General features: G+C 38.5%; 1 protein-coding gene across 1 annotated transcript; it reads left to right on the top strand.

Annotated features, from left to right (window-relative positions):
* Positions 1–38,163: 38,163 nt before the first annotated feature.
* On the top strand, positions 38,164–123,419 carry HIVEP2 (HIVEP zinc finger 2). The gene is made up of 9 exons (XM_030809768.1): positions 38,164–38,276; positions 91,745–91,839; positions 99,477–99,521; positions 100,557–106,130; positions 107,146–107,300; positions 110,701–110,876; positions 114,122–114,223; positions 115,012–115,907; positions 120,957–123,419. The coding sequence occupies exons 4-9, from the start codon at positions 100,944–100,946 to the stop codon at positions 121,779–121,781; spliced, it is 7,341 nt and encodes a 2,446-aa protein (XP_030665628.1). The 5' UTR covers positions 38,164–38,276; positions 91,745–91,839; positions 99,477–99,521; positions 100,557–100,943; the 3' UTR covers positions 121,782–123,419.
* Positions 123,420–144,179: the final 20,760 nt, after the last annotated feature.

Genomic DNA, 144,179 nt, shown 5'->3' with positions numbered 1-144,179 from the left:
TCCTTAAACTTGCTGATCTTGTTTTTGTCCCTGTCTTTGCACTTACTGTTTTTCCTGCTTGCAGTGCTTTTTACCTGCATATCCCCTGCATGGCTCCTTGTCATTGTTCATGTCTCAACTCAAATGTCCCTTCTTTGGACAGGCCACCTGTGACCTAAGTTTGAGCAGTTTCCTTCATCCATCCCTAGTTCAGTTTTTATTACATTTTTTACTTCATAGAAATGATCAGAATTTGAAATGATCAACTTAATAGTTGATGTATTTTCCGTCTGTCTGTCCCCAGTGTGGACTCCCTGAGGTCACTGACATTTTATTATTCACCTCTGCATCTCAGTGCCTAGTAGAGAAGATGGTGTATAGGAAGCACTTAAAGAATTTGTTGACTCATTTACCACTTTCAGCCTAGCTTCCTTATCTGTAAACCAAAGGTGTCAGGACAGAGGACCTCTGACCCTGCCCTACCGCCAGTTTTAATTCTTATCGTGTCTCTAAGCCCTCTGATCCAGTCCAGTTGACCTCCTTAAGGTCCTATAAATGGACCATGTTTATTCAGATCTTCAGGCCTTTGCTCATTCTCTTCCCTCCTGAGTGTCCTTCTTTTTGGTCCTTGCTGGCTGCATTTGTCAATAGTTTTCCTTCTTCTCTTTTGACTCTACCCCTCATAGAAGAGTGTAATTGTTTTATATATACGTCTTTCCTGTCCTAGTTGTTAGTCCTTAGGCATAGGGCTATGGTTTATAGTTATAACTCTTTTGAACCTCTGTAGTGATAGCATATAGGATATACTCAGTACATGCCTTATAATTCAATAAGGGCGTGCTGTCTTCCGAAAATACTGATTTCAAAACAATAATCATGCTTGGTCTGCTTACTAATTTATATGGGATAAAAATAGATTTTTTAAAAAAGCAACTAAACAGGTATATTTTGTTAAGCCTGAGCTGGAGAAAAAAAAATCTAAAAATGGGAATTTAAACTTATGGTATCATGGTGTTTTGAAAACATTTGTAAGCAACCTTACCAAAAGTTTTGTTATAGATTTTTATTTCATTTAAGTTTTTATAAATTCATGAGTCATTGAAAAAGGAAGTGAACATTGTTTTTTATTAACTAAGGTTAAAAACTTGAGTTTTTAATTTGATTCAGTTTGTTCAGGTATTTGGAATTCAGAGAAGCTCTGTGAAAATATCCCACCTACACGTTTTGAATATCCTCTTCCTGCTTATCTTCAGAACAGCTTGGTTCTTTTAATAGCAAATGGCTGAGTGGAGGGGAACCATTTGTAGTGGGTCAATTTAAGTACGGTGTGTCCTCCCATTTCAGACTGAAGTCATGCTAACTGCTCAGGGATTGGTGCAACTGTGTGTTTCTTTTGATGTTGGTCAGATGCCAGAAAACTCAGTATTTTAGAAGGATGTTGCTCATTCCTTAGATAATTTGAAGAATTATTGGTCAACTTAAAAAAATTCAGGATCTAGGGAACACCCCATCTATTCTTTTTATGAATATGTTAATTTATTATTCTGTTGGAGGCTGTTCTTAAAATTCCCATGGGCCAGGATAGGAAGAGGTAATCGGGAGAAGGCTTGTTTTTTCATGTAATATATGAACCTAGTGCTATATGATCATGCCAAATTCAGTATACGCAAATGGCGTATTTCTCTCAATCCAGAGTGGCTGGAAAATATGTGCTCAAAATTGAGAATAATCATGTATTCTATTCATGGATTAATTGTTTTCAAATAATTTAGTCAATTATACTTATAATGATTTTTTAAGTTTTAATAACATAAAAGACACTTAGTATATATAGCCTATGGTAAATCGTGGTGTACTAGTCAATAGCATTGGTGTTCAAAATAATGTTGGTGATTGGATTAATTCTCAGTCCATCCCGGAATTTGCTGTTTTGAATAAACAGCTTGTTTTTAAGGTATCCACTTCTTTTGGGAAAGTAGAGATAAGAAAAAAAGTCTGCTTCTTTAAATACCTTGTTTGGATTGGGGGCACACAGCCATTTGTTTTCTAGTGAATAGATATTAAGGATTTCCCAAAAGGTGGCTGTGGCTTTGCACAGGATTGCTGGAGAGCTCTTGGTACATATACTGCTGAGTGTTGAAGGCAGGTGAATCTGTTCTGTGTTTCTGTGTAGCAGGCTCTTGCTGGGGTCAAAGCTGTGTGGTGTCTGTAAAAAAGGGTTGCTGTGTAATGCTTTAGAATTGGAATTGCAGATTCTTCTTGTGAGGAAAATATTGCTGTTATGGGTAAAAGTTGTGTCCTATGGTTGCCCTTGTGACCTTGTTAGATCCCTTGGATAATTAATGCTTCTAGAAGTTGGGATTGTAGATGCTGGGGATATAGAAAAACAATAGTCAAATCAGTCAAAAAGGTGCTAACCATTGGGATAATACATTGAAAAGCATCCAGTGGGAAATTTATGAACTGTAAGAAACCCAATACTGCATGAAATCATAACTTCCTTTTATGACCCTCAATCGTGGCCATTAAAAGGCTAACTTCTGTTGCAGAAAAGAGGTAGCTAGTTAGTTCAGATCTCTGGGTTTAGGTAAATCACAGTATCTCTTAGTTTTGGTTTGGCAGGATGTCTTTGACCTTTTCCTTTGGTTGTTAGATAAAGACATGTGAGGATGGACTCTGTGACACGCATGGTTTTCTTCTGGGTGAGCTCACTGGCTTGCCACTTCCCAGATTTATCAGCAGCTGGAGTTTCACCTAATAATACTGTGGTTTGCTCCAACCATTTGCTGGAGCAGAAAAAGATGGCATCAACTTATATTTTAAAATAAACTGACTTTGAAAGGTTTTATGAAATCACGGTCCATTTTGATTAGTTTTTGCCAGCAGCTGCCTGCATTTAGGCTTTGTTCTTTGTTGGACATAACTGTTTAGGAAAGATTGCTACTTTATGGAAACGATTCCAAAGATTCATTGTTCCAGACATCGGACATCCTTATGTTGTTCAGGTCTGATGATATTTGATCTAACACAGATTAATTACTAAGCTCTCAGTGAATAATTAACCATTTGACCTGTTCCCAAGTTATATACTCACTGAGTTAGAAATGATTTCCCCAACTACTAAAGATAAGGAAGGTTATTCCTGGTTTCACAATGTCCCCATTGTTACTACTTGTATGTGTGAGAGACATCAGCTGATACCTACGCACTGGTCCAGCTACTCAGTCAAACCACTTCCTGGGGTTTTCTCGGGTAATGGCAGTGATTCAGAAGACACCACAGGACTTTCTGAGGACTGTTCCCTGTGTGTTACTCTGGGCTGAATGACTGGGAACTGTCAAGTTCAAAAGGAGCATTTTTTGTTGTAGTGCTATTAAATTTGTGGTTTGCTTTTGCTCAAAGTTACATTTCAGCTGAATTTTGGGTTGCTTGTCTGTGTGCCATTTATTTTATAGTACCTAATTTCCGTCAATTAACCATTTCATGCCTTAGTTGAGTCCCTTATAAAGTCCTGTATTAAGCCTGGGGGGAATAGGAAAACTAAGTCATTATAACTGCCTGCAATGGCTAGTAGTAATTGGGGAGAGGAGAGGTAAAAATGGATGGGGGCCAAATAGGGTATTAATGCAAACATATGCCATTGTACTTTTCTACTTATGTATTTTTGTGATTTTTTTTTTTTACTTCTGATCTATTCACACAGTGTGCTCCGTAAGGTAAATTTTGTATTTCTAGGATTATATTTATAATATAAAAATGCAGATAGAATTATTTTAATAAAGTTTTTGTTTTGTTTTGTTTTATGGTCTTCCTTAAAAGGAAAATATTTCAAAATTATTTTGGAATCACAAGACATGTGTTCTTTTCCAGTCCTTCAGAAGTTCCAAAATTGCAGTTTTGGTTGCAGAATGAATAAGCAAGAACCCTCGGCACTAGTTCTCTCTTTGGTTACTCTGACACTTGGCTTACCTTTTTCCTTCCAATATTTCCACATCTTTTCTTCCTCTCATGGCTGGATGATCCAGTCTAGTGAGATAATGTATAATGGAAGCATTCTGTAACCTGGAAGTGTTATGAATAAGCATGCATTATTATCACCATTATTTTCACGTATTCATTGATTGCCTCATCTCACCAAACATACCAATAATTCACTTCTGCAATGTCAGAGATGATTGTAAATATCTCAATGGAGAAGCGACTTTCTTCTTGAACTTAAGAAAATCACTGGTAGAACCATGTTTTAGGCAAAATGTTGGTTTCACTGGTCCCGCTATCAGTGTCCTGACCAAGAGAAAGTCAGGAAGAATAGGTGTACAAAGCGAAAAGATTCAGTATATCTACATGGTATGGTAATTGTACATTGCTTTGCTCTCAGCACACTGTGAGGCTCACTTTACAAAAATTGGTATTTGGTTTTAGAAACAACTCTATTTTTAAAATGGGAGGTTGTTGGTGGTAGGGGTTAAGAATGGGGGCTCTGGAATTAAATGGTCTTGCCTCCTGTTCTGGTTCCCTCAATTCTAGCTTTGTGAAAATCAGATGAGTTTTAACTCTTTTTGTGCTTCACTTTTCTGCTGGTGGAACAGGGATGATTATTATATGGTAGGGTTGTTGTGAAGCCTAAGTGAAGTAATGCACCCATAGCACTTGCCACTCAATACAGATTACAGGAAGAAATAGAGTTCCATGTTAAAGTGATGGAATGTATCATTCACATCTCTCAGACTGCTGTGGATTCTATCTGACGGGATTTGATTGAGTTTGATGACTTGTCTCTTGAGAGTAAATAAAAGGGGGCAGGTGGATTCTCATGGGACATCAGAGAAAGAAGAAGGAGAAGCCCTTTTGTACGTTCTGCAAAAAACAAATTCATGCGCTTTATGGGGCCTGGCAGTTTACAAAGTTCTTTCATGTACATTGATTTCATTTAATCCTCCCAACAACACCTGTTTTACAGATATGTATACTGAGCCTCAGAGACACTCAAGGACTGGCTCACAGGCATGTGGTCAGTGAGTGTACGGTGAGGAAGCAGACCTCCTGGATTCTGGACATATTTCTTCATTCCAACCCACGGGTCCTTCTCTGCTATATAAAAATGTTCAAGTCAATAATAACCTTTGGTGCTGAACCCCAACGGAGTGGCAGGGTGTGGGCTGCTGCAGACCCAGGTGGGTCTTGGTGGGGATCCAGGGACCTTCTGTCTGTGATATGTAGAACATGAATGCGCAGCCCTTCAGTGGTCACTGCTGCCAGATGGTTTTAAGAGTCCCCTGTCTCTTTGTGGCCTCTGAGTGAGGCTTGCATTTCAGTCTCTGTGAAGGATCACTTTGGATCAGTGTTCTGTGGGAGAAATTAAGGGTCAGTCTTCTCTTTTTGCTAAGACGGAAGGTAATGAGCATCTATCTAATGATTGAACGTGTGTGTGTTTTACAAGATTAATAGTATTAATACCCTTTCAACCCAGGCCTTTTTGGGTCACTGTGTCAATAAAATGAAGTTGGAGAGTAGAGCAAAATAATTAGTGTATATATAATGTAACTCTTAGTTTGATTTAACTGGTTAATCTATGATTCAGTATACATTTTTAATACATTTTAAATTTTAAAAGCGGTGATACACTTTTACATTTATTTCTTTGGGTTCTGAGATTATGAATAGCTTTAAAAGTTGGAGTGCCCTATTTGTCATGTTAAAAGTCAAGTGAGTTAAGATGTGGGAAAGTGATCAGAGAAAATTCAGTATAGTACTTCAGAATTTTTAAAATACTGAAAACAAATTTTAAAATTAGATAATTATTTCATACATGTTAATGTGTAAAGATTGAATTGATTTGGGTATTACATTCGAATGCATTATTTTTATGAAATTTTTTTTACTCTGAGTCAGAAATTTGTACATAGTTGATACTATATATATTTATCAAACAAATTTGTTTTTATGGAGTAAAATTTTGATTAGCTGTAATATACTTTTTTTTCGCTACATGCACTTCATTTTTCAGGGAAGAGGTAGGTAGCTAGAAGAAAGCATGCCATACTGTCAGTAATTTATTTTTTAAAGCAACATCTAGGCCAGGATTTCTCAACCTTGACATTGTTGACATTTGGTTCCAGATAATTCTTTGTTGTGGAGGGGCTGTCATGTGCAATGTAGAATGTTTAGCAGCATTCCTGGCCAGCTACCCAACAGATACCAGTAGTTTTCCCTCTCCCCAGTTGTGACAATCAAAAATGTCTCCAGACATTGCCAAATATCCCCTAGGGGGCAAAATCACCCTTGGCCGAGAACCACTGATCTAGGATTTTCAACATTATATTTAAATCTTCTACCTAACCTAAAGCTACATTATTCTACAAATTTGAATCGATGTTCAGACTTACACTAAAAAGGAGAAAATGCTATACTTATAGAGGCAATACTTATCATTTATGAAAAATAAGATTTTTCAACAATATGGGTTAGGATAAGTGTTTCCTGATTAACCCTCATTTACCATAATATAATCCAATTAACCAGAATTTCACACATTTGGAATAATGTTTTATCTCCATATTTTCTTTCAAAATAGATATATCCCCCAATTCTGAATTAATTTATGATAATGATCTGGATAGGGCTTTTTAAAAACTTTCAAAGATGGAAATAGTATTGTAGTTTGCCCTATATTGAATTAGATCATTCTGGATATTCCTCATGCACATACTGAAAAGTTTAATTGCCTTTGTGGGTGGGTGTGTGTCTTGATGAATAAGGATTTGTGCAACATGAGCTGAAGAGTTAGATTTCAGAAGTCCACTTATGAACTTTTTCATGGACATTTTGGCATAAGGAGACAAATAGACACACTTGGTTATTAATTATTATAGGGATATAGGCATTTCACTTGGCCTGAGATTTAAGTGATTGCTCTTTAAAATGTGTTTTGCTCATGATAGAATGTATTTTTGTTCTTGTGAACCATGCACTGAAGCTTTAGCCAATCAGAGGAAGGAATTTACTGTACGGTAAAAGGAAGTATTTGTTCCGTTATTGTAGTATGTGGCCTCTTGCCATTTTTGATAAAGGATTGAAGTGTTGTGCACCCAAAGTCTGCTACCCTCTTGACCCTTCATCAATCATCAGCTGGACTGTGAGGTTAAGTGAACTGTAGCCCGGTAGGATAACTATTGTTTAAGCATTGTGTAACTCTTGAAAACGGAAATTACTGACACAGCAGTCTTGCAATGTGATCTTTCTAGTTTTAAGATTATATGCATATTTTTCCTTTCTGTTGCTAATCTATGCCAGATTAGAGGTATAAAATGACAGTATATAGGACTTGAAGTCATGTTATTCAATGGGTGACTGTGAGACTGTTGGAAATTTATTTTTATTTGCAAGAATAGGAACCTATGCAAAAATAAATGACCTATTCTAGCACAACGTTTCAAGAAATTCATATGGGATCCTATTGGAATTTTTATTGCCTTAAAACTGCTAGGATAACAACCAAGTCTTGCATGCGAATCCACCTTTATTAATGCGTTAGTTACTGAAAGCATATATTTGTCCACATGTTTTCTAAGTAACTGGCAGCATACACAAATTCTTTTAGCACATATCCTGTTTTTTTGATTGGCTCAGGAAAACTTTATAAGAGCCATGTCCAACATTCACAGCTTTATGTCATCTCGTCTCTGTATTTATGCCACTTTCTTAAACAAGTAGAGTAATATATCAGCTGCAGCTGTTGCTGACCAAAGCTGTCACTGAAGTGGGTGGAGGAAGAGTCAGAGATAATGTGTTCAGATTCTGTGTACCAAAAGCATATCTGTTGCAATCAATCTGTAACGATAACAACTGGCTTGTAGAAGGCACTTCAAGCCAGATACTTTTTTATCTTTGACCAAATGTATAGTAGATTAGAGGCCATGGTGATAAATACCACTGATAGTTAATACAATCTGGTTGAGTATCTATATGATTGCCTGGCTTGTATAATAAGAAAGATCACTGATGTGTAGTCTTTACCAGGTTTGGCCACAGCCTTCCTGTACAGTTATTAACACAAAACTTGATACTTAATCGCATGCAAAGAAAAAAAAGACAATGAAAGTACCTAATAGCAGAAGAGTAAAATCCTTGTTTTCTGATATAGACAGACAGTGATGCTTTCTAAATAAGTGTATTTGGATTAAAAGAAATATTCACACTAACACACACATCCAATTCTTTATTACAAGAATTCTACCACCACACTTGCCCAGAGCAGGTTAGAAATACTGGAGTCAGTACCTCCCTACCTAAGATTTCTTATAACCCTCTGGATCCTTACCCTTTGTCAGCTTCTCCTGTTCACCAGTTTACCACAGGGAGGATTAAAAATCCCCACTGGAAGATTATAGCTTAATTTTTATTTTCTTTTTCACTTTTTATAAAGATAGTTCATGGCAAAGGGAAATTGTATTTTAGCAGTTAGAAAGGGGTAAGTAGCCACATTGGCCTGAGGCTCATTGTACTTTCACTCCATTAGGGTAAAATGAAATCCTGATGTGGTCAGATCAACTAAGGGAGAGACCAACCTCAAAGATAAAGAGAAAGCCCTTTCCACAGCTTTATATATTTATCCTTTTCCCAGTAATTCTCCTCATTGTCCTTAGCATCAAAGTACCTATTTCTTTTGGAATTACTATTCTGTCTTATAAAGAGAATCTCCCAGACTAAATGCTCATGGTGTAGAAACTTAAAATTAAAGGTAGGCACTTTGACATGGGTCTGCATACATGGGAGAAAGAGATAATAAGGGAGTTAGGAGTTAGCACTGACCTAACTCTACAAGAAAATTTCACAGCAGAGATGGAATTTCAGGAACTGTCTACTAATGGGAAATAAGGGTTGTAGAAAAGGAAGAAAAATTAAGTATGGCCAAGTATTATTGTGCATCAATGATTATGCTCAGTGATTTATTAGTAGCTAACATCTGTTGAGCTCTTACTGTGTGCCAGGTAGGAGTGCTTTCTGTTTATTAACTTATTTAGGTTCTCAACAAGTTTTCAAGGCTGTTGCTGATATTATCCTCATTTTACAGGTGAGGGAAATGAGGCGGGAAACTAAATAACTTGCCCAAGGTTCTAGAGAGCATTAGAGGCAGAGCCAGGATTAGAATTCAGAAAGTCTGATTTAGAGCATGCCTCTTCACCAGTGCAGCATACTGCTTACCTAATTTAATTTCCACCACAGCCCTCTAAAACAGGTATTTTCTTCCATTTACAAAATTTACAAATGAGGAACTCAAAGCCTAGAGAGGTTAATTTTGTCAAGGTCATCCAGCTGGCTAGTGGTAAAGAAAGGATTCAAACCAAGGTCCGATCCTCAAAAGTCTGTGCTTTTTCATTGTAAGAAAAGGCTGTCTTGGGATGGCCTAGAAGTGTAACTGACAGAGGGATCCAGCTCCTTCCTTGTAAGTTAAGATTATTAAAAAGGCTGTATAGGTTGTTCATAACTCGTCCCAAGGCAGTAGAGCTGATGTTTACTGAAGCATGCGAAACCCTTTCTGGTTCACCTCTATCTTCTAGAAATTGTCTGCCTGTCATCATCCTAGGTCGTGTGCTTCATTTCATTTGGTGTGCCTCTTTTCAATGTACTGGGCTGTTCTATTCCTGTTTATAAATCTTTTAAGTGTGCACATTAAAAAAGTAATTAAAATGTCATTATAATTTATAGTATGCCTGAAGTCAATCACCTAATTAAACTGCAAGAGAGAAGAGGTGGTACGTTCATAGGCATTTAGTAAGTATTACTGTATTAATTATGCAGGGATTTTGAGCTAAGTAAAAGAAAAAAGTACTGGTAACATCATTCCTTAAAGTGTTTCCTTTTTTGTTCTTCTCCGTTTCAGACCTTTACTAGTTGGTAGCATAAACCTAATGTCTCTTTTGGCTAATTTTTAATGAAATTAGGATTTTTATGTCTTTCACTCAGCATTTTCTTAAAATGCTCCTGACAGCATTAATGTGCATCATCCCACATCCTAACTGAATAAGCAATTAGAAGCACAATACAAAACAAAATTTGAATTCATGGGTTATACATAGCCATCCAAATTCTCTTTTGGAGTATAAAAATGGCAGCATATTGGATATCTGGAATCATTCAGAAGAGATTTGGTTTTCCTAGAGCAATAGTAGCTGTCAAGAGACTTATTTTCTTATTAAAGCATAAAAAAGCAACCACAACAAAAACAAAAACAAAATTCACATGGCCAAGTAAAATAGGCTGTAATAAATCTCTTGCTGGAGGAAACTTTTTGAAAAATCTGTTTTTGAATTCTAAGTGCTAGCACATATAGGTAAATAGACATAGATATAGTTAACTTTTGTTATGTGAGAATTGATGACTTGGATAGATGTTTCAGTCCCTTGGGGGGTCTTTGCAGTTTGTAATGGAATTGGTTGGCTATATGAATTCTTACAGGGTTAGGACCTTCAAGGAAAGGAGAATTCTGAGGGATATGATATAGTGTCATCCATGTGAGTGAAAGATTTGTGCAGTGAATTTTCCCTACCCTGTGTTGATTATTTTGGAGGATGACTAGAATGAAAGGCTCTAATTCTCAGAAGCAATCCTTAAAAAAAGAAAGGCAATAAAGGCATTTAACTGAGTTATGTAATAGCAAATGTATATAGCTCGAAGTCATTAGGTGCTCAAAAAATTATTGGGTGAACAAGTGTCTTGTGTAGACTCCAGTTTTCTTTGCTCCTCTATGTGCATATACAATATCCTCAACGTATAAACAGTTTTCTTATTAATATTTATTATTTTTTGCTAAGTCACAAAAGCTGAAATGACCTGTAGTGTACTTGAAATATTAGTAATAGTTAAGAAGTTAAAATGTGGTTGTCAGTTTCTTTGGAAAACTTCATTCTGAGTGATAAGCTGTGATGTTGAGGAACACAGCTCTTTCTGCTATTGTGAGAGCAGCACTTTACCCTCCGTTTCTAGGCTGTTCCTAGAATTCTTGGTTAAAGGGACCTCCAGGCTCCAGCTGACACTCCTGTAGGCTGCTGGTGATGGGACTGGGAGTTGAGCAGGAGGTGAAATACAGAGTGAGCCCAGGCAGATTTTAGTTCAAGGCTGCTGGGCTGAGGGGGAGAGACAGACAAAAGAGTAAAATACTCAACAAGGGTAGCAGAGAGGAAAGAAAGGACACCCCCTACAGCCCTTTTGCTGGCTTGACTGCTTACTGGGTGGTCTTTCCAATGGTAGGGGCAAAGGTAAATCATGCACATTTAATTTGAAAATTGCTAACACACACATATCCTCTTAATACGATCTTTGTTTACAGCAGTATAAACATTTCTCCACATGGAACAAAAGCTACATAAAATAATAAGCATGAGATTTAAATAAAAATTTTGCTCATAAGTGTGTTTTTTGGACCTGTGGACTACAAATATTCCTTGAATCAGTGCTCACTGGAATGTGAGCCTCCCACAGAAAGAAGTGTGTCTTACTCCTTGGGGGATCCTAGTCTCTGTTCAAGAGATTCATACGGAGCAGGGACCTCAAAATGTGCAATATGCAAAAGCGTAGTTAGATGAATGTAGATGTGAGGTATTGTGAAGACTTTGGTATTTTTCATTTACTTTAAACCTGGCATGACATTTACTATTGATTTTGACCTCTTCTCTAAACTTATTTTATTTCCTCTTTCTGAGAACTTAATTAAATCTCTTAAAAAATTCATAACTTGATATTTGCATGTCCTGTCTTTAGAAATATTTTGTAATATTTTATCAGACATGCCTTGATTCTTCAGAAAGCAATATCTTAGAAAAGCTATTTTTTGTATAGTAATTGTTAATAGTCATTAGTAATTTAAAGAAGTTAATTTGTAATTTCCAAAAGGATCTGAGATTTTGAAATAAAAACAGTCTTAATGTGTTAATGTCAGGAACATTGGACAAGGCAGATACAAAAGATTTGGTTTGTATCTAGGATTTACATTAAAGTAACACAAACTACTACAATTGGTAGTTTATTTTAGCATATAGTTTTGTTATAAGAGGTTTTATATTAAATTTTGTAGTGTATTCTGGAGCTGTGAACAGAGAATTTATTAAAAAATGCAACAGAACCTGTTCTTGCCTTTTTTATATATTGTATTGCTACATTAGCTAATCTATTATATATTATGTAATAGATCTATTATATGTAATTATATATTACATATAATTGCATAAATATTACATATAATAGATCTATTACATAATATATAATGTTATATTTACATAACATTATATATTATGAGTACATAATATATTATGAGTACATAATATATTATGAGTACATAATATACATAATATATTACATAATATATAATGTTATATTATGTAATATATTACATATAATTGTATGTAATATATAATATTATATGTAGCATATAATTTTATTATATATAAATTATATTATATAAATTATATATAATATAAATTATATATAATATATAATTACATATAATAGATATAGTACAAAATACATAATATTATATGTAAAGTATAATATATTACATTTTATATAATATAATACATATAATCTATTATATGCAATATATATTACATATATATTTATATATTATATATAATATATTAATTTATATATTATATATAATATATATAATTTATATATTATATATAAATATATATAATTTATATATTATATATAAATATATATCATATCTAAATATATTATATTACATGTAATATAATTACATATAATGTATATTATAGATAATATTATGTATATGTATTATATTACATATAATAATATGTATACATAATATTATCTGTAATATATAATGTATAATTACACATATAATTACATCTAATAGATATACTACACAATATATATTATCTGCAATATATAATATATTACATTTCATAAAATATATAATACATATTAATCGATTATACGTATTATATATTTTATAATATTTTATAATACATATAATCATTAATATGTATTATATATTACATATACACAATAGATATATTACATAATATATAATAGATTTGCTAATGTAGCAAATGCAATGTGAAACTGTCAAATTAGGAGAAATTGGGAGAAATTGTTTGAAGGAGTGACACTTATCTTTCACATCTGGAATCTAGTACAATACGTTGCTTTATTCTTGTAAATATGTTAGTCAAACACACGTTTTGGGTATTAGTGTTTATTCTCTACAGTGTTAAAAGAGAATGCAGGGCTGCTAACAGATTCCAGTATAAAAGATTGATAATAGAGTCTTAAAAAACTGCTGGGCTGATGTGCCACTCGAACTTTATAAACCTAAATTTCCCTGAAAAAAAATTTTAAGTAACGCTACAAAACTTCAAGTGCCACTTTGTCATTGTTGTTGGTTTTAATTATTACAGCAATCAGTAGCTCTCAAGCTATGTCCCCCATCTTCCTGCAGCTGTCCAGAATAGCCATCTGTTCTTGCAGGTGGACCAAATTCTAATCTCTAGTAAGGCTTCCACCCGGTCTGGTGTGCTTACCTACCATTTCTTTCTTAGGAGCCTGCTTTGAAATGGAATCCTTTTCTAAACAGAAGTTCCATACACTGAGTTTTATCTATTTATAATTTGAAAGTGTGGGACTGACAACTTTGAACTTAGGTGACATTAAATTGTTTGGAGGGAGAAGGCAAATTTTAAGGGCATTTACTTGATGATTTGGAAAGAAAGCCCAAACAGATTCTTTTGGAGTGTTAAATTTGGGATATTACCGTTTCATACTCATTACCTTTTACCAACAGTCTGATGGGAAAAATGTGTATGTGGGTTTAAAATAAATTCTGTTAGTATATGGTGCTATTCTACTTTATCCAAGGATACCCTCAAGTAACAGAATTACTTCTTTGCTCTGGCATTTTGCTTATAGTTCCTCCAATGTTATTGCCTCACAGCTCTGGTTTCCATGGGAGGAGACAATATGTTTTTCATATATAAAATCTGGTTTATTCATCTCAAGCCATTAGTACCTATGTCAAAACTTCTCATTATTAGTAAATTTCATTTTATATATGAATCATACGGGGGAAGCCTTTTCCAATTGATTTGTCAATGAATGGGAAAAGACTTTGCTACTTGGTAATAATATATAAGACAATGATTATGTTATTTACAAACATACAGAACCAAAGAGGTCTATTATTCTAGCCTGCATTTTCCTTTGTGAATGAGCCTCAGCATTTGAATATGCTGACAGCATTGTCTTCGGTGTTACTTGCTGGCATGTCGTTCTGTTGTGATGTTTCTGCTACCTGATGTATGCATGTTCATATACTGTCTGAGTAGATTTTAACTTCCTTGAAAATAGATCTGTGTCTTCTGTGAAATGATAGTTGTCTTAGCTTCTTTCTCTTTTAGTTTTTCCAACATTAAATAAGGCACATGGGAATTAAAGAAGCTTTCTCTCATTTTAAAAAGTCTATTGCTTAGACGAGTTGCAGAATTTTTGCGGAATAAAGCTACTACAAAATTTGTGCAGCAATGGATAGCCTGTAAAGCAGGGGTCCCAGCACCCAGGCTACGGATCACTAGTGGTCTGTTGCCTGTTAGGAACTGGGCTGCACAGCAGGAGGTAAGCGGAGGTGAGGGAGCATTACCACTTGAGCTCCGCCTCCTGTCATATCAGCAGTGGCATGAGATTCTCACAGGAGCATGAACCCTATTGTGAACTGCACACGCCAGGGATCTAGGTCTCTTGCCCAAAGAGAATGTAATGCATGATGATCTGTCACTGTCTCCCATCACCCCCAGATGGGACCATTTAGTTTTCCTGCAGGAAAACAAGCTCAGGGCTCCCATGGATTCTATATTATGGTGAGTTGTATAATTATTTCATTATTACAGTGTACTAATAATAGAAATAAAGTGTACAATACATGCAGTGCACTTCAGTCGTTCCAACCCCCTGCCTGCCGCCGGTCCGTGGAAAAATTGTCTTCCACGAAACCAGTCCCTGGTGCCCAAAAGGTTGGGGACCACTGTCGTAGAGCTTTATAGTATGAATGTACATATTAATAATGTTTTTAAATTCTTGAAACAAATGATAAAATATACATATATTTTCCTCTCATCAGGAGTTCATTTAAGTTTTTATCACCTGGGTTCTTCTTAACATGAGTGGGAGCGATATGAAGTCAATACATGTACATAACATACAAGGGTGATTGTGGCTGGGTTTTTTTCTTATCTTTTTTTACAGTTCAGAAAAATGTTGGAGGTCTGAGGGGATAGAGATCTTTGCTGAATTTCTGCCTTTCCTTTAAAAGGAGAACTTACAGGAGAAAAAAAGATTTAACACTTTCCCTACTGTGAACTTTAACAAAAATGAAGGTTTTGATTTTGCTTAGAATTCTTTCTTTTCAGGAACTTTCAAAGGATATTACCTCAACTTCTTGCATAGCAGTACAGCGATAAACACTTCATTTATCATTTTCTTTTCTTTTCTTTCTTTTTCTTTTTTTTTTTGAGATGGAGTTTCACTCTTATTGCTCAGACTGGAGTGCAATGGTGTGATCTTGGCTCACTGCAACATCTGCCTCCCAGGTTCAAATGATTCTCTTGCCTCAGCCAAGTAGCTAGGATTACAGGTGTGCACCACCATGCCTGGCTAATTTATTTATTTTTAGTAGAGACAGTGTTTCGCCATGTTGGCCAGACTGGTCTCGAACTCCTGACCTCAGGTGATCCGCCCGCCTTGGCCTCCCAAAGTGCTGGGATTACTGACATGAGCCACCGCGTCCTGCCTCATTTATCATTTTCTTTTAAGTTTTTATTTCTCTAGTCTTTGTTTTGACAAGCTTACATGGATTCTTTTCTTTCTTTTTTTTTCTTTTTTTTTTCTGAGACTGGGTCTTGCTCTGTTGCCCAGGCTGGAGTGCAGTGGCAGGATCATAGCTCACCACAGCCCCGGCCTCCTGGGCTGAAGTGATCCTCCCATCTCAGCCTCCCGAATAGACTAGGCATGTGCCGTCACACATTTTTAAATTTTTTGTAGAGACAGAGTCTCCCTTTGTTGCCCAGGCTGGTCTTGAACTCCTGGGCTCAAGTGATCCTCCCAGATTAAGTCTTATTGCTTTGCCTTTAAGCATATACTGTTGGCTGAGGAAATGCCTCAGACTTTTCTTGTAGGGATCAAAAGTTATAGTATTGGTTAAAAAAATTAGAGACAGAATGTGTTTCTACAGTATCTACATAGTTCTTGGCTTCAAAGTGGCTAATCTCAAATGATTCATTTAATAACACCCAGCAAATGTTTATTGAGCACTTGTTATGTGCCAGGTGTGCTGAGCCCAGTCCTCAAGCTGCATGAGTTTATGGTTTATAAAAAAGGCATATGTAAACAAACTGCAGTACAGTAAATGAGGGTTTCCAGAGAGGTGGGCCCAAGAGAGCAGGTGAGAGGGCTGGGCAGGGTGGCTCACGCCTGTAATCCCAGCACTTTGGGAGGCCAAAGTGGGTGGATCACTGGAGGTCAGGAGTTTGAGACCAGCCTGGCCAACATGGTGAAACCCCTTCTCTACTAAAAGTACAAAAAAATCAGCCGGGCGTAGTGGTGGGCACCTGTAATCCCAGCTACTTGGGAGGCTGAGGCAGGAGAATCGCTTGAACCTGGGAGGCAGAGGTTGCAGTGAGCCGAGATCGTGTCATTGCACTCCAGCCTGGAAAACGAGAGTGAAACTCCATCTCAAAAAAAAAAATTAACTAATTAAAAAATAAAAAAATAAGAGGGCTGGTGAGAGCAGGTGTGATAAAAGATGAAGCAGATAAGGGAGGGGGGCATTTATTCTCAAGAAATATTAATCAAACACTTGTTATTTTCCAGGCACTATTTAGGGTACTGGGGCTATAGGAGTGAACAGAGCAGTGCTGCCTCCTTTGAGAGCTTCTATTCAGTGTGGGAGACAGATATTTATCATCCTGCCCAGCACTCATGCCTGTGTGTTAATTAGGTAGGGGAGAGGGGGGATCTGCAAGGAGGTGACATTTGCAGAGGGACCAGAGTGAAGTGCGGGGGTCAGGCACCAGGAGCAGCCCTGCTACAGTGTGCACTGCCTTCATATACTTCAAACTCCACTTGAAAGAAAGGAAATAACATGTCAAAGTGAGGAAGAGAAATGGCATAGTATAAACAGAAATAAGATGATATGCCTGGGATCTTGATGCTTTATGTCACTGTTAGTCCCCCAGCCTTCATCAGTAAGGGCTGTTTCCCAAGCCTGGGCTGAGATACTCTTTTAGGGGGAACAGCCTCTCTTCCCCCAACCACCTGTCGCCCTAGGTCAGCTGCAGCATCCCTGCCGGGGACCATGCATAGCTGGGCCACAGGAAGCCAATGGTGGCGGACAGCTGCCTGGGGCAACCCTGGGCCATAGATAAGTTCCCAGACCCAAGACCCTACCCCAGCCCCTCCTAGACAGCAGCCCACAGCCCCATGGCTTCCCCCCTCCCGCGAGAGAAGCTACACAAGTCTTAACAAAGGGGAGTCCCCGTGTGGAAAGAACAAATCCAACCTAAAATTAAACCTGGAGTTTTAATATAAAAAAATGCTCATGATTAGGTGTTTACAGCACCTAATCTTCAACAATTAAAAAGAAAAATGTGTGGGTGGGGTAAAAAATAGCAATACCCACACTCTGAAGTTTTTGAGAAAAACAGGAAACTAGTCTTTTTTAACCAGTGATGCCCAGAACTGGTTATTGCAAAGAGGGTTGTTTTTCTAATGCAGTGTGGTCAGCGCAGCTGCACCCGAAGTAGAATTCTGCTCATGATGCAGCCGTCTGTGGATTTCTTTAGCTGACAAACCTATAGACAGGCAGGCATAATTATCGTTCTAACCTGGTCATTATGGCCGGATGGTGCTTGGAAAACAATTTGCACAAGTCCTGAAACCCCGTGAGAACATACAAAATAAGAGCATTTGGCGAATATGCAGTTATTTCCGGGAGTTGTGAATGACTTAGATCTAGGGGCTATACAATAGCTTATTGTAGAAGAACTGTTTGAATTCTCTTTTTATTTGGATTTTTTTTTAAGTTGACAGACAACATCTGATGGCAAATGACATTTTTTTTTCTAATTTGCTCATGAACTCAAGCTTCACTTTCTAACAGTGTTTTAGATGTTTTTACCTTTTTATTTTTGGCATTTGCTGGTTGGTGACAGTGAAGTCATGATTTTAAAATTGGGGTTACAGAGATGTTGTTTCCTGGCCACAGAGTCTCACAAATGCACTATCACCACTACATTTCTAAACAACATGAGAAAAATGATCACAGAGGAGACCATTTGGGCAACACCTGACTAGTTTTTTGTCCTTTTGAGTAATGTAGAATGCTTCAGAACTCACTTGAAGTACAGTAATCCCCTTTATCTGCATTGTACCTTACACGGAAGACCAGGTTGGTCTCAGACCAGTCACTGAGGTTTCCCCTCCACTTCCTGCTGTGGTCTCAGTGTCTTTGGGGAGCCCCTGCTAACCAGAAGTCTCCCTCACAGGTCATTTCTTTGTGTCATCTTTCTAAGGATAAAAAGGGGCATTAGACTTTTGAAAGTTGAATAATATAACCTAGATTTCATTGCTGATTGCATTTTATGGTCTCCAAGCCAAGCATTTGGTTTGTGCATTGAAGGCTTTACGCTTGTCTGTTTGTATCAGACTTTACAGTTATCTCTTTAATAAGTAAATTACTCACGCTTCTCTTTTGTGAAGCTTGTTTTCAGTGCTTGATCCAGGCAGTGTGCCTGGGCTTAGCAAGGCCCCCCCTCCAGCTGACTGCTGAGGCAGTTCCAAAAAAGGTAGTCATTAACTGCTATTGATTTCTGTAGCACATCGGTCATGTTAGAATTATTTGCAGTGAGAGGGGAGTCAACTCCTTGCATATGCCTTTTAGTTTCACCACCAATGTACTGTACATTGAAGTCTTCAGTATCTTTGAGTCTTCAGTATCTTGGGGGCAGTGACCCAAGCAAGTCAAAGGAGATTCTTTTCACTTTTTTCTCTGGGAATGGCTTGGGGAGAATCCTGGATATTAAAGTGGTGCAGTAGGTGGAACTGGGAGACATAAATTCTCCTTTTTTTTTTAACCCCTTGCTGTCTGTTTTTTAGTGAAAAGCAATGCAGTTACTTGCCATTTCCCCCTTACCAGGATGTGGTAAAAAGTAATGAGATAATGGTTGTCAAGTGTTGTCAAATAACTGAAGACAGATATTTTATAAAGTGCCAGCTTTTACTAAAAACAAACCAAAAAACAACAAAAGCAGCAAACAAGCATAATTTATCAGAAGGTCTCAGATTTCAGACACATTAACATCCTGGTGTTTCGGTTGGGAAAACATAGCCCTGTGAGGTTGTGATAATGTTGAAATGGCAGTAATAAGAAATGGATTTATTACTTTCACTTCTTATATATGCCTCCACCATAGTGTATTTTTAATAAGTTTGCATACTGAGATTTTGGAAATCTGTGGATACAAATATAATTTTACACTTTCATACCGGTAAAGCCTGAGTCTAACTTTGACACTCTTCCTTTTAAATGGCTCACTTAAGCATATGAACAGAAGCACAGCATAAAAAACTCAGTGGGGAGACTCAGGAAAACAGATTCCTTTCTTATTGTAGATCCATGAACAAAACCTATCTCAGTAGATAATTCAGTTTAGTTGAGAGGTTCCCCCCAGGACTAATCTAGGTTTCTACTACGTGGTTATAAATACATTAAGTATTTGCCCATTAAAATTAAAGGCTCCTGAAATTCATACTGTTTGTGCCCATTTTGTTTTTGTTTGTGATTTTTATTATAACACAAAGACAGTTTAAAACACACTGTACTCTTCTTTTTCTGTCCTTCCTAATGAGAAGATGGTGCTCTGGGGATGATGATTATTTGTACAGAAGGTTGTGGCAGAAGAGGCCAGTGTGGAATGATTAGTCCTTTCCCTGCTGTGCATACACAGAGATTGGTCCTTCATCCTTACAGTCAGCATTTCTCATGTGGCCTGGAGCTCAATGGAGACTTCGCCTATCAAGCTTGGGGCCAGCTTTCGCCTGTGTTCAAAAAAGTTGCTCTTGTGGGTGAACTTACCACGTGGGTGGTTCATCCGTTGTAGCCCACAGACACTCCATGTGCTTGGGACCCTTAATGAAGTGGGTTTCATAAGCTCCCTCTTACCTACTTTCTTTGGAGCCGATTCCCTTCTCTTTACCTTTTGGGAAGAAAACCAGCATGGCGGTGAAAACTGAAAGTAAAGTTAGAGATGACTAAGCCAAACTTTTTCTGCTTTTAGTTGAGGAAAAAAAGGACCAGAAAGAAGTTACTTAACGTTCTTTGCCCGGGTCATGGAGTCATTTGTGGTGGAGTGGACCTGAAAGCTGTGCCTGCTTTCATTCTTTTTCCTACATCCGGCCCAGTAGGACTTTTCCCTGGGGGAGATTATTGCTTTAATACTGGGTGGCTGTGAGCATTTCAGGAACGTGTGCATGTCCTGGGTTGTCATTTGATGCTTGGGGAAGAATACAGCTGCTGTTTATGGAAAAGCTTAAGAAGCAGGATGTGGCATTGGTGGCAGGGTTCACATTCACAGAGGAGTTTGTGCAGTCCCTTCCCTGGAAAACTTCAGTTACATTCAGATGATACCAAGTTCATCCCGTGCCCTTTCTGCCAGCCTCCTAAAGTTCGGCTGTCTTGATTGGACATCTTCAATTAAAAGAGAAATGTCACACTTGGTAATTCTGAAGAATACTGTGGGTTTTTTTGTAGAATTTCTCTTAGTTGAGCATGATCTTCACGATGAAGTTTGAGTAATACAGTCAGTCTAAAGGATTTTTGTTATAATCACTTGCTTAAACATCAAGAGCACAGTAACATGTACCAAAAAGTTATTGCAGCAGAGTTACAATGTTACTAGTTTTCTTAACTCCAGCATGGTTAGGCATTTGGGGCCAGATAAGTCTTTGTTGTGGGCAACTATCCTGTGCATTGTAGAATACTTACCAGCATCCCTGGCCTCTACCCACCAGGGTACAATAGCATACCCCTTCCCACTCCCAGTCTTGGCAACCAGAAAGAACTCCCAGACATTGCCTAGTGTCTCTTAAGGGGGCAGAATCACCCTAATTGAGAACCACCACAGGCTAACAATAAATCTGAGGGGGATTGCACAGCCACCAGCCTGAACCGGGTTTTTATGAACAACACGGAGCTTGAATTTAAGAAACCAGAGTAAGAAACAAAGACTGAGAACATTATGTGACTAAACAGTGAATATTCCCAGTCAGTGACAGAGTGAATGGCAACCCCAACCAGGGAATTCCCCGGTTGCCTTGTGGTAGGAATTCCCTTCTCTTTCTCAATTCTCTTGCCCTCAATTCTAGGACACTCCCTTTTCAAAGGCTGCTCTAGCTTCTGATTCACTTATTTTCCCTGCCCTCTTTTCTTTTCCATTCTTCTGCCATCTCTGTTGCTACCAATGCCTGGACCACCACTGCTGCCTTGACAAAAGACAAGAGCCACTGAGATTCTTCCTACTGATGCCCCTGGCCCATCTGTGTCTTGCTATTCTTACTTTGTTATTTACCTCTCAGAGGTTCACCTAGACTATGAAAAGGCAGTTTCATATCCTATTGGCTCAGTTTCTCAGTGTGACTATTTGACAAGAAGCTATGTCATCTAAGGCGGGTAAGTTCTATGTTGCTCTTATTACATTGCCTTAGGCAAATTCTAAATCAAGTTATACAGGCTTTTGAAGGGTGGCCTTGCATGCCAACCAGTATTTATGACACTGGTTCTAGAGGGAAACACATTCCAAATTTCAAATAGTAAGCTTAAAAGTGAACTGTTAGAATATGATTCATTTTAAGTAGGAACTATTCTGGGAGCCGGAAGAACAGGTGCTAGCACCTGTTACAAGTGAGTTCTTATCGAAACCACAGGGAGACCCTCTGGGTAGCCAGCTTAGAGTCCCCCCTCTACTGGGAGTGTAACTGCTCACACTAAGCCCCAGGCTCGGAGGGCAGACAAGCTGGATTAGCTAGGGTTTGCTTCTCTGATGTGGAAAAAAAAATAGATATCTGGTAATTTCCTTGGATTCCTTTTGGACATGATCTTGTGTACAAATCTGTGCCAAATGAACTTAGTCTGCCAAGAGAGGAAAAGAAAAATACTGTAATCTATGGATCTAGCTACCAATTGAAGGAAGTCAATAAGAAAATAACTGGAATCTTAGCAGGTTCTAGAAAAAGTAAGAAAAGAGGTATATGTTGTACAAGTATGCAATTAAACTAAGAGGAGTTTAGAGTAATTAAAAGATAAGCACAAAAATACTTCACTTTCTGCATCAAATGACAAATATTTATATCAAATTTTTCAAAGATAGGAATGTTTATCATTTCAGACTAGGAAAGATACAACACAGACTTAGAGGGTTTTCCAGTTCTGAGTATCTTATGTATTTTTCCCCTGTTACTCTAAATTTGTCAAACTGCACAAATTGATTCATTAGATTGAGTGTTAAGTCTACCTAAGCTAGAATGTGATAGTGGTGGGCCAGTGACTTCTTTGGAGAAGTCTCTAAAACAATCATGCTGATGAGTTTTGAAACTGGGTTCAGGGTGTCCTGAGACATCTGGGGGTTGTTGAAATAAAGTATATCTGTGGTGGATTTAAGAATTACTCTATATTTCAGATCATGATAGGTGGGATACTTAGCTCCCAAGTTTTAAAGAATTTAGAATAGTGCTGCCTTTCTCAAATATTGTTATATAATTGATTATACAGCATACCTTTTGTTATGGGGTCTACACAGTAACAATCTATTTTCAATGTCTGACCTTCACTAGCCCCTGAGCTCCATGAAGACAAGAATAATGGCTTATGGGAATGCACAATTGTTTGTTGAATAAATAATTGAATAAATGAGAGAAAAAAGAGTTTATTGTGAGCATTTTATTAAAAAAAGAAAAATGCTACTTCTTGATAGAAAGATTAAATAAAGTCATTTCCCAATAATAAAGTTAAAACAAAATTTGAAATAATATAATGTACTGAAGTTTTAAGTTCGGTGGGAAATCTGTGGCTTTAAGAAGGAAGAAATAGACTATACTTTTTAAAGATAGAAAGCACGGCATGCCCTCCAAAATTAACCTAGTGGAACATGGTATGTAAAGTCTCCCAAACCCATCAATTTTAGCCTTACTTTATAGTAATATACACTTTTTATTGCCAAAGTAAATTAGGACAACGATCTGGGTAAAATAATACTCTTGAGCTGGATAAGAAAGACTTTGATTTTGTTGCCAAATTTAAAGCAATGACCTTCGTTCTAAGTGTGAAAGCAGCGTATCATTGTTGTATAAAGACATGAGTGAACCCCACTGAAACTTCCACCGTGAGGTTCTGTCATACCAGCTCAAATAGTGAGTAATCAGGAATGGTTCAACACATTGAACATTCTTTTGGCATGGTGATCCTTTTGTCAGATCAGAATCATTATGACTAGAACTGAAAATTGAGTGCCAGTCATGGCAGGATATTTAGATTTCTTCAACCCATGAATCTTTTTACATTGCCACTGTGTCTATTTTCAAGAGGGATGGTTCAGACTCAGGCTTAAAGGATTAAAAAACTCTCTCCAGCACTTACAGTGAGTCTGTAGACAAGTTCCTGAGCCTTTCAGGGCCTCAAGTCCTCTGTAAGCTAGGGTAATAATTGTACCTGCCTCATAAAAGATTAAATGGGAAAATACTCAGTAAATGTTGCTTATTTTTATTTTTCTCTGTGATGATTGTTTCAAACTCCATTACCATTTCTAGATCTTTCATTTCCTTAAGGTTTTCAGTAGTCAGCCCAAACTTTTAACATTCCTCGTTGTGGATCACAGTAGCCTAAAGAGTCTAGTTTGCCAAAACTATTTGCTACATCTTATAGATAAATTAAATCATGCTTGGGGTGTATGTGTGTGTCTATATATAAAAGAGCCTCAACCCTGAGTCTTACCACAGTGAAAGCAGGTGGACCCCACTCTTGGCTACAAGCCAAATCCTATTACTAGGCCTTATTGATTCCATGCTGGCTACAGTTGCTTCCTCTTGTTGTTGCTTTTCCTTCTCACCTCTTAAGGGAGTTGGAAAACTCTAAATTCAACTTATGAAAGAATATGAAAGTGCTTCTATTATTTGTATATTTCCCAGAAACTAACCTTATAGAAGTCATTTCCTAAGTTATAAAGAAATACTTTTTTTTTCCTGAATTTTTCATCACATGAATAAAACTGGGTTTTCCATTATGATCATACAACACAAACCACCAGACTGTAAAACTAACATTTTTCAGTTGGGTTTCTTGCTTACTATTTTCAAAGTGACTGTTTTCTTGTCCTGCGACAGTGTTCAGGGTGAGAACCACGGTGAGGTATGACCCCAGATGGAGCAGGATGAATTAGTCATTATGTGCTAGGAGCACGAGCAGTCAGTGAATTCTTTCAGGGTGCTTCTTCAGAAATTGTCTCGGTGGACTTACTGGTAACTTGTAATTGTCAAGCTTAGGAATTCCCTCCCATCTAGATGTCTGAATAAAATGTTTAGAAGTTTCTCAAACAAGAGTAGTTTGGGCAGCCTCTTTGTCATAATCATTTTCTTTCTTGCACAATTTAAACTTAGTTTTGATATTTTTCAGCGGAAGTTGTTATTATTGCGTTGATTTTAAATCTGTTTCACAATAAGGGATTTAAGTGGATGATCCCTAAAGCTTTGTTCAGCTTGAAAATTATATGGTCAAAGTTTACCTTTTAGTAGTTTCATTTTCAAGATTTCCCCACAGTGTTATGCGATTCCTTATTGATTTATTCGACAGAAGAACAGCATATTCCTTCAATTAAAGACTCCCCAAATAATTATATCATCATGAGTAGTCAATTGCTAAGAATTTGAACTTTTATATGAACACAATCAAGTCATAATTATCTCTCCACTGTGGCCAAAATTAATCCAGTAAAATATTGTTAGGACATTGTATTTTTTTTCAGGGCCATAGCTGTTAAAGGTCTCTCAACTAGAAAAATTTAAATATGCTCCAGTCCCTTCCATCTTGAAAACAAGCAAACAATAAAACCAATAATCCTGATGGCTTTTCTAGCTACTACTTTACCTGTCTCGACTGCTTCACAGTTTCGACCACCTGCTTTCACAAGGAACATTTATAACCTCTTAATTTTGAAATTCAGTAACATCTTTTGGGTCTTTGACTTATTTGACCTGATTTGTGTCTGACTCTGTTTATCATTTAATTTTTTCACCACTTGGTTCTGTGATACTATGGCCTAGTAGGCCTGTTTCTGTTCTCAGCCCCTTCGCACACTTCCTAGTCTTTGAGGCTTTTCCCAAGGTTCAACCCTTAAGCCACTCTCTGTAGCTTTTCAGACTGTTTTACAGAAGCCCTGGCCCACTCTAGGCCAGGTGCGGTGGCTCATACCTGTAATCCCAGCATTTTGGGAGGCCAAGGCAAGCAGATGACTTGAGCCCAGGAGTTTGAGACCAGCCTGGGCAACATAGTGAAACCCTATCTCTACAAAAAAATACAAAAACATTAGCCAGGTGTGGCAGCACACACCTGTGGTCCCAGCTGCTCAGGAGGCTGAGGTGGGAGGATGGCTTAAGTCTGGGAGGTCAAGGCTGCAATGAGCCTTGATCGTGCCACGGCACTGCAGCCTGGGTGATAGAGCAAGACCCTGTCTCAAAAAAATAAATGAATAAATAAAGAGTCACTCTAGCTGCTAATGATGCTAATAGTCTTCCATACTAGTTTTTCAGTTCACATATTCCCATGGATTCTACATCTATGTATGCAAATGTCTACTTGGACATTTCTATCCAGTTGTTTCTAAGGCACTTCAAACTTAGTTCGCTCTAAAACCGAATATATTTCCTCTCAACTTGGTTTTCCTCTTTTCCACCTCACAAATGTGTACTGATTACTGAAGATCCACTGCAAGTGTCTCCACTGTCAGAGCTTCCTTAATAACTACTCTTCTCTTTCCTGTGGACTCTATGGTAATTTGTACTACAGCACTTTTCATACTTCCTCCAAGCCCAGTATTCTTTAAGATCATAAAACACATTTGTGTACCTTTGCATACAGCCCAGTGCCTGGTGTGTGATAGGTGCATGGTAAATGATTGTTGAATAGGTTAACAGATGACATAAATAGCAAATTATAGATATTGAAATAGGAAAAAATATATTTCACCAGGTAGAAAAGTGTATAAGTGGTTAGATATTAAAAAGATACTTTTTAGAGTGTTATAGAAAATAAAATGATCAGTCTTAGTGATTAGATGTAGCCTCTGGGACCTCAGAAGTGAAGAGAAGCCTCTAGTTCCTTTCATAGACTTGGGGTTGAACTGGTGCTTTCACTTGATTTAAATAAAGATCAGTTCATGGAATGGCAGCAGCAGTTATTTGGGTGACTTTTCTAGCTATTTCAAAAGCATCAGAATGGACAGAGCAGAGCCCAACTATTTGTTTCAGATTTTTTTTTTTTTTTGAGACAGCATCTGGATCTGTTGCCCAGGCTGGAGTGCAGTGGCACAATCACAGCTCACTGCAATCTTAACTTCCCAGATGCAAGCAATCCTCCCACCTCAGCCACCTGAGTAGCTAGGACTGCAGGTGCACCATGCCCCAGTTGAATTTTTTTTAATTTTTATTTTTTAGAGACAGAGTCTCACTATGTTGCTCAGGCTGGTCTTGAACTCCTGGGCTCAGACAATCTTCCCACCTTGGCTTCCCAAAGTGCTGAGATTACAGATGTGAGCTGCCATGCCCAGCCTTTAGGAAAATATTCAGGTGCAATTCTTTCCTAAACATACTTCCTCCCTATTTCTTCTACACTTCCAAATACAGCTATGTGTGTCAGGAAAAGAGGATATGAATGCTTTCGTTTACTTAAGCAGTAAAAAATAATGATTTCATTTGCAGAAGTGATACCTTCCCCCACCCCACATCCATAGATAAGACTGTATTTGTGTGCTAATCATACCCACTTAAAGTTATCTCTAAATCCACTAATATTAAGTTCATTCTTGGTGCAGTAGCTTCATCACAGTTCATTGACGTTAACATTAGAAAAAGTTTGTTATTGGAATCCTTATGTTGTTAGGATTAGCCTCTAACTAAATGGAACAGGTATCTGGTTACCATGGGATAATCCTTTGTTAATATTAAATATAAGAAGTCTTAGCAGTGAAGACTGATTTGTGACAGTCCTGTATTTAGGATTAAGTTCTCTGCACTGTGATGCTGAACCATTGCAGAATTATGTTATATAACTGTGTTTCCTTTTGGCTTTCATAAAAATAAGAAACATGTTTCCTGAGGTCATCTTACATTGAGCAAAAATGTTAAATACATGAATAAAAATTCCACTAAGCTTTTTTTTAATATTAGTAGACTTCACATAGATTTGTAGTCTTGATATATTTTGGAGTCTTATACTGGTTCGGTAGTCTTTTATGAAGAACAACAAACAAAACATCCTGTTTTTATAATGTTCAGCACAAATCCCAGTGGAATTATTACAGAAATAGCTGAAGTTCTTCCTATATCAGTTAGCAGTTGTTTAATTTTCATTATTTATTGTTACTCTTCAAAGTCATTTTTGGAAGTGTGACTGTAACAAAATTGATTTTGTCATCAGGCACCGAAGTCCTGCTAAGTGTTAATTGCCCAGGGTTTTTATAAGGAGTTTGGAGATAACTCAAGGCCCACTACCATAGCAGCAGTGACCATTTTAAATCGCAAATATGTGTGAAACTCTTAAACTCTTTTTCGTCTTTTTTTTTTCTAGCATTTCATGGCTTCATATTTCGGAGACTTAGTGGGATTACTTTAAGTGTTTGCTTATGTTAAAATAAGGGAAAACCGAATAGAAAAGATGTTTTTAAAGGGTTGTAATATGGCTTTAGGACTGGTGAAGGAGCCAGAAAGATGATTTGGAAGCTGAAAATAGCTCTATGTTTTATGCAATCAAGTAAAACTCTGTACCTTGGCATTCCCCGCACCAGATTAGCGAGGAGTTGGAAGTGATTCCACCCCCAACATGCCGTTATGGATGACACGCTGGGCTATGACAAACTGCTGGCTTAATGGAGCATGTGCTGCTGGGAGAATAACCCTGAGGTACCGGGTGGATTAGAGTTGAGTGACCTCAACTCATATTCATTTCCTCTGAAAGGAAAACTGACCAGTCCTCTCTGTTTTAATGAGCATGTTTGCAGCATGGCTTCTCAAAGCAGGGCCAGTCGCTTCAGGGGCAGAAGTGCACCATATTTCTGTTTGGTGCCAGCTTTACCTGCATAGCCTTCACAGCACCTTATCCTGGTCCTTAAGAATTGCAGATTAAGACCACAGAACAGAGGGAGATGGATATTTCTTTTACACTCTTACAGGTTTTTTTTTTTTTCCTTAGTTTGTTTTTGGTGTGTTGTTTTGCAAAACGCTGTGAAATAAGTGAGGACATAAGATGATTCCTGAACTATTTCTGTTGAGCAAGTGGGTAAACCTTTCGTGGTAGAAGAACCAGAACCTCATCAGTCCAAGAGGCTGAGTCATCTTTGTAACTGAGAGGTTCATGCTTCACCTTAAGTCCTTGGTACCTAAAATGAGACTGTATGATGTGCCCTGTGAAATCAATGAAACTGTCAGGTTATAATTAACGTGTGGTGCTACTCTAATTAAACAGAATTGATGGGAAATATCTGGGAGGATAGTAGCAATGGAACAATGATGTTTGCATTTAAATGATCTTAATTACTCCTTAGACTTAATGCCCTATTAAGGGGACCGGGAGAATGTCACATCGCACTTAGCTGTATTGTGTTAGACAGTGGCCGCTGGCCGGGAAGGACCAGAGTGCATTAAGCTTGCATTGTGGTGTCTGCCTTTGCAGACAGAAGGTTTGAGAATGTATATTCTGTTCTTTTTTCTTTTTTTTTCTTCAAAGGAAATTAAATCACAGCCCTGACAGGAGAGGGTAAAATCTCTGAGAAGACCTCCCCAGTGCCTGGAATTTACAGACTCTACCACGTCCCAGTTTGCTATTGTCCTAAGGCAACACACTCCCCTGCCGCTCTCAGGCGTCTTTGGCGGCTGGCCAGCCTCCCAGGGCCTCTGGCTTTGATGTGTGGTGCAGGCTGTCCTCAGGCCAGGCTGTTGTTGCCGTGGCCTGGACTTCGCTCACGCTGGATGCCAGGAGGGATGTCCTGTCTGCAATATACATTTCGACAGCCTGACAGTCCTAGTGATCGTACTGCGGCAGGGGGAGCCTGCCTTTGTCTCAGCCACAAGTGGCTGTCCCCAGCCGCTTAGCTTTGCTGTGCTCTCTTTTGGTGTCTGCGGAAGACGAGTTTGCACCCAGCTTGTTGTCTGGGGGAGGGCCTCTCTGCCTGGGGAAGACAGCAGCTCTGCCAGGATGCTGTCAATCTGAAAAGCCTCCTTGGCAGGGCTCTGGGGAACCAACCCGGCGAGTTGAACAGCTTCCTCTGGGGACATTGCATCGACCTTCATTTGATCTAAGCCTGGCAGCCTGGTTAGTGAGGACATCAATTCTGGCTCGGGAAATCTTCCTTAACTGAACCTTTGTTTCCACCGTGGTCCCAGGCTTGTAGTTAGAAGTCTGTGCTGTTGCAAATTTAACACTGTAACTTCTGGTAATATCTATGTGTAATTCTAAAAGCAGGTGACACATAAACACAGATGATTATAGTGATAGGTACCAAGGAGGAAAAAATGGGACTACACCTAATAATTAGTCAAAAGACATACATATATATACACACACACACTTTGAAGAGAGAAAGAGAGAGAGGGAGGGAGAGAGAACTTATTGTTGATTAATTGTTTTCAGAAGAGCCACTTCAATTCCAATAAGAATCACCTCAGAGAACTGAAAGCAAACCATATCTGCTTCTAGTGTCTATGACACACCTTGCACTGTGCCTTAATAGGATTACTAATATTTACCACAGAGGAGGAAGTCTTGCTTCTTTTCTTGCAAAACCCCTCCCCCAAATCTGTCTCTTCACCAACAGTTATTTGTTTGTATTAAGTTTCATGATGTCCCAAGATTTTTGTTTGTTTTTGTTGTTTTCTTAATGTAAATTTTTTCATAATGAGAACACGTTACATTTTTGACAAACCAGCATGAAAAATCTTATCAGCTCTTTTCTGCAGTAGATGCAGCATGCAGCCTGCAAAGACCCCATGTCCAGGTTAGGCCAGGACACCTGAACAGGACCAGGCTAGAAAGGGGAAGAGATTTGTAGAAGACACACTTCATGGTCTCACTAGGGTGTGCCTGTTTGCATTTTGTTTATTGTTTTTTTTGCAACCATTCATATCTGTTTATTGTTTTTGCAACCATTCATAGGTAGCAGTAATTTAGCATGCTCATATTAATATTTTTTTTCTTGTCACTAGTGAGTGTTTGCATGTGTGTGTGCATTGGATTGACGGGAGGGAAGGTAACTCTGTTGGTACATCCTGAATACTAGGATCTTGTTCAGCCCAATCGCAGTGATACAGGTATCTTGTAACATTCAAGCCTTGATGCTTTGAAATAGCAGTTTTGCCATAATTCATTGCCTAAATTCTGACTTCCTTACTAAGAACAGGAAGCATAGTGAAGTTTGGTAAGACAGAAACATAGCTCGGACAGTAACTGTGGCTAAACCATAGTCATGGCATTTAACATTAATATGAAACATAAGATTTGTAAGTCTTCCAAATACCATTTCTTAACGCTTACAATAAGATGACGAATTTCATAGTTCCCAAGACGAAAAGATGGGAAGAGAACTTAGTGAGATTGCTGATCTGACTTAGGAGAGCTAAAATATTAGGTTTCTCTTTCAAATACTTCCCTCTTGCAGCTTGCAAGTATGCTCATCCCTCTGCAATTATCGTCATTAAAAAAAAAAAAAAGTTTAGAGATTGAATGTTTATGTTTGTATTGACCTGTGGAATCCTCGGTTGCTTTTCTGCTGAATCCATTGTGCAGTACCCAACATATTGTGGGTTGGTAGGAAAAACTCTTTAAGATTAAAAAAAACACGTAAGGTACAATTCATTAATAATTTCATTCTTTTTCTGGATATGTTTTCTTCCCATTGTCAGCCAGTGTGGGAGAAAAGAGAAGAATGGAAGAATATTGCTGGAGTTGAGGGTGTTGTGTGGGTATGTGCCATCCGAAAGTATGTTACAGGAGAAAACAATTATTTTTATAATAAAAGTAAAATTCAAGTACTCGAAGTAACAGATTATTAAATCCATTGTAGTGAAAAGTTATGGTTCTAATGCTCTAAAAGTCTTAATCATTAAAGACATATGTTAACCAAAGGCATACATATGCATAAATATATGTACAAAAATGGTAATTTTGTGCTCCCATGCTCAAACCTAAAATGTCATTCATAACACTATTGCTGCTGCCAATGGAGAAAATTTGCATAAGACTAAGGCAAAACTACCCATTCTTTCCTGTCCTGGAATAGAATTATAATTTCCAAACCGACAAATTTTAAACAAGGCCAGAGTTTCCTTTCACCTGGTTCAAAGTGAATTCTGATTAAAAGCTTCCAATGATAATATCTATAACCACAAAGCAGGCTCACCATAGCTTTCTCTTGTGGGAACTCTAGGCTCTCCCTTCTAGAATTGCCCTTAGTGGTGGCCTGCTCTTTCTTTCTCCACATCCACCCCTTACCTCAACTTGGGGCTGCACACGTCCAGCTTGCTCTATGACTCCGTTTGCGACCACTCTAGTCCCTACAGAACTCTTCCTGTTCTCAACTCCTATTATCCTTAGAGTCTTTTTCACACATTTAGCTTTTATTATTTTAAAACATACTTTTTTCTGTATTGGCTCAGGTCACATGTAATGTACTTTATTATAACAACTGGCACAGGTACCTAGCAAGTGTTCTTAATTGGTTGATTGTGATTTCTGGTGTCTGGCTATTAGGAAACTATTGTTACAGACTACAGTCTTGCTTCTCAAAGTGTAGACCAGCGAACTTATCACCTGGGAACTTTTGGGGTTCCACGTAGACTTTCGGAATCAGAACCCATATTTTTAACAAGCTCCCTGGTGACTCATCTACATGTGAAAATATTATAAAGCACTGCTGAGGAAGGTCCCTCTCTTGGGAAAGGGTAGAGCCCCTATAGACATTCAGCTTTCCCTTCGTGCAAGTGTTTTCCTGTTGTGATTTAGGTATCTGGTCGTAGCAGACAACAGCTCGCTCTTACTGTAGCTACGATGTTGTCAGTTTCATCTTTACACAGAATGAATCATGTTTAAATATGGCCAGGGGGCTCTGTCTGAGGTCACCAGGAATGTATTTGTATTCTGATTCAAGACAACCACCAGATCCTAATCACTAATATCTCTTTAAATGGCCTTTAAAAAAAAATCTTATACTAAGAAGCAGAAAGTACGATTTCCTTTTCCTTAGTTACTTTTTTTTTTTCACTTAAAGTGCTTACACCCACTCAGCTTGCTATTTTGAACTCTGGGAAAGAAAATTTGTGGGCATCTTGCAGTCTTTCAGGAAACAAGGCTTAAATTAAATATTTGCCACATTTTCTACGTGGTTCTTCAGGAAAGTGGAGAAGCACATCACTCCTTCTTTCACTCAACTTGACAAACTTGACACATAGTGTGACTTTCAAAGTGTGGATGGCAAACAGTTTCAGTTCTTATTTGCCTATCTGCACACAGACGTTCAGGTCTTTTTTTTTCCTTCCCATTTTTTCTTTTTGTCCTTCTCTTCCCTTTCAGTACAGTGTCTAGAATTCTTCATGTGCCATATCGGTTATGTAAACCATAAGATTCCTTGAGAGTACCTGGCTTTGTGAAATCAAGGAAGATAGCACGTGGATTTAGTTAACATGCACAACAAAATTTAGACTGTTTTCAGTCAATCTTAGGTTTAACATATTTTATTTATAATTTTAAGTGATTTATATTTCTGCACTTTTTCTCTATCTTTGAACTCAAAACTGTTTCACAGATAGCAGAAATAAGAGACAATGGTGGGCGGAAGGGAAGGAGGAGGGCTCTAGCTAACCGAAGCCATTCAGCTGTGTTTTAAAGGAACTCGGGGCTTTGTCGTGTAAATCTTCTAAGGAATAGAATGGTTACATGGGATATTATTTTGTGGTGGTGATATTGTTTACATGCAGTTTTAATTTCATTTTGATCAAGGAAATGAAGATATTTTATTTAAGATAGGATTTTAAGTACTTATCTTCTATTTAATCAGCATTTTCCGGCACGTAAAGGAAGTGATTTAGGGAACCTTGTGAGGAATTAACACAATTTAATTGCTGGACATGAAGAATGAAGTATTTCCAAGCAAGTGAAATGGAAATGAGGAAAGACAGAGAATCAGGAGACTTGCAGAATATAAATGTCTATTGAATATAAACGTTAAAATGTCGTTTATGTAGAGATTCATAATAATATGCTATTTTTTTAAACATGGGACAACAAAATGTTGAAAAGATGCATATATATATAATTCAACTCAATTTTAATCAGACTGCTCATGGGAATATTCTGAGTACGACTGAATATGGAGGTCAAACAGTACACTTAATTAAATAATATGATCTGGAAAAATGGGTGAAAATTTCCCACATATACTCATGCAGAAAAGAAAATATCGATGAACATTTGAAAAAAGAAAATGAAGAGTAGAATCTAGCTCTACCATGGATTTGAACATACTATGAAACAACAGTAATTAAAACTAACACACACACACTAAGTTCATGTGATTATGCACATGAAAATGACCTAACACAATGACAGTCACATCATACTGGCAGTCTGAACAAAAGTTCCATTTTAAATATGTAGATTGATGTAACTAAATGGTGAGCCCAGAAATAGACATATTATAATACAACATAGTAAAGCAAGCTTATAGAAAGATGTGTGAGGAAGGAAAACTTAGTAAATAGTATTATGGATAATTTGGAATTGGTCAGAACTATTTGAATACATACCTTATGCTATGGATCTAAATATATGCCAGATATATTAAGTGGTTAAAACAAATTTACAGAAAAAAGTATAAAAAATTAATATGTATTACATAAAACATCATTTAAGTTCATAAGAAGAACTATGACCTAAAGGTAGTCAAATTATATGAGTAGATACATTTTTATATTAGAGGTGAAAGACAATAAAATAATTTTTAAATAAGAGAATAATTATGGTCACCATTAAAATAAAAATGACACCCTTAAATATCATATTACATTAAATAAGCCTCTGAAAAGAAATTTTGATTACATGCAATGGTGAGGAAGTTTGGTGAAAGTAGAATGCACATCTACTGCTGGTGGCTTTGTAGATAATTTCAATCTCTTGAAATCAATATGGCCATAAATATGAAGTCCATTATAAACATATTTTTGCCTTTCAATTTGATAATCCTATTTTTGATAATATTCTAAGAAAAAACAGTATTGGTGGTACTGAAAATGAGTGAGAACATTTGAAATGTTGCCACATATAAGAATTATGAAGGAAATAACTTTATGTTAGCTTTAAGGAATATCATATGGCTAGTAAAAATGAAAACTGAATTTCATGGAAGTAATATACTTATGAAATGTTAAATTAAAAAATCAGAATACACAATTATGTGTGCATTATGAGGACATCTCTGTGAAAATATGCTTACATGGGGACAAATAATAGATTAAAATTTTTAAAAATGAAAAGAATTGTGTTTGGGTGATGGGATAAATGGTGTTTTTCTGGTTAAAAATGTCTTCAATGTTGTTAAGTGTTTACAAGGAAAAATAATATTAATATAAATAAATAAGGATAGCTATACTAATTAGCCACAAGGGGAGGGCTTTTCAAGTGTCACTTTGAAACCCTGCAAAATAGTTAAGATGTCTTGGGCGTATAACTGTGTCAAGGTATTCTTGATTTCCCTATTTTAATTGGCCACTTCTCCACTGGGTTTGTGAAGAGACAAGTTGATTGTAACCATGATGAAGGGGGTACTCTGGAGCCCGTGGTATTTGAGGTCTGTTCTCTCTCACTCTGAACTCATTACTCTCCCCTTTTCCTTCCCATCCTAAGCTGATAAGCAAGTTTAACGTAGTTGATGTTCAGTAAACTCCTGCTAGCCATGATTGAATTTTTGCCTATGAGAGGCACAGTGGCTCTACGATTTAAAGGGGAAAACGTAGAATAGTAGTCAGGAAAACTGCTTCTAGCTGCATGACCTTGTGCAAGTGACCTTCTGGGCTTCAGTTTCATTGTCAATCACCAAGGAGAGTGTTTGATAACTATTAAGAGTTGTTTAGGTCTATAGAGACATTATGATTCACAGGCTTACTCCAGAGTGTGGTCGCTACTCTAGAGGGCTCCTCAAAAAGCTCATTTACTGTGATCAGTATTGCAACAGTATGGTCAATTCAACTGCTCCCAGGGAGTGTCCTGGTGAACTCAGGGAGCATAGTTCCTGTGTACTACTCCCAGTAGACCACTCAGCTAGAGAAAGTCACTCAAGCCCAGCATTGTGTGTACATCTGATTTATTACATGCAAATAACTGAAACAAACCAATTGGTGACAAGCATGATCAAATATTAGCTAATGATAAATTGCTCCATTGTTTAGACCGTGTAACATATAACTGAAATACAAAGGTCAGATGTACTTAGATTTTCTGATAGAGCCAAAAAACACTAGAGTCCCTCCCCCAACCCCCAACTCCTGCCCAGGTTGGTAAGGCAGGCAATAAAAACAAATTAAAAGTAAGGAAGTTTAGATTCAATGACTTTCATCAGGTTATAAAATTATTTGAGGTGTTGAACTGCTGTGTGGTGTAGCGATTGTAGGCCATTTACCATCGTGTGTTTATTTTCCTTTCATTATATGTGGTTATTTTTAAGGAAGTGAACATTTCTAAATAAATGTTATATTGTGGTTTGTACGCGAGGCTTACCTGTTGTACAGGCAACAGATCTGCTTCTTCTGGGCTAATCAGTAGCAGTCATTTAGCTGAATCATCCATACGGGTGACTAATATATTTTGTACTTAGTGCTTTTGAACGTTGATATGAGGTGCCCATTACTACCACTTTTAGGTACTCTATGGGAACACTGAAAAATTCCTAAGTAGTTTGAAGTCACTGACCACTTAGACAACCAGTTAGAAACGAGGGCATAGTTGCTGCCATACAGGTGAAAAACCATTTAACGTATTGCTTAATAACTGGTTATCTTTAGGAAATGTAAGACCTCTTATGAGGCAAGAATTACATAATTTTAGAAAACAATACCCTACCTAAAAATGAAGAGGGGCTGAAAAAGACTTTTGTGTAAGTCAGTTTTACATTGTACACCGAGAAATCAATGAGAAAGGATTTTTAAGAATCTTGAAGTTTGTCCTGCATCTTGAAGGGAGTGCCCTACCTCTTTCTTGGAAAGTGACTAACAGAAAGAAAAGTTATGCTGGCTTCTGCACGAAACCATCCTGGGAAGTATTGAGAAGTGATATTATGAAGCTAGCTACCAAATATTATTTGAGAGAGGCTTTGTAACTTTTGCATAAAATGTTAGGAAAAGTACAGAAATATTTTCGCCGCTCTAGATATTCAAATGCGAAAAATGTGTGTGTTGAGTCATTTTGCAGTTGTTTAGGTGATTGTGTTTGTTGATTCAGTATAATTTTAAATAACCAAACCATTTGACATTTGTCTCGTCACGTTTATGGCAAGAACCCTGGAATAAAGATTATTTATCTCTGTTAATGAAGAAGTCTTTTGAGACCATGTCCAAATGAGTTTCCTAAATAATTGTTTCTTGAATAGCAGTAAGACTAGAATCTAGACACAGGTTTTCTTGAAAGTGAAAACATATTTCCCATGACTACGTGGATTTCTAGTTAGTATGTATAGTTACTGCTATTTGTCTTCTGTATTGTTAGCAGCATCTTTTGTTTTGTTCTTTTCTGGAGCAACTACCTTCTAATACTAGTGGATAACATCTGTTTCAACCTTTATTTTTTAATACTGAGATTATCAATTAATGTTGTTAATGTGGTTAGTGGGTTTGGGGGAGTGGCAGTGCATGGCTAATTCCAAATTGCACAATAAAAAAATCTCGTGCTTATGGCTTCGGAATAAGTTTTTGAACTTTCACTTGAATATGATTGTGTTTGATGTTCAGAGACTTTTTGAAATATTAGTATGTTTGAACATACTAAGTCTAACCTGGGAAGATCTAATTTGGGAATAGCTAGAAACTGTCCAATTTTCTATTTCACTCTTCTGCTCAGCCCTCTAGCATTCATTTTAGGCTCTCTCTAGTTGAGTTAATGCTTGCTTTCTCTCAAACTTTTTCTTAGAGGTGAGATAGTAATTTAATGTTTGAATTTCAGGAAAAGTGCTTCTACTGGCAAAGTGAATGGAATAAACTAATATTGTTTATAAATAATAATTAAGCTATTTGTGAGTCCTTAGGAGAGTAAACACTTTCTGTGGAGACAAGGTGTAACATTCTCGGAATGATTTGGAAATCCATGCTAGCGAATTATCTCCAAGACTTCTTGGCCATTTTTATGTTTAAATGATCTGTCTAGATATTAGTTTCTATTTCTCAACAGAGATTGCATGTAGCTAGGGCTTAATGGCTTTCAGGAACTGTCACCTACAAATTTTCATTGCATCAGTAAATTAGAAGAATCAATGAGTGTAACTCCAAAGCAATAAATTGCATTTTCCCCCATCTCTAATTTTAATGTCTTAACTGACATTATATAACTATTATTTCCACCTGCCAATAACAAACTCTTCTGTTCTCACACTTTGTTGTATTCTTTTATTGTTTTCTCTATGCTTGAACATTCATTTTACCCCAAACTAGAAAATTTAACTTAATTCCTAGACGCTTTTGTTGTTTTATAGCTTTAAGTAGCACAGTAACTTAGGAAAAGATAGTATAATATCATAATAGTCTGGATTTGATTTTTGCGTTATTAATGTATAGATCATATAATCATGCTCTGGTTTAAATGTAATTCTTTGTTTTTTTTCTCATTAGGTGGAGCCTTTGAATTTTTTAAAAGACCATAGTAATCAGATCTACTTGAAAAATTAAGTGAATTGATTTGGTTGGGATGCTCTTTTACCGATTCTTTAACATACAGCCACTAGGTAAGTCAAGCCAAGTGCTTTCTATATGGTTTGATTTCAAAGTTATTGGAGAGATTCCTCAAGCACAATATTAAATGAGCTTTATGTGAAATTTTGACAGTAATTATTTGAGGCTCTTGAAACCTGTGATAGATGTTTTGTATGTTATCTAAATGAAAATATTCATACTTTATTGCATTTTTGGAAATATCTGATTTTAGCTGAAGATTAGAAAATGTTGTCATTTATAGTTTGAAACCAAATTCTTTTATTTGATGTATTAATGATGATTTGCTTGTTATAATCTTGAAGTAATGTAAAAATATCAGATTTTACTTTGAATAAGGTTTTTATATGTAGTTTTATTGCATTTTGTCAGATTCACATCTAAGATGTAATGAACATTTGAAATAAATTAGCATCTTTCTGTATTTTAAACCATTCTCATTTTATAGAAATCATGGTTTCTGTAATAAGAATAGAAATCTTAAGGAAGGATTGATGGATTCAGCTTCCTTGTTGCACTGTGCTGCTGTGGAAAGCTCCTGAGGTTGAGAACACATTAGTTACCAGGAGGAGTTTAGGCTTTTAGCAAATTATTGGTGCTGCCAAGACAGAATTTAGTGGGAACAGGACTTTGGCTACTGTTAAAATGTCAGTATAGTAAAGCCTGCTCTGTCAAACAGATTTTTGGCATCAGAAATTTAAATGATACTGATTTTAGGGCTTGGTAATTTTTTTAAAAAATCCAAGCAAACTCATGCTTTAATTAACCCTTTACACAGTAAAGAAAAATTGGAAAAAAAAATTGTATTCCTAATTTAGGTCACAAGATTTGAATTTCTGAAATTTTAAATGTTATTCATGATTCTAAAATTGTACAGCTTGTTACTTAATTTTCCTCCAAATAAACTGGAGCTATTTTAAAACCTGATGAATGATAACGAACAAGAGAGGAAAGTGTCTAATCATCTGGGAAGACAGCTTCTAAACTAAACCCACTAATAGTGTCTGCTTTACCTGTGAACATCTTAAGACAAGATGATGTCAGGTGGTTTTTTAGTGATAGTGTTGTAGTTTATGCAGTGCCAACAACTGCCCTAAGCTTTGTCTAAAATAATCTCCACTGCCTAAGAACTTGATTTGCTAGTGTAGCTTTTGAGCATCCAGTGTGTGTAGAAATATAAAGTGTGGACATTCCAGAGACCCCTTTTCATTTGGCCCATAAGGTTCACGATTCAGTGTTCATTTGCCACCAATAATTTTCATTGTTATGGACACATGGTGCCATTTGGAAAAAGTTTTGGATAATTAAAGGGATATGAGGCAGTTAGACGAAAAACCCATTAGGAAGACAGATATTTAAAAGTGTGAAAAGCAAGGCCTTAATTTTTTCAATAGCTACAATAAATGTTAGAAGATTAAAATTAATAATCTGAACCACTAACTTAAATGTCTTTGTTTGCCACATTTAATTTTCCATCTACTCCCAAATTTGGCTTTTACAGTTATTTCCAAAGTCTCCTAAGTGTTAAGTGACATTTAAATTGGTGGTACCTAATTTAAACTATGTTCAAGCGACTGTTTTATCAGTGCCTCTTGAGAATGGACATGGCCTGGACATTGAGTGCAGATGGCCTTCTTGCTTATTGCACTGTGAGTTCTGGACTCCTCTGGTTGAGTCAGCTCATTGGGGTCACTGTGCTTTGAAACAATTGTTTTGCGTTAAATAAGGATGCTGCTTAGTTCCTAAGGCTCTATGAGGATTAAATACCTGGCAGGTACTAGGAGTTCATGGTAGTGGTTATGATGATGGTGATTAATAGGGGTAATAGTCATTGCAGTCACTGGTTAAATGTAACCAGGATTAGATTTCATTTATCACGTGACTGATTCTTTAGCCTGTCAACATGGTCTTCACTCAAAGAGCTAGGTATATTTTCTCAATTAAATCAAATACTTCTTTTGGTAAGGAAGGACTTCATATGGAATCGGTAAGCATTTTCATGATGCATATGGAATACATACTCAGCAACCTCTTGGTGACTTTATCAATGAACCTGGCCCTGTGCATTAGCCCAAATGAGGATTTTTTTCAATATAACTTTTTTTACAAATAATAAATTTTAAAAATGTGCTCAACTCCTCCCACCACAAATAGGTAGTAAATAGAAAACAGTTTGCAAAGTAAGAAAGGAACATTCTCATCCATAGACTATTCTTCCTTTTATGGTACTTTTTGAAAAGTTAGTAAATACGAATTATTATTTTTTATAATAATGTTGCTTTGCATGTCCTGGCATTTTCCTTCAAGCAGTGAATGCTTTTGACTGGTCTTGACATTATTCATTTTAAAGTGATATTAGCTGGAGTCTGGACTTTTAAACACATGGGTGATCAGATTTATATGCTGTCACTACATTGGATATATTTATTTAGGAATTATGTAAGTGATATTCCTTCCTAAAAAAAGAAGGTGAAAATTATTAAGACTCTCATAAACTTGAAAATATTGGGTTAAAGAGCAGTAATTAATTTGCTGATAGTTATGCAATTATTACTGTTAGTAATTTTTGGAATCAGACATCACTGAAGTCTTACTTTAAATTAGGAAGTCCAAAATACATAATTCTATGTTCTGTGGAAATTGCTATATTTTTTGATTTCCCCAAACCTTTTCTTCATCTGTTTATCTCTCCTTTCTCTTTGATATGCCTTTATATGTTTTTTCTTATTATTACTTATACCAATTAGGAAAATGAAAAGGAAGAAAACCGTTTTAGTTCATTCTATTTGGATACATTTTAGCTGGTCTTATAACAATTTGATAAGGGTGCAAATTAGATTTGCTATCTTTTATCTCTGGGTGTACTATAACTTCTGCTATCACAGATCATTCAGAGTAGACCTTATAAGTTTCAGTATATTGTGGCCTTCAAAATGTATCCTATTGTACAGGACTTCCTTTTATATTTTTATAGCTCTTCAGATGCACAGAAGTCTTCTGTTTGGTTCCTTGTATTTTAAGATAACAGAAGAGTCTATCAGTATTTATGTTTGAGTATTAATATTTACAAACTGATGTGAAAATGTGGACTCTTATGTGTGCTCTAGATTTCTTCTGGCCTCCTTACAGACTGCCCTTTGTTTTGCTATTCTAGCTTAGGTGAGTGGAGCCCATTACTGTTAGCTTGTTTGAGCTACATGGCTTCATTTTTCCAAAATTATTTTCTTATTTTTTCTTATTCACAATTTGACTCTTCCTGCTTTGTTTTTCAAGTATTTTACCTGGTTATACCTTCATTCATTCATGCACTCAATAACTTTTCATTCACATATTCATCATTCCATCAGTAAGTATTAACTAAACCAGTAGTATGAGCAAATCTCATTTTGTTCCACAAGCATGCTGTGGCCATCTGAAACCCTGACTGAAGGCTTCTTTCCTATCATTTCATAGTATTTCCTTCTGTCTATCCTTCCTGTCTCCTTCAGTTTGCAGTATAGGGTGGCTGTGTGAAGGAGCCTCTCATTTTTCACTCTCCATGCAAAACCTACACAGTGGATCTTAGCGACTGATCATATGCCTTGTTTCTATGATGTCATGAATTAATATTTGTGTAATGACTTACACTCTGTCTACAAATGGCTTCCATGTGCATTATCTCATTTGAAGCAATAACTATTATGTAGTTATTGCTCACACTTTATTTTGTGTATAAGGGACGGGAGGCTTCGTGGTGGGGGGGTTGGTTTTAGTTGAGTAATTTGCTTAAAGTCACAGCACTAGTGAGTCATAGAACCAGAATCCAACTCTGGTTCTCCCATTTTTGGCTAACATGTCAGTCACTGCCAAGTCACCAGTCTAGTTAACTGGCAGTGTTCAAATGTTGGAGCGTTGTGGATGTGGTCACTATGTTCTGTTTATTATGACTGAAATAAAGAAATAGAAGCCAGCCGTATCAAAATTTGGCGGCAGAGTCAAATCTTATAATTTTAGGGAATCTTGAGGTAGTCCAAGGAATAAAATGCTGTAGAAAGATGTGGATTGTAAATTTTCCAGCCCTCTGTCAGTTATCACCTTCTGGAAACTGAAACCTGGTGATACCAACTGTTAAATTTACCCAATCACTTCCCTGATCTGAGAATCTCATGATTTCTAAGCAATATCCCTTATGGATCAAGAATGGCCTCTGGAGTTCCGGTTCCCTTGGCAGTTACAGTTTTCACTATGAATCCTTTAATTGGATATTGGACAAAATCCCCCACATAGAGATCTTTATTTTATGTTTGAATCTGATATCACATTGACGTCTCACCCATGAATTGCCAAAAGAAAAATTCGCTTTCTTAATCGCATTTTCTACCTCATCTATTATTTGCATTTTGGGTTAATGCACTTTATTGACGTCAGTCTGGTTAATAATTTTATTGTAATATTACTTCTCTTCATGTTTGAGCTCTTTTGCCCGCATCACCCCTTAACAATTTATACTTCTCTCATGCCACTTTTTGTATGCATTTTTGTACTTGCACTTTATAATAAAGTAATTTAGGTGAAGCTTTCCTGTCATATGCCTGCACTGTAAATTGCTTGTTTGTGTCTTCTTTATTCTTAAAAATGGTGATTGAAAAAATAGTAGACATTTAATAAATATTTGTGGGGTTTAATAAAAATAATTGCTTGTGAGGTTTTTTTTTTGTTTGTTTTTGTTTTTTGTTTTTTGTTTTGAGACAGAGTTTCACTCTTGTTGCCCAGGATGGAGTGCAGTGGCACAATTTCGGCTCACTTCAGCCTGTGCCTCTTGGGTTCAAGCGATTCTCCTGCCTCAGCCTCCTAGTAGCTGGTATACAGGCACCCGCCACCATGCCCAGCTAATTTTTTGTATTTTTAGTAGAGATGGAGTTTCACCATGTTGGCCAGTCTGGTCTTGAACTCCTGACCTCAGGTGATCCGCCCACCTTGGCCTCCCAAAATGCTGTGATTATAGGTGTGAGCCACTTCACCTGGCCAAGTTTCTGTTTTAAAATTCACTCTGGGGACTGAAAATCGACACCTGGACACAGGTTTCATTTTAATTACATTTGTGAGATGAATCTGCAAGTCTGATACTTATTAAATATCCAGAGCCAGGTCATGAATACAATTTATGAATTTTTTAGTGCAAAAATTGCTCTTAAAGTAAAATAGTAACAAACCCCTTCCCCACACAGCAGAACAAACCTAAAAACCCCTACAGTCCCTGACCAGGAGGTCTCATTCTCCTTGTTTTGACTATGGCAGTAAAAATAATTGACCTCTGAAAAAATTTAATGAGATAAATTACATGTGGCCTCTGACTCTGAGGGATTCCTGTGTAGTGTGAAGGCAAAGCACAGCTGACATTGACTGCAGGACAAAGGGGCGTGGGAAGCCCCTGAAAACCTTTGAGCAGGAGAGCACTGCACTCAGAGCTACGCTTCAGGGAGAGCACTGCACTCAGAGCTACGCTTCAGGGAGATGGGTCGGGCTGGGCCCTGTTGGATGGCGGCTGAGGTGGGGTGGGGGGCAGCAGTCACTGCAAGCACAGAAGCCACTTAGGAGGCACTTCCATGAATTCAAACAAGAGCTGTCATCTCATGTTGTGCCCTGTATGTCCTCCCACACTTACATCACAGATGAAGTCACTGCATCGCAGACCTCAGTGGAGACTCGAATCCCAGGTTGAGGAAATTCTTTCTGATTTCCTCCCATATCCCCCTCAGTTCCTTACTTCTCAGGTTTTGCATCATGGTGCCCTTGTGGCTGCGTTCCACTCAAATTGTTTTTCTTAGGACCCTCCACACTTCCACAGTTCACCGCCTCTGAGAATTGTTCCTGGATCCCAGGCATGCAAGGGCACCAGGCCTGGATCTGGCCTTTGGCACTTTGCCATTTGTACCCAGAGTACTTGCTGGTCTCTTGCTTTGTGTGGTGGGAGATCAGACTGGTGTGAGGGTCTGGCAGGAGGGTAGTGATAAGGATTGACAGACACAGGCTGTATGAAGGAAAGTGTGCAGGACACCAGCGTAGGGGCTGTCTGATTGGGTCTAGGGTGAGCTTGTGTGGATGTGCGTGCATTCTGGGGGTGGGGAGCAGGAGGAAGCTGTCAGTGATGACCCCAGGCCTTGAGCTTTGGAGTTTGAATATCACTTTTAATAGAAAACATGAGGTAAAGAGAGAAGCTGGTTTGTCTAGTAGTGTGATGAATTTGATTGTGTACCAGTTGAGTCTGAGATAAATATAGATAAAAAGCATGTATTTTATACTACTTTACTTTTCGTTTTTCATGAGGGTTTATAGTTGGAAACAGGAATTCACTGGAAGACTTCATCATCTTCCTCTTTTTGCTGTTTTTTTTCAGCTCCTTAAATATTTCCCAAGAGCTCAGGATGGTTTTAGGTTTTCTTAACCTTCACCCTGCCAAAATCCCCCCACAAATTCACCTCCTCAGGAACATGTGTACGTGTCAGAGTACTCTCAGCAGCCAGAAGTGTGCCTTCCAGCCTCTTAAAATAAAAACATACAGGAAAAATAGCTACCTTTTTCTTTTGAGGAGGATGATCATTGCCATCTCACGACTTGCTGAAATAGCACAGCAAAGAAACATTTTTTGGCAGGCTGGAACATCTAGGGAATGCGCAAACACATGCACTTCTCTTTTTCTCTGATATGTTTCATTGATTGAGGCAGTCTAGTTCGGGGAGGCAGGGGGATTTTTAATTGAGCTTTAAAAAAAAGTACTAGGCATTTGTATCTAAAGTTACTCTTTCAATTGGGGGTATTTCTAACCACAGAAAACCTTAGTTTCTTAAATTTGATGGTAGCAGTGAGTTGATTGGTTCCAGTGTAATCTTTCCCATCCCCATCCACTGAGGAGTTTTTGAATTTCAGAAGAGATACTCTTGATTAAATCAGTTTAAGAGTATATAATGATCCTGTAATTATCATTTGTCATTACCTTGTGTACCTAATGATTAAAGCAAACATTTAATAACTATAGGGCAGTAAATATATTTTAGATCTTGAGCCATAAAAAGATTTCCATTAACAGAATGTTTTGTGCACAAATAAATTATTCATTGGCTGTAGCAGAGCTTGATTCTGTCATCATCCTTAAGTGGAAATTTTGAGGACACCAATCATCACAGATGCCAACACTCAGTTGGCTTGAGCCCCATTCTTCTTACATGGAACCTGAGCTTTTTTGGCTATTTTTAAAAGCTTCAGTTCATTTAAACTCAATGAATATTTATGGCATTTCTGCCATATGCAATGTAGTGTTTTGGTGCTGTGGAGGAATACAATGATGAGTAAGTCTGCATTTCAGCCTTCAAGTTGCTTATAAACCCTACCTAAAATAGAGATCAGACTAGTACATACCTGACTTGGATATAAGAAAAGTTGTAGTAGGGCCCTCAGAGATGTATAAATAAAATGTTTTGTGAAGAGAAAGAAATCATATCCATTTTCCTATGGGTTTGCTTGGGTAGAGGGCTTGGGGAGCAGGAAGTATTTCCTGAGGACAGCTTTAAGGATGGGCAAGATTTTGATAGGTGGTGAGAATGATATTCACCTACGTAAAGTGTTGGGATGGATAAAGTCGTGGTGATTATGGAAGGAAAAGTCACATGGTATGTTTGGAACATAACATTGGTAAGTGAAGAGGAGACATGAAAGAAGAGGAAGGGAGGAGCCGAGAAACCTAGAGAGTATAGAACGTCTGGAATGTAATTAGCACATCAGTTTGGTAGGCATTAGAAAAGCTTTAGCCACTTTTGAGCTAAGGAATCACCTGATTGGGTTATAGTTTGAAAGATTAATCTGCTCACCACAGATGGTATCACCAAGAAGATTTGGAAAACCTGGAGGGAGACAAATTAGGAAGCTATTGGGATAGTCTCCATGAGAAGTAGTAAAGTTCTGAACTAGGATGACCATAATAGGAATATAAAGTGGGTTTGGGAGAGACACTGTAGATGAATATTCTATAGGCTTTGGCTTGGGATTGGCTATGAAAGGTGGGAAACAGGAAGCAGTTAAAGATTCAATTTAATATCTGTTGTCAACTTTTAAATCAACCAACATTTATGGAAAGCCAGCCATGTGCAAGACATTGTGCTCAGTATTGAGAGAAATAAGAATGGTCCTGTTCTCAAGTAGCTGAAAATTTAGTTGAGGATATAAAATAAGTTCTCAGGCCAGGTGCAGTGGCTCATGCCTGTCATCCCAGCACTTTGGGAGGCCAAGGCGGGTGGATCACGAGGTCAGGAGTTCGAGACCAGCCTGACCAACGTGGTGAAACCCCATCTCTACAATAAATACAAAAATTAGCCAAGCATGGTGGCATATGCCTGTAATCCCAGCTACTGGGGAGGCTGAGGCAGGAGAATTGCTTGAACCCAGAAGGTGGAGGTTGTAGTGAGCCGAGATCGCTCCACTGCACTCCAGCCTAAGCGAGAGCAAGACTCTGTCTTGAAAAAAAAAAGTTAGCTCAACTAAAATCCAAAGCAGGCCATGATTAGTGAGATAATGGGAGTTGAGCAAAGGTTATGAGAACACAAGAGAGTGACATTAATTCTGACACTGCAAAAGTGGGGAAGTTTATTGGGGGAAAACACTTTGTCTGGGCTTTGAAGATCAGATAAAAGATTCCAAAGTACTTTAGCTGTCAGAAATGTAGCTGGAAAACTAACAGAGGCAATTCTCAAGGAAGCTAAGGGAGGAGGAGCTTGCTAACAAGAGTAGCTCTTACTTATTGAGTGCTTAGATAGTATGTCAGATCTTGAGCTTAGAGCCTTATATTTAAGGGAGTGTTCAGCGTATCATGCCGCAAAGTCATCACCAATGTTGTGATCTAAGAAAGGACCAATGGATTTGGCAATTTAAGAATTATGTGTGAATTTGAAGAGGTTTCAGTATAGAAATATAGCTGAAAACACAGGCAAACACAGGGTGAAAACATTCTAAAGGTTATCACTTATCTTGAGTACATAATTAAGTACACCGTGAGGAAAAGGCTGAGCTGTTTCTGTGACTTCTCCTTAATGGGCAAAGTTTATATAAGCCTCAGAAGATCTTTATGCTTGGGTTGGTCTTAGAGGTGTCATTTGAGAATGTGCTAGTCCTGTGAAGTCTTTGCACACTTTAAAATACTGCAAAAATGTTAGACTCCCAGATTATTTTCTTGCAATTAAAAGATCTCCACACTTACTACCAGCTTTCCTCCTCCTCCCTGCTACCTCCTTCCTCCTTCCCACTTTGGGCACCAGCTGATAATGGTGAGCACACTTGCCACACCCTTGGCTTAGGGTCAGGGAAGTCCTCGGGCTCTCCTTGGCTCTTTTCCCATCTGGAGGGAGATTTCCATGGAGAACAATCCAGGGAAGTGCGTGCACGTGCATGCGCGCACACAGACACATACACCAGTTCTTTTCCTGTCCTCAAGGATATTTATGTGCCAATACATAGACAAAACACACAGTCATATGCAGGCATACTTTGTCACACCCAGCCTGAGGAAACACAGGGCAGGGGTGCAATATGCTAGCAGGAGGTGATAGGGATACTATTAATAATTGAACCTTTAGGAATAATAATAGAGCTTGTTAAAGAAAAATTCAGAAATTGCTTTGTTAAGATGAACAGCCTATTATTATAAAATGTAAAGGGGTGAAATTTATATCATGGTTATGTTTAGTTGGTTTTTGTTTTTTCAAGCAATTATATAGCCAACCGGGCTTGATAAAAGAACTTTCACAGAGGTACCCATATTGTTACAAAGGGGTATTTTAAATTATATCAAACCATCCTATAATTTAACAGGAATAACAAGTGAGAAATTAACAGGAGTAGTAGAATGGAAGAAGAAGCAATTGCTCCTAAACCCCACAAAGGCACAAAAGTACATGAGTATGGAGAGTGAGCATGTTTACAATCATTCACTCACTCATTCATCCATTCACTTGATCGCTCAATCCACAAACGTTTGCTGAATTCCTGTTTTAGCCCAGGCTGGCAGCTGAGAGATATAGCTGAGCAGAGAAAACAGGCAAAATTTTAGATAAAATACATCCTTCTTATAGGAAACTAGCCAATATAAGTCAGCTTTCCTGTTTTATGGGTAGACAGCTTGTCTGAAATTACATTTATGAGGTGAGTATTATATACTAATGTTTCTACCTCACAAAGCTATTCCCTGCCATTTAGAACCCTAAAATGTGCTCAGCCTGCTAGAGTACAACAATCTAGCTGTCAGGTTCATGGTAGTAGAAATTCTCAGAGCTTCTGAAAAAATTGCCATGCATTCTTATCAGGCTTTACCTATTACAACACTGGGATTCCTTTTCCTTGAGAATTGAAGTCGTAAGATGTTTTTTTAGGCTGATTTTCTCCTTTTCTACGGGAAAACCTGGGAAAGATAGGGATAGTATGTTTGTTCATCTGTACGTGTAAATATCCTCAGGGAATTCCCCAAAATATGGGGACATCTTCCACCTTTGGAAGCACTAGCAAGATATTTCAACCAGGGATCATGGTCGGAGTTGTGAGGGACCGTTGAGACTGGGGAGACCTAAGCCAATCTCTCAGGTCACAGTAAATCTGAGTGTAGTGATATGTCCCTTCCCAGGTAATAATTTATCCTTTATTAAAGGACAAGCTTGGTTTAAGTGTCTTGATATAAGTTTTTATTCTTAAGCTATTTAAACATACACATAATGGAAATTTCTCCTAAACCAAGAATTATATAATAAGATATATTTTATTTTAAGGAGCTTAGATGCTTTTCAGATATTGAAAATAAATTTCTAAATCAGATATATGATATTTGTGTTTTTTGAAGAAGCATGATTGGTCTGTTTAGCGTGGACGATCTGTTCACTTAGGATTTTACTTAGAATATAGAAGCAAACTAGTGGATGAAGATAATTAATTCATTTATTCGAAGATATTTATTGCTTTATTTTAAATTTATTAAATTGTAATCATTTATTATTTTTATTTTACATATGCCCTTTTTATATGCATATGTTTGAAGCATTTTGGAAGTCTGCTGAAAAAATTAAAACAATTTTATTTTAAGGTTGGCACCTTAAATTAATTAATTAAATTCATTATTGGCACTTTAATTATTCTTTAGAACAGATGCAATTAGTTAACATTTTCTGGAGAACACATTTTTAAATCTTTTTAACTCAGGATAACATTTTTAGTCACACTCTCTTAGATGCCTTAGAGAACTAAGTTTGGAAATGTTCTGTACAGTTTCTGTAATGTCTGTTAAAATTAGATGTGTTTGACCTTACACATTTTATAATAATGTATAAAATATAAGAATGATACTTGATAACTTAATGATTTCTAAGTTTTATTTTCTAATATTATCAAAACCTTAGTAAGAGATTTCTAAATTGAATAATGTCAATATCATGGCAACAATGTGAGTAGTTAGCTGTGGTGGGAGGGCTCAGTGATTAACTGGAAAGGTCATTGGTTGAAACATCAGGAAACTGAGGTTCTTGCTCTGAATTTCATAGAATAGCTTGCAGAGCTTGGGCAAACAACTCAGCCCTTCACTGTTTCACCACTCAGCCTCGTGCTTTTGGGGGTATGTGATGTGCGTGTGTGTGTGTGTGTGTGTGTGTGTGTGTAATTGGACTTTAGTATGTATCTGCAAAACCTCTAAAATTATTTCTCTATTTAAAACATGAAAATCAAGACCCCATAGAGATCTTTAAACAAATACTGATATGGATTACTGTGGGAGTGAGTCCCTTAATCCAGATGTCTAGGAAATATCCTTCCTCTAAGCTTCTAAGTGTGAAGGGCCGGCTCCATGGAAAATGTTCATTGTGCTCATGTAAATTGTTAGGAAAAAAAAAACTTGCTACAAGATTTATCCTCTAAGTTTAAGAAATGGATCATGAGCAAAAATGTGAAAAGGCACTTTCTGAATCTTCCTTCATTCGCTCTGGCCTCTGTGGCCATTCTTCCTCCTACGTGACCTGAATTTTAATGTCGGGTAGGGAAATGCCTTCTACCAGCTCCAGAGGTGTGAACTATAAATGTATGGACTTTATTGCTTTCAAATTGCAGAACCACCCCTCCCTCGCCCCTACTATGTGTTGTCACTCACTGGTATTCAGCTATGGTTTTGTAGCTGGCCGAGATGGGGCAGAAGATTTCCAAGTTGGTCAATTAAAGGTGTAACTGTTGCCTCCCTAGCCTCTGGGATTGGATCTGAGCCATTGTGTTACACGGCTACAAGGTATTAGGCATAAACTTTGTGAGATTCTGAAGAAGAGTGGAAGCAAAAAACCTGATGGAACTGCTTTGGTGACAGTCTTGAAGGAGAATTGGTTATAAGCCAACCTTGATTTGGACCTTAAGAACACACAGCTAGGGAGGGTCATTGCTGCCAGTATTTATGGGGCCGCTGAGGCAAGAGTTCAAATGGAGGCCCACAAAGATTCTTAATTTGATCAGTGATAAAATCTTTATTTGCACAGAACATGAAGTTGCAGGGATTTCGTTTGACCTGTTCGCGTTGTGGATTTGACGAGAATAATTTTCTGGCTAATTTTTATTGTTTTGAACAGTAATTAAATCTTTATTAAATAAATAATTTCTAATGTCCTGTTAGTGAGTTTTATATGGGTCATGCTTGACAAGTCTGCTTACTTTCATTATTTGCAGCTTTAAAATTTAAACAGACTGACTGTTTTCAGATTTTCTACTGCTTCTTAAAAATCTCTGCTTTTTAAGTTTTCGAACTCCAAAAAAGCAACTAGATAGTCTAAGGTGACCACATGTACTCAGTCTCGTGACCTAAAGGATTTAAGCATGTAATGTAATTGTATTCAACATATACAAAATATTAGTATATTTTCATCATATATGTAAATTAGAATAAGTATAAAAATGTTTTAAGCTATTTTTAAAAAAGGATTTTTCCTACAAAATATCCAAAATCACATGTTAAAATCGAGAGGTAAATAAATCTATATTAAAAGGAATGAATAAAACATTTAAAATTCAAAATTATTTAATGCTGCTGAGGCTTTTTAATATTTTTTTGAAATTGAATTAAATCCTCAGCTGTTTTTACAGAAGCAAAACTATTCACAAGTTTGTTTTTAGTGTCCATTTTAGCTGCTAATGTAAAGAATTGGCATCATGCTTCATGCAGGTTACATCTTTACAAATTTAAGAGTAAGAATTGTTTGATTGTGAAACACTCTTCAAGTGCCATGCGCGATTGTTCCAAATGCTGCTCTAATTATTAACGATTCTAGAACCACTGATCAGAGCTCGAAGAGAAACCAGGAAAGGGATGCTTGGCATGGCTACACTTGTTATGCAAGAATCTGTTGCGTCCACACCATCTGAGAGAAATGACTCTTAAGTCTTTTCTTTTACCTAAGCGTTAATGCTGCTTGAATCTTCTCTGCTTTGGAAATGATGTCTAACTCCACACCGCAATGTCACAATCCACGAACCTTCAGGGCATTCCAACTGAGTTACTCTTTGACTGGTGCAAAGAGATTGGGCAAGAGAAGCATTTCCCTGGGGGCTTAAACCGTTGTCGCAGGGTTTAGGGTTACGGGACATCTGGATGCCTATGATAAAGGTGCTGTGGATTTTTCAGTGAATTTATTTGTGCTTGTTTGTGATATGCAGGCTTTCTAAAGTGTGGGACCCATGGCAAGAACCCCTCTTTCCTGGAAGTATGGACTCTGCTGTCTGTGGGGGCAACTGGGTATTAGCATTCTTACTGAGGGCACCATCTGCAGAGGCGGCAGAGGGGATCCTTCCTGAGGACGCTAGGGGGAGCTGGTGCAGGAAGGAAGCCATGGCAGATGGTGTTGTGACTGGCTGTCAGACTGCCTGTGGGCTCTTGTAAGTCTCCCTTGCTGGAATCCTAGATATACTTAGTTGGGACTTTTTAAGGGGACTGGAGGTCCTGTGTGAGCAGGTGGGGCTGGAACAGGAGCTGTGGTTAATTGGTGTTAATGCCACTTCTTATGTATTTGCCTGTAGGCTGGTAGGGCTTGATAGTGTTTGGGTAACTCATTTCCAAGTCAATAAGTGTTCCTTCCTTCACTTGGAGAGGGATGAGGAAAGGCACTTCTATCCTGTAAGTCTGTTTTTCTCCACACAGTTGGGAAGAATAGGAATTGCTTTATTTCTCTTTGTGAATCTTCTCTGTGGAGGGAGCCAGGGACACAGTGCAATCATTGATCTGAGATAATGGAATTATAAAGGGATTTATTATTTACCTAGGCTGGGGCTCTTAACCACAAATGGACAGAATTCAGAAAATTTGGTTGAGAAAAAAACTGTGTTTCATTAATCTCTAACTGAAGTTTAGCACTCCCTTCATTATTCATGTAAGCAACAAATGACAGTAGTTTCAGCAGTGTCAGTGAAGTTGTCACCATTAGAAATCACAGACAGTTTCATATCATATTACCGTTGTGATTCATATCTCAAAAGTATCTTTATGATTATGACTACTCTGATTTATGGTGAATATTAGACCTGCACTATGTCTTGTTTGTAATTATTAATAAAGAATCATGCATATTACTGTCAACAAGTTTGCTTCGAAAGTTATTATGAGATACCTATATTCATGGTAATTGGTTTCCTTTGTAATCCAGTGTAGTTTAAAACATTCCACTAAGAATGAGCCCACAGGCTTCATCAGACTGCCAAGGAGGTCATGGCAGCCAAAAGACTCAAAAGGTCTGATGTAGAAGAAATCGTGTGTTTTACTACAGATTAAGGCTTTAGAGTGTGAGAGTTACTTAAGGTCATATGGTGGAGCAGGAATTAAAAGTAGTGTCTTTCCTGCACTGTGTGGCCTCCTGGCACCTCAACCCTGGTCTTAGTGCCAAGGGAATGAGTGCCTTTGGCTTCTTCAATGAGTACTTTGATTATGACAAAGTCCAAGCCAGCTTCTGTCTTTGTTTGCACTTTGCTGGTCTGTGGTGGCTTTCTCCCCACCCCTGCTTTCCAGGCCTGGAGGTGGTGGTGAGGTGTGGTAATCTCCAGCCATGCCTGCCTCTACGTCCCATGGCATCACAAGGCCTGCTGTCCTGTGACAGCTAGGGGATGGATAGTCAACAGAAACAATAGAATATTTAGCCTTGATTGCTTGACCCAGTTTTGGTGGTGGTGTTTCAAGCAATATGAGTATTATCAGGGGAAATCCTTCAGCCAACCCAGTGGGCTTTCTTAAATTAATTTAGGAACTCATGTCACATTATTTCCTCCTCACTATTAGGCTAATAGATGCCTGAAATATCAACAGAAAAATATAGAGTTAATAGCTAGCATTTAGAGTTCGCTTCCTAGTGCCATTTTTAAATGCTGTATAATTCTGAATTCTGTTAACAATATTATTTGTATCCCCATTTTATGGATGAAAAGACTGAGGCACGGAGAGGTTAGGTAACTTGCCTGAATATTTGTATGTCTGGCAAGTGGCAGAGATGGGATTGAAAGCAAGTATTCTGGCTCTGTGGTCCATGATCTGGGCCACTATGCTACATGTCCAGTTATTACTTTAATGCCTTAAGCCATAGTTGTCCAATCTGCCTTTCTTTGGTTCGGGGTTAGACCACGAATGAGTGTATCTGGGATGAAGAGTCTTTGGATTTTTTTTTTTTTTTAATGTAGTCCTAGGAGGAACTCTTCCCAGTCTGCTGGAGCTGTCTCTGAAAGGTACTATGTCATTTGGTTCAAAGTCTGTTCGGCTTTAATCCCTTGCTTGTATATATTCAGGCAATATGGGGAAGGAAAAATATGTTCATACCCAAAAAGTTTGGTAATGCTGCAAAATGCTAGATTTGGATTGACTCTGGCTGCATTTCAAGGACATGACAGTGCCTTGATCTTTGCTTTTGAAGCCTTCTTGTCAGCAACATTGGCAAATACACCTTTGAAAATTTATATCTGAATTCTTGTGTTTTGAAAAAAAAAAATGTTTGTTAGTGTTTCTCTTCTTGAACACTAGTTGATGCTTTGCCAACTAGTTAAAAGTCTGCAAATCTGAGTGCTGGCTGAGAAGCTAAGCTTGCTATAACCAGTTATCCCCAGATGGCCAGATTCTGTTATGTACCACTTTTATAGATGCTCAGTGGTTGCGTACATGGGGTTATGAGGTGTACTGTTCCACTTGTTTTTGCCAGGCATGCACAGTACATTATTTGATAGGCTGGGACAGATGGTATAGCTCAAATGAAAATGATGAGGGAGAAAAGAATGTGAAAAAAAAATAGAAAAAGGGCATTTGATTTTCTAATTCACATTTCGGAAGTGAATTTTAGTGTCTGTGATTGACTAATAAATGCAGTGTTGCTGTAAGACTTGAATTCATGAACGTCTGTTTAAACAGCTATAACTGAGTAATCAGCAGGAAGCAACCTTTTCCTTCGTGGATGCTGTCCCAAACTTCATGGGGTCTCCTCCAGATCTGAAAATGTTTGGGCCACTGAAAGACATCAAAAATAGATCTGGATTTTTCAGAGTATGATATACCACCATCAATACCAACCAAAACAGAAAAATCCCAATTATATTTTTAAACTGAAAGAGAGGGAGGAGAGGTGGTGAGGCTACAGAGAGAGAGAGAGAGAGCGAGCCTGGTAAAGTAGTGGTGATAAGGACAATTAATCAGTCTTCGTACAGCTGCTTCCTGACATTTCTGCAAATTGTTGTGGAAAAATTAATGAAGGTTAGATCAGTAATGGTTTCAAGCTTGGCCAGTGGAAAGTATGACAATGTTTCCATCAGCAATTAAATCGGGCTGCTTTCTTTTTTCTATAGGGGAAGTGGTATGATGTATGTTCTCCACAGGAAATGGAAAACGGCAGCTGAACTGTGTGTGAGCCCAGGTATGGAGGAGCACTTGGGAGTGCTCCAGCCGCCTCTCCTTGATTAGCACTACAGATTTGCATTTTTCTGCTGAAAAGATTTTGCTATACAACACGCGGAAATCCTTCCTTTAATAGAGAGTGAGAATCTTGGGATTTTATTGCACGGACATAGATGTACTGTGGATCTAAGCTTTGGGAGCCAGAAAGTGGAACTTATGACAAACAGAAAGTGAAACTCACCTAACTAATTTTATTTTTCAAGCTGAAGGTAGTTCAGTACAGGCCCTGTTCACATCCTGTGTAACCCTATGGGATTTTCCCCAGTATTAGTTAAAAATTTTCCCATAGGGTCACACAGGATGTGAATTAAAGTAAACACTTAACAAGCATGATGAAAAGGAAATTAGTTTTCTAAATGGTCCTTTCACTGTTAACATCCTGAGTAGTTATTAGAAACATGGGAAAGGGTCACTTCAGTGTCTCCTTATCAAGTTGTTACCTTATGGTAGAGTATATGAATCTTCTTCCCTGTTATATATGAAATGTATTTCCTTGTATGTGAAACTTAAATTTACAAAAGTATTTTTCCTTTTGGAAAACATTAAAAAGCTTAGCAAAAGTTTGTAGATTAGTGCTTCATAGCCTTTTCTGGGGTAGAGGTTTATAAACCCCTTTAAGATTCATAAAAGCTCCTGACTCTTTTCCCCAGGAAAATGCATATAGACACAACATTTTGCAACATTTTTGAAGTTTTGCATATCTCTTACATAGACCTTGAACCCCAAGCATTTTCCTTTTTTTTCCCTTTTTTTTTTTTTTTTTTAATTTGAGACAGGGTCTCACTCTGTTGCCCAGCCTGAAGAGCAGTGGAGTGATCATAGCTCATTGCACCCTGGGCTCAAGCAATCCTCCTGCCTCAGCCTCCCAAGTGGCTGGGACTACAGGTGCACACCACCACACGCAGCTAATTTTTTCCTTCCTTCCTTCCCTCCCTCCTTCCCTCCCTCCCTCCCTCCCTTCCTTCCCTCCGTGCCTCCCTTTCTTTCTTCTGTCCTTCCTTCCTGACAGTTTCTTGCTGTATTTCCCTGGCTGATCTTGAACTCCTGGCTTTAAGCAATCCTCCTGTCTCGGCTGCCCAAAGTGTTGAGATTACAGGCTTGACCCGCCTTGCCTGGTTCCCGGGCATTTTTCAATGGACTGGGTTTTAAAAGCTTTTTTTCTTTTCTTTTTTCTTTTTCTTTTCTTTCTTTCTTTTTTTTTTTTGACAGAGTTTCACTCTGTCCTCCAGGCTGGAATGCAGTGGTGCAATCTTGGCTCACTGCATCCTCCACCTCCTGGGTTCAAGAGATTCCCGGGCCTCACACACCCGAGTAGCTGGGATTACAGGCATGTGCCACCACGCCTGGCTAATTTTTTGTGGAGACGAAGCTTCACAATGTTGCCCAGGCTGGTCTTGAATCCCTGGCCTCAAGTGATCCACCCGCTTTGGCCTCCCAAAGTGCTGGGATTACAGGCGTGAGCCACCTCGCCCAGCTTTAAAAGCGTTTTATGGGCAGATAGAAACTTACAGCTACAACCATAAACTGTTAATCATTATAAGTAAATATTTCGTAAGAGGTAATTTTTAGGAAACTTTAAGTGCAATAAAGATTATTTCACTTTTCCACCTAAAGAAGGCTTCCTTGCCTTTAGAAGGGAGCTTGTACATTGGACAGAACATACAAAGCTGTGTTTGAAGCTGGCTGTGTGACATTCTAGCAGGTGACTTTAGTTGGCTTGCCTCAGATTCACCATGTCTAAAATGGTGGCAACAATGAGGTAATTTGTCACCTGTGTCTGGCAAATAATACATGCTCCATATATATCCCTTCCCTCCTCCTTTGAGATTTAGTTTATTTTTATTTTACTTATTTATTTTTTTTTGAGACAGAGTCTCACTCTGTTGACCAGGATGGAGTGCAGCGGCGTGATCTCGGCTCACTGCAACCTCCACCTCCCAGGTTCAAGTGATTCTCCTGCCTCAGCCTCCCGGGTAGCTGGGATTACAGGCGTGTGCCACCAGGCCCAGCTAATTTTTGTATTTTTAGTAGAGATGTTGGCCAGGCTGGTCTTGAACTCCTGACCTCAGGCTATCCCCCTGCCTCAGCCTCCCAAATTGTTGGGAATTACAGGTGTGAGCCATCCTACCCAGCCAAGATCTACTTTAAGTGTTACTTTCTTGCACATCGTTTTACAATTCTTCAAGGCAGATTCTTATCTTCACTTCCTACTTGGTGTTCTTCCATTGCCTTGTCAATTTCTTTACTCTTAAAAATTGTGCTATCATTCATTATTTACATCACAGAGTGTGAACTTTGGGGATCTCGTACTTATTAGTAATGTTTTATTTGTCTCCATGCAAGTTGTGTCGAGCATAGTACATAAGACACATGGGCATTTCCTGCTTATTAAATTAGTAATAATAGTCCAATGCTTATTTGAAATGAAATAACTTAGATTTGGCATTGTGATTGTCACTTGATGGTGTATATGTGACTGCTAGTCGTCTCCAAATGAGATCAAATGATCAGCATACAGCCAAAGTGAAATTTAGTGAGAGAACAGAGCCTAGAACAGAAAGGGTGTTTTTTCTAGCATTGGCTACAACTATAGAGTATTCTAAGCCGGAGCCACAGTATTTTAGCCAGAGCTTTCAGTCAGGTTAATTACCAAGTAATTTTTTTAAGAAGGTACTATTACATTTCTAAAATATATAGACCTAATCTCTGAGACTCAGAGAATAAAATTTGGGCCCTCTAACCTTAGTTTATATTTTAGTCTTTAGCATCCGGGATCGAAGGATAGCTTGAAGAATCTGCCTTATTTTGTATTGTTTCTTAAGTCCTCTCATGCTCTTGCTAATACAGTTCAACTTGAGTTGAACAAAAGTGTGTCCTGTCCTCAAGGAGCTGTCATTGTTCAACACCCACTCCTCCCCACTTTGAGAGAGAGAGATAGCATGTTTGTGTGTATATGTATATGTACACGTACACACATACACACACACACACCCTCTGGTGCTATTACAAACATTTTTATAGGGAACTTAAATAAAAATTAATATAGAACCAGAATCTACCTTAGTATTTGAACAACTCATTGGCAGTAAACTCAGTTCCTTCTGTACAGGATTAATGGTTTCCAAGCTGTAAATTATGATTTAGAGCCTTGTGCATTAAGACTGACTTTGAACCGGGGAGGCTTGGAAGAGGACAATGTATAGTTTGCTTTAGGAGGTCTTGGAGCACATTTGTGTGGGGAAAACAGCAGTGAGTTAGAGTGAAGAACGAGAAATGCCAGAGGCAGGGGATGGTATCTGGTGGTCTATGTGTCCTATTGTGCAGAGTGCTAAGAAATCCAAAGGGACCTCAGAAGTAGAACTGCGGATTCTTAGCAGTGCTAATAGTGTGAGTTGAGTGATGAGGAGATGGTCGTAGTTGAAATAGGATAGGATAACAGAGGCTTGTGACCATGAGAAGTAGATAAAGAGATGAATTAAGGAAATATAAGGAAGAAAAAAATATATTCTGGAAATGGGCTGAACTGGGGGCAAACAACAGTAGGGTTGAAGACTTTGCTAAATAAATCATTGGCTGTGAACTCTTGGCTCTCGTGAGATGCACGAGCATTCCCTTGCTCAGGCATTTCCACCTCCTGGAAAGCCTTGTCTCTGCCTGTCAGAATATTCAAGCCCTTATTTAACTTCTACCAGCTGCATAAATATTTGTTTCATGACATTAGCTTATAGCAATCTCTTTTTTACTGCACTCATATACTACTATTATAAATGTAGTAGCACTTAATTGATGTTTAGAGCTATAATTTAAACTTTCACCTGCATGCCTTGTGTCTCCAATAAGCTTCCAAATTTGTATAGAATTGGGTAGTGTAAAAAAAATCCTCTCTATTGTCCAATACAAAGTTATGTGTATAGCAAGAATGTGGTATGTTATCAAGAGTTTTAAAGGATATTGAGTTTCTATTATGTCCCCAAAACTTTACCAGATGGCACAAAAGAAAGGAATTATAAGACACAGTTCTTATTCTTAAAGTACAGATAATCAAGTTGGATATTTTGTGCAGAAGACTAGCAATTTGTGATTCAAGAAAGACTCTTGTGGAGTCATCTAAATTATCTAGAATTAAACAAGACCATGCATGTGAAACGCCTACCACAATGCCTGACAGATAATGAGTACTCCATAATCACTTATGAGGATCACAATTATCATTATTAATATTAATGTAATATGTTGACTAGGCTTCCTGAGCCACCATGCCCAGCTTGAAATTCATAAAGATTAATCTATGTTAGAAATGTCAAGTTCTTTACCTTTTGTTTTAATGGAATCTGGTTTTAATATCTCAGTCTCCCTGGAATTATTCACGTAAAAGGCCTCAATGATCTATCAATTGGCAATTTCAGTAGACATTTAAAAATTTCTCCTTTAATGTGACTTTTCTATTGTGTTTGAACTTTCTCCTCCTTGAAATATTCTACTCCCTTGGATTTCTTCTTCTTTTTTTTTTTATTTTTGAGGCGGAGTCTCTCTCTTTCACCCAGGCTGGAGTGCAGTGGCGCGATCTCGGCTCACTGCAGGCTCCGCCCCCCGGGGTTCCTGCCATTCTCCTGCCTCAGCCTCCCGCGTAGCTGGGACTACAGGCGCCCGCCACCTCACCCGGTTAATTTTTTGTATTTTTTAGTAGAGACGGGGTTTCACCGTGTTAGCCAGGATGGTCTCGATCTCCTGACCTCGTGATCCGCCCACCTCAGCCTCCCAAAGTGCTGGGATTACAGGTGTGAGCCACCGCACCCGGCCTCCCTTGGATTTCTTGACTCCAGTTGCCCCTGGTTTCTCTGCTACTTGCCTGATTACTCCTCCTCAGTCTCCATCATTGCTTCTGTCCCCCAATCAGCCCATTAAATGTTGCAGTGCAGAGTTCTGTCAGAGGGCTTTGCTGTGGTTTGAATGTGTCCCCCCAAAGAGCATGTATTGGAAACTTAATCCCCAGTGCAACAGTGTTGAGACCTAAGGAGAAATGATTAGGCCACGCCTTTCATGAATGGATTAATGCTGTTATTGAGAAAGTGGGTTTCTTATCTTGGGAGTGAGCTCCTTATAAAAAGATTAATTAGCCTCCTTTGTCCCTCTCTTGTGCGCTTTCTTGCCCTGTCTTTGCCCTTCCACCATGGGCTGTTGCAGCAAGAAGGTCATGGCTTGATCTTAGACTTCCTAGTTTCCAGAACCATGAGCAGAAAATTTCTGCTTGTTATAAATTACCCAGTCTGTGGTATTCTGTTATAATAGAACAAAATGAACTAAGCAAGCCTTTCTCATTTCCCTTGTTACTCCATATACTTTGCAAAGACTGAGTGTTTTTACCTACTTTGATTTCTTTGACTACTATTCTGTAGTAGAAGCTCTAGTTTCCTACTTCTATACACTATATACTAGATATCTCTGCATAAATAGCCCAAAGAAACTTCAAATTAGACATGTTTACAATCATACTTTTCCCTCAAGACTTGTTTGTCCTACCTTCTTCCCATGCAAAGCCCCACTATCCCTATAGACATCCAAGCTAGAACCTTGGACTCACCCTTCACTCTTTTCTCACCTTCTCGTCACACTGACACATATAACTGATTCCCAAATTCTGTCAATTCTTCTTCTTAAATATCTCTGTAATCAGCCTCCTCCAACCCACCACCTCTGACCAATTCAGTTCTTCATCGTATCTCCCTGAACTATTGCAGTCAACTCTTGACTGGTGTCCTTGCCCGAAGTCTCCACTCAACTCTCTACTGTTCTCCACACTGGTTCCAAAGTTGTTTCTCTAAAAGACAAATCTAGTCATGTCATTCCCAAACTTAGAAATTTTTTATGGCTTCCTAGTGCTTTAGGGTATACATTAGTAATACCAACATTTATTTATTCCCAGAATATACCTGGTTTCTTTATGCTTTTGTGCATTTACAGTTGCTATTTCCTCTGCCTCTGATGTCACATTTCAATTTCTCTATTAGATGAACTTCTGCACATACTTCAAGACATAAAGATCATCTCCAGTATGAAGTTTTTCTTACTGTGTTCCCGTATCCCTCTCACCAGCACACTTAGTCATCTCCTTGCTTCTGCTTGCTAGTGCTTTGTCCATATTTGACCATAGATCTGGTGTAAAATTATTTTCCGCCTGTCTAGCTCTAGACCATAGACTCTGAGGGTTATGTCTTATTCATCATTATATTTGCAGTGACCAGCATGGATCTGCTAGAAATTCAATAAAATGATAGAGGAAAGATTATAAAGAGAAGCCAAATATATTAAAAAACATCTGAGGCCAGGCATGGTGGCTCATGCCTGTAATCCCAGCACTTTGGGAGGCCGAGGCAGGAGGATCCTTTGAGTCCAGAAGTCAAGACCAGTCTGTAGAGACCTTGTCTCTACAAAAAAATAAAAAATTTTGGGGCATGTGCCTATAGTCCCAGCTACTCAGGAGGCTGAGATGGGAAGATTGCTTGAGTCCTTGAAGGTTGAGGCTGCAATGAGCCATAATTGTGCCACTGTACTCTAGCCTGGGTGACAGAGCAAGATCATGTCTCAAAAAAAAAAAACAAAAACAAAAACCCCTGAACTGATGATGGAGCATCCAGACATAATGTCTTATGGTTTACACATGATTGAATTTAAATGATTTAATAATATACTATGTCTTACTACAATGAAGGGGAAAATTTTAGGAAAATCAATTAAATATGTATGTCATCCATGTATATATGTTAATAAAATCTTAAGTGTGAATAATTTTCCAGAATCCAGAAGATTCAACCACAGATAACAGAGAGACATAGGTGAAACAAAAGACAGTCAGAAACTAGATCAGAAAAACAAAGAATATAACCCTTTAAGTGAAATTAGCCCTCATAACAATTTTGATTGCATTAATATAATTCTGACTATAGTAACTGAAAAATAATAACCTGCCCATGGGTTTTCATTATTGATGTATATTTGGCTGTATACATAGCAGTGGCAGATCTTATAAACAGTGTATATATCCATCAATAGAAAGATTATAAAGTGAAATAACTTAATTGTATTAAATATTATAAAGTCATAATTTTATTAACAGAAAAATAAGCACTTTTTTACAGTGTTCAATTGATCTTGAATGATGTAATGAATTTTGTCTGAGCCTCAGAATAAGTGGTAGCATTTAACTTTCAGACACACTTTTGGAATTGTGGACTTCAAGTAAGGCCAGTATTTTGTCTGTTTCACTTTGAATCATTTTTATTGCTATGTCTTCAAGTTCACTAATGTTTTCTTCAATAATGTATTATCTGCCTTTAATGTCTAATCTGCCATCCAGTGTATTATATATATCAAATTTTGAACTTTTCCTCTCTAGGGGTTTAATTTTGGTCTTTTAAATCTTTTCCATATTGTTTCTACTTAACACAGCCATTCTTTAGTTTCTGGAACGTATGGAATGCAGTTTTTAAAAAACTGTGTTATTGTCATTTTCTACTAATTCTATCATCTGGGTCGGTTCTGATCAGTTAATTTTTCTCCTCTTTATAGGTCACACTTTTCCACTTTCTACTTCATAATTTCAGATTAGACGCCAGAATTTTACCTTGTTGGCTACTAGAAACTTCTGAATTCCTAAAAATTTTATGGAGGTTTGTTATGGGGCATGGCATAAGATACTTGGAAACAGTATGATCTTTTTACATCTTGCTTTTTAAAAAGCTTTGTTAGGTAGGACCAGGGCAGCATTTAGTCTAGAGTGGATTTTTCTCCGCTATCAAGGCAAGACCTTTCTTAGTACTCTAACCAATGCCTCATAAATTATGGGATTTTCTCCTCTGGCTGTTGGGAACAGAGCTGGTGGCCCTTTGTGAATACTAGGCACTGTTCCCTCTGATACTTTCAGGTTATTTTTCCCTGGCTGCGGGTAGTTTCCTCACGTGCTGATCTGTCAGTACTCAACTGAATATTCACAGGTCTTTGGATTTCGCTCGGTGTAGTGCTGTCCTCCCTGGTATTTCACCCTGTGACCTTTAACCGTCTTCGGCTCCTGGGACTTCCGTCTCCAAGTCCTACACTCGGACTTGGAGTGTAGGGACTGCTGATCTCTGCCTAGGTCACCCTTTCCTAGGCCATGGCCTGAACACTCTTTCCAGGCCAGCTGCTGGGGCAATTGTAGAGTTCACCTCATTTGCTTCCCTTCCTGCCAGGTGGCCCCCAGCATCTTGAGAGCTATTGTTTCATGCATGTTGTCTACTTCTATCGCTGTTTTCAGGCAGGAGGGTAAATCTGGCTTCAGCTACTCCATGTTGATCTGAGGTTGAATCAGAATGTCTTTTGGATTTCTTTACTCATTGATATGATATCCGTTAGTCTGAAGAATTAAAGGCGCTCTTAGGATAATTGCTACATAAAGGATTTAACTTAGTGTACAGACCTAACATGGGGGGTGAGGGCTGTGAAATCCGTGTGGAGAGAATGTGTTAGAAAGTATTCTCATACCATGATGTAAGGACTGTTGGCTCTGCCTTTCTTACTTCAACTGAAAGTTGTGTGATTTAAATTTAGTTGTGAATTTTTGAGACTTTAAAAGAATGGCTCTTTTTTCTCCTTGTTTCTAATCTGACATTCTTCAAAGAAGCTACATTGTGTGTAGGGGGAGGGGAAACACTCGTGACATGCATGAAATTTTAGCCATTGCACAATATCATAGGGTTTAGAAGATGTAAATAGGGTGGTTTGGAAAAATCCACCTACTTACTCCCATTTGTAAGCGGCCAGGTTTCTTAAACTGATCTTAAGTGACCACTGTGCTTTCACTAATCCCTCTGCATCTGCAGTGGAAGAGTTTGCATGTGTTGCATTTTTAATGATTTGCCTTACAGTGCTCTGAGGTCATTCCATGGTGGAATGCCATCAGCTTGTTTGCGCTTTGTCTCTCTCTCTCTCTCTCTCTCTCTCTCTCTCACACACACACACACACACACATGCACGCGCCTCATGAAAACAGACATTTTCTAGGGAATTTCCTGATGTACTGTTCTTTGAATGTAATGACATTGGTTTACACAGGAAGCTAGACACTCATTTTTGTTCTTTGGAGACTCTGTCCAAAACACATTTTCCGCATTGGTTTTTCTCAATATGGTATACACATGTACTGCTTACATAGTTAATGTTTGGGAGGCACAGAGACCGATGAAGAATTCCTGATGTGTAGTGCTCTTACCGACCTGCTTTGAATATTTAATGTTGAGGAAACATCCTCTTTCCTATCCACTGATTATTCTTTTCAATTCTCCTTGGAAAACCATGAAGCAGAAATCAGTTTGAAGACAGATCCTATAGCCTTACCTCCTGTGCCATATATTGCATTTTCTTTTCCTTCCTTCCTTCCTTCCTTCCTTCCTTCCTTCCTTCCTTCTTTCCTTCCTTTCCTTCCTTCCTTCCTTCTTTCTTTTTTTTTTTGAGACAGAGTCTTATTCTGTTGCCCAGGCTGTAGTGCAGTGGCACGATCTTGGCTCACTGCAACCTCCACCTTCCGGATTCAAGCAATTCTCCTGCCTCAGTCTCCTAAGTAGCTGGGATTACAAGTATGCACCATCATGCCCGGCTAATTTTTGTAGTTTTAATAGAAACGGGGTTTCACCATCTCGGCCACGCTGACCACAAACTCCTGTCCTCAAGTGATTTGGCCCCCTGGCCTCCCAAAGTGCTGGGATTACAGGCGTGAGCCACTGAACCTAGCCTAATATTTTGCACGTTTTTCTATAAACTCAAGACAGCTGTGTATTCATTATGTTTCCTTTGCCTGTTGGATTGAGTTTCTTACTGAAAGCATGACAATTTATAGCCCCAAAGATGTGGACTATGTATGGGGTTACTGAATTAAATTCTTAAGGTTGATTTTGTAAAAATACACTATAATTAAAAACAATATATATGTATAGTCATTGAAAAAAATATATCAACATTTACTTTTACCTATCCTCTTAGTCTAGTCATTATAATTGCTATCATTATTGAGCAATAACCAATGGCTGGGAGCTCTGTTAGGTGCTTATTTACATAACCTGTGGCCCTGACTACATTCTGCAGGGTAGGTGTTGTTATCCCCATGGACGATGTGATTTGAGGAAATCAGCCTAGAGAGGGTAAGTGACTTATTTAAGAGAACAACCCTAGTAAGAAGCAGAGCTGTGTTGCATGTGTTGCATTTTTAATGATTTGCCTTACAATGCTCTGAGGTCATTCCATGGTGGAATTGCCATCAGCTTGTTTGCGCTTTGTCTCTCTCTCTCTCTCACACACACACACGCACACACACACACACACGCGCGCCTCATGAAAACAGACATTTTCTAGGGAATTTCCTGATGTACTGTTCTTTGGATATTCCCAGCTGGGGCTGCCTGACTTAAAGCCTAGCCTATGTCCTATGACCCTGAGAGATTTAGCAACATATCCTGGGTTTGTTAACAATGATGATTGTACCTGGTAGATGTTTAAAAATTAGAGCTGGGCCGGGCACAGTGGCTCATGCCCGTAATCTCAGCACTTTGGGAGGCTGTGGCGGGTGGATCGCTTGAGGTCAGGAGTTCAAGACCAGCCTGGCCAACATGGTGAAACCCCGTCTCTACTAAAAATACAAAAAATTAGCAGGACATGGTGGTGGGCACCTGTAATCCCAGCTACTTGGGAGGCTGAGACAGGAGAATCACTTGAACTAGGGAGGCAGAGGTTACAGTGAGCTGAGATCGAGCTACTGCACTCCAGCCTGGCTGACAGAGCGAGACCCCATCTCAAAACAAACAAACAGAAAACCCAGAATATTAGCTAAGTACTTCTAAAATGAAGTACTTACAAAGAAGTCTTTATTAAGAGCCAAGTGTGTGCCAAATACTGTTCTGGGAATGATGGGTCACAGAGATAAGCAAAGCCGACTCTTCTGCTCTGAAGAGAGACACAGGGGGCGGTAGTTACATAGGAGCACACTCAGCCTGTATCTTAAAGGGGTGTGTGCCCAGTGCCAAGAGAGCGAGGAGAGGGAGGGCTTAGAATCTCAGGATGGGTGAGGCAGGGCGAGTGTTCTCAGGCTTCAGGGAAGAGATGGTGCCAGAATTGAGGCCTGAAGGAGGAGTAAGAGGTGATGACCTTGACTGTCTCTGCCTAAAGGTAACTTCAGACGAGAGACCTGACTTTTGTCTGGAATAGTTAAAGCTGACATAGGTCCATTTACAGCCATTCATATCTAGTATTCATCCCTTACATGGATTATGCTTTCCATTATGCACGTTTTCTGCCTGCTGCTGGGTATACCATACTGCTGATACTGTGATATCTTAAGCATGTATTCTGTGAAAGACCTTGTACTCGGATTTGTGTGGGATACAAAGATGAATATAATTCAGCCTTCAGGAGCCTTCCATTTAATAAGGCAGAGAAGAACTGTATTCAAATGTTAATGGAAGAAGGGAGCATGCAACTTTTTAAAATAGGAACAAATGTGTACTATGGCATACTGACAGGAGAACGATTATGACCAGCTGAGAGATTCATTATGAGGTCCTCCACCATCCATCCATTTATCCCTTCCTCCAGCATTCCCTTCCTCCCTCCATCCATTCATCCTTCTATCCTTTCCTCCCTCCCTGCCTCTATCCCTCATCCATTCATCCCTCCCCCATCCTTTCCTCCATCCCTCCATCCCTCCATCCATCTTTCTACTCATCCATCCTTCTATCCATCTAGCCCTCCTTTCTTCTCTCCATCCCTCTATCCCTCCCTCCCTCCTTCCCTCTATCTATCCATCCCTCCATCTATCCATCTGTCCATCCCACCCCCATCTCTCTCTTCCATCCATCCCTTTCTTCATCCCTCCCTCCCTCCTTCCCTCTGTCTATTCATCCCTCCATCTATCCATCCATCCATCCCTCCCGCATCTCTCTCTTCCCTCCATCCCTTTCTTCATCCCTCCCTCCCTCCTTCCCTCTGTCCACCCATCTATCCCTCCATCTCTCCTTCCATCCATCCCTGCCTCTACCTCTTCCATCCATCCCTTCCTTCATCCCTCCCTCCCTCCTTCCTTCCATCCATTCACCCACAGACATATTTACAGAGCATTTCTTATGTATCAAGTTTCATGAAACAGCTGGCATATGAGTTGGGTCTTATGTCTAGGTAAGTTTTAATAGATCATGACAGAGATCATAAGGGAAGTCTGCCAAGACAAGCTCATGGCCTGAGCAAAGGCATATAGATGCCTCTTATGCTTGAGAATAATGACTAAGCCATCTTTCTATAGCCTAGCTTATTGGAGTAGATGCAGTGGAAGATTAGGCTGGATGGACAGTAAACCAGATTCTGGAGGGCCCTAAGTGATAGACATGGAGTTTGGAACTGGGTAGGAAATGGGAAGTCACTGAAAGGCTTTGAGCAGGAGAACACTAAGACTAGAAATATCGCTTTAGGAGACTTTATGTGGATGAGGAAGAGCCTGGAGGTAGGGATGTGCTCTATAGCTGGCCTTGGTCTTCTAATCCTTTTGCCTACGACTTGACCACACAGGTTTTGGGCCACTGGCCAGTCCTTCTGTTCTTTACGGCAGCTTCCTCCCAGCTGGTGGCTTCCTGGCCTTGTGCATAGCCTCCCTCTTTGGAGTCACTTTGACCTGTCCTAGAGTCCCTCCCAATATTGCAAAGGTTTTTGCTCCTGGGATAGCTTCGACTTATTAAAATTATGACTATGACACCAGCCTATTTAATTTACATGTACACACTGAAGGTATTATTCTTCAGCAGATACAAGTTATGGGACTACTGTTTAAGGTGTTTGGGGTGCTTTTTATGAGAACGTGGGAATCCAGCCATTTATATGAAATGTCACACTCATTATAACATTATTTCTATGGAAAAAAATTAGATTGATTTACATCATTTCAACTTTGCCAGAACTGCATCCAGCCATGAGCTGGCACCGTCCTGCCTTTGGATGATAGAATGCCCCCTTCAGGCCAGCTGTATGAAGCCCTCTACCTCCCAGACATCTTGACCTGGATGAACTGGTTGGTGTCAATGCAAATTCACTATGGAGTGTACTCAGGGCATGCAAACTGAGTTTCCTATTTGCTTAAATTAAACACAAAGGGAAAGGTGACCTCAGCTTACCTGTCTTCCAGTCTTACAGTTCCTAGGTCCTCTTCTCAGAACTATGAAGTACTGGCCAAGTTGGCTCCTCCTTGCTCAATGTTTAGTCTTTCCAGCTCCAGGCTATTGGTCCATTGTTCCACCTCCCTGGGTTGCCATCCCCTCTACTCTTTGCCTTTTAAAATCCTTCTAATTCAGTCCTTCAAGGTCTATATCTAACATCACTTATCCCCTGTTGAGTCATCCTTGATTACTCTAACAAGAAATACATGTTTTCCTCCTCAGAATAATCCATGCAGTACCTGTCACAGAGTAAGAGCTGGGTATTGCAATGAGCTGTACCTAGTTCCAATGTCAGCTCCTTACAGCCAGAGGGACCGTGGATCCTGGACAGTTACTTAACCACTAGAAACCTCATCTATAAAATAGTAGTAATACTGTTTATCTCCTAGGGTTGTTTTGATGATTAAATGAGATAATGTATATGCAAAAAGCTGAGCATAACAACATCACATGGTATGCATTTATGGTATTTTAATATCTTAGATAGATAAATAAGAATAAATAGATAAATAAGAATTATGTCTTATTTATCTCTGTGAGCTCCTGCTCAAAGCCTACCTCTAGAAAAGCCTGCCATTATATCTTGAATGTGGTAAATTTTCCATAAATATTTCTTTGATGAGGAACTGAATATGGTTCTTGAATTAGAGAATTCACCTCCCAGAAAAAGGGATTTGTGAAAATAGTGATCTTAGGTTTTGAATTGCCAGAGACATTCCCAATATTAAGTATTAATAGTTCTCCCCTTTGCTCTGAGAAGTGTTATGATTTGGATAACACATGGTTTTTTAGAGTAAAGTGAAAGCAAGTTTATTAAGAAAGTAAAGGAATAAAGAATGGCTACTCCATAGGCAGAGCAGCCTGGATACCACATTTTATGCAGCCTATTTATTGAATATTTGCATGAATTTTCCATAGTATCTTTTCCACTCTATCATTTACAGTTTCATGTAAATATTTTGTTTCTCAAAGGAGATTGTAAGCTACTTGAGAACATAAGCCATTTTGTATCCTATTTCTCCAAAATGTGAGTATATTGGCAGTACTGACAGTGAATAAGATTAAGGCAGATCTACAGGGCAGTAACCCAGTAGGTACAGTAATACCCAGTATAGGTATTGGTATTGATGATGAAATTTTTTAAAATACTGCTTTTTAGATGAAGATGTTAGTTAATGTGTGGATGTATTGAGATCTATCCAGGTTGAGAACAGTAGTTCTAACCTGTGTTGAGAGGGCTGTCCTCTAGGCACAATTTCTCTAGGGCAGACAGAGATGATGTCTGATTCCCCATTGTAGACCTGGCACCCCAGGCAAAACATCTGACACTTGGTATATGCTCATTAAATATTTGTTAAATGAATGAAAGGTAAGGCTCTTAGCACCCTATATATTGGTGTTTCGTAAGCCTCTACCAGAGCCCTCCAAATTAGGCCCTTTGGAGGTGGCATTATAAAATCTATGTGCAGTCTGAAGAGCTCTTGTATGCTTAAATATGAGCTCAACAAGTTGATGAGATGGTAGAGCTAGGTCAGGAGACACACAGTCTTCTCAGACCTTCCCTGAAACTGTTCCCATATACTATTTTCTGTATAAGGTCCTCCCCTTGAAGAAAAGTAGATTTTTTTTTTTCTGTAAAACTCTGCCCTACTTGGAAAGCCCTGCAGATGAGCAAATGAAGGCAGGATTCCTTTGTCTCTCTGTGTCCTCTTCCACCCACAGAAAGAGTAAGCTCTATGTAAAAGGTTCCCAAGTTGAGATAGGGGGCAGTTGTTGGGGGGCAGTGTTGGGATCTGGCTCATCACCATGATACTCTCTGAGGCTCGCTAGGATTTCAGGGGGAAGGGAGGAGCTGGGGGGTTCCTTGAGAAGGGAATGTTGGAGTTAATTGCTTCCCTGTCCCTCCATGGGGAGCACAAGCTGTTCCCTCTTGCGCACAGGCTGGCTGGTACAAGTGGCCAGGGTCACATACCAGGCCCTCCTGGCTCCTTTGGCTCTCTACTTCCCTAAAGACATCTGCTAGCCTTGCCAGCCCATGTAATTACTCCCCTTTTTACAGCCCATCTTCTCCTTCTTTTATTATACCTGGTGTATGTTTTGCATCTAGTTCATCTTGAAGGGTATATACCTCACAATCTAGCATTACATAGGGTGGCACTCAGCGCACTGTTAAGGGAATTTGTTGATTGTGTGTTTTTTGTTGTTTATTTATTTTGGGGAGCAAAGGCTAAAACTTGTGGCCATGCCCTGTGGAATCCAATTGAAAGGATGACTATTCTCCATTCATCTTTAAAAAGTCTATTCACAATAATTATCTAGCACTTTTCCTGTGGGATTTTTTTTTAAGCCTTTCTCCAAGGTGAGGTGGAATGGCCTTATAATCTCAAGCACATTATTAGGCTGCCTTATGTTGTTAAAAGGATGTCAGCTTTGCCCTTCTCCCATTGACCATCTATTATGACTATAGAGTCCTTATTTCGCTAATAAGCTAGAGTATCTACACCCCAACATGTGTCAGAGAACAATTTTTAACTTTTTACTGTTGCTTAATACCTTATGCAAAGGTTAGTTAGGTTAGTTGACAGAAGTATGCTGGCATTTGTTTTTCCAAGCAGGGATCATAACTCAGGACCTCCAAATGTGTATTTTATTTTTTTCAATTTGATTCACATAAAGGCAGGCCATTCAGTCTTCAGTTGGCTTTTGGACACTAATAATTCTCTTTCTTGTCTTCAGCAAGCCACTTTACACATCTTCATTACCTGCCTTCCTCTGAAAGGACTAGAGTTATGAATCCTGATGTTCTAAAAATTATCATGGTATCAAGCCAGATCAGGAGAGTGTGACCCTATTATTGTAACTGCCTTCCAAAACACCTCTTACCTGCTATCTTTGTGGGACACTCAATCAATCTACTTTAGTACTGGTGTAACATTTTCTGAAATTGAGTGGAGTTGTCCAGGCCACAACTACGTATAGTATTCATTTATAATTATTCACAAGTCCTTCGAGCTTTTCATCACTAAGGTGTGATTGTCTAAGCTGTGAGAAAATTTTTCCAATTAAAATTTATACATGTTGGATAAAATACACTGGCATTGTGCTTCCATATGCAATTAAAGTTTGAACTGGTGTTTGATGCACTGTGTCATTGGAGACTTGCTTGGAAACTTCTTAGAATTAGGAGATTGTAAAAACAAGTGATATACAGCTTTTGATATTCATGCTTAAGAGCTCTTTCAGCTTAGAAGTTGAAATGCTTAGGAGTTCAACAGGTTCATATGAAAATGAGATGATTTGGTTCCTTTCCTGGTACTTTCAGCCTCCCACTCCACAGGAGTCAGGGGTGTGCGAAGGAGTGATGTTCCCATACACTGGGTGCCAAAGAAGAGAAGTCATCTCTCTGTGTCTCAGGGAGTGAATTGTGGCCCTTGATTATAGGAAAGGAGGAATCATTCTTCATTGTTCTCTCTCCGAGTCCTTGCTCTGTCCTGATTTTTGCTGCATGCCCATGCAGTGAAGGCAACTACTGACTTTATTTTCAGTGTAAGCATCTGTGCGGTTTTGAGTTTAGGAAGGATGTCTTCTCTTTGTGTCCTGAGTTGTGTGTGTGTGTGTATACACTATATATATATGTATATATATATATATATATATACATATATATATATATAGTTTGGGTATTTTTTGCCTCAATGTTGGTTATAGCTATGAAAGATACAGACAGCAGTTGCTTCACAGTTAACCCTAAGTCTTTGTACCCACATAGTGTAGGTGAAATCTTTTTTTAACCCTGTTCTTCAACTAATTATATGCCTTGCCTATGCAACTGTAATTATTTCACCAGCATCTGTGAAACCTATGTCATTTCTCTTTTAAAATATAGTCAGAAAAAATAGCAGAAATAAATCTATTTTGAAAGCTTGTGTGGTGAAGCAAATTCCACTAAAGTAAAGAGATCCTCCTGGTTGGAGCATTCACTGTAGCATTTCATTACCTGAAACTTCTAGGTTATGATGAAATACTGGCATATGCACATAGTTACCAATTGGAGTTTAAACTTATACTTCATAGATTTCTTTTAGTAACAATTAAATACACTAGCAATCTTGACCTGGTCAAATGCAGACATTTAAAAGTACATACTACAGAGTTTTATATGATGCCTTTAAAAGACCCCACATTCATTCTTGCTGTACTTAGTGACTTTACTTAAAAATGCCAAAGATCTTTTTTTTAATTCGTACATTTGGTCAGTCTTTAAACTCAATTGATTTTAAACAACTTAGATATTAAACCATGAAAATCAGAATTTTATGTTGTAAAATCTAGCTTAGCTACAGAAACATGGCAGGACTTTACCTCTTAGTATAAAAATGTAAAATTCCAAAGTAAATTGCACAGCAAGTAGAAGCTATCACATTCTTTCTATCTTTTCTTTGTGTATTGCTGGAAAATTCTGTCTCTGTTCATGATTCTCTTCTCTCCATGATATTCCTTATTAGGGAGTGATTCTTTTTTAGAAACTTTAAGCTTTGTTTATGATGCTTTTCTTTTTTCTTTTGGTAATGTCATTTTTCATCCTTAAAATTGGGTTTGCATATATTAGGAAAAGAAGGGCAAACAGTGATTTGTGAAATTCAGTGAATTAGAGCTGTGAACATGATTTACGTATAGTAGTTTTCTTTTTTTTTTTCCTTTATTACTTCATGGCCAAGACTCAGATGTACTAGTCAGTTCATTCATACATTAGAAAGGATCTTTTAAATTTCGAGTATGAGGGTGGCAGAGACTGGCTGGCTGTTTACCAAACCTGTATCCTGTTCTTCCTGGACTCACAGTTAGACTGCATTTCCCAGGCCTTGCTACAGAGAGATGAGCCATGTGGCTGAGTTCTAGTGAATGGAATGTGGGGGGAAGTCCCTGTGTGCAACTTCATCACCTGACTCATCAAACCCTCCCCTAGTTTACCCTCTATGCTTCTGTGCTTTTGTCATAATCATGGCAGAAGATTGAATCCTTGTTGCAGATGGTGAAGCCATAAGTTTGAAGGAGTTTGGGCTTTTTAATTCCTCCCAGTGTGGAGCCACCCATCTATCAGAACACACATTTTAGATTGCTATGGAGAATGAGCCCTTATGCATTTTGGATTTTGTTTGTTACAACAGCTGGTAGTATATTAACAAATACAGACAGAATTCCAACCTCCTGGGGCCTCATACTCTAGCCTAGAGATTAATATGGCACAGTGAGATGGAACAATTAGTAGATGTCTATCTTGTGGTTTCACAGAAAAGGACTTGTGGAGAGCTTTAGGGAGAAGGATATACTTACATTTAAAGATGAATACAAATGAACTATGTTAGAACTTAAGTCATGACACAGAAGGCCTGTGATGGGGACATCTATAAAACTGTGAATGAGAAGGGCCATGGATTTAAAATTCATATCTTACAATGATCTAGTGATTTTCATTTTCATATTGTTTTCACATATGGAGATTCATTTAGTTCTTACAGTAACCCAGGAAGATAGCAGGGCAGGAATTATTGTGTCCATTTTATAGACGGGAAAACCAAGTCCCACTAAGTGGAAGTGACTTATACATAATCAGGAGAGCTGAATTGGTCTGCTAACTGAGAGGTGCTGTGGAAATATTAGATCTGGAGTAAAACATAATTCGCTTAGATTCTTGTAATTACTGGCAATCACTATCTCAGTGATTGTTGGCCTTATTTAGCTTTCGCAAGTGAGAATGTTATCTAACTTTCTCAAGTGAGAATTTTTTTTTTTTTTTTGAGACAGAGTCTCACTCCGTCACCCAGGCTGGACTGCAGTGGCACAATCTCAGCTCACTGCAACCTCCGCCTCCTGGGTTCAAGCAATTCTCCTGGTGAGAATGTATTTTATGGTGTGCTGACATTTGCCTTAATCTAGTGTTCTTTTCATGCTATCATAGTACCTCTTACCTGCAGGTATTGTGTGTATTCCCTTGTTCCTTTTTTTTTTTTTGACACTGGCCACTGCTTAACCTCATACCTGGTGAGTCCCTGGGAAAGGTCCTCTCTTCCGACCTGCAGAGAGCATCAGAACTGAATGGATAGGGCAAGCCGAGCCATCACATGGGCTACCCTGGCCTCTTTTCCTTGTGCAGGCTCAGTCCATTATGTTCCCCACACTATATAGTGAGGTGACTCCTACAGTATTCACTCTGGTCAAAATGTAGAGGTTTCTGCCAGTTATCACTATGTAACTAGTGTTTGTCAAGAAATGCCATTATTTACTCATTAACATCAAAAAGCAACAAAAGATAAAATTATGATCTTCTAAAGCTATTGTCTGGTATAGCACACGACCTTTCTGAGCCGTTTGGATTAGCCTAGGGAGAGACACTCCACGTCAGAACAGTTTTATATAATAGAGCCAGTTCTTTGAATTATCTTCATAGATCTAAATATCTTCTATGCATTTTGAGGGATTCCTCCTCCTAAGCCTCTCAAATTCTCCCTTTTTAATTTTCTCTTTATCATCCCTGAGAATATTAAAGGGAAGCCATTTCTAAGATTTTAGCTTCTGGTTTTAAATTTTAATCTGTCTCAACAAAATTAAATCATTCTCATCAAAAAGATACTTATCACTCTAAGCAGAAAATGTATTCTTTTATAAATTTACTTATGATTAGTCATGCATTTCTTGTTTCTGAGCATATTAGGCATATATAAAAATGAAGGTCAAATACTTAGAAACTTAGGATGATTAGCTTGGAAAGGAACCCACTGTTTCATAGAGAAGCATAAATCAAATGAAGATGCCATCTGACAGTTAGAGTCCCACCATATTAAACTAGAATTCTGCACTTTGCATACTAGAGGCAGAGGTGCTTAGTAAGTGTTAATAATGACTAATATGATATCATGGTTGTTAATTGAATATTGTCATCTAAAAATTGAAGTAATAGACACGCACTTCAGCAGCTCAATGTGGTGATGCTGTCTTCCTAGGTTTAATTCTTCAGATATTTGTGAGCTATTAAGACCATTTATTCCACACCAGCCAAATGCAGACATTTTCAGTGCTTTTTGCTGCCACCAGGGTGTGCGTTAGCCCAGACAGTAAGTCTGAAGTAAAGGGAAAATATTTGCTGCTTAGTCTAATTTCTGGGAAAGTTCTTGGGAAAAAATAAGGTTTTTCAATATGCTAGGAAAAAAGTAGCCTTTAGCAATTTGACCCTGGTTTGAGAAGACTCTTAGTCATTGGCATTAAGTGATATATGGCTTTTCATGCACAAATGAGCAAGGAAAATTTCAAACTAATTAGCGATGCTGGGTTCCTGTCATGGGCCTCGTGCTGATGTATCATTCCCTGCTAGACTGCAAAGGGACTATGTTTGTGGACTAGCTGCATCTTAGCCCAGAGGCTCCCCTGCTGTTTGATGTCACTAGTTTGCTATTCGACCACCTTGAACTTTAATTGCAGTTTCAGATTGCATTATAGAAGTTAGTTGACAACTCTGATGTTTGGGACTTCAATAAGGTTTTGGGGAAAACATGCTTTCAGCAGGTGTTGATTTTTCAAATAATTTGTTGATGTTGCAGCTGTCCACTGATGACCAGAAATTTACTAATTTTTAGTCACTTCAATAGTGACTAGTGACAATGAATAGTAATATGAATATTCATTTCTTCCAAGAAGAGATAATGCCTGATGTTCTGTCTCCTCTTTTCTTAGTGGTTTAGCCCCTCAGCAAGAAATGGCTGTCCCTGAAATAGACAAGATTCGCATTCCTATCTGTCTTTTAAGGATACTTAGGTGTTACCATAGATAGCGCTGTCTCCTCCCGGGCTGCTCTTAGGACGAGAATGATGTTTCCCACTGACAAGCCAAAAAAATGAGTTACATTTAATGGCTAGTCATTATGACATAATACAAAAACAAACTCCAAAGCAGGAATTTTGGCATTTATATTCTATGTAGTAATTTTTTGTTTATGAAATACATGAAGAACAGCTTGCCTTTTCAGCATTTCATGCTTTAAGTAATATTTCATGTTTTCAGTGTTTCACCTGTGCTAAAACAAAATCTACAGATATAAACACATATTTCACATGTGCTTGCATGCATGCAAAATCAAATAACCATTTTCAACTTATGGCCACTTGTTACCCCTATAGCTCAAATAATAAAAGTCAAGTACCTACTTTTGTAAATGCAGTTTGCCTGTATTTATAGCTTCTGGAAACTTAACTCTGCTAATATATAAATAAGAATGCCAATATTTTATGACATTTTACAAGTGCTAGATATTGTCCTGAATGATTTGCATGTGCTATCTCATTTAATACTCACAACCTGCTGGCATAATAACTATCAGTATCCCGTTTCATAATAAAGAAACATGTTAGGAGAATTAGTTATATAACCAAGATCTCATAGCTAGCGAATTGTGCATTAGAATTGGGACTCAGTTCTGTCTTCACTCGAAAGACTATGTACTTCCTCAATCAACCCCATCTGCATGAGGTCACCCTTGTCCCTAAGCAGTTAGGAGCATAATCTCTTCTCATTTTGAGAGGGCAGGTTAGGCAGAAAACTGCAACCCAGGCGAAACACCGTACAGCCTTGCTATTTCTTGGTTTCATGCCATCTTCATGGGCATGCAGGTGGATCTAGAAAGGGGGAAGCACCAGCCAACCAAACCTGTTTCAACCAAGGTGTTTTAATTATAGTATTTGTATGACACTATTGACAGCAAGGAACAGGGAACTTGACCGGAACTATCTAAAGCAAAAATGGAAACATTATTGATTCATGAATTAGAACAATACAGGGGTGGTGTGCTTTCAGCCAAAGCTTGCTCCAGAGATCTGTGAAGACTTGAGGAGCCAGTTTCTTTTTTCTTTTTTTTTTTGAGACGGAGTCTCGCTCTGTTGCCCAGGCTGGAGTGCAGTGGCGCGATCTCGGCTCACTGCAAGAGGAGCTAGTTTCTTTTGTTGGGGTGTCTGACTGTCTCCTCTGTGTATCAGATGTGCCATCAGTCTGTCTCCACTCACGGTAGTAGCAATGACCAAAGAAATCCCTGACTTTCTCTCCTCACCACCATAAGAGAGAATTCCTTATGGCTTCTCAGGATGAAAATCCTTTTTAATGTTTGACAGGCACCAGCTACTGTTACCTAGGAGCCCAAGTCAGAATTATTTATAATATTCCTCCTTGACATAAAATCACTATGTTTATGGCAAAAAAGAGGATTTTTTCCAGACCTGTGTGTACAGTAGTCTCCCTTATCCAAGGGGGATATATTCCAAGACCCCCAATTGAATGCCTGAAACCATAGAGGGTACTGAATCCTATGTATACTATGATTTCTTCTATGCATACGTACCTATGATAAAGTTTAATTTATAACTTAGACACAGTAAGAGATCAACAACAATAATAATTAAAAAGAACAATTATAACAATATATTGTAATAAAAGGTGTGTGTGTGTGGTCTCTCTCTCACTCTCAAAATATGTTATTGTACTGTTCTCACCTAATTTCCAACCATGGTTGACTGAGGGTAACTGAAACTGCGGAAAGCAAAACTGGGAATAAGGGGGTATTTTGTCCACACTATCTGGGCACCCCAAGCACATGTGTATGCAATGGAAAACTGCTGTTCAAGAAGAATAGCACTTTGTTTACAGTTTTGGGTGATATTGTCTCTATTCTCTATCTAAAATATTTATGCCCTTATTAGCTTAAAATCCTAATTACTGTCTGCCTGACTAAAGTATTTCAGACTTGTTACTTTTGATGAGTTACAACTATTTGTTCCATGTAGGAAAGTATTGTGAAATAATTTAGAACTAAATATTTCACATCAATTTGGAGTCACTTGGATAGATGAAGTTTAATGCATTCTAAAACATTTTTTTTTAATTTTTCATCCAGAACTTGTAAGTGTTGGGTTGATGTTAAGGTGGTTTCTATTTAATGAATAAGATATCAGAAATATCAAAAAATCTGGAAACATCTAAAAAAGAAAGTTAGATGTGTTATGAGTGTATAAAGTATATGTAGATACTAGTCTATTTTGTCATTTAGTACCATGATATATACATACATCTATTATAAAAAGTTAAAATTTGCCAAAACTGATGCACACACATAGACCATACGTGGCACCATTCACGGTGAGAGACATGTAAACACAGGTAAAGATGTGGTATTAAATCTGCATAAAATTAACTGTTGTACCTGCTGTACTACCGTAATAATTCTGTAGTTCCCTCCTGTTGCTACTGCAGTGAGCTCAAGTGTTGCAAGCATCCACTTAAAACGCCATGTGACGCCAATCATCTCCGTGTGAGTCGTTTGTCACCCAGTAAAGTGCAGACGCAATAAAAAGTGATCTCTCATGGTTCTTGCACATTGTTCATCATGTTTAATGCAATAGTTTAAACCTTGAATAACACCATGGGACCCATAGGAAGTGCCATTACTAATGCTAGAAGTGCTCCCCAGAAGCAAAGGAAAGTCATGACATTAGAAAGAAAAAGCTGGATTGCTTAATGTGTACTGTAGTTTGAGGTCTACAGCTGCAGTTGCCACCATTTCAGACAGATAATTCATCCTGTAAACAGATGATGAAAACTTATGGGATCAATAAATACAGTAAGTACAGTAAATTTATTTTCACTTCCTTATGATTTTCTTAATAACATTTTTTCTAGCGTATTATTGTAGGAATACAGTATATAATACAGACAACATACAAAATATGTGTTCATCCACTGCTTAGGTTATCGGTAAGGCTTCTGTTTCACAGTAGTCTATTAGTAGTTACGTTTTGGGGGAGTCAAAAATTATATGCAGATTTTCAACTGCTCGGTCCAGGATAGGGGTGAGATCAACATCCTAACCCCTGCGGCATTCAAGAGTCAACTTCAGTCACTGTATAAAAGCTTTCTGACTGTTTACTATGCTGATAGGACTTACTCAGAGCCCTCAGTGAAGCAGGAAGTTTTAGTTAGGACCTAGACCTTAACATTCCTTCAGCTTGGGTTTCCTTAGTCAGCAATAAAACTGCTTTGTTCATTAGTATCAATGACAGCAACAATCATATCTACTACTTGGCAATTTAAAATTGACAGGTCACTTTCATGTGTCCTCTCCATGTGGGCTCGCCCATATAGTGGTGGAGAAATGGGCCAGCACCTTTATTATCCCCATCTTACGTGTGAGGAAACGCAAGCTCCAAAAGGGATTCAGCCACGTTTAGTCCATGGCAGGTGGGATCTTAAACGTATGTCCATGTGCCGCCAATGGAAATAGCCTTGCACTGAGAAGCAGGAGGCCAAGGAGTGACCCGCTGCTGTGTGATCTTTGAGAAATTTCTTTGACAATTGCTTAACCTTTCTGAGCATCCGTTTTCTCAAGCTCTTCTTCCATTACACGGCTATTGTGAGACTGAAATAAGTTTTAAAAATAATATACATAGACAAGACATTACTAAAACATTTTCTTCTCTATATTGTATTGCTAGTCACCTGTTGAAAGACTCACTATAATCTATAAATATTTATTCAAATAATTTACATCCATGTTAAAATCAGAGAGCAGAAGCTGCAATAAAATTAGTTCTAGCACCTTATCTAAGGCGCTCAGTGAAACCAGAGCAAGTCAGATAGAAATTGGACAAAATGATTAAAATAATTTATGTTGCAATTTTCTTTGTTTTTATTTGATTATTTGTTTTTGCTTATTTTTCTCTACTTTTGTTTGTTTTGATGAAAATCTGCGCTAATGAAGAATTCTTGATTAGGTGGGTTGGTTTTTTCTTAAACAAATTTTTTCCCTTCAGTGATATGTGAGAAAGAATGAAAGTGAGATTCCAAATAACATCAATAAATGAGAAGTCACTGAATATTGTATGAATTCAGACGATTCACAGGCCTGCAGATTTTGGCAAACTGCTTTCAAAACTAAAAACCATTTTTTAATTTATTATAATTTTTCAGGGCAAATAACTTCTGGTTGCATTATTTAAATTGCATTCTTCAAATTATTTATATGAGTGTGAAGAATATAGAAATTAAGCCAATATGCTTATATTAGATATGGCTCAATGCTGACTGAAACCCAAATTAAGAGTTCCAAACACACACTCTTTAGTGTTTACATTTATTTGAGGAGAAAGATCAAATTAGATCACATATAATTGGTTAATCAAAATGACACTGAAAATGATTTTCAGGCTCTTTAATTCATTGTTTAAAATTGGAGTAACACTTAGGATAGTTGAAGCTTTACCTTAAAAGTAGAGGTCAATTTGAGACTTGTAATGCTTTCTGATCAAATGGCTTCAAAACTTATTAAAGTACATGTTTCTAAATCTGATTTTATAACCCCATGGGTGTTCCACAGAGACAAAACCTTCATCCACCCGCTTCAGTACACTGCACAGGATTTGTGTGTAGGATCTGCCAGTGTAAGTTATCCATGTCCAAGAATATGTCAGATGCATTTGCCTTGTCTGCTGCTGAGCTTTGACAGTAGCTGGAAATTTGACCATGGCTCAAAGATAATATAATTTGACCATATTTTTCCATATTATTCTTAAGCAGTTCCTTAGAGAAGCAAAAATAATTAGTGTTCCTATCCAGTTAGGTTATATGTACCTTTTCTGTTGTATTTATGAAAGCTCTTCTTCTCTTGGAATCAATACAGTTGAAGGCTAAGGAAAAGGCACATATTCAGAGAGCTTCTGTCATTTTTCACAGAGTTGGAACTAATTAGTCTTCACAGTTGTGTTGCTCCAACTATTGAAATATACAAATAGATTCAACTTTGGAAACAGTTCCTAGCTACATTTATTGCCTTTTTTAATAGTCCCTATTATTGAGATCTGTGTGTTTGTTTGTGTACATATTGTTAATTATCAGTATGAGACAATGGGAAAGAAAAGTAGAAATAGTACTTGAAGCTAGAAATGATGTTAGTGACCAAAACACATGCCTAGAAGGTCTAGATCCTTCCTATAGGATGGCCACAGATTTAGATCTTAGCTTTCTATCAGTCAGCCCAAAGAGGGAATAGAATAGGCTTAAAATGTAGTGTCTATAAAGCTAATTTTAAATAAAAATAAAATTCTTCCTGATTTTGAGTCCAGTTAAATTTCTCCCATATCACTTCATTTTAAGTAGACAATTAGAAATTATAAACCATGAGGGCTAGTCACAGTGGCTCACTCCTGTAATCCCAACAATTTGGGAGACCAAGGCAGGCAGATCACTTAAGCCCAGGAGTTTGAGACCAGCCTGGGCAACATGGCAAAACTCTGTCGCTACAAAAAATACAAAAATTTGGCCTGGGCGTGACAGAGCTAGACCCTGTCTGAAAGAAAGAAGGAAAGAAAGACAGAGAGAGAGACAGAGAGAGAGAGAGAGGAGAGAGAGAAAGAGAAAGAAAGAAAGAAAGAAAGAAAGAAAGAAAGAAAGAAAGAAAGAAAGAAAGAAAGAAAGAAAGAAAGAAGGACAGGAGGCGGGAGGCGGGAGGTAGAAAGAAATTAAGAAATTATAAAACATGGAGTTCCTTTTTAATCGCTAAATATACTAGAATTGACACCTTATTCTGCCCATAATATCAAGCAATACATATTTTGGTAATCATGGTATCAGAAAAGAAATGTGGCATAGAATCGTCATCAATTTCCTTTGTTAAATTATTGATTAATTCGCTGAAAAGAATCACCTCAGTCACTAATGACGCTAAAAAGTAAATATTCAAGTCATCAGCAAATAGTCCCTAAATGCCTATATAATGAAGCACAGCATGAGTATCACAATTTTCTACCCTAGGTAGTTATATAGAATTACGAGAGATATATAGAGTTTAAAAAAAATATAACAGTTTTAAATCTACTGTTCATACATAATAGCTTATAGTTAATCATCTTAAGAGTTTTATTTTAGAATAAAAGATAAACTTTTGGATATATTATTAAATTATTTAGATATGGTCATTGACTCAGAAAAAAGTTTGGAAAATACTCTTTTTAAATGGCCTAATAAGAAGTAGTGTTTTTCCTAAGACTGCTACAAGTACTAATACTCAAGGCAAATTGACTGTTCCCCACTCATCAAGCCCCTCTAGCAGAGCTAGTTCCCTGCTCCCATCAGCAGACCTCGCATTCTACTTTTCTGAGATATTAAGAAGGGACTCCTCAGTTTCTTTTCTATCTGAAAAGTTATCTTCCTTCATTATATCTTCTTTCCCTCCATTCTAAAACAGAAAAATTTCATGCTTTCTTCTGACACAGATTCCTTATTTATGCTTTTGAGTTCCTTTTTGGTTCTCACTTTCTTTTATTCATTCTTTAATGAAATATTTATTTATTTATTTGCTTGTTTTATTTTACTTTACTTTAAATTCTGGGATTCATGTGCAGAACGTTCAGGTTTGTTACATAGGTATGCATGTGCCATGTTTCTTTGCTGCACCTATCAACCTGCCATCTAGGTTTTAAGCCCCACATGCATTAGATATTTGTCCTAATGCTCTCCCTCCCCTTGTCCTCCACCTCCCGACAGGCCCTGGTGTGTGATGTTCCCCTCCCTGTGTCCATGTGTTCTTATTGTTCAGCTCCCACTTATGAGTGAGAACATGCCGTGTTTTTCTGTTCCCCTGTTAGTTTGCTGAGAATGATGGCTTCCAGCTTCATCCATGTTCCTGCAACGGACATGAACTCATTCTTTTTTATGGCTGCATAGTATCCCACTTTTTAAAGAGTTTATTCCATTATCTTATTACTTGTATCTTTTCCTCCTTTGCTCCAAGTCTCCTTGCCTTAAAACATACTTCTTCTTAATCTTGATTCTTTTTCAGGCTATACATTTGCAGAGTTTGCCCGAAAGGGATGGAAAGAGATGGGATATAATAGCTTTCTAAAGTGTCTGTGTGACTGTGGCAGTTGTCTTCTCAGAACCACTGATGTCTCTCTGTGTCTGCCAACTAAAGTTCTTTACCTTCTGCCACCACCATCACCTCAGTCTGCCTAATGTTCTAGGCAGACAGACTGTTTCTCCAACACCCCTTCTCTTGTCTGTGTCACAATAATAACCTCACATTAAATGCATCTCTGCCTGCAAATCTGAGCCTTCTTTCAAAATCTAAGATAGTGTTCCTTAAATGCAGCATTTCTAAGCAATCTCTTGTCTTCGTATACTCACAACACCATTTCATGCCTCTATTGCTTTTATGGCTTATTGTTCATGTTTTCCTTACTCATTAGACAGTAAGCTCTTTGAAAGCAGAATGTTGTCTCATTTATCTTGATCCTACACATGCACACTATTTTTAATTCTTACTTGGTGTCATTGAAATTTATTTAAATTTATACGTATTTGAGGATTTTTGGTAAATGAGGCAGTAATATCTGGATTCAAACTCAAAGAAATACGAAGTTTGCATTTTAGTAATGTTTTATTTCATCACATTAGTATATATGAGCTTTGGAAAAAATGTAATTTGACTGAGTGAATGAGCCTGCAGATGGAATTCTGGAATTGCCTGGCAGAATTTGCCCAATAGGATCTTATAAATGCCTGCTTGAAACTTGAATTTTTCTAGCCTTAAACTTTGTAGGCAATGATATATTCTGAGATGAGACCAAAAATATGAATGTCATTCACAGTTTGTCAAAATGTCAAGGAGGTACCTGAAAAACCATGTAGCACAGGTTAATAATAATGCTTTATCTAGTTAATTCATTTGTGCAAATCATGGCTTCCACTTGAGCCCCTTCCCTCTGTCTAGTCTTTCCTGGTTGTTCAAGCCATTTTTGATCGTATGGTTCCTAATCTCTGACAACAACTGATGTTCAGCTTATTTGCTGTGTGCTAACCTCATGTCAATTTCTGAAGTCTTGAGAGATAGTATCCACTTACCCTATGTACCTTATAGAACCTGGGACAGTGTGAGTCCAGATTTGTTCTCTGGTTTCCTGAGGTTGTATATCTCTACACAGGCACACAGACCAATTTCCCCACTCTCTAGGAAAATTGTCAAGAGAGGAAATAGAATTGATTCTTTCAGCAGCTCAGTTATTAGAAGTAGATAGGGTCTGTCTATTAGGTTATATGATATGTCATAGGCTTTGCCTTGATTTCTTTTTGAGAGATTTTTACTGTGTGTAGACCTACTATAGAGAGACTGAAGACAATTTTCTTTTTCATCACATCTGAGAATCATTTGTAGCATGAAATGTGGGATGCAATTCATATTTTCAGCTGTGCTTTCATTGCTTTGGGTATTATTTCCACTGATGCAGGGGGATCTTCCCTCAAAGATGGATTTTCTTCAGGCAAGGTCAGCCTGTTATATGAATACTTATGAATATAATGCATATTTTATGATTTGATTTCTCAGTTCTCTTTGTTTACATAATCCAAAGTTAACGGTGGCCTTTCCTTATGCTAGTCTTGGCATACCCAGGAGTAAAAAGAAAATTGGAGAATCATGACCTTATTTATGTATATCTGCAGCAACCAAATAGTAAACATAAGCATTGTAAAAGATAAAACTTGAGAAAACAATACATTGGAGTTACGACTTTGTTGTGTCATACAGACTTCTCACTGTATGGTAGTCAAATACACCTTATTTGCTTTTATCTCTGTCTCTCCAAATATTTAGTTAAAGAGTAAATGTTTAAGATGGCTTGGCTAGAAGTAGTTATTTACCTACCATATTAAGGGATAAGATAGAGGAAATGGAAGGGAAAGAAAAAAATAAAAATGGGAAAGTGTATCACAAAAGAGAAAACAAAAAAAGATTTTTAATTATACAAAACTTTTACTTGGCTCTGCCCTTTTGCAAAATCAATGCAGCAGAAGAAGTAGTGCCTATGGAGTTGGTGTTACCATGTCTACACAGGTCTCCTAGGTGAAATTTTGGTATTGTGAACAAGGGGCTTACCTCCATTGACTTTCAATGAAAGAGCTGTCTTTACTTTTAGGAAGATGTTCTCATAACTCTACTTAAAATGTTTACTTAAAAATTTTTGTTAAAAGAGCATAAAAATCTTAGAAAATAGCTTATACCGAAAATCGGTTGTAAATTAAGTAATTATTTTTGCTTTGGATACTAAATAATGCACTGCTTGTAGAAATTGATTATCTTCTAATTTTTCTATCATTTACTCATTTTAGAAAAATTAAAATTTTTGTTAAATTTATTTTTATTTACTATAAAAATTGATAAACATTTCAGTGGAGAGTTGGTCCTTAACTACTCTTATTTTCTGTTTCTTTGATTATGGATTATAAATATCTTTGCTCATTTGAATTTCAAAATTATTAATTCTTCATTTTTTGCTTCTTTACTCATTCAATCAATTTCTGCAATAGGGTTTGATAAATAAACTTTGAATAAGAGGAAGTAGTGTGGATAAAGGAAAAAAATTGACTTGACAGTTTAAAGACCTAAGCTGTAGACTAGAACTATCATAATGAGCTGTGGGTCCCTAAGCAAGTCTTTTGACTTCTCTGGTTCTCACCTCTTTCATTTGTTAGTTGCCTGATAGATTAAATTCAATGGTTTCTAAATTATTCCACAGCCCTAAACACTGCCTATATGATTTAGAATAAGCTAAACATTTAAATAGCAATAGAAGTTTGTAGTTATATATTTGCTCCTAAAATCAAGTTAGTCAGATATATGACTTACGTGATGTCAAATTGGGTCAAGGAAACAAACCTAGGTTATAGCTCTCATCTTAGAAAACATGACATGTGTTTTAAGGACACATGTTGGGAGAAGTTTGCATGACCAATACCAGATGAGCACAGCCAAGATGTAGAATGAGTAGAGAACGCTATATGATCCCGAATCATCAAAGGAAGATTAAATTATGGTTAGTAGACTGTAATTAACTCAAGGCAAAAGCTAGTGTACTTTTGAAAATAAATTACTACCAGATGTTTAACAAAAAATGGTTTTCTCTGTGGTCTTTACCTAACCATAAGGTTGTAGTAACTAGAACACCTTATTCCCCAAGCATCCTCATGAACCAACATTCCACCACACTAAAATAAAGTATATATTACCATAGAGAAACCGGAATGGTAGTCTTGTATTTTTATTTCATCTGACAAATGTATTTGTCTCTAAATCTAACATTGATAACTGTGCATTTCTGTGTATTAGCATATATAGTTTTCTTTAAATTTTAAGTTCAGTGTCCTTACATCTAGAAAGCCCTTTCTACCTTTCCAGAAAGGAGTGACCATTCCCTCTTGCAATCTCCCTTGTAATCTGTTTATATTTATGTCATTTGTTGAACTAATTCACAAATATCTCCCTCCTGAAGCTCTGAGTTCTTCGTTTGTTTGTTTGGTTTGTTTGTTTGTTGTTGTTGTTGTTGTTTTTGAGATGGAGTCTTGCTCTGTTGCCCAGGCTGGAGTGCAGTGGTATGATCTCGGCTCACTGCAACCTCTGCTTCCCGGGTTCAAGTGATTCTCCTGCCTCAGCCTCCCGAGTAGTTGGGATTACAGGTTCCAGCCACCACACCTGGCTAATTTTTGCATTTTTAGTAGAAACGGGGTTTCATCATGTTGGCCAGGCTGGTCTTGAAGTCCTGACCTCAAGTGATCTGCCCGCCTGGGCTTCCCAAAGTGCTGGGATTACAGGTGTGAGCCACCATACCCAGCCAGCTCTGAGCTCATAAATGCAGTGCTTGTCTTTTCTTTTTCCGTATTGTGTAAATATAGCCCATTTCTGGCACATCATAGGCATTCAGTAAATGTCTTAAAATATCATAGAATAATCAGAAATCCTATTTAAAGAGGCTTAAGTTACAATCTCTAATGCACATGTACCTGCTTTTTTTGTTGGTTTTTACTAGTTTTAATTTACACAATGCTTTGTTTCCTATGTTTTCTGTGCTCCTGCACTACCTGCTGAGAATCAGCAATAGACCATATGTAGCTTTGGTATCATTTTTATGGGCAGTTTCTGGCTCATTTGGACTCAGTTTGCCCCAGCCTCCTTTTATGAAAACTCTGCGGGAATCCTTTCCATGCACCTTCTTGACTTTTCAAAACCTTCTACATTGTTGTCCCAGTAATGAATTGCCCCAGGTTCCAAAACTACCATGTTTCTCTTTTCCTAAGTCATGTCCCTTTAATATGTTTTCTTTTTTACATTTCAACCCCAACCTCATCCATTACCTTTATATCAAAAATATTTCTAAAGATCTAAGCTTATAGTCATCATCCTGTCAATGTGTGTGTGTGTATGCGTGTGTGTATGTGTATGTGTGTTGTCTATCCTGTACCTGCCTTCTCTAGTCCTTCCCAGTCTCTTCTTTCTTTGCCACTCTAGGCACTCCAAAGTAGAACAATGGGCCCATTTAGAGTTTTTTTTTTTTTTTTTGTAGAGAGGAAAAGATGCCTCTACAAAATCTTGTGGAATTGATGGAGTATATCTTGAACATTGATATCTCTTTCAGTGCTCTTCTCCCATCTTTAGTCACTACTTTTGAATCTTTTCTATTCCCTACTATAAGAGTAAAGTATCTCTTTAGTGAAGAGTAGTGTTCATTCTTTTAAGCACGTAATACTTAAACACTCCTTTTTACTGAGAAATAAAGCTATCATATCTTGTTTCCAGTTCCTATTTGCCATTTTTCCATTGAGTTTATAAGAATTGTTTTCATTGTTGTTGTTGTTATTTTTTTTTTGAGACAGAATCTCACTGTATCCCCCAGACTGGTGCAATTATAGCTCACTGCAGCCCCAAACTCCTGGGTTCAAATGATCTGCTCACCTCAGCCTACCAAGTAGCTGGGACTACAGATGTGCACCACCACACCTGCCTAAATTTTTTTGTAGAGATAGGGTCTTGCTATGTTGCCCAGGCTGGTCTCAACCTCCTGGTCTTAAGCAATCCTCCCAAAGAGCTGGGATTACAGGTGTGAGCCACTACACCCAGCCAATAATTACTGTTTTTAATTATGACAATGCTCATCTAAAGTGTAACTGGTTTACCTTATCAGCTCTTCTCCTAAAATTGTGATATAGTGTGTATTTATTTAACCTCAGAAACAACAAGGGTGATGGGAGGTACTTGAGAGTTCTGCCAATGAAACCTTCATGTAAGAGTCATATTAAGCATTAACTATAACTTCTTTTGAAACAATTTGGAAAAGTAGAGAATGGAAAAAGACAACCCCACTAACAATGGATGTTTTTAAAATGTCTATCTATCTATCATCTATCAATCAGTAGCTTGACTCTTGCTTAGCTTAATAGTAATAACCTATAAGCATCCAAGAACAAGTAACTAATGCCAAGAATTTTTTTTTCTTCTAAGAATGGGAAGGCTGAGAAACCACTGGGATAGAAACAGTAATGCTCAAATCTTCCAAGTGTTTATTACAAATAGGAGATGGAGGATTGGAAAATATTTTTAAGGGTCTCTTCCATTAACCTGCAGGTCGACAGAAAAACCATCCTGTATGTGGTAAAGTGAAATATAATTTTTACTTCATATTTAGGAAGGAATTTTAAATGATCTTGGGATATTTATCAAGATTCATTAGCACTATTTCTGAAAACTTGTTTTATTAAATATTAAGGTTTCATTGCCTGGTAAGTTCTTATGAAGCTAATACCTAAAAGCAAAGTTAAAGAAATAATCATCTTCCCTCCTTTAGTCCATTTCTTTAATAGCATACTATGTAAACTGTTGATTTCTTGAGAATAGGAGCATGAGTTGTCATAATACATTCTGAAGAGCTGTTTGATGAAAGGGTTTTCTTTTATTTTGATGGAGAAATAAAGACACAAAAACTCACTTAAAATTAATGCAAAAAATAAATTTCTGAGATGGCATCTCCATATCTCCATTTCAATAATAACAATAACCAAGTCCCATGTAGAGGCCATTGCTGATTTCAATTTATAACAAAATGATTTGTGCAAAAACGCTGAAATTGATATCATGTCTTTCATGGCAATATCATTTGCATCTTTGCTTTAAAATCACACTAATCTGGAACTTTCTGCAAAGTAAAGATAAGTATAACATGATTACCATTGCTTTTCTCTTCTTCAAGAGAAACCCAAACATTTAAAAGGTCATGAGTGATGCAACAGAACCAATTATCGAATCCTCTTACCGGGTAAAAAGGGGGCTCTTCTGTAATCTACAATTTCAAATACATGTGCATGTCATGAAAGGAGTGTTTACCATTTTCAGTAGCCATCATCATAGAAAGTAAGACTGGAAAAGCAGAGTCAGAACTGGGAATGCTGTCCCATCAGAGCTTGTTGTGGGGCACTCACGTGCTCTGTTTTGCCTGTGGAGACTGCTGGTAGGAATGATGATTTCTGGAGGGGAAGGGAGGTTGGTGCTGGCCTACTGAAAATTAAGCTCTTCTTTTACCTTCTTGCCTCTTAATTTGGTGACTGTGAGATTACCAGTCACAGGTAGTCACTGACTACTGCAAGTTAAGGTTCCGTATACATATCTGTATCTTTAGAACCTTGGCCTATTTATGTCTTGAGTGAGTTTTGCTTGGAGTACAAAATAACTCAGTGATTTCTTCTTCTTCTTTTTTTTGAGGAATGCCATGGTTTACTTTAGCCTAGATTATAGTTTTTGTGGGTTTTTTTGAAGTGCTTTTATTTTATTTTTTAAAACAAATATGATATTTAGTGTGTTAAAAATATGGATATAGTTGGCCGGACGCGGTGGCTCAGGCCTGTAATCCCAGCACTTTGGGAGGCCGAGGTGGGTGGATCACGAGGTCAGGAGATCGAGACCATCCTGGCTAACATGGTGAAAGCCCCATCTCTACTAAAAATGCAAAGAAATTAGCTGGGCATGGTAGCGGGTGCCTGTAGTCCCAGCTACTCGGGAGGCTGAGGCAGGAGAATGGCGTGAACCCGGGAGGTGGAGCTTGCAGTGAGCTGAGATCGCGCCACTGCACTCCAGCCTGGGCGACAGAGCGAGACTCCGTCTCAAAAAAATATATATAGATAGGTAGATAGATAGAGATATAGTTAATTATCTTATAGAAAATGTATATTTTTTAGGCTATCACCTCTATTCCTTCTATGTTAATGAATCGTGCTCTTTAGCATTGATGAAAGTTTCAATTTTGAGAATAGTAGACCTTGTCAGGTGTCACTTTGAGTGCCAGCAAACGGTTGATTTGAGGCAAGAAGAATAAAGTTTAAAAAAGAAAATAAATCTAGCATATGCTTAATAATTTGCCCTTTGCAGCACCAGAATCTTATGTGACCACCCACATTCATCTGGTTACTGACGTGGTTCTTGCTTCAATTGCAGAAGCTATTTTTGCATCTTTTGTGTCTTTTGAGGAACCGAGTGGGCCTACTTGCTTATAATGATTCATGTCTCAAGTGCACAGGGTGTCCTGAAGTGCTACTGCAGTGATGTGCAGAAAGGAGGGGGAAACTGAAGCAAACTGCTTCCTTTAAGCACTTTGAATGTTCACATGAAGTGGTACTGCAGGAAAGCATATTTCAACTGTTACGTTTTAATGCTTTAGTTATTCCTTTGAGAGTTTTGTAATAACTTGTCAGGAAGAAAGGGCAATTTTTTAAAAAAAACAAATATACAATTATGGGTATCATAATAATATTTTTAAGTAGGTCTTTTATACTGGGAGATAAACTCTGTTAAGATTATTGATTAATCTGTTCAGATTAGGTAGTTTGATCTTCCATGCATTTCTTTGGATCATACTTGAATAAATATTAATTCTATATATGAAAAGTTCCTTTCTTCATTACTTACTAGACCTTTTAAGGTCTGAATTTTGCTTTGGTTGGGTTTGGATTCCTATTTCAGAATTTAATTTTAGCACAAACTATAACATTGCTGAAATAAACTATAGAAACAAATTTACAATGAGGTTATCTGAGACTTCATCCTGCGAAGTTTAGTTGTTGATACACCCAAAGAAGTTATGTGGAAATCTCAGCTTTATGACAGAACCATATCATGGACTACAATGACACAATTTCTAGTTCTGATACTTGAAGTTTTAACTCTAGCATTTCACTATTACAGGGAATTCCCTTTAAATACGAGTATTTATTCAAAAGATTTAAACTATGTTAAAAGAAAGGAAATTCTTTCTTGGGGGCAAAAAAAAACCTTCTTGAGAGATCCAGTTCCAAATTTTCTTTCCTAAAGGAAGGCAGTTTCTGTGAGTGAAGAAGAATGAGCATGCTTATTAAATTCATTACAAGTGTCATCATCTTTTAAATCTTCTTATTCATCTTTTAGATTCCCAGAAGTTGTGCATGAGTTCCTGTGAGGAGAGTTGGCATCTTGGAAATCAAAGACGGTTGTGATGCAGTTTTTTGATATAAGCATAACAGGTTAATAACTAAAATTTATTTATTCTTATTCTCTTGTTACATTAAACTTGAAAAGCTGTTTTGGCCTACCATGGACTCATATATAAACTGGGGGGAGGAAACAATATATTTTCCATCTAGAGAGAAAAATGTTGTTTTGTTGTATTTTGTTTTTCATGGTAGACTAGTCTTTTTTTTTTGAGATGGAGTCTTGCTCTGTTGCTAGGCTGGAGTGCAGTGGCACAATCTTGGCTCACGGTAACCTCTGCCTCCCGGGTTCAAGTGATTCTCCTGCCTCAGCCTCCCAAGTAGCTGGGACTACAGGCACCTGCCACCATGCACGGATAATTTTTGTATTTTTAGTAGAGACAGGGTTTCACCATGTTGGCTAGGATTGTCTCGATCTCTTGGCCTCGGCCTCCCAAAGTGCTGGGATTACAGGCGTGAGCCACTGCACTTGGACCACCAGTCTTAATTATAATTAATTATCATTGTTATAATTAAAATAGCTTGATTCGACAGAATTTATTTCTGACAAAGTTTATTTTCATGTGAGACTCTACTTAGCAAATCCTAATAACTTTTGCTATGTAATGAGAAAACATCTCAGTAGAAAAGTGAAATCACAATTAAAAAATTATTTTAAAAGGTATGACAAAATATTAAAAGCAGCATGCTGTAGCCAAAATAAGTCATAAATATCTTGACTAAATAGGCAAACTCTACAAATATATGCAATGATGCCTGCATTGCAGCCCAGGTGAAAAAATATGATTGTTTCTCATTAGGCTTTAAATATGAAATTAGATTTTAATTACATCAAATTAGAGGATGATCATCACAGTATTTTTACTTTTCTCCAAAAGTTTTCTGAATTGCTTGGCAAGATTGTATATAATATAGTTTTCTCCATATAGTGGCAACTTGCTCATTTTGGAGAGAACTGAGGTTGTTATGGGAATTTTTAATAAAAGAAGCCTTTATAATGAATTTGGCTCTCAGGAAACCACCTTTTTAAAAATCATCCTGTGGAAATAAGTCTTTATTCAGCTGGACTCTGGCACTCATCACACCTTCTTTCTTGGTAGTTCCTTTTTCCCGTCATCCCATACTCTCTGAGCATGTATGCTCTGAGCGGTGGTTGGACAATGAGTTTCTAAGTGACTCGTGGGATCAGTATTACAACTATGATGCCCTGAGATGTTCATGTATTTTTTAAAGATTTTACAATTGATCTATGGCATTTTAATAACAAATACAATGATGTCCCTTCTAAAATGTCATTCACTAATTATTACCATAAGACACGTATTTTGTTTACAAGTGTCATACTACAAATCCTCAACAAAAGACGAAATGTTTATAAGTGTCATACAACCAAATCCTCAAGAAAAGGCCAAGTGACCATTTACATTTTTAAAAATGTTTTATTATTAAAATGTTGGAAGTGGAGAAGCCGTGTTTGCTGCCAGTCATTTTATACCATCATTATTTAGGATGTCATTATTTAATGCTCACTTGACTTTTGCCACCACTCAAGTAATGATTAATTTCCTGAGGTAAAGTTTTTTTCTGAGATAATGTTTTCCTAAGCAAAAGATCCCAGATTGACAACCCTGCGTACTGTAGATCTTTATTCCTCTGCAGAGCAAGCCTGTCTTCCTGCCAATCCCACCCAGCTGTTATCCTGAAGAGACCTCTGAGGAGGTCCATCTAGGAGGCTGTTTATGTGTCTTTCCTTTGGGAGCCTGTCTGGGGAAATTATTTAACTGGGTGCCAAACTTATTTGAGTGAGACTCTGAAGAGTGGCCAAAGGAGAGGGCACACTTCTAGAAGAATGCCAGCTCTTCCCTGTAATATCATTTTCTTTCGCTTCAGTTCCTGTAGTTCCATTACCACTGAAATAGCCATGCAGAGGTAATCTCTTTTTTAACATGATCCCCCTCTGAAAAGTGTGATGAGCCTGCCAGACAATGTCTGTCTTTACTGACTGGAGGACTCCTGTGGGCTGTAGCAGCATCCACAGGAAACCCAAAGTCATATCCCCTGAGTTTTATTCTCCAGTAAATTATCTTACTCCTTTCATAGCACTCAAAACCCACTAGAGAACATTTTAACTGTGAATGCAAAACTGTATTTGGAATTCCGCTCCTTTGTTGGCAGTGGGTGCCAAAAATGACTTTGTGTGGGTTTGGTAACCATAAAAGGAAATCTCAGTGAATAAAGTGACAACTCGCTGTTTTCATATGAGAATTACTCTCATACTGCATTTTTTGATGTATCAATTGATTAGGAAACCTGGTATATATTTTAATGGAATATTAGAGAATCTGAAAAATGAATTGACCCTACACAGTCATAGAGAAATACTGTAGCCATAATTAACCATATTACTATAGATCTTTATAGTTCTAAGTGGATCTCTGTTGAAGAAATTAAACTAAAATTGCAGGTAGATACAATGGTACATTTAATGATCTGTAATAATGTTATGACGTCCAAAGAAAATATTTTCCTAGACTTAATGATTCATTTAATATAGATTTCTTTAACTAATATACTTTTTAAAATGTTTTCTTATCTATAAGCATTTTTATACATTTTAGTAATTAAATGCAAGCTCAAGAATTTATGCCATTTGGAAGAGTTAAGTTGCTTAGTAATAGTGTCACCTAACAAAACAAGACAAATGCCATTATCTAACCTGAATTAAGCTTTGAAAACCCAGTTGTTTTTAAAGTGAATTTATTTTCCTCAGTATAACTTGAGTGGAGTAGCAGAGAAACTTTCAAACTCTCCCAAATCCTGCTTGTTTTTAAAGAGAAAGTCATGCCATGTTCAGTAATAGATTATGATGCACACAATTTCCATTGCAGAATCTTTTCAGTTTCCAGGATAAAGCAGCTGTAGAAAAGTGACGAATACAAATAGTCCATATTTTTAATGGTTCATAAATATGATCAATAAATTCTAAAAAAAGCCATCACTCACTTTCTCTCCCACCTACCTTTCTCTATATGTCTCAGAAACTCCAAGAAGAGACGTGATTTTATGGATAGCAGTTAGTCAAAGGCTCCCCAAGGATAGTGTTGGAGAGAAAAAGACATCCTCAAACATGTTTCAAATCAAATGTGAAAGGTTCATGTGAAATAAGCATGATTTCTAGTTCCCTAGTAAGCCTTTCACTGAAGTGAGAAACTAGACATTGTGGATCAGAGGAGGGGTCCCTGTAGTGCTGGGACCTCCAGCTTAGGCACAAAGATGGAAGCTCTTCCTGCACAACCCAGGAGAGAAAGCATGGCGTGGGATATCATCTAGCTTCCTGGTAAAATGGTGGGACATCTCGGGTAGGCTTGTCTTAGAAATTTAAAAGGAAGAGATTTTCTTGACAGAAGCTATTTGCATAATTGAGTTAATGTTTTGAATCTTAAAAACTTTCTGGATAATAAATGCTGTTGGAATATAGAAAGATCCTGTTAAACTTAGCAAAATTATTTTTTAAAATAAAGTGATAGATAAGACTTTTTTCTGATTATCCTCCTTCTCCTAAAAATTAAACAATTAACTTAATGGTCTAGACATGTTTTGTTCTGACCATGAGATGTCTGGTTTTGAATTTTATGTAAGTCAGTTTTTTTCACCTTCTGGTGTATTCTCTGGTAGCAAAATATTATTTCTGAATTTTATTTGATGCATCTACTATATGATATGCCCTTAGTGTATAAGAATGGTTTTATTATTTTAAACCATAAAAATCAAATGTCTGATTTATAAAGGTATTACCTCATTGCTAAGTGAAAACATTATATTTTATTGAATAACTTATGAAATAAATTATTCCAACCCTGTTTTTTATAAAATTGTATGTACTTATTACTTGAAGTTTATGCTGTTTTTTGTTTCGTTTGTTTGTTTGTTTGTTTTGAGATAGAGTCTCACTCTGTTCCCCAGGCTGGAGTGCAGTGCTGCAATCATAGCTCACTGCAGCCTCGACCTGCTGGGCTCAGGTGATTCTCCCACCTCAGCCTCCTGAGTAGCTGAGACTACAGGTACACACTACCATACCCAGCTAATTTTTGTATTTTTTGTAGAGACAGTGTTTTGCCATGTTGCCTGGGCTGGTCTAGAACGCCTAAGCTCAAGCGATCCACCTGCCTTCACCTCCCAAAGTGCTAGGATTGCAGGCATGAGCCACCATGCCCAGCCCCTGAAGTTTATGTTTTGAGCAAAATTATATATTCCGTGTCAACCAAAAGATGGAAAATGATACATACCTGATTTTCACTTGTAAGGTTCTTATTTTCCTTAAAACTAATGATTTCCAAGCTGGGCATAGTGGCTTAGGAGCTACTTGGGAAGCAGGGCCCAGAGGATCCCTTGAGCCCATGAGTTTGAGTCCAGCCTGGAGAAGAAAGTGAGACCCCCTCCTCTAAAAAAAAAAAAGTAATGATTTTCAAAGAACAAAAGAAAACAGTCTGTCATGAGACTTTATTATGGTCTTACAAGAAGCTGTTCTCATTAATATTTAATATACTTATTTTGAACATTATTTAAATTATGGATTTCTTATTTCTAGGAAATGGCATTTTTGGGGCCTTTTTTTGTACTATAAACATGCAGAGCTCATTTATATTCTCTCAGAACCATTAAAAGTTGAGACATTTCATATGTTAAAGTGGAAATATTTAGATGAAGATATTATTGAAGATGTATTATTTTAAGTTTTAATAAAACTTAATGGAGAGTGGTAGTGAGTCTTCCCAGACTTAGAAGTCACCAAATTTAGATCCGAATTTTGATTCTGAAACCCAGCCTCTCTAAGAATCATTCTCAACTGTAAAATAGGTGTAATAATACCCTTAGCATAGAGGTATAATGAAGATAAAATAAGACAATGTATATGAAACTCTTTAACAGTATGTATCAGCCCATGGTAAATATATAGTAAATGACAGTCATTATCATTGTTATAATTAACAATGGAACTGCATACATAGATCAATACCATGATAAAATATTAGATCTGAAAAGTAACTTAGAAATTATTCACTTTGGCCAGGCACGGTGGCTCACGCCCGTAATCCCAGCACTTTGGGAGGCCGAGGCGGGCGGATCACGAGGTCAGGAGATCGAGACCATCCTGGCTAACACGGTGAAACCCCATCTCTACTAAAAATACAAAAAATTAGCCGGGCGAGGTGGCGGGCGCCTGTAGTCCCAGCTACGTGGGAGGCTGAGGCAGGAGAATCGCGTGAACCCCGAGGGGCGGAGCCTGCAGTGAGCCAAGATCGCGCCACTGCACTCCAGCCTGGGCGACAGAGCGAGACTACTTCTCAAAAAAAAAAAAAAAAAAAAAAAATTATTCACTTCAAGCTCTGAGTCCTAATTGAGGATTCACACATGCTTGTCTTGAATTGAAAATGTAGTACGCTTCCATTTTAGAGGGTATTTATTTACCTCTACAAGTCTGGCAGAGGTTGTGTCTACATGAACCTTAAATATTTAGTTAATTAAACACAGCCAATTTAGATTCAACATTGTGTCTTCTTCTTGTTTGCATGTTCCTGGAATTGACACAAGGAAATTTGCATTGGAATATTATGAGACTATCACTTCTGTTTCAGTTTTTGCCTCATTTCCTACAGAGGGATGCTAAAGAAAATTATTGCACAGCAAAAAATTAAATCCAATAGCAAAACTTTTTAGCAAACTGAGATTAATATCTTTGTTTAGTTTTTTGACTGCTGCTTTACAAATCTCTTAGGCTTCATGGCTATTAACAGAAGGAATCTTTGAGTACAGATGTCTTACTACAAATATCTGGGGGCTACTGATTTCTCACCCAAAAGACTTACTGTTCCTGTGGGAATTTCCAGGTGCTTTTCCCCTTTCAAAGTGCAACTTCTCTTATCATCATCATCACAGTCAAATTCTATGTTAGGGAGAAAATTGCCCATGGAAGTAAGACTACTATTTGAGTTTCGCTTTAGCAAACTGCAGTACATCTGCATGGTAGCATTTTTAAACATTATTAACCAGTGTTTTATTTAACAAGATAAACATGCTCATGTTAAGAAAAATAACCAAAATTAAACTTACTGAAAGTCATGAGGTGAAAGGTAACAATCCTTTCTTTCCTCTTCCTCTGAATCCCAGGTTCCACTTTTTTTTTTTTTTTTTTTTTTTTTGAGATGGAGTTTCGCTCTTGTTGCCCAGGCTGGAATGCAATGGCTCGATCTTGGCTCACTGCAACCTCTGCCTCCCGGGTCCAAACAATTCTCCTGCCTCAGCCTCCCAAGTAGCTGGGATTACAGGCATGCACCACCACGCCTGGCTAATTTTTTATATTTTTAGTAGAAACGGGGTTTCTCTATGTTGGCCAGGCTGGTGCCGATGCTGCCTGGCATCCTCACAGGAATTTTCTGTTGATCAACTGTTCCTCTTTTTCACCCATAGGATTAACAATGTGTCTTCATACTAGGGTGCAATAAGCTTTTCTTGCATTTAATGTTACTATCCCCTGAATAAGTTTCTATATTGATACTTATAGCTGTACTTTATTTTAAATGCCTCAGTTTTATCACTGAGCCATAATTTATTTAAGCGGTTCTTATACATATATATTGGTGTGCACTTGTGCAAGTACACCTGTAAGGATATATTTCCAGCAGTGGAATTTCTAGGTCAATGTGTATGATCTTTTTTTTTTTGATAAACGGACACATTGCCTATCAAGGAAACATCTGAGGTTTTATGACAGTTGATACAGTTTATCATTGAAGTTCTCAGAATCCTCTGGGTACCTCATTGAACACTCCCCTGAGGAAGTTGAGTATTCACTTAAAATTGAACGATTACTTAGTTGTCAAGTCTTCCTGAGCCATATGCCATCATCTAGAGGACTCCTTCACTTTGCTATGATGTAAATTTCCTAAAAGGGAAATTTATTCTTTTAAACATAAACATTCAAACCTATCAGAAAAAAAAAAAAAAAAAAAAAAAACACTATTTTCAGCTGGGCGAGGTGGCTCACACCTATAATCCTAACACTTTGGGAGGCCAAGATGGGCAGATTTCTTGAGCCCAGGAGTTTCAGACCAGCCTGGGCAATATGGCAAGACCTCATCTCTACAAAAAAATACAAAAATTAGATGGATGCAGTGGTGCATGCCTTTAGTCCCAGTTACTTGGGAGCCTGAGGTGGGAAGATCGCCTGAGCTCAGGGAGGTCGAGGCTGCAGTGAGCAGTGATTGCACCACTGTACTCCAGCCTGGGCACCAGAGTGAGACTCTGTCTCAAAAAAAAAAAAAAAAACAAATAACGCCCGTATCTCAACTTTTAATATCTAGGGAATTAGAACTAGGCTGATTACATCTAAATAACTAAGATGTTTCATATATAATAATCTTATATCTTAGAAAATATTACTATGATGTTTTTATAATATTTTCTCTGAGTTATTTTTGTGTCACAGTGTCAATGTAAGGTTTACTCTTCTGGTGTAATGCTTTCTGAAGCAGTTTCTTGATTTTGTTTTAGGGTACATAGCATTGTGAACCCTTTATATAATGAACTGGAAATTGGAATTTGTATTTGTATATATCAGTGGTATGGTTTAATGGAACAATTTTTCCTAACTGCATTTATTTTGTATCCAGGAAGCGTCAGGACAATCATGCCCATGAGAACTCTAAACTGTTCAGGTAATCATTTCGTTTTTAAACTGTCCTAGAAATATGCTTTTTTTCTATATTAAGAAGACTTTATAATTGTTTTGTTTAGATGCACCCTTTTATCTTTTCCAAAGTTCTGTGACATCTGATTCTTATAGCCTTGATGTCATTTTACTAATCACTGATTTTAAGCCGTAAAATATCGTTATACTTTATAGTAATATATAATACTTTATGAATTATGTATTTTATAAAACATGTATTTTATATATTATGCTTATATGTTACTATATTTATATTTTATATTAATGTATAACATATATATATGGTTTTTTTTTTGAGATGGAGTCTCACTCTGTCACCAGGCTGCAGTGCAGTGACATGACATCAGCTCACTGCAACCTCCGCCTCCCGGGTTCAAGTGATTCCCCTCCTTTAGCCTTCCGAGTAGCTGGGACTACAGGTGCACACCACCACACCCAGCTAATTTTTGTATTTTTAGTAGAGATGGGGTTTCACCATTTTGGCCAGGATGGTTTCGGTCTCTTGACCTCGTCATCCACCTGCCTCACATGATCCACCTGCCTCAGTCTCCCAAAGTGCTGGGATTACAGGCGTGAGCCACCATGCCTGGCCACATATTTTTTGTATTAAGCTATAAAACATATCTCTATATAGAGATATGTAATACACTTTGGCATACAAGTCATAAAACTTGGTTAGGAATAGCTCTAATTTTTTTTAATGGGGCTTTCTAAAACCTTATACTTCTGTAGATAATATCCATCAAGGGTTTTCCTTCAAATGGTTTTCTAAAGTTAAAAAGTATTTAAAACAGTGACCAAAATTCAAACATGCAAGAGACTTATGTTCATGACTTAATGCTGAGTTTGAAATTAATATATTTTAATTGTGGAATTAATGTAATCTCAATAAAAATAATTCCTTGGAGTAAAAAACATTTCAAATTTATCTAATTTCTGGTTGGTTAGTTAGGTTTTTTTTTTTTTTGGTTTCTTATTTGAAACTGTTCTGACAATCTCTTTGTATTTTCTTTTTCTTCAGGTCATTTTATCTTAGTGAAACTGGCAATTGAACTTTGCTCTAGTTGATGGGCAAAATTTCTCCTAGACTATTCATCATCCCAATTTCATCCTAGTTGAAAATTTTCAAATGCCATAAGAAATCTTCATAGATTTGCACTTAGCTTTTGGATGGACATTTCTACAATGGAGAGAACTGTGTTATAGCCCTGGTCCAAGGACATTACTAGCTAATGCCCATCGACTGTGGTGTGCATGTGGAAGGTTCCAAAGAGAAGGAGCAATCAGCAAGTTTGCAGACACCCTGGAACATGGAAGCAACCAAGCTTTAAGAAGCACAGCTTTGGAGACACTCCATGAGTCTGCACCACTTTCAGGGGAACTAACACTTAAGACCTTGTGTAACAAAATGGACACTGGGGACACAGCTCTAGGACAAAAAGCTACCTCAAGGTCTGGAGAAACTGATAAAGCATCAGGTAGATGGAGACAGGAACAATCAGCTGTTATTAAGATGAGCACTTTTGGCAGTCAAGAAGGACAGCGGCAACCACAAATAGAGCCTGAGCAAATTGGAAACACAGCATCAGCACAACTGTTTGGTTCTGGGAAACTGGCCTCCCCTAGTGAAGTGGTGCAGCAAGTCGCAGAGAAGCAATATCCACCGCATCGTCCGAGTCCTTACTCATGCCAACACTCACTCTCTTTCCCTCAGCACTCATTGCCACAGGGGGTCATGCACAGCACCAAGCCACATCAGAGCCTCGAAGGTCCTCCGTGGCTTTTCCCTGGCCCTTTGCCATCCGTTTCCTCCGAGGACTTATTTCCTTTTCCTATACATGGCCACAGTGGTGGTTATCCTAGAAAAAAGATTTCAAGTCTGAACCCTGCTTATAGCCAATACTCCCAGAAAAGTATCGAACAGGCAGAAGAGGCTCACAAGAAAGAGCATAAACCCAAAAAGCCTGGCAAGTACATTTGCCCTTACTGCAGCAGAGCGTGTGCCAAACCTAGCGTACTGAAAAAACACATCAGGTCCCATACTGGGGAGCGGCCATATCCATGTATACCTTGTGGTTTCTCTTTCAAGACAAAGAGCAATTTGTACAAGCACAGGAAGTCACATGCCCATGCAATTAAGGCAGGATTAGTACCTTTCACAGAGTCAGCTGTATCTAAATTGGACTTAGAGGCTGGTTTTATTGATGTAGAAGCAGAAATACATTCAGATGGTGAACAGAGTACAGACACAGATGAGGAGAGTTCTTTATTTGCCGAGGCTTCTGACAAAATGAGTCCTGGCCCACCCATCCCACTGGACATTGCCAGCAGAGGTGGCTATCATGGGTCATTGGAAGAATCATTGGGAGGTCCAATGAAGGTGCCGATTTTGATTATCCCTAAAAGTGGGATTCCTCTCCCTAATGAAAGCTCTCAGTATATTGGCCCTGATATGCTACCAAATCCATCTTTAAATACTAAGGCTGATGATTCGCACACAGTCAAACAGAAACTTGCACTAAGACTGTCAGAGAAAAAAGGACAAGATTCTGAGCCATCGCTCAACCTTCTGAGCCCGCACAGTAAAGGAAGCACTGATTCTGGTTACTTTTCTCGCTCAGAAAGTGCTGAGCAGCAAATAAGCCCTCCCAACACAAATGCAAAGTCTTATGAAGAAATCATCTTTGGAAAATACTGTCGGCTTAGTCCGAGAAATGCACTCAGTGTTACAACCACAAGTCAGGAGCGTGCCGCAATGGGTAGGAAGGGCATAATGGAACCATTACCTCACGTAAACACCAGGTTAGATGTCAAGATGTTTGAAGATCCTGTTTCACAGCTGATCCCAAGCAAGGGAGATGTCGACCCCAGTCAAACGAGCATGCTGAAATCCACTAAGTTCAACAGTGAGTCCAGACAACCCCAGATTATTCCATCGTCTATCAGGAATGAAGGAAAACTTTATCCAGCAAACTTCCAAGGCAGCAACCCGGTTCTCTTAGAAGCTCCTGTAGACTCTTCACCCCTTATTAGAAGCAACTCGATGCCAACTTCTTCAGCAACTAATCTAACTCTTCCTCCTTCTTTGAGAGGAAGTCACTCATTTGATGAAAGGATGACTGGTTCCGACGATGTATTCTATCCAGGGACCGTGGGCATACCCCCTCAGCGCATGCTAAGAAGACAAGCGGCATTTGAGCTGCCTTCGGTACAGGAGGGCCACGTGGAGGTCGAGCACCATGGCAGGATGTTGAAGGGTATCAGCAGTTCATCCCTGAAGGAAAAGAAATTGTCTCCTGGGGACAGGGTTGGGTATGACTATGACGTCTGTCGGAAACCCTATAAGAAGTGGGAGGACTCTGAAACACCAAAGCAAAGCTACAGGGACATTTCCTGCTTGAGTTCTTTAAAGCATGGTGGAGAATATTTCATGGATCCCGTGGTGCCATTGCAGGGAGTACCAAGCATGTTTGGAACTACCTGTGAAAACAGGAAACGCCGGAAAGAGAAGAGCGTAGGGGATGAAGAGGACACGCCCATGATCTGCAGCAGCATTGTAAGCACTCCCGTGGGCATCATGGCTTCCGATTATGACCCCAAACTGCAGATGCAGGAAGGAGTCAGGAGTGGATTTGCCATGGCTGGACACGAAAACCTTTCTCATGGTCACACGGAACGCTTTGACCCATGTCGGCCCCAACTGCAGCCTGGAAGTCCATCTCTTGTGTCAGAGGAGTCACCTTCAGCCATTGATTCAGACAAGATGTCAGACCTAGGGGGCAGGAAACCTCCTGGAAATGTGATTTCTGTGATTCAGCACACCAACTCGCTGAGCCGACCCAATTCATTTGAAAGATCTGAGTCAGCCGAACTTGTGGCCTGCACACAGGATAAAGCCCCTTCCCCTTCAGAGACTTGTGACAGTGAGATTTCAGAAGCCTCAGTGAGTCCTGAGTGGGCTCCACCCGGGGATGGTGCAGAAAGTGGGGGGAAACCCTCTCCATCCCAGCAGGTGCAGCAGCAGTCTTATCACACACAGCCCAGGCTAGTTCGGCAACACAACATCCAGGTTCCTGAGATTCGAGTGACCGAGGAGCCTGATAAACCCGAGAAGGAGAAAGAAGCCCAGAGCAAAGAGCCAGAGAAGCCTGTGGAAGAATTTCAGTGGCCCCAGAGAAGTGAGACCCTTTCCCAGCTCCCCGCGGAGAAGTTGCCGCCCAAAAAGAAGCGTCTGCGACTTGCAGATATGGAGCACTCCTCAGGGGAGTCCAGCTTTGAATCCACAGGCACAGGCCTCTCCCGCAGCCCCAGCCAAGAAAGCAACTTGTCCCACAGCTCCAGTTTCTCCATGTCTTTTGAAAGAGAAGAAACCAGTAAGCTTTCTGCACTTCCTAAGCAGGATGAGTTTGGGAAGCATTCAGAGTTTCTGACTGTCCCTGCTGGTTCATACTCACTGTCTGTCCCAGGCCATCACCACCAGAAAGAGATGCGACGCTGCTCATCAGAGCAGATGCCTTGTCCTCACCCGGCAGAAGTCCCAGAAGTTCGAAGCAAATCATTTGATTATGGGAATCTGTCCCATGCTCCTGTGTCGGGAGCAGCAGCCTCCACGGTATCACCGTCCAGGGAGAGGAAGAAATGCTTTCTGGTGCGGCAAGCTTCCTTCAGTGGCTCCCCAGAAATCTCCCAGGGCGAGGCCGGCATGGATCAGAGCGTGAAGCAAGAGCAGCTGGAGCACCTGCATGCTGGCCTCCGGTCCGGGTGGCACCATGGCCCGCCTGCTGTGCTGCCTCCTCTTCAGCAAGAGGACCCCGGGAAGCAGGTGGTGGGTCCTTGTCCCCCGCTGAGCTCGGGGCCACTGCACCTGGCCCAGCCACAGATCATGCACATGGACAGTCAGGAATCTTTGAGAAATCCCTTGATCCAACCAACATCCTATATGACAAGCAAGCACTTACCTGAACAGCCACACTTATTTCCACATCAAGAGACAATTCCATTTTCTCCAATCCAGAATGCCTTGTTTCAGTTTCAGTATCCTACAGTTTGTATGGTTCATTTACCAGCTCAGCAGCCTCCCTGGTGGCAGGCGCATTTCCCACATCCCTTTGCTCAGCACCCTCAGAAGAGCTATGGCAAGCCCTCTTTTCAGACAGAAATCCATTCGAGCTGTCCCCTCGAGCATGTGGCAGAGCACACTGGAAAGAAACCTGCTGAGTACGCACACACAAAAGAGCAGACCTACCCATGTTATTCAGGAGCATCAGGGCTACACCCAAAGAACCTTCTTCCAAAGTTTCCATCAGACCAGAGCAGTAAGTCAACTGAAACGCCCTCCGAGCAGGTTCTTCAAGAAGATTTTGCTTCGGCAAATGCTGGGCCTTTGCAGTCCCTCCCAGGAACAGTGGTTCCTGTTCGGATCCAGACACACGTACCATCCTATGGAAGTGTCATGTACACAAGCATTTCTCAGATACTTGGGCAGAATAGCCCTGCCATTGTCATATGCAAAGTCGATGAGAATATGACCCAAAGGACACTGGTCACCAATGCAGCCATGCAAGGGATAGGATTCAACATTGCCCAGGTGCTGGGGCAGCATGCGGGCTTGGAGAAGTACCCCATTTGGAAAGCACCTCAGACTTTACCCCTCGGCTTAGAATCCTCCATCCCCTTGTGTTTACCTTCCACCTCCGACAGCGTGGCCACCCTGGGAGGTAGCAAGCGAATGCTTTCTCCAGCCAGTAGCTTGGAGCTCTTCATGGAAACCAAGCAGCAGAAAAGGGTCAAAGAAGAAAAGATGTATGGACAGATTGTGGAGGAGCTTAGTGCTGTAGAGCTGACCAACTCAGACATCAAAAAGGACCTCTCCCGCCCCCAGAAACCCCAGCTGGTTCGACAAGGGTGTGCTTCTGAGCCAAAAGATGGCTTGCAGTCAGGGTCATCTTCCTTCTCCTCTCTGTCGCCCTCCTCATCTCAAGACTATCCTTCTGTTAGCCCGTCTTCCAGGGAGCCATTCCCGCCCAGCAAGGAGATGCTTTCCGGTTCCCGGGCACCACTTCCGGGGCAGAAGTCCAGTGGGCCTTCTGAAAGCAAAGAATCTTCAGATGAATTAGATATCGATGAGACGGCATCGGACATGAGCATGAGCCCACAGAGTTCTTCATTACCAGCAGGAGATAGTCAGCCGGAAGAGGAAGGGAAGGGCCACAAGCGGCCTGTTGGCATGCTGGTCCGCATGGCCTCTGCCCCCAGCGGGAACGTGGCAGACTCAACTCTTCTTCTCACGGACATGGCAGATTTCCAGCAGATTCTTCAGTTCCCCAGTCTGCGGACAACAACTACTGTGAGTTGGTGCTTCTTGAATTATACAAAACCCAATTATGTGCAACAGGCCACCTTCAAATCCTCGGTTTATGCTTCATGGTGCATTAGTTCCTGTAACCCAAACCCATCAGGATTGAACACCAAGACCACGCTGGCTCTTCTGAGGTCCAAGCAAAAAATCACTGCAGAAATTTATACTCTGGCTGCTATGCATAGGCCTGGAACCGGCAAGCTTACATCATCAAGTGCTTGGAAGCAGTTTACTCAGGTAACAAATACTGTTTTAGGAAGAACTCTGTATTGTGGATTTGATTGCTGAGCAGACTACATAGTGAAGGATATAAGACCTAAAAAAAAAAATACAAGTAAAATGAAGGTCAGTGTGGGGATGTTCTCAGAAAGTCTGGCCTTACTCAGGAGTGGAAGAAGCCACTGACTGCACTTGCTTCTGAGGTCTCAGGCATGGTCCATTTTCAGAAGAAAAAGCCTATATTTATCCTTTTAAAATTTAAAAATTTGGGTGCCATGAAATCCTACCACTGGGATTAATTCCCATGGGTTATTTTCCTTCTGACCTTTGTGAGTGACCTAGCAGGTCTAATTTTCTTTTGATGTGAGGAATTCAGGGAATTGTGAAGCGGGCCGTGGAGCAGGGAGTGGAGGCTGAAAGGAAAGACGAGGAAGGAGGACCGAGCTTTGCAAATGCTGCAGGGCTTACTCTCATTGACAAGACATCTGTCTCCTTCAAAACTTATTTTTCCAAGTTGCTGGCTGATATATTCCTACAAGAACCATCAATGCCTTCCATGTAAAATTATAAAAATATTAAGGGGAATTTTGAAATTTCTGCTAAATTAATAAGGAGGCAAATAGAGGATTTAAAAATGTTTTCACTTATATCAGTTACCATTTTCCCTTCAATAATTTTTGAGACTACTTCTTTAATTATATAGATTGTTTTCATTGCTACTTCAAAACACAGAATGTGTCTTTTAAGTATTAGCATTGCAGAGTGCTGAGTGTATATGTGTATATACATATATATATTTATATACTATATATATACTTATTATATGTAGCTGTAACAGAATGTTGAATTTATTCAGTGGAAAGGGTCATTCTTATCTGTTTTTATCCGTAGTGGCCCTTATTTTATATAACTAGTTCCTGGCCTTTTAGTACAGAATTTAGGCTCATTTTCAGAGATTATGGAAGAGTGGGATATAGGGGCTCCTGTGTCTTGGAGAAAGCATGTGAAATGATTCTCTCTTCTTGTCTTACAGATGAAACCTGATGCGTCCTTTTTATTTGGCAGCAAACTGGAAAGGAAACTAGTGGGAAATATCTTAAAGGAAAGAGGGAAAGGAGATATTCATGGAGATAAAGATATTGGATCCAAACAAACTGAGCCAATCCGAATTAAAATATTTGAAGGAGGGTAAGGAAACATAAGTGCAAATGTAAAATGTGCAGTTATAGGTCAGAGTAAATGGTCCAGAATGTCTGCATGGAAAAAGTACTATCTAATCTGGTTGGAAGCTGAAAGTAGATTCCTTTTCTATTCACATTTCTGAACTGTGGCTGGTAATAGATCATAAGTTCATGCCCTTGCTTTGGGGATTTGCTTTGCATGAAAATGTCCCTAATGGATATCATTCAAGCCTCTTCCTTAAATTTTCACCCCTCTAATTTATTATGAAATCTAGTAAATTGGTGGACACTTGATGTCATCTAAGTTTGTTCATTCTTTGATCATTTTATAGGTATTTGTTTTATTGATGGACATATTTTTATTCTATGCTTACAAAAATCACATCATGCACAATCATGTGTAATCTTCAGAACTAGTTAATTTGTTTGTTTTTCTTATTATCTAAACTAGAGGCTTTAATGGGATTTCACCAGTTCCATCAATATCCTTTTCTGTCCCAGGATCCAAGTCAGGGTACCACATGGCACTCAGTTGTCTTGCCTTCTCAGTCTTCTCTGGTCTATGACACTTTCTCTGTATTTAGGAATTTCTTTTCAAATCTTGAGTCCTGAGTCATAGAAACTCAAGTAATAAGGTTCAAAGACTTTGTTATTTGTATAGTTAAGAAAAATTACACATATGTAATGTCTTGTTTTAGGTTTTGATAGAAATGTATCTTTCATCCAGTCACATAGAAGGAAAAACCTACACTTATGCTTTTAAAATTTAAAAATTTTGAAGCATACTAACCACATTTTGGAGATTATGATGTAATTAGCCTTATCTCTACAACAAACCTATTATTTACATATCTTCATGGGCATGACTTTATTCCAATTATATTTGGAGGAAATAATGTTACTTGTTTGACTATAAAATGTGGAATGTTCAGTGAGATGAAATATCCATTTCTCACCTAGCATTACCAGTCTGAAGATGGATTATTCTATTTGGTTCTCCCTTAGGTTTTGCCCTCTTTGGATGTCTAGCATTTTCACCACTAAAACCACAATTGTATGTAGTCATGAAGCTTGTCTCGATATTTTTTTGACATCCCCCATCTTTTAACACAAACGAGAGAAATATAGATTTTATCTTTCCTCAGAGACTGAGAGGTCCCTGTGACTGAATCAACCCTCTCACATTCAGCAGCCTTCATAGCAGTGTACTTGCACCAATAGATTAGCGAGAACTCCACAATTACTGTATGCTTTGGGGAGCCCATCTCCACTAACGAAGGACACAAGTGAAAAAGCGTATGTGAACATTTTATTGCTGTGTTTCGGTGATCCAAAAGGATTGTGCCCATATTTCATTTCCTCCTCCTTTAATTGCCCCCTTTATGGGCTGTATCCCGTTACTTCTTAATCTGTGGCCCAATCTCTGCCCAGTGGTGACCAAGTGTTTTTTCCAAACCTTGTGTTACCACCTCTTATTTTGGCAATTGCAAAGTGATAGCTAAAAAAAAAAAGGTATTACTGACCAAAATTGTAAGTGTATATTGTCTAACTGATAGGTTTAATAATAAATTCAATAATTTAGTTAAACATAGCTTTGAATATTTTTTCAAAATCCATCAATTATCTTATCAAGTAGATTCATGGGCCTGTAGAACTGTTGTATGATATTTTATTTATACAGGTTTCTCTAATACATCATTATATTTTATACAGAATTTTACTGTATTTTCATTCTGGATGCAAGTTAATCAGCCAAGACATTGAAAATAAAATTATACTGCTTGATGACAAAATGCATTTCCCATCACTATGATGGCAGGCTATAGTAAGCTTGAAGCATCCTTCCTTGAAGAAAATTTAGCTTTGTACAAAAGTATTTGTTTTAGTCTGTATCTCTTAAGCAATTTCATCTAGTTAGGGGCAGAGAATAGGGAAAATTAAAGGTGAAAGATATTTGCATCTTTAGGGTTTTTTCTACTTTATTGCAAAAGACAAAGATAAATTTCAAAATAATTTTGAAGAACAAGTTGAAGTCAAAATTCCTGGTAAAAGGGGAGAAATTTAAAGGAACGAAAGACATGCAAAATTGATTATTTGTAGTTTTGAATAGTTTCTACTTAACTCCCGTCTGGATTGGTACTGACCAAAAAGTAGACAACGTTAAGATTAGATGTGAATCCATAACAGAGTCGCTGTTTAAATATGTGGATGGATTTCCTTTCTTAAAATTATTTCACTAGATTGGATGACTGAAGTTAAACTTGCTTTGATTCCTGTTTGTGGATTAGCTAGGATAAAATGAGGAAGTTTGCAATGCTCTTAGAATGTAAAAAAACTATAAATTTAGTGCCTTTAACTAAATCCACAGTGGATTAGGGCATTTTGCATGTCAATTTACCTTTGGAAGTTACAAAAAGAACTCCCCAAATGGAATATTTCCAAAAATAACATTAGACCCAAAATTCTAGCCTAGCTTTGACTTAAGAGATAATGGCAGTCATTGAATTAGTCCGTATAATACAACTATATCCTATGACAAATCATGTTTTATTGTATTCTAAAATGGAATGGTTGAGCATTGGGTAGATTGCTTCCCTTGATTATCAAAGAAAATACCTAAGACTGTTTTCTAGCCGATCTGATTAAGCCAGATGACCTCAGATATCCTTTCAAACATCTCTATGAAACCCTTCTGGAAACAAATGCAAATTTGATTAAAAATAGAATCTCTAGTTTTCATTATGTAACTACCTTGAAGAAGCTAGTTGAAATTTAGACTCCACATTATTACAGATTCATGGTCTTTGGGAAGAGCAGATCAAATCTGTAGACAACAGTTGGTGAGCTGAGCTCACCCTGTGTAAACTAGAAATTTCTGAGGCACTCTCGTGCCAGGATTGTAAAAATAGAGTAGGAACTTGCAATGAAGAATTCTATTATCAGTTATACTTAATTTAGCAAATTTAGAGGGTTGTATGTTTGTACATGTACATCTTAGATGATGTAATGTTAACAAAAGATACATGATGAACATGTTGGTATGCTTTTTATATGTCCCTTGATTGGAGGCCATACTAGAATCCAGTCCAAAGGTCTACAGCTCTTTGAGGTTTACATAAGTCAGTTTGAACATCCACTTCCCAACTCTATAAATTCACATGTAATAGTGGAGCCAATTCCATTTTAATTCCATGTAGCATTACATTTTGTTTACAGTGCCAAATCTATTATCTAGTTCTTTCAGCCACTTACTGCATAAATTTCACAGGCTTCGTAGAAGTAAAATTGAATAATTGTCTGCAAAAGACCCTCATAAAACTTTGCCATGCAAATAATTAGCTTTTGCTTTAATATATAGCATGCTAAGAATATTTGAAAACACACTGTATTCCCCCTTTTTAAAACAGGTACAAATCGAATGAAGATTATGTATATGTCAGAGGACGTGGCCGTGGAAAGTACATTTGTGAAGAATGTGGGATTCGCTGTAAGAAGCCAAGCATGCTCAAAAAACACATCCGTACCCATACTGATGTTCGGCCTTATGTATGCAAGTTATGTAACTTTGCCTTCAAAACGAAAGGTACAAGTCTGATTTTTTTGAGAGGAAAAATACTTCTCTATAGCTACTTAGATTTCTGAGTGCTATTTTATAACTAACCTTCATCAACAATAAAGATGGTTTGTTTGTGAAAATATGATTCCACGAAATATATTTTCTCCCTCAAGTAAGTGATCAAAGGATGTATGTGAGACTGTGAGGCTCCTTTTATGACTTAATTAAGAGCAGTAGACATAGGTCCAGGCCAGTTGTCTCCAAAGGAAGTGGCTACAAATTGTCTGGATAGCTATTACTTCATGTTGGAAATGTTATGTGGTCTAGATAATATTTACACCGGTATTGAAATCCTGCACATGCAGTGGTATTAGAAAAGCAAGGCAGCAGCTGGGAAGAAAACACGTGCTCTTGGTCAGTTTCAAGATTATAAATAATGTAGAGACCCACACATTCCCAGGTGGGTGCCTCCATCCACAGTTGCATTAATTATGCATAGAAATTTGATAGCCTGTGTTCCCTGTTTTTATCAGCACAGAGACAATTTCTGATTCTCAGTACATAACTGTTAGTCTTATAAAACTAGGACTTGCCTTAAAATTTTTTTAAAAATCTGTTTTTAACAGGTAGATTTATGTAAAAATATTTTACTCAAGGAAGTTGCTTCAGTTATATTTTTATTTTTTATAATATTATGAAAATGTTGATAAGCCTGGTATTCTCAGAATACAAACAGTAGTGAATTAGAGGTTGTTCGACTTTTGCAGAAGTGTGTTTTACCTTAGGTTTAGTGGATACTATAGGCACCCCCTCAACACTTCAAATTTTCATATTGATTAATCTGCTCTGATACCATTCAAGAAAAAGAAATATCAAGTAAAATTACCTTTGGTAGAGAAATGTATACCTATATTCTTTTATAGCTGAAAATCCTAAATTGCTAGAAGCGTAAATGGGTAGCCTCTCAACATATCTGTTTTTCTTTTATTAAAAAGATCTGTATTATAGAATTGCCTCATTTGAAGCTGAAAAAGGTATGTGTTCATTTGTGTCTCAAAAAACAAACATATGGCCTTTTAAATACCACTCATCTTTGCACAATCAAGTCTTTTATACAGAACTTTAGTAAGAAATTCCCTAGGAGATAAGAAAATAAAAACTTTGATTTTAGGGAATACTGCAAATTCAATAGTCATTACGAATGATACGTATCTTCACTGGGCATATGAGTTTGCTGCAGGTATAGTTGTGTGAAAAACTGGATGAAGAAATGACACATCTCTAGATATTTTTAAAAATCAAATTAAGTCTGCCTCTGAATCATCATCTCCTGAAGGAAATAATTTATTCTTGGTCATTATTGGAGTTTCCTTGTCACCCTTTGGGAATGTGCAAATGTCTCAGAATCTTAAAATGAGCAAAACATCCTGGGAAACCCTGCCAGTTTTCACCTCCGGCTGAAATGCCTGTTGTCCAAACCCACATTGTCGTCTGAGCACAGATGGAACGCCCTTGCACGACCAATCCCATCTCCTTGTCTGTGCCACTTCTTCAGGGGCCTCCCCCGCCACTCTCCTTCCTTCTCCTTGTCCTTATACATTACTTCCACAGCTCATGACTTTAACAAACTAAAGCTATGGTAGAATTGTTTCAGATCCAGATTTCTAGCTACAGACCTATTCTGAAGATGGGAGTCTAAAGCCTGACTATCCTTGGAATGGAGAGAAAAACATAAGAGAAAGAAACACATACTAAAATCTAAATAAACTATCCTGATATGCTTAGTATCCATACCTATACACATCCATAGCATACTTGCACTCTGGCACAAGTGATGATTTTTATTAATTTATAGATACATTTCATTAATTTTCTAGATTTAAGGATTCTTGATATGTCTATAACTTTTTGGGCTCTTTAAAAAATAGTAGATATAAGTTTTGATAAATAAGAGGAATAGGGGCCTGGAAATATTTCTATGTTTGGAATTATCAAAACAGCATGTAAAATTTATAAGTATACAAGCAATAAGTAAATAATAAAGCAATATGAGTAAAATAATAAACAACAGTGTCCCAGTTTTAACTGTGGCTCATATATGACATGAACAGCAAGCTGAACACCCCTACAAGAGGAATAAACTATGCTAGCAGGCTGAGTTTCCACGGAGATTTCACAAAGCCTTCTCTTAAAGTATTTGTTGGTACATTGCTAAAGCGTTGTCAAGGGCACAGATAACATTATGGCTATTTTCACTGAAGTGATGTAAAGGCTCCTTACAACTGAATTAGTTCCTGAATTTCTTTTGATAAGTGATATGGCATATAATTTATATGTATGTGTGTGTGTGTGTGTGTGTGTGTGCGTGCGTGTGTGTGTGCATTCTTCTATAGATCCTGGTTCAAAGGGGATTGGAACAATGTTTTCAAAATTTCTCACATTTCATAAAGCAGTTACACAAATTATATATATAATTTGTATACACACATGCATATACACATATAATTGTCTATGCCATTATCGTTGTAACATATTCAGCATGAAACCTTTCTTTTTTCTTAGTGTGATAGGAGCCTGAAGATAGGTAAAGAGGGCGTGTTGCTGCTCCAGAATTTTAGGAATTGCTGTCATAACATTTGCTAACATATGCCAGACAGATAGATGCTAAATACTGGGAATAATGTTCCCTACGAGCAGTTAGCTAATTATTTGTATGGATCTTTCAGTGCACTGACAAGGTTGGCCCTCACATTAGTTTGTATGTATTTTTCTTCTGAATGGTGAAGATCCTTGGAGGTTACTCTGTACCTCAAGATCAGTGCCAGAAGGTCAGGGGCCCAGTAGGTGTGTTGAGAATATTTCATTCTGAAGTATCTCTGAGGTGTGTGGCCAGATTACGTTTCCCTATTTATATGGAGTCCCAGGAGGCTGGTGCATTTGGGTAGACATGAGGTCCCTTCTCCGGCAGAAAACCCTGGGATTTCCAGTCTTGCTTGGAACCTACTCTTGAAAAGATGTGAGGCTGGACTTCCACATATCTTCTGGAATAAAGAATATCTGAGATTGGGTCAAAGCTCTCAGGGATCGATATCTTCACAGACCAGATTATTCTTCTTAAGGTTGAAACAAGGGGTAGTGGGTAGAAACAAATCTGTGTTACGTGATGAATTTAATAAAATTAGTTCATTTCACATTGAATTTGGAGCAGCTATCAGCAGTTATTAATTTGATAACTAGTTAATTTCTCTCTTTTTTTTTGCTACATTTTCAAGGAAACCTAACGAAGCATATGAAATCTAAAGCACACATGAAAAAATGCCTGGAATTGGGAGTCTCAATGACATCGGTGGATGATACAGAAACTGAGGAAGCAGGTATGTCATAAATGAGTTGACAGGCCTCTTCATTATGCACAGTGGAGCTCTGTGGCTGAGGTGGTAAAATAAGTTTAGATATTTTTAAAAAGTGGTCACTTTTCATTTTATTAAATACTAAATATAGAAAATAAAACTGACACATTGAATTGCTTGAAATCTACTGAGAAGAAATGCATTTCAGTCTTGACTCTGAGGGCAAAAAAGGTCTCTCTATGAAAATACTTATATTTAGAGCCTTCTATGAAGGGAATAGAATTGCACTTGCTTTGTGATAGCAAATTACATTTTATGAGGCTTTTTGGGAAATTTGAAAAGCATTTTAATGTATTATTATTCAAGTTAAGAAGAAACCCAGTAGGAAAACAAATAAACAAACAATCATCATTAAGGTTGGCCAGACCTCCTGAGATACATCACTTAGACATACGTTTGTACCTGAGCTTGCAGAGACAGGTTGTTGCCTTTTGTTTTCCTCTAGCATCATAATTAACATTATCCATGCTCATTTGTTGAGGGTTTTCTGTGAGTGGGATGATGTCTGAGATATAAGGTCCTACTGTGAAATCTTTCTTGTAAGTTGGGGATGAAAACAAATAGATATACAAGAAGATAGAATGAATGAGGGGTCACACAGGTAAGGGCCTCATTTGATAGGAGTTCTCAGACATAACTATCTATGGGCACTAGGGATTGGGAAAAGCGTTTAGAAAGAAATGAGGCTTAAATAAGATCCTAACCTTGATATTTGGATCTTGATCTCCATTATCTTTGTTCAATTGTTTCAGAAAATATGGAAGATTTGCACAAAGCAGCAGAGAAGCATAGCATGTCCAGCATTTCAACTGATCATCAGTTCTCAGATGCTGAGGAATCAGATGGTGAGGATGGAGATGATAATGATGATGATGATGAAGATGAAGATGACTTTGACGACCAGGGAGATTTAACACCAAAAACAAGATCAAGAAGCACCAGTCCTCAGCCACCTAGATTCTCCTCCTTGCCTGTGAATGTTGGCGCTGTACCCCACGGGGTTCCTTCAGATAGTTCCCTGGGACATTCTTCATTGATCAGCTATTTGGTTACTTTGCCAAGTATTCGTGTTACTCAGCTTATGACACCCAGTGATTCATGTGAAGATACCCAGATGACAGAATACCAGAGGCTATTCCAGAGCAAAAGTACGGACTCAGAACCAGACAAAGACAGATTGGACATACCTAGTTGTATGGATGAGGAGTGCATGCTACCTTCAGAGCCAGGCTCCTCTCCCAGGGACTTCTCACCCTCGAGCCACCATTCCTCTCCAGGATATGATTCTTCACCCTGTCGAGATAATTCACCAAAGAGGTATCTGATACCCAAAGGAGATTTATCTCCCAGGAGACATTTATCACCTAGGAGAGATGTGTCACCCATGAGACATCTTTCACCAAGAAAGGAAGCTGCATTGAGAAGAGAGATGTCCCAAAGAGATGTTTCACCAAGAAGACATTTGTCTCCAAGGAGGCCAGTGTCTCCTGGGAAAGATATCACAGCAAGAAGAGACCTCTCTCCTAGAAGAGAGAGAAGATACATGACCACCATAAGAGCGCCATCTCCCAGAAGGGCTTTATACCATAACCCACCATTGTCCATGGGACAGTATTTGCAAGCAGAGCCAATCGTATTGGGGCCTCCTGTAAGTATAATCCACTTTTCTTTCTAATACATAAGTGGAAGCACATTGGTGCCTCCTGATGATGCACTGGTGTGAAATTTAGTAGAACATGGGTATCTATTAGTGGAGTGAATCTGGCTACTGAAAATAGCAGGGAGACATTTTTGTCATATGCTATTGTCAGTAACATGGCTGTGGCATTACCTAAAGTGTAGTATTGCATCAGAGCAGCAATGCATTCCCAGTGGGAACAGGTGAGTCTTTTCTGAAGACTTTCTAAACTTAACTAACGATAGACATAAGCTGAAGCCTTTTTCTAAGTAAAAAAGATGAACCTTTAGAATGCCATGACTGCATGGACATACACTCACAGGGACATTTAGGCATCACTTATATAACTCATTGCCAGGTAAGGATTCTGATTCAGCTGTTAACGTTGACTTTCAAAGACTTTTATTTTTTAAATTTTCATTTTATTTATTTATTTTTTTGAGACAGGGTCTCACTCTTTCACCCAGGCTGGAGTGCAGTGGCAGGACTTTGGCTCACTACAACCTCCGCCTCCCAGGTTGAAGTGATTCTCCCATCTCAGCCTCCCAAGAAGCTGGGACTATAGGCATGTATCACCACACCTGGCTAATTTTTGTATTTATTGGTAGAGGCAGGGTTTCACCATGTTGGCCAGGCTGGTCTCAAACTCCTGACCTCAAGTGATCTGCCTGCCTCGGCCTCCCAAAGTGCTAGGATTATAGGCATGAGGCACTGCGCCTGGCCTCAAAAACTTTTTTTTTTAAATAAACTCATTACCTTGCCCATCGTGAGTGGACATGTGAAACTGGTCAGGGACAGGGAGAGGAGAGAATGACACACTCGGCATGTTTATAAATCAAAGATATGAGCCTGTCTGCTTTTCTTGCCATTACTACTATCAAGTGCACTTGCTCAGTGGAAGCATGGGCCCAAGGAGAATGGGAAATCAGGAGAGCTAAGTGAGAATGTGCAGAGATTTCTATGATATGCCTTCATTATAAGTGAAGATAACAGTAACCACCATGGATCACATTTAAGCAGTAGGTTTAAAACAAATTCATAAAAAAGCACCTGTCCTGCCTAATTCCACAGCTCGGTAGACTGTGATGTCTCTTTCAGTTTGTGTAGGATTTTAAAAAATGAATAAAGCATGCACTTAGCATAGACAGAGGCATGATACCTTTGGAATCTGTCTGCCTTGAATTTGTTTTGATTTCCTGGTCTCTACTCTTTGTTGTACTCCCTTGCTCCGGATCTCTGTGTCAAGTGCATCAGCACCATCCTTCACAGCCAGAGGAGACACTGCCAGCTCCCAGCTCTGTTTTATCACTGCCCTGGCAGCCAATTTTCTCCCTCTCATCACCTTCCACCACCCTGAATCCTGAGCTCAGCCTGTCATTTTTTCACTTTAGGAAAGCTGCTGCATTCCTGTCCCCATCCCCAGCACCATCTTTTCACAAGTCTGGTACCAACTTCATCTTGATGAAGCAAATCCTGCAGAAACATGTATAGCAATTGGGATGTTGTTTACCAAGCTAACAAATTAGCAAGCTAATAAGAAAAAGAGATACATTTCCACAGGTTTTGGTGCCTTAGCAAAAGTAGGAAAAAGGGATCTTCTGCAGTTTATGCCATTGCAGCATGAATAGAGAACTGTAAATCCCCTGGATCGTGGGATACCAAATCTGGGATGACACATGCTTTCTCTGGTATACACGCAATGATGCTGGCAGAGTGTGTTAGATGAGCCTCTCCCTGCCATCCCTGCAGCTTGTGTTCTAGCATTGGCCAGGTGAATTGAGAGTGTGGCATTTGTGAAACAGTGGTGCATATTCAGTCAACTGCAAACATGCGATTTTTCAGTCTGAAAAAGTAAGCCTTTATTGCAAATATGTTGTGGTTGTAAAAAATTATAGCAACCCACAGTCAAGCTGGGCAAAGGAATTGGAAGAGTGGACTAAGGGAGTTCATCTGATTTTTAGATATATGCCCAGAAAGTTGGAGAGAGGTGAGTTTTAGTAGTCACTGAGTTTGTACCAGTTTTTTGATGTGTTTTTGTTTTGTTTCATTTTTTTAAAAAATATCAGATCATGGGTATTATTATTATTATTTTGAGATGGAGTCTGTCTCTGTTGCCAGGATGGAGTGCAGTGGCACGACCTTGGCTCACTGCAACCTCCACCTCCTGGGTTCAAGCAATTCTTCTGCTTCAGCCTCCCAAGCAGCTGGGACTATAGGTGCATGCCACCACACCCAGCTAATTTCTGTATTTTTAGTAGAAACGTGGTTTCACCATGTTGGGCAGGATGGTCTCAATTTCTTGACCTCATGATCTGCCTGCCTCGGCCTCCCAAAGTGCTGGGATTACAGGTGTGAGCCATCGCACCTGGCTGATCATGGGTATATTTCATAGTGTTATTAAACTTTATCATTTATGATGCTTTTGGCCTGTTACCCAGTTTAATTCTCTTTAGAGGATGTATAGCCTGCTGCATTGTTCACACGGTGTGAGGGAACAGATGTGGGAATCCTCCCTGATGTAGGGACAGTTCGTCCCAAGCACTGCCCACTTTATGCTTTCTCATACCACTGGACACTGCCTGTGGTGTGAAGGGACCTTATAGCCCAGTCATATTCTGGCTGCATTTGGAGTGATGGTGATCATAGCCAACACAGGTTTGGAAGAAATGAATGAATTCAAATGCAGATTATGTTAAGTGTATGTGCATATATATGTATACACACATATACACATATGTACAAATGTACATACACAGACATCTATATATACATCTATATACCAGTTCTATCACCCCACTCATCTCTTCAACAGTGTGGCAGTAAGGAGCTCTAGACACAAATGATGAGAAGGAAGTAGAAGAGCAAGAGACTTCCTGCTACCCTGTCGTTTTTGCCCCAGTGCCCCTGTTAGTTTTAAATCTCTTACTGAGATTTAAGTAGGATGGAAGTTTGTCCACCACATTTATAAGGCCCAAATTACAAAACAATAGGATTGCAAATGGAGTAAAAACCAAAGTGGAGAAAACTTATTGGGAGTTTCTTTGGAGGACAAAGAAGGGGTGAATGAGAGAAGAGAGGATGTGTAGAAATGCCTGGTGGGGCTCGGAGCAGTGGAAGTGGCCACATGGTAGAAATTCTACTTGTACCCGTAGCTCTGTGGTTAAAATCAGTGAAGGGCTGAATTTGAAACTTTCACTAGTAGCACTAATAAGATTTTATTGGATTTAGAACATGCTGAGTATCACTGTAGTTTTAGAGGACAATTCGTGACTCCATTTGTCAGCCTGAATTTGGGGATCTCAAGTCAGTTTACATAATAGGACATCTCTCTCTCTCTCTGACTTCTGTTCCACTTCCTTGGTTCCCCCACAGATCCACATTCTGACTGGTTGTATGCAATGGAGGTCATGGAATAGCAGCCAGAAGTAAAACAGAAAAATAACCAAGCTCGGTTTTATTTTAAACTTTGAATCTGTGATTGCTGTGATTAAAAGAAAACATACTTGATTATCTTCAAAGATTGTTACTGTTGGCATTACAGGTCTTCCTCCCAAACTGGTGTTTGATGAAGGAGACGTGCCTTTTCCAAACCTGATTAAATACAAGGGGGATTTTGTCTATGTGCAGAATTTAAATGATTCTCATACCGTAAAATTCCCACCTTTCCCAGCTTATGAGGTCCTGGTAATGATAGTGTTGATTGCACCGTTTCACTCACACTTTCAGGAGAACCCATGTTTCTAGCTTGTGTATGATATATCACAGAGGAGGGTAAGGGCTAAGCATCTTAGAGAGTAGCAGAAATCTAGATAGAACTGGATGAATCTTTAATGGTATAGAGCATACCTTAAGTTTTAGAACTGAAACTCTTGAAATGAAATAGAACAGTTTCTTTGGCTCTATCCTGGACTACTACCATACTGTACAGGTTTATATCTATCTATCTATCTTTGGTTCTCAAAAGTAGAAAAATAAATGAAGTCCTTTTTAGATGACAATCCATTAAAGAATGAATCACAGTAATTAAAATATAATCATATTAAAACCTGATAATCTGACAATCCAAGTTGTGTTTCACTACAGAAACAGTGTAGAAAATAAATTCTCCATTTTCAGGACTAGGGCTATGAAATCTGGAATTCTGGCTGAACATTTTAAGCATCCTTAATTCATTGATTGCCAACAAGATATTGAGGTGAAAATAATAATATAAACAAAAGAATTAAGATGCAGTCATCTTTGGTTCACAGCTATAGAGTTGAATATAAGTTGTTAACTGTCTGAAATAATGTTAACTACTTCTATGATGGATAGTTTCCTTTAAAAAATTATTATTGATGTAAGACTTAAATGGCCTTGGTTTGCTATTGGATGGAGAAGCTGGTCTTCTGCATTGAGTATCTCTTAGCAGGAATGCATTCCTTTAGACCACTGTCTTACACATTGGAGGAACCAGTTTGTGGATCCTCACCACCATTTCGTCATCTGTTCTGTGGAAAACTTTTTTAAAAAGCCAATTTTCAGACTTGTCATTCCAATTATATACTCATCAACACTTAAGAAAAATATTAAAAATCTGTCGAGTATAGCAACAGATGGTAATCTTTTTATTTCCTTTTGAATTAAAAAAAGATATTATTAATGTTTATTAGTGTTTTTTGCTCAGTAAACTTTCTTTTTGCCAATTATCCATTAATTTCTTTTCATTATCTCTTGTGAAAAACACAGAGCTGAAATGTGTCTGTGTACCCAGTGGAAAACACCCTGACTGCTTTATCACCTTGCTGTTTAAAAACAAAAGCAACTTTTCACAGGCCGACACCTTTATTCAAGGATTATAAAAGACAACAGATAAACCTCTTTTGTCTTGAAATAGGAAAACTTGATCAAAGAATTAGGTATTGAAGCCTCTCTAGGTAGTGAACATGTGAATGGGTGAGTGAATGAATCCAATAGCTTGACCTAAGAGTGAAGCGTAGCAGGATCTGAATTTTGTGCTCTCTTTGTTTCTCTGCGCAGAACTTAAGAAGAGGATTACCTCAGGTTCCTTACTTCAGTCTCTATGGAGACCAAGAAGGTGCTTATGAACATCCAGGCTCCAGCCTTTTCCCTGAGGGTCCTAATGACTATGTCTTCAGTCATCTTCCACTCCACTCTCAGCAACAAGTGCGAGCCCCTATCCCCATGGTGCCCGTTGGTGGGATCCAGATGGTTCACTCCATGCCGCCAGCCCTTTCCAGTTTACATCCTCCACCCACATTGCCCCTGCCAATGGAGGGCTTTGAGGAGAAGAAAGGCGTGTCAGGGGAGTCCTTCTCCAAGGACCCCTACGTGCTTTCTAAGCAGCATGAGAAGCGAGGTCCTCACGCTTTGCAGTCATCTGGTCCACCTAGCACTCCCTCCTCTCCTCGGCTATTGATGAAACAGAGCACTTCCGAAGACAGCCTAAACGCAACAGAGCGGGAACAGGAGGAAAACATACAGACTTGTACAAAAGCCATTGCCTCTCTCCGGATTGCCACGGAAGAGGCAGCTCTGCTCGGGCCAGATCAGCCAGCGCGGGTGCAGGAGCCCCACCAGAACGCCCTGGGAAGTGCACATGTTAGCATTAGACACTTTAGTAGACCTGAGCCAGGTCAGCCCTGTACCTCAGCCACCCACCCTGACTTGCATGATAGTGAAAAGGACAATTTTGGTACATCGCAGACTCCATTAGCTCACTCCACGTTTTACAGCAAGAGTTGTGTGGATGACAAGCAGTCGGACTTTCACAGCAGCAAGGAATTATCTTCAAGCACAGAGGAAGGCAAAGATCCTTCATCAGAAAAGAGTCAGCTACATTGATCTACGATGCATGGAGACTTTCATTTCCACATTTTCCCATTTTTTTGTTTTTGTTTTTCTAGAAATGGAGGTAATCCAGTTTATAGCATGCCTGTCCTAAGTTACAGTAGTTTGCTATTATATATACTTTTGTTATATTAAAAGAATTAGGTAAATTAACAAGTCATCATGAGCCTGACCAAAACAAAATTTGAAATTAACCTATTGGGTCTGGTACTTTTAAAATTGTACAGATGTTTGTGCCTTTTCTTTACTTTGCTTATATTCTTATAAGCATTTTTTAGCAGTAATTTGTACATATTTTAGAATTTGTGTATCTGCTTTGTAATAAATGTAATTTCTTTCCTTTTTTGGACACTTGGATCTAAATGATGTAAAGCAAAACAGCATCAATATATATGTGAGGTTGCACTAAAACATATTTTTATATGATTAAAACTGAACAGCTTTTATGTACAGCTCTGATTCTGTAATACTAATATTTATTTACTTTGTTTCATAAATTGTACATTTTTTCTTAATGTTGTGGATTGCTTTTCTATGTGAAGCATGGGATTTACTGTTGCGTAACTAGAACAAAAATGTACATTGTAAACAAGATATTTAAACTAGAGTATCTTATTCTGCACTTATGCATTAGTTAAAAAAAGACAAAGGATGTATCAGTCAGTTCTTAACTCTTGTATATTTTTTTGTCTCTTGTTTGCTGGATTGACTATAACTTAAGTGCTGATTGTGATTTTAAAATGATAGTACCGTAAAGCATTAAAGTAAACAATGTGCTATTGTGAGTTTTTTCAAAGCTTTATAAATCAGTTATAAATAATATTAAAAGTATTTGGTCTTATGTGAACATGTTGATCTATATACTCATCTAAAAATATGGGAAAACATTCCACCCCATGTAAATATGTACAAGTGCATCACTGGTACAATTTTATGTAACTCAGTTGGACACTAGGTTGCCACAGACCTATGCTAGGTGTCTTTAAAAAATTAAGGTGACAAAGCACATGGGACTGTGTAGAGCTTGGTTATCGGCCGGCCCGGTGGCTTGGCAGGCAGTGCTGTGCGCTGCTCATGGAGAAGACCTGGGCTTAGCAATCTCCTTAGTTCTTGCTACACAGGATGGTGACTGGAACTAAGGCTACACAGAGGGTCGCACTTGGACTCTGAGGGTTGGGTGTGGAAGGGGGAAAAGGGGATGGAGACCTGCTCCCCAGCTCTTCCTGTCAGCCAGTTTACATGGGAACAGGGTTAACATCTGTGTTAGGGGAGGTCACCTTACCCTTTTTCATAGGGGAAGAGTGTCACACTCCTGGCTATCTCAGGGGGAATGGGGAAAAGAATCTTTCAAGGGCAAAGAACTCGTGGGAGGATGTCTGTTGTGTGTAATACTCACAATGGCTTTTGGTTAATGTTGAAGGTGGGAAGAGCCTTTGTAGGTCCAGAAGAGTGAAAGAGAGGGAGGGGTACAGCAACATGTGCACAGGCACGCACATGTGTGCACGCACACATACAATCTGGGTTATCTTTGTGCTATATAGTGGATTATAATTCTGTGAAACCAAGTTTGTATATTGAATTACATTAAGGAGTGTTCTTTAAAAAGAGAAATAAATATACAATTACATGCTTGAGGTGTCTAGTTCTTATGTGTTGCTTTACATTTTAATTTCCCAATTTTGTTTCTAAAGTAATTTTGATACTAGCAACATACCATCTGTGCTTTTAATTGCTAGGCTCTGCCCATACTGAGTGTGAATGGTTTTAACAAGTGAGAAGACAGTCATTGGCTTCCATAGATTATCTGATTAAAACCGATAGTGGTCACCAAGGTGTGGGCCCTAGGAATAGACTTATCCAAACCTCAGCATGGGCCTGGGCAGCATATGTTGCATCTGAACAGATTCATGAATAAAGCAAATTATCATTTTCCCTTCTGCCTCTCTTGCAGTATGCATACTTACCTGAAATTCGACTGGGGAAACCTCTTCTTTCTTTTTGCTAAGGTGGCTGAAGCTAAGAATCAACTAAAATTTATCAGAAGATACCCACAAATCACAGTTCTTTTATTAGAATGAGTAGAATCTTTTAGTAATAAGAGCAGAAGCTCATTAAAAGTCAAAACCTATTAGTATTTCCACTATAAAAATCTCAAATTTGTGGATTTACAATGTACCTATTTGTTTTTATGAGCCAGACTGTCTTTTTAAACTGTGTTTTACAAAGGTGAATTAAAGGTCAACACAGACACTCTGATATCTGTCTCTTACCAAGAAGAATCTTTTGATTATGTAAGGTGATTTGTGTGTCATATTCCTCATTGATGTGTGTGTGTGTGTGTGTGTGTGTGTGTTGGTGATCCCAGGCCAAATCAAATTACTCTGTTTCCTCCTCTACCTAATTCATCACTCATTTACTCAGTCAGTCAGTCATTCATTCATTCATAAAAGTTTTTGAGTGCCAACTATGAACTGGGTACGATAGTGGGCATTTATTTTTATTTTTATTTATTTATTTATTTGAGACAGAGTCTTACTGCAGGCCAGGTTGGAGTGCAGTGGTGCTATCTCAGCTCACTGCAACTTCTGCCTCCCAGGTTCAAGTGATTCTCCCATCCCAGCATCCTGAGTAGCTGGGTCTACAGGTGCACGCCACCACGGCTGACTAATTTTTGCATTTTTAGTAGAGACAGGGTTTCACAATGTTGGCCAGGCTGGTCTCAAACACCTGGCCTCAAGTGATCTGCCTGCCTCAGTCTCCCAAAGTGCTGGAGTTACAGGTGTGAACCCAATGCTCCCAGCCTGGTGGTGGGCATTTAGAATTAATAAAGAGTATCCGTGCCACCGAGGAGATCAAGTAAATAGGAAAGACATATATGTAAGTAAATGTGGATAATATGATGTTTGAGCTAAAATAGTTGTGCATTTGGTTTTATAACCATAAAGGGAGAGAGCAGTCATCCTGGAGAGCAATCATCCTGCTGAGAATGAAGAAAGGCTTCATCACAGAGGTAGCCTTAGAACAGATCCTTGAAACAATAAATTGACTAATTCATTCAACACAGCTTTTCATCACCTACATTGGAGTACTCTTGTGTGTGCTAGGTGTCCAATATGGCACAAAACAGATAAAGTCCTTGCCTTCATGGAGTTTATATTCTAGAGGAAAGGGCAATATAAAAAAATTAGTGGGAAAACACAGATGATCTCAGATGTGTAAAGCAATTAATGTGTAAAAAGCAAGATGTAGCTGGCACCCTGGGTATGTGGCAAGGTAGTACATGGTTAAGCTAGAAACACGTATCAAAGTCCAGTTTCCTAATCCAGCCTACAGGTCTGGCCCTGTAAGCAATGGAGAACCAAGGAAGGATTGAAGCAATAAAGCGGCCTTGTTATTGTTGACGTTATCATTATTTTGGGAAAAATAAAACACTGTGGCAGCAGCGAAGATAAGGGAAATAAAAGCAGCAACAATCCAAACAAATGATGGGGACCTGGAGAAAGAAGGGACAGTTTCACTTAATGAAGAGGAATGGCTGATAGCTAGACTGATTTGGTGCTGGGATGAAAGAGATGGAGAAGTTAAAGATGATGAGTTTTTTAACCTGTGCAATAGAATGGGAGTGGCATTGTTCAGCCACAGAAGAGAGTGGATTTGTACAGAATGCTGGTAAAGAAATGAGCTCTCCTTAGCAGTTCCGAAGGAGTTCAACCTCAAACAAGAGAGGCCAGAGCTGGACCACTGGTTTGTCAGTTCTTGTTTTTCATCATAGCTGAGAGCACTGAATTGGATGAAATTCCTCAGGGTAAATAAAGGGGTAGAAGAGGAAGTTTGAGGGTTTCCAAAGGTAGACAAAGAACATAGAGGTGAGCAAAGTTATACTTCACAGGACAGCACATCTCATCTGCTGAGCCTTAGTGATACAAAATTGTTTAATATTTTTGAGAACTTGATTTTCAATATATTCCCCAAGATAATTTCTAGAAAACAGAACTTTTAGAACATCATTTTCTGGAAAAAAATCAACAGTATTTGTGGAATTATTTACTATTAGTTACTATTTCCTTAGTAGCATAATAGTAGCTTTATTATTAAATAATAAATTAGAGGCTATTAAATTAACCTGTTATTTACAAATATCTTTTCCAAAACCTATAGTCTAGAGAAGTTAGGTGAAGTTTTCAAGGATAAATAGGTGGCTCATTGCAGAATCAAGGCTGAAAATGAGCTCCCAACTCTTTGTCCGTGTTTGCTTAAAGAACAGTTGCTGATTATTTCTGCTCTTCTCACTTAGATTAAGATTACAATCACAATAATGTACTGTGAAAGTTGTTGGGTTGAATGAGCTCAGAATCATACAAAAACAACAAAGCCTATTTCTGCCCTGGAAACGGTCTTTATTAGTTTAAAATATATTACTAAATATGGTGGCATCTATTTTGCCACAGTAGTTTTTTTTCCCAGGGGCAATTTGACATTATATAGAGCATCAGTCCTCATTAATTTCTGAGTGTAGAGAAACATATGCTTACCCAGACTTTATATGCAACAATAAACCAGCTTGGCTATGCAGTAGTACTGAAGAATAGGGAAAGTGGTGGAAATTATTCTACTTGGCACCAAACAGTGCCTAAAGATTAACAAGAAGACACAAACTCTATTTTCTATAATTCTCTAGATGGATCATTTTATGCATACATATCCATTGCTTATCAACAACAAAGGCCACTTTCAGAAATATACTGGGTGTGTTGACTGGGTGTGTTGACTCGTGCCTCTAATTCCACCTATTTGGGAGGCTGATCCAGGAGGATTGCTTGAGGCCAGGATTTCAAGACTAGAAATACACATTGGTTATCAAAATGAATCATATCAACAGATCTTCTCTCCATTCACCAAGTGCCTATAAATATATTTCAGATTCTGCAGTAGATCCCTGCCATGGATTTTTATTTTTTTGAGACAGGATCTTGCTCTGTTTCCTGGGCTGGAGTGCAGTGGCACCATCTAGGCTCACTGAAACCTCTGCCTCCCTGACTCAAGAGACCCTCCGACCTCAGCCTCCGTAATAGCTGGGACCAGAGGTGCCGACCACCACGCCTGGCTAATTTTTTGTATTTCTTTTGTAGAGACGGGGATCTCACCATGTTGGCCAGGCTAGTCTAGAACTCCTGGGCTCAAGTGATCTGCCCGCCTCGGCCTCCCAAAGTGCTGGGATTACAGGCGTGAGCACTGCGCCCAGCCCCTGGCATGTTTTATACTTCAAGTAGATTCCAAGTTTTGTTACACTGTTGAAATACAAGTTTAATCCATATAGTTTGATGTGAATAAAATTTTATTTTGGCAAAATTAAAATAAAATGATTAATGATCATACATTTCCTTAATTTATTAAAAATCATATTAATAAAATATTTTTAAATGAAAACCTTTCTATTAAAAAATGCCACTGGGCACGGTGGCTATTATTTCCTACATGTTATTGTTGCAGCATGTAGGAAAAAGTACATACACACACATTGTACATGGTCCAGGGATCCAGGCCCTTTTATGGGGATAGCATCCCCATAAAAAATCTCTTGTAGCTAATAATGATAAGTATTCTCTACAAGCCCTGTTTTAAGTGCTTTCATTTATTCCCTCATTTAATAGTCACAAAACTGAGTGAAATAATTTGCTTAAGTTTTCCCAGCTAGTAAATAGAAGAGGCAGTTAGGCTCTAAAGTGGTGCAGTCCAGTGGAACTTTCTGCAATGGGAAAAATGTTCCATATCTGCACCTTGCAATACAAAAGCCTATAGCTACACATGACTGGAGCACTGGGAATGCAGAGAGTGCAAGTGAGAAACTGGACTTTTAATTTTATTTAATTATATTTAAATTAAACTTCACGTGTCTAGTGCTTCCTGAATTGGCCTGCCACCTCTGCAGCCTGCAGCCTGCACCCTTCCCCTGTGCACAGGCTGCACCACTCACCTGTATAAGCACTCACCATTTGACAGCTATTGAGGTTCTATCACATGCCAGCTCTGCTCTTGGTGCTGGAGCTATACCAACGAACAACAACAACCAAACCACACCAAACTCAAAAATCTGCTATCAAAGAACTTGGGTTCAGTGCTTATCACTAAATATCTAGTTAAGGATTTTCGTGATACAATCCTATTGACTGCCTCTGTTTCCATTGAGTTTTGGACCTTGGAACTCACTCAAGCAATAACAGCCAAACCATGCTTTTTTTTTTTTTCACTATTTTATAATAATTTATTCTGGGGGAAAAAAAGGCACCAAACCTCAGAGCCATAAGCAGAAATGAAAATCCACCAGAAAATGCGAAATTACTGTGAAGCCTTTCTATTTGTTTTTTGTTTTTTTTATTATACTTTAGGTTTTAGGGTACATGTGCACAATGTGCGGGTTTGTTACATATGTATCCATGTGCCACGTTGATTTCCTGCACCCATTAACTCGTCATTTAGCATTAGGTATATCTCCTAATGCTGTCCCTCCCCCCTCCCCCAACCCCACAACAGTCCCCGGACATGCTTTTTTTTTTTTTGAGACTGAGTCTCGCTCTGTCGCCCAGGCTGGAGTGCAGTGGCGCCATCTGGGCTCACTGCAAACTCCGCCTCCGGGGTTCACGCCATTCTCCTGCCTCAGCCTCCTGAGTAGCTGAGACTACAGGCGCCCGCCACGATGCCCCAGCCAAAGCATGCTTTTATGAAGAAGTAAACAAGCATCTCATAGGCCACTCTTCCTCCTCCTGCCAGAAATCTGTTAAAAGCAAGGATGGAGAATATATCCCATTCTCAGGACTCATGTGGGGTCTCTCACTTCTGCCTTGGTATAAATGCATATGCCCCCTTGTGGCCTAAGGGAAGAGAGATGCAGCTGGGTTCCCCAAGGGCCCTGACTCCCCTACTGCTTCTGCATAGGACATGGAGTCTGTGAAGAGAGCGCCCTGGCTCCTTGCCTTGCTTTTCTACTGACCACATGTTATTAAGTAAATGGAAGGCAGAAGGAAGGAGTCTGCCATTTCTTCTCCCTCCACAGTGAAGAGCGGAGGAAGGAAAGAAATGGAGGGGTTTCCTTTCTCTAGCCCAGCGGCCATCCTGACTATGAAGCAAGGGGTCTGAGGAAAAAGCTGCTCCTTGCTGCCGCGTATCCATCTAAGTAGCCAGACTCATGGAAAACCACACTGCAAATGTTCCCTCTTTGGAGAAAACCCACTGTCACCAAGGACCTACTGTTTTCCCCAAAACATAGTCTATGACTCTCTGTTATCCCCTTGGAATCAGTGAGATCATAATTCACGTGATATTCAACTGAAACAAACTAGACAAAGATTAAATAAAGCAACTTCATCTTAGCTCAAAAATTAGAAGAAGCAGCCTTTCCCAGAGAGAATTAAGCCCATCAGAAAATGATTTGAGTGACTATTTTCTCAAATCTGCTAAGGAGATTACGTAACTAGCACCATCCTCATGCGTAGGAAAAAAGTTAATTCGTTGCACACAATGGATGTCTTAGGGCATTAGAACTTAATATTCATATGGAAGCCTGGTTGACAAGGGATGGACTGTGGTATATTTCCCAACTCGTATCAAGCCTAGTCACATTGTCAAATCTAGTTTAACAGAAATAATACATTGAGTACCACAGGACAGCATCAAATCCCCCAAAATTGTATCATGCCAGCAATATTAAAATGCCCCAAATGTGAACACTGCCTCATTAATATTTTCCAGAATAAACTTAAATTGCAAAAAGATAACCTCCTTTTATATTAAAGACTAAATAAATTTAAGTCCCCAGTTTTGCTTCCTTTAATTCCTTACCCCAAGAATAACATAACTTAGGTTCCCAAGGAAAGTTAGAATTCAAACGTGTTAGGCATTTCAGCCAGGACCTTGGTGTACCCACCACTCAGCAATATGGGATTTCTTTCAGGAAGAGGGGTCCACACAAGGAACATAGCCAGATGGGAAAAAATGTTATATTCCCTATTTATCATGCCTCCTCCCTCCGCCAATCACATGCAGCAAATGCTTCAGGTTAATGATGCATTCAAGAATGTGTCTTGATCTCCATTCTGAAGTAAAGCCACCTTCTTTCTATGTAAATCTAAATCTTAGGGTATGTATAACTAGACATTCCTATGTCAAAAGAGACATGACCAGATTTACTTCATTCTGTTTAGATAAATAAATATGTGCCATTTTATGTATATATACATTATTTGATTTACTCCTTTTAGCCCCTGTAATATGGGCATTATAATTTCCATTTTGCAAATCACCAAATATTTATAAGGAAAGAAACATAAATTTTATAACTTGCCTAAAATTACATAACTGAGTTTCAAACTCAGGTCTGTTTGACTCCAGAATCATCCATTCCATTATTTCATTGATCGTCATTCAGCCATAGCTGCAAGCTTTCAAAGGAAATTCGTCATTTGTTCTTTCATTCATTCAAACATATTGATTGACCGCTCCTGCTACACTGTTTAGTAGGCAAGACCGCATGTGAACAAGAGATTTCAATGACAGCATGGAAAGGAATTTGAGAGAGGGATTGCTGCAAAGCAAACCCAGATTTGAGGCAAGTGAATTTGAACTATAAGGAGGGAACCCTAATCTGAACAAAAAGTATGGGTGTTCGAGAACATAAGGTGATTATCAGGTTAGTGCAGAACATTAAAAGTGTTACGGGTAGGGGAGGCCCTCTGGAAAAATCCCACAGCAAGAGAGAGCAGGACATGTTGGAGAGAACAAAACAAATTCCCCAGAGGGAGTAAAGATTCTGAGGTGCGGGATCAGGAAAGGGAGAGTAAGAGGTGGAGCCGACGGGATAAACAATGATGAGATATTGCAGGGTCTTGGAAATCATTTTTAGAGGTTTAGACATTAGGGCAACAGCTATTTGGGAATTAGAGCATGCTAGGTAGGAAAGTGATGGGACAGGGTTTGCGGTTTACCCACTATAAGGGCTTTAAGGCACACTGTCCAAGAGTCATAGCAACATGGGGCTACAGAGCACTCGAAACGTGGTTAGTCCAAATTGATATGCACTGCAAATGTGAAATATATGGCAATTTTGAAGATATAGCACAAGGACGGCTTCAAATATGTCATTCATAATTGTTCATAGTGAGAACACGTTTAAATGATATTACACTACAAATATTAGGTTAATTAAAATGATGTTAAAATTAATTTCCTATGCTTCTTTTTTTAGGTTGGTACCAGAAATTTCCCAATTGCATACGTGGCTCACATTGCATTTCTATTGGATGGTGCTGGTGAAAGAGAGAATAGATGAGGGGGTGGGAGGGGACACTGAGCTCAGCTAGGTGGCTATTTCCATGATGGTGGCCTGCAATAATGTGGCAGTGGTGAAGATGAAAGAAAGCAGATAGGCTTGAACTGCAGGAAGGTGGTGCACCATATGAGATGGTGGTTTATTAGACACAGGGTTCTCAGAAGAGGGGGGAGTCATGGTTAACATCCCATTTCTAGCTAGCCACAAACAGATTAAACATGATGCCTTTTCACAACATGGTTAAAGGGCAGGGGGCAGGGAGGTTTGGGAGAGCCCTGATGGATTTGGTAGCTCTTACTTCCTTACTTCCTGACTTTGGGGGTCCTATGGACATCTGAAAGGAGAGGTCCAGGGAGCAACTGAAACTGTGGTTCTTCTGATACTATCTTAATAATAATAAATCTGTCTGTAATTTATTTAAAATGGATCATATGCCAGACAGATATAATCTCATTTAATCCTTCCATGAATTTGTTGATAAGAATATGGCTACATTCCTTTCCTTTTTTATTGTTCTATATCAATGGTTCACAATTTTATCAACTATCATATTTTATAGTGCCTCTTTTCTATAGTTTACTCAGCCTATTATATGGAAAATATCCATATAGTTTTGAAATTATTATATGGATAATTGAAATTATCCATATAATATATAATATCCATATAATAACTTCAAAATTATATGGATAATTTCAAAAATTTCAATATAACAACCTAACTATATATAAAGGAAAAATGACAGAAAAGTAATTTATAACAAGATTTTATTCATCTATTAAATAGGCAAATGTTCTGTGTTATAGTTAAAGATTACAGTAGAAAGCATAATGAAGAAGTTAGGAGCTTGCACCTCCATGCAGATCACCATGATTATGATAGCTACATATTTGCCTGCCAGTGTGTTGTACTGGGAACTCAGGTGCCACAAGTGGCATTGTCATTAGAATATGATTTTCTGAAATGGGAAAGAAAATCTTGGAAAGTTCCAAAAATAACAAAATATAAATTTTCTCAATTGACATGTGGTTGCCCTCCCAGAAAAAATGCAGTCTCCAGTCAATTCTGCTGTAATGTTTGTTTTAAAATTTTTCCAACACAGTTGACATATTAGGGAACAATTTGAACATAACACATTTGCTTATGCTTGGCTTTTTAATTGAGAAATACTAGGTGAATGCAGAAGACAGCACTTAGCTGAAGGAGCCATGTAGGAATATACAAACATAAACACTAACACACTTCCGGTAACTACCAGCTACCTCATTTCACCAAGAGTGTTATAAGCCCACCCACATACATAGTGTACATCATAATGAAATTGGACTTTCTGTTCAATTTCAGATGACCTTCCTTCCATCACTCCACAGTAAGTCACAAACTGCTGCTCTTCTGTCACCTACTTCTAGTAGCAAACATTAGATCTTTTTCAAGTTAAGCACCACATTTATTGGAGTACTTATGTATTTCTTAACCATTAATGCATGTAAAACTATGCTACCATTTTTATTGGCACCCTATCTTTTTTTAACATATCACTGATGAAGCTTTGGAGTATTGTGTCCCTAACCCTGTTTTCCCCATAAGCCCTGTGGTTTGTTATTGCACAATTTTGCATAGCACAATGATTTTTAGGAGCACATTTGTCTTCTGGTAGCAGAGATGACTTGAAAATCTATACCCCCACTTCAGATTTGCTTCATAATGAAACAGAGCTTGATTCTAGGCTCACATAAATCTGAATGAGTATCTCATTTTCGTGTCCCATTTAGAGTAACATTCAAGTTTATAAAATTGTTCTGCTCGTTGGTGGAACTCCAGTATTTGAGAATCTTAATCACTAAATGCCGGCAGCGCCCTGTCATCATAGCACCAATCAAAAGCCTCCATGAATTTCCAAAAATGCCCTGGGGGGGGTGTGTGTGTGTGTGAGTGATACTGCCCCGGTTCAGAACCACTGATATATTTGAAGCTAGAAGTTAATAAAGATGAATAGAAATTCATCAGGCAGAATTATTTATTAATCCTAGAAAACTTGTCCTCAATATCACAGAATCAAACATTTTTAGTATTATGTCTAAGAAACCATTTCAAAGCATTTGACAGTTTCTATAAGCACATTTTGAATATAGTTGCTGACACATAAATACATCTATAATGTGTTAAGACTATTACTATTTAAGTCAATTTAAAAATAATGATGGCAAAACTGCTTTTGTTACTACTGTGTTGCTACTAATACTAAGATGATTGCATTCAAATCAAAGTGACTCAGACACCAGGATCACTCCTATTTCTACTACTCTACCGTAGCCCATGTAGTCTCACCATGACCATGTTTATTTAATTGTAGTGACATAGAGGATCTGAAAAATGCACAAACATGCAAAAATTACTTGACATACACATTCAAAGATTTTCAAATTGACTTATACCAAGTAGACTCATAGGAGTAACTGCATTTCTTCATTCCCTTCATAAACCAAGCTGAACACTCCAGACTGCTCTCTATACAACTGTGCACTTTTCCTGTTGCCAGTTGAATTATGTGCAGTTGAATTTAATCCCATACCAATGTATGCAAGTTTTGTGGATTATTATAATTACATGATTTAAATTCCACACGAATCTATAAAATATGAGTGCAAAAAAGAGTGCTTTTATCTATGGCTGTTAAGTTAAATGCTTTGGAAAGAATAAGGACAAGTCATTAAGAAAGTGGCAACTGAATTATGTGTGGGCAATTAGAAAAACTAAAAATTAAAAATGACTCTGCCTCCAATTGGTTCTTGAATGTCTTCCAATACTTATTCCACTTTAAATAAGGTGAAATTATCATTTTGGCAATGTATTATAGCTAGATTGTATTTATGTTACCTGACTGGATCTCCAATCACAGCCCAATGCAGAAAGGGAAGATGGTACACCACTCTCCACCAAAGGATGACAAAGATGCATGTATATTTCAGAATTTTTTAAGTTAAAATATTTAATGTATTGTGTATCAACTTGTATGATCCATTGTCATTTTAAAATTAATCTGAAATTAGTTCTGATTGCATTATGTAAGACTACTTTTCCTATGCATCACTTTTCTAGAATTTAGGATGGTATCTCCAAACCACAACAGCTAATAATGGTATATTCACATATAGGATAAATTACAAAGAGACATATCATTTGTTTCTCTTTATAACTTTGGGTCCAGATAAATGAATGTGGTAAATAAAAATAACCTCTCTGTCCTAACTTCCTGAACAAAATAATAAAGACAAAAGCCAAAATATGTAAGGAAAATTCCAAAATGAATACTTACTGTTTTCTCTCCTAACCATCTGTTTCCACATTAATCAATCATCCTCTATTTCATGAGATGGATAGGAGAGATTAATCATCTGCACCTTAATCTAAAAATGAAAACATTACCATAGAAACCTTCTTTTCACATTCTTTAACCATGAGTGAGAGCTCCAAATTAAAATATCTATTTTGAGGCCAACAAGTAACTATAAACACCAATAAAAACAAACGCTGCTGGGTCGGGGAAGATGGCAAGAATGAGCAGGAATGGTATTTTGGAATGGCATTTTCCTTCATTCCAAATTTATGAGAGAAAGACCTGCCCATTTTTGAGGTACACTATATGCCATCCAACATTTTGAACTTGGACATGCTCCAGAAAATCCGTACTGGCTCCCCCTTTCAGTTTCTGTAAAATTCCAAAAACAAATCCTTTGCTGTTTCCTTAGTTACTCTAAATAAGGTGTCATCGATATTTAAAGAATGGAGATCTTGGAAAGTATGGGATGACCCCAGAGCCAGGCCTTACACATCTCTTCATTCTACCTCCTTTCTTCCTAACACTGCATGCTTCCAGATTTACAGGTATATTAGTCTGTTCTCATGTTGCTAATAAAGACATACCTGAGAATGAGTAATTTATAAAGAAAAGAGGCCTAACTGACTTACAGTTCTGCATGGCTGGGGAGGCCTCACAATCATGGTGGATGGCGAAAGTCACGTCTTACATGGCGGCAGGCAAAAGAGTGTGTGTAGGGGAACTCCCCTTTATAAAACCATCAGATCTCATCAAAAGTATTCACTATCACAAGAATAGCACAAGAATGACCTGCCCCCATGATTCAATTCAATCACTGGGTCTCTCCCATGACACATGGGAAGCATGGGCACTACAATTCAAGATGAGATTTGGGGGAGACACAGCCAAACCATATCAACTGGTCTCTACATTTGGGGATACACCTGATAAGGTGGCAGGTAGAGTTGGAGTTGGAAGAAATGGCACTGGGGTTATTTATAAGATGCAAAACATTAGTCCTCTAGTTGTCTGTACTCCTTGAAAGAGGAGTACCAGGCCATTAACCTTGACACTATTGAACGAGGTCCCTTTTTACTAAAATTGGATATCTAGTGAGTTTTCAAGGGACATTTATTTTAAGTAGAACTTTTGCACTTGTCTCTGTGCACTTTCTTTTAACTCAAGATGAGAATGGGGATGGCAATATGAAGCATGTGATCCTCCTCAGCCCCTTCCCAACCCCTTGTTAAAGATCAGTAATCACACTTGGTCTTTTTTTCTCAAGAGGTAGCATCGTGCATTGTCAGCAAGCAGAGGCTCAGGAACCAGACTACATGGATTCAGATCTGAGCTTTGCTACTTCCTTGCTTTGTGGTCTTGGGGCAGTTACGGATGCTCACTGCTGGAGCAAACAGCCCCAACGCTTCAGCGGCTTGATACACAGCAGTCTGTGATCTGCACATGGAATGTTTTCCGGATCAGCAGGTGACTTTCCTTTAAGTGATGACAGGGCAGTGCTGTGTCAATGAAGGCCTATGAGCTGGATTTGACGTGCTACATGTTTTTTGTAGGACTAATGAGCTTAAAATGTTCTTACGTTTTTCAAATGCACTCCAGCCTGGGCAATAGAGCGAGACTCAGTCTCAAAAAAAAGAATCTACATAACATCCTCAATTCTGCCTCTTGGTCCTTGGAGCCTACAATATATATTATCTGATACTCTTTCACAGAAATACTCTGCTATTCCTTAATTTGGGGACCCACACTCCATCCACCTAGAGGCTCCACTATCTTCAACCAGAGGCTTCCAGAGTTATGGTAATCCAGAGTACACAGGATGGCACATAGGAGGATTTTATGAGCCAGACCCAAAGGGCCACTCATCATTTTTTTCCATATTCTGCTAGCCAGAACTCAGTTTCTTGGCCACACCCAACCTCAAGGCAGCTGGGACATTAGCCCAGCTGCCTTCCCAGGAAGCAAAAAAGATGGATGGATGAACAGTTAGCTAGTCTCTGTTCTGGTAGACTACTTAACTTCTCTGTGTCTGTTTCAACCTAAGTGAAATGGGAATAATAAGTAGGATTTCAAAGAGGATTGAATGAGTTATATACATAAGGTGCTTAGAACAGAACCTAGAACATTTGTGAGTGCTCTAAGTGTTTACTATTATTGTCTGTACTTACAGGCTAGAAATAGATATTCTTCTTGATACTTACTTCCCTTCACTCTCCTATATTCAACCAGTCACCACATCCTATCAGTTGTATCCCCCTAACATCCCTCAGAAATGCCCTCACTTCCAGTATGCCACTGTTTAAAATGTAGGTTTCATTATTATTCAGGTACGGTGAGGTCAATCCATCAGGAGATGACTGCCATTGAAAACAGTTTGTTATGGTGACAATCCTGAGAGGAGGGGGCATACCACATTACAGGGGCCCATGCAGAGAAGCACCCAGGTAGGTCGGGAGGCAGAGCGAGTGACGGAAAGTATGGGCAAGAGTCTTGATTGCGGTTTCTTTGGGAAAGAGTGGGTAAGACAAGGTAAGCAGGTTTAGGATTGATTAGTTTGGATAGTTTTAGCAGACTCTGGGGCAGAGGGGTTGTCTCTAGCTGTCTGGTCCTGGGGTGACTAATGCAGGAGGACAGTGGCCTGAAGTGTAGGAACTTGATAAAGGAGGCAGCTGGTGGTCTGGGCTCTGAATTGGTTGGTTTGCATATGAAAAGCATGTTTTCAGTCCTTGATTTGCTATCTCTAGGAATTAACTAACTCTGAGATAGGCAGTCCTATGGTAAGCTAGGCCCCAAATGTCAAAATATAATAGTGGTACATAGAACAAGACATGGCTAATACAGCCAGTATGTCTCAGCTGGATTGCTTGCAATGGCTTCCTAAGTGCTCTTCCTCCAACTCACTTACCCTTGTGAATAAGCCTTCCTCCAAACCGGCAGCTGGCCTTTGGGAAACCTATATCTGATTGTGTCACTAGCCAGCATCAAGCTATGCAAGAGCTTCCTGAATCCCTTAAGAGAAAGATCAAAGGCCTCTCTCCTGTCTCTGCTTGTTCTGCTTTTCCTTGGCTTCTGGGGGCACCTTGGTTCCTCTAATGTGCCTTGTTCTTCTATCAGTTGGGCCCTTGCACCTGCTCTGCCTTTTGCCTGAAAAGCTCCTCTTTGCTTTGCAGCCTCTGTGCCTTTGGTATTTAACATATGCTTCAGATTTCAGCTCAGATTCAAAACTTGCATCACCCCCTCCCGATACTGTGTGACTAATTGCTTTAGTTTAATGTGGTAAAGTTGATAAATATCCAGCTGGGCCTGCCTTTGTGCATTCAAATCCCAGCTTCATCATTTCTCACCTGTTTGAACTTGCGTTAGTTATTTCATCCCTCTAAAAGTCAGTTTCCCCTCTCATAGCTTGGGGATAACATTAGGAAAATTTCTTGGGCTTTTTGTTAGGATAGAATAAAATAAAATAAAATAAAATAACGTGTACTTAATATGTAATCATTTCTAAGACTTCAGTGTTTCATATTATTAATATTTCCTGTTGAGCCTCAGAATTCTTTGTAACTTAGGACTCTAGGCAGTTACTAGCAATTAGCTAGGATTCAAATTGAGAACATTTTCACATCTCTGATTAGGAGAATGATTTAACTATTATTAATCACTTCAGAAGGTTAATATAAGCTAATTAATATTTAAGATACTGTTATAGAAATGACATTTCCTCACCAGGGAGGAATTGAACTGACTTTTTTCCTATCTATTATGACATATACCATCATCATTTTTAAGTTTTTTATTAAATAAGAGTTCTACATATTGGTAAATGATATGGTTTGGCTCTGTGTCCCCAATCAAATCTCGTCTTGTAGTTTCCATAATTTCCATGTGTTGCGGGAGGGACCCGATGGGAAATGATTGAATTATGGGGGTCGATATTTTCCAGGCTGTTCTCATGATAGTGAATAGGTCTCACAAGATTTGATGGCTTTAAAAACAGGAATTTCCCTGCACAAGGTCTCTTTGCCTGCCGCCATCCACATAAGATGTTGACTTGCTCCTCCTTGCCTTCCACCATGATTGTGAGGCCTCCCCAGACACGTGGAACTGTGAGTCCATAAGCTTCTTTCTTTTATAAATTGCCCAGTCTCGGGTATGTCTTTATCAGCAGTGTGAAAATGGACTAATACAGTAACATAATACAGAGAAATACTTAAAAACAAAACATAATGAAAGCAAATGTAAGAGTATCATTCTTAACTTGCCTTTTCTCCCTTTCTGTAGATGAAATTTCATTTTGATCCCTGAATTCTTTCTAATAAAGTCTACTTACTAGGGAAAAAGAGTGCAATATAATGAACATATTCATAGACAAAGATTTGATTGATTAAAAGTTGTTAAGAGCTGGGGATAGAGGAAGAATTTAACTACAAAAGATCATAAGGGAATTTTTGAGGGGTGATGAATTTGTTCTACATTTTGATTCTGGTGCTGGTTATACCACTGCATGCATTTGTCAAAACTCATAGAGTTGTATATTTAAAAGATGAATTTTACTCTATACGAATTGTACTGCAATTAAAGAAAGACAAGTGCTGGGCATGGTGGCTCATGCCTATAATCCTAGCACTTTGTGATGCCAAGGTGGATGGATCACTTGAGCCCAGAAGTTTGAGACCAGCCTGGGGGTAACATGGTGAAACCACATCTCTACCAAATGAAAAACAGCTAGGCATAATGGCACGTGATTGCAGTCCCAGCTACTAGGGCAGCTGAAGTGGGAGAATCACCTGAGTCTGGGAGGTCCAGGCTGCAGTGAGCCATAATTGCACCACAGCACTCCAGCCTGGGCAGAGTGGAAAAACAAAAATGAAAACAAAAAACAAAGAAAAAGATTGGGTTGATAATTCCTTTTCCCTTAAGCTTAGGAAATGTTGGTGAAATTGGTTTTGGGTTAATGAAGAGGTCAAAAGTGATACATTTATATGTTTATTTACAAGCCTATGATCCAATGATAACTTTAAGTTTTAAAACTAATTGTAAAATAGCTCAGTTATACTTAAGCAATAACTGTCCTTGCCATGGAGGTAGAGTATTGCATTCCAGAGGGTCTGATATAGGGAAGGCAAACATGCGAGAAGTGGTATCCAAGAAGGACCTTCCAGAGACTGCAGTTTTACCTAAATGCATTGAACTTGAGAAGTTATAGATCTTTTTTTTTTTTTGCTTGTAAAAAAAATGGCAAGAGCACCTTTCCATGGTGTAACTGCTGCAATGTCATGATGGAGTACGGGGGTGTGAATGAGCCTATCACATCACAGGAGAGTGCAAGCTTTCAACACCAAAATTACTTAAGTGCCTGCTGATTAAATCTTGCTGCAAATGGCATTTCATTCTTATTTTTGATGGGTAAAAAGTGATTTATTATATTTACTTGGCTCTTATCCCTAGTGAATGCAGAGAGTGAATGCCTTCTGTAGCAACATATGGCTTGTTGGGAAGTATGACTCATCAATTGAACCAGTGGTGCAACCCCCCGCCCCCCCCCAAAAAAAAAAACAAACAAAAAGAATTGTTAAGAAGGTGACAACTATCCTAAGGCAGATTCTGTTGTTATTCCCATCGTTGTTCCTGTCTTATTGAGGAATTTTTACCTCTAACTCTCATGAGCTCTTCTTCTAATTAAAAAGAATGAATTTGTTTTAATATTTGAAGGTGCAAAACTAGCCGTCTTGCTTTGTTTTACTTTCTCTGGAGTGACTTGCTTCTGAGCTATTGGCTATTGATAGGTTATTTCTTACATTTGTTAAACATTCATGAATGCTTTACTATTTTCCAGATAGTGTACTAGATATTTGGAACGCAAGGACCTGTTCCCAAGGAATTTTCTTCTTATTACTAAGTCTATTGTCTTTTTCACATTTACTAGGTCAACCTAGTTTAATTTTCAGACTGTCAGAATTACTTAGAAAAAAAAGTTTATTTTTATCAACCAGTACTTTTTTTTTTTTCCTGAGATGGAGTTTCACTCTTGCTGCCCTCAGGAATGGAGTGCAATGGTGGGATCTCAGCTTGCTGCCACTCCGGGTTCAATTGATTCTCTCGCCTCAGCCTCCCAAGTAGATGGGATTACAGGTGCATCCCACCACACTCAGCTAATTTTTGTTTTGTTTTTGTTTTGCTTTTTTAGTAGAGATGGGGTTTCGCCATGTTGGCCAGGCTGGTCTCAAACTCCTGACCTCAGGTGATCTGCCCACTTTGGCCTCTTAAAGTGCTGGGATTACAGGCGTGAGTGAGCCACCGCATCTGGCCTCAACCAGTAGTTTTTAAACTCCTCTATTATAATAGTCTATATTTGATGCTCATCTGAAACATCATAATATTTATCATTAAAATTCTTGCTGCAAACTGGGAAAGCCTATATGTAAAGAAGGGCAAAAAGCTAATGGATTAAATATTTTAGTTTCAAAAGGTTGAGGGGTCTAGGCACTTAAACATTTATCCACTTATTAAAAATATTTCTTTAGGACTTACCATATGCCAATCCATGTTTTAGAGACTAGAGTTACAGCAGTAAACAGGATGAATGAGATGTCTGCCTTTCTGAAATTTATATCTCAGTGACTATAATAAACAAGCAAAGGAGTGAGTCAACATGGTAACCGGAGAGGAAAGCGAAACAGAGAAACATGATTGAAGATGAGCTTCTGTAGTCAGGAGCCCTCTCTGGGAAAATGACGTGATGATATGGTTTGGATTTGTGTCCCTGCCTAAACATCATGTCGAATTGTAATCCCTAATGTTGGAGGAGGGGCCTGATGGGAGTTGATTGGATCAAAAGGGCAGATTCCCCCCTTGGTGTTCTCGTGATAGTGAGTGGGTTCTCATGAGATCTGGTTGTTTAAACCTGTGTGGCACCTCCTCATTCTCTTCCTCTGTAAGACATGCCTGCTTCCCCTTCCACCATAAGGGAAAGTTTCCTGAGGCCTCCCCAGCCATGCTTCCTGTACAGCCCATGGAACTGGGAGCCAATTAAACCTCTTTTCTTTAGAAATTACCCAGTTTCAGGTATTTCTTTATAGCAGTGAGAGAACAGACTAATACATGACGTTTGACAGGACATCTGAGCGATGGGAAGGAGCAGCCATGTGGAGACTTGGGGGAAAGGCATAGAGGCAGAGAGTGCAAGTGTAAAGGTTCTGTGGCGGGAATGAACTTGGCATATCTTGGGAGCAGAGAGTGTGCAGGGTGAATAAGGTTCTATGTGGGGAGGTGAGTAGGATCAGCTGAGATGAGGAGTGAGCGGAGGCTGAGTCCCCAACAGTGCTGCAGGTGAATAAAGAAAGTCAGGAGTATTCTTAGTGAATGGGAAGCAGCTGGAGTACTTTTAACAGGACAATGAAAGGCTTTTTAAGAAACTTTTATTTGGAAATAATTTTAAATTTACAGAAAACTTAGGTGAAGAGTACAAAGAATAGCTCTATACCCTTTACTCAGATTCACTTATGTGAACATTTTGCCCAATTTGCATCACCATTTACTATCTTTATCTCTAAAACATTTTTATCTCCACCATTTGAGAGCAAGTTGCATACAGCATGGCTCTTAATCTCTAAACATTTCAATAAGTATTTCCTAATAAAAAGGCTATTTTCTAATATGAGGGTTAATTTTATATCAACTTGACTGGGTTATAGGGTGCCCAGATATTTCTTCAAACATTATTCCTGTTTCTGGGAAGATTCTTTTGTATGATATTAACATTTAAATCAGTTGACTGAGTAAAGCAATTGCCTTCCCTAAAGTGGGCAGGGCTCATCCAATCAGAACAAAAGCCCTGGCACTCTCCCATGTGAGAGAATTCTTCCTGCCTGAAGGCCTTTGAACTGGCAAAGTCCAGTTCAAATGCTAGCCTTTTTTTTTTTTTTTTTTTTTAATTCAGACTCAAACCGAAACATCAGTTCTTTCTGTGTCTTGCACCTGCTGGCTTTCAGACTGGAATGACACTGTCAGTTCTCCTGGTTCTAAAGCCTTCACAGTTGGATTAGAACTAAACCACTGGCTCTCCTGGGTCTCCAGCTTGTAACTCACCCTGCAGATCTTGGGTCTTGCCAGTCTCCATCATCACATGAGCCAATTCCTTACAATCAATCTCTTTGTATATGTACATACATTCTATTGGTTCTATTTTTCTGGAGAATCCTAACTGATATACCTTACATAACTACAGAGTAGTTATCAACTTCAGTAAAATTTAGCATTAATATAGTACTTATATCCAAACTATCATCCATATTACACTTTTATCAATTGAGTCAATAACTCCCTTTACAGCATTTTTTCTCTTCCATACAGGAGATAGTCTATAATCACACGTTGCATTTAGTTTTCATGTCTCTTTTATGTCTTTTAATCCGGAACGATTTCTCAGCTTTTTAAAAAACGCTTTTATGACTATTGACAGTCTCAAAGCACGTAGCATCCTCCCTCTTATCCCCACCCATTCCCTGACCCCTTTCCAATAGGGTGATCCTCATTATGTTTCCTCATAATTAGTTTTTTTTTTTTTTTTTTGAGACAGAGTCTTGCTCTGTCGCCCAGGCTGGAGTGCAGTGGCGCAATCTCGGCTCACTGCAAGCTCCGCCTCCCAGGTTCACGCCATTCTCCTGCCTCAGCCTCTCTGAGTAGCTGGGACTACAGGCTCCTGCCACCACGCCCGGCTAATTTTTTTTGTATTTTTAGTAGAGACGGGGTTTCACCGTGGTCTCGATCTCCTGACCTCATGATCCGCCCGCCTCGGCCTCCCAAAGTTCTGGGATTACAAGCCTGAGCCACCGCGCTCGGCCCATAATTAGATTTAGGTTATGCGTTATTGGAAGAAATAACACAGAACTGACGTTTGCCCTTCTCAGGGTATCCTATCTGGAGGGACACGATGTCCATCTTCCCCTCATTGGAGATATTGGTTTAAACCAACCACTCAAGTGTTGTATGGTCTGTCCACAGTACTATCTCTATTTTCTCCTTGCAACCAATAAGCAATCATACAAATATCCTGATTCTTAGTACACTTGACTTCCTAGATTCAGCATTTCTTGATCCTTACCTGAATTCATCTTTACTGAGACATTTGTGAAATGATGATTTTTCATTCATACTCCTGCCACATTTATAGCAAGAGATTTCCTTTCATCATCATTTTTTTTTTTTTTTTTCTGAGACAGAGTTTTGCTCTGTTGCCCAAGCTGGGGTATAGTGGTATGATTACGGCTCACTGCAAGCTTTATCTCCTGAACTCAAGCAACCCTTCCAGTTCATCCTGTTGTGTAGCTGGGACCATAGGCGTGCGCCACCATGCCTGGCTAAATTTTTTTTAACTTTTTTGTGGAGATAAGGACTCATTATGTTGCCCAGGCTTGTCTTAGACGCCTGGGGTCGAGCAATTCTCTCAGCTTGGCCTCCCAAAGTGCGGGATTACAGGCGTGAGCCACCGTGCCCAGCCTCATTATTATTATTAGTATTAGAGACAGAGTCTCATTCTGTCGCCCAGGCTGGAGTGTAGTGATGCGATCTCGGCTCACTGCAACCTCCGCCTCCTGGGTTCAAGTGATTCTACTGCCTCAGCCTCCTGAGTAGCTGGGATTACAGGCATGTGCCACCCTGCCCAGCTAATTTTGTATTTTTAGTAGAGACGGGGTTTCACCATGTTGTCCAGGCTGGTCTCGAACTCCTGACCTCAGGT

The sequence above is a fragment of the Nomascus leucogenys genome, chromosome 3, assembly GCF_006542625.1.
Source record: "Nomascus leucogenys isolate Asia chromosome 3, Asia_NLE_v1, whole genome shotgun sequence".
NCBI classification, from domain to species: Eukaryota; Metazoa; Chordata; class Mammalia; order Primates; family Hylobatidae; genus Nomascus; species Nomascus leucogenys.
This window is presented reverse-complemented; position numbering and strand designations above follow the sequence as displayed.

Bases quoted from the DNA above. Each gene is read 5' to 3' on its own strand.
- HIVEP2 (XM_030809768.1), top strand. From the start codon at position 100,944: ATGGACACTGGGGACACAGCTCTAGGACAAAAAGCTACCTCAAGGTCT. The intron at 110,877-114,121 runs GTACAAGTCTGA...TACATTTTCAAG, and splicing joins CTTTGCCTTCAAAACGAAAG to GAAACCTAACGAAGCATATG. The intron at 115,908-120,956 runs GTAAGTATAATC...TTCTCTGCGCAG, and splicing joins CAATCGTATTGGGGCCTCCT to AACTTAAGAAGAGGATTACC.